The following is a 144179-nucleotide window of genomic DNA, read 5'->3' on the forward strand; positions in this document are numbered from 1 at the left end:
ATTTTGTTGTAAATTTGAAAAGTAATGCGTTACTTTACTTAAAAAAGTAATCTGATTACGTAACTTGCAATGCGTTACCCCCAACACTGGACATAAATATAATAATTCAACTTTATTTGGAGTACTCCTTTATTGCACAATGCGCATTTCTTAATATTATTGTGTTTTAATATCACTATTAGTAGGAATAGTATTATATCTGTATTAAGGATGCAACAATACAGTTAGTCCACGGTTCAATACATACCTCGGTTTTTAACCACGTTTTTTTGGTTTGGAGGTCCTTCCTCAGAGGAATCGACCAGGGAGGGGCTGTCGCAAGGAGTACGAGTTTGGGGAACCAGGTCCGGCCGGGCCAATACGGGGCGACCAAAAGGACCTGCTCCTTGTCCTCCGTGATCTTGCACAGTGTCTGTGCAAAAAGGCTCACTGGGGCAAACGCATACTTGCGGAGGCCCAGTGGCCAGCTGTGCGCCAGTGCATCCGTGCCGAGGGTTCCCTCGTTCAGGGAGTAAAACAGGCGGCAGTGGGAAGAGTCGTGGGAGGCAAACAGATCAACCTGTGCATCGCCGAACTGTTCCCAAATCAGCTGAACCGTCTGGGGATGGAGTCTCCATTCTCAGGAAGTGGCTGAAACCGTGAGAGCTCGTCAGCTGCACGGTTCAGGTCTCCTGGAATGTAAATGGCACAAAGCGACCTGCTTCTGACTCCATTTGAGTAGATGGCGGGCGAGACCAACCTGTCGGTTGATGTACGCTTCTGTGGCCGTATTGTCTGACTGCACTATCATGTGTTGACCCCTGAGCAACACTTGGAAGCGGTGAAGGGCGAACCGTACTGCTCGAGGCAATTGACATGCAGGAGGCAGCATGTCCATTGCACATGGCACCCCAGACTGTGGCAGAGGCATCTGTTGATTCAACAATATGCCTGGAAACTCGTTGTAAGGGAACTCCGGCCCGTAGAAAACTGACGTTCGACCACAGGGTGAAGGTCTGACGGCAGGCCTGAGTCACTGGGACACGGAGCGTGCCTGACTGCCATGCCCATCTCGGGACTCGATCGTGAAGCCAGTGCTGAAGCGGTCTCATATGAAGCAATCCGAGCGGCGTGACCGCGGCTGCAGATGCCATATGCCCAAGGAGCCTCTGAAATAACTTCAGTGGAACCGCACTCTTGCTCTCGATTTGACGGAGGCAAGTCAGCACTGACTGCGCATGCTCGCTCATAAGCTGCGCGTACTTGCCGACCGAGTCGATTTCCATACAGAGAAAAAAGATCCTCTGCACTGGGGAGAGTTTGCTCTTGTCCCAGTTGCCCAAAGGCCTAGACGGGCGAGGTGCTGGAGCACCAGATCTCTGTGTTTGCACACCTGCTCTCGAGAGTGACTCCAGGATTGGCCGTAACCCACCGGTTTTCTTGGGTACAATGAAGTAGGGGCTGTAGAAGTCAGACTTCATTTCGGCTGGAGGGACAGTCTCGATCGCACCCTTCGCCAGTAAGGTAGCAACCTCCGCACACATGACATTGCTGGAGCGTGCCATAACACCAACACCGACTGGAGAGTTGCTCGTCACGAAGAAGCTGACGAACTCAGTATCAGGCTTGAGGTGTTGAAGAGATACTCTTGGCTCCAAAGCAGAAACATAATGCGACATTGCCAGCGTACTTCCTTATATACCCACGAGGTGGGGCGGAGTTACATTATGCAAATTCCGCAGACCAATGGCATTTCATCGCCATTGATCATTTTCTAAAATCTCGAAGATGATAGGCCTCTAAGCGAAACCCCCATTCGTCAGTCACTGACGTAACTCGGAGTGACTGAATGAAAGGGAGCTAAAGTGCATTAAATACAAAATTTGTTGTTCCAATTTAGCAGACTTTAAGGCCCAATCCCAATTCTATTTTATACCCCTTCGCCTTCCCCTTCCCCTACCCGTTCCCCTTGCCCCTTGAAACAGAGTGCCAAGGTGTAGGGGTGAAAATATTCCCCTAAGAAATGGGACACCACTACTATACCATTACACGTCATCACACGTCATCATACCACGTTTCTTTTATTAGTGTCCTGTAACATTTAACCAGTATGAACCACAGTAAAGTGCGTAGGCTATATCTAACAGAAATCAGGCGCAAGCACGTTTAACAAATTACTCAAAGTTTTGCACTGTATTTGGACTTAATAAAACGGCGCTCGTTTTCAGTTCAGAAACGTATGAGCCAGAGTTTCCTAAGATGATACAGAATGATACAGAACATACAAGACTAGTGAAGCCGCTTTTCCATCGGGCCAAACTGTTCTCTTTGTTTATTAACCGTTCCATTCCGTGCTGATCCGAGCCGGCCGGTATGGATATTGTTTCGTTATCTACTGTGGAGCTGCGATAATGTTATACGTCAAGTCAGTCGTCGCCTTGGTAACGCAAGAGTTTACAGATGATATGTGATGTAAATATCGACTACGTTATAAAGGAAGACCAGATATATTTTTTTAACTATTATTAATGTTTTCAAATCACTCAAATTTAGCAAGCGTTTAGCAAGCTACGGAGAAGCTGGCAGCCAGGCGACGCACAAGTGATCGATCCCAAGTGGCAACATACACACATTCTAGCAGCACGGTAGTCGGTGGAGAGAAACTCCTCATACCCCTTCGTTCGAAGTGTGGTCCTGAAAAATCTTAATTTGAAGGGCTATCTGGCCTTTCCCCTTACCCCTACCACTCCAGCCAAAAGAGAATCGAGACACCCCTACCCCTTCATGTGAACGCGCAAAACGAAGGGGTAGGAGAAAGGGAAGGGCTAAGGGGTAGAAATGGGATTGGGCCTAAGTATACCAATTTAGCATACTAAAAGAACAATTTCAGGGTATTTATATTAAGTACATACATATGTAAATGTATTTGTAGCATACTTAGCATAAAACATTTATTTCAAATACATTTTAGTATATTTATTTTTCACCAGGGTATCCTTTAAATTTAAGAAACAATGTGCATTTGTGTGAAGCTAGCAAAATGCTCAATAGAAAATGTTATAATATGAATATACTGAATAATAACCACTGGTAAAATCTTCACAGTGTGAATCCAGTAGGGTGGTACTACTAAAGAAGTAGAGTGCAGCAATGACTGTGGATAAGGTATTCGCAGTGCCTCAGGAGAGTGTTTTGTGTTATTAGAGGAATAGTTCATTCCAAAATGACAATTCTGTCATTTATTCAACCTCATGTTGCTCCAAATCGGTCTTCTCAATTAACTCTCAATAAGAAAGCCGTTCAAAGGTGGAATGTCGTTGCGCCTTGATGCGACAATGGTCGTGCCCAGTTTGGACCTGAGGCCTGTTGCATTAAGCCGGTTTCAGTTGCTACCCAGGCAAATTAAAGATTAGTTAGAGCAAACTGTTTTTTCGGGCTCAAGAAGGTAGATTGTTTTTTTGCATTGTTCATCGCCATGGTAACTTGCCCTAACCTGCTCCAGAGCCTAAACTGGACCAATCAGCCATGAGCAAAGTGACGTGTGTGTGATGCCATAAAGCCACTACCCCTGTATCTCTTGCTCCAAATTAAAGCAGTTCATAGTGAAAGAAATTAGACAAAATTGCTGTTTTTTTGCTGCAAATGTTTTATTATATTTGTATTATATGAATTATAATTATTTATAATTCATATAAGACTCGTATAATTATTTTATGAATTGACGATTAGTATTAAACTCTGCATTTAAATTAATATACAGTAAATACATATAAATAAAAGCTTTAATATAAAGCTTTTAAACTGATTGATTAAGTTTACGTGTTTTCTTTTGAGCTCTTTGTGAACAATTTATTTGATATAGTTAGGTATTTTTTTCAGCTGCCTTCTCAAACTTGCTGCAGCAGTGTTTATTCCTGCCTTGTAAATGCGTTTAAATTCATGATATTTTTCATAACGATCTCTTAATCTTCAGCAGAGAAGTGAATTGTGCTGCACTCTCAATCAAACTGACGCTCCCCATGTTGGCTGTTTGCCGCACATGACACATTTTCAGGTGCGCACGCTAATAATAATAATAAACTCTGGATAAACTCTGGATTAAACTCTGAGTTGACAGAGAACGTTTATATTGAGCGTTGTGAGCCCATGGAACCTGATCTAAACCAGGTTAGTTTGTATGTTTTTGTCAACTCAAAACCTACTCTGAAACTCAAATTTTGTTTAACTAGCTTCCTGCAACAGGCCTATGGTGTGAAAAATTACAGAACTGAAGTTTTTCCAGGATATTAAAAGGAAGATAGTTATACGGATTTGGAATGACTTGAGGGTGAGTAAATGACCATTCTTGGGGTTCTTTATGCTGTGCTACTGGCAGAATATGAGAATTGAGGGAAGTGTGGTCTTCTATCACTGTCAAAGGACTCCATGTTTTCATCTGGGGGAAAAAAGAGAAAATTAAATTAATTCTTCGATTTCTTTTTCTATCCTTATAGGGCAACCTGTAAGTCACCACAAGATGGCGCCTTCGTTATCAACCAAATATCTGTTATTAGAGAGTTTTAGCATGTAGTGTAAGACAGGGTACAGTGTAATGTCACCTTGGCCTGGGGGTGTGATGGTGATGGTCTGCCCTGTAAACTCCACATCAAAATAGCGCGTGTCTGTTTCTGAGGTTACCTGGGGCTTAAAAGGTGGAACAAGCTGTGGAGAAACAGAAAAACTATATATAAAAATATATACATGAGTGACCTCCATTTATGACCTAAGTGTATTTTGTCAATGACTACATGCTATTATTATTGTTCACCTTCTTCCCATAAACATCTTGCCACTCAATGCCTTCAAAGAACTTATGCTGCATGATTTCTTTTGCATCATCTGGACCTCCACCTAACCTGCAGACAAAAAAAACAAGAAAAAAACAAAACAAAAACAGCCAGATTCCCTTGTTACCTTTAAGGCCTCTTCCAAGAACATATTTCACAGAACTATTAACAAAATCACACACTCGTTCACAATTTTTTTATTTTGTCAATATTTTGGTTTGCTAGTCTGAGGGTTTTTGACCCCTCTTTTGCTGGTCAGGCTGGGAGACCATCTGGGCGACAAGCTAAAAGACAACCAGCTTAAACCAGCTACTTACAATTTAAACAGGCTAAGACCAACCAATCAACTTAGGTTTAATTTTAGCTGTTTTATTCAGCAGGGATATATAATAAAAAGTGTAATGGCATGAAAATATTGTCACACATTACTATTTGTATGACTGCTAGCTTGTGATTTATCTAAACTTTAATAACATATGTGAGCCCATCTGCTCTTCTACCAAATAAACCCACTCTGTCTCTGACTAGCAGTTATAAGACTTTATGATATTAGACTTAATGTAGGACAGTAGTCACAGGGAGACAGTGACAAGATCCTGAGGCCCATTGTTGTGCCATTCATTCACGACCATCACTGATCACATGAACTGGCTTTTTTTTATACTGTTGTCTGAGGTCAACTTATGATGTTTGCGTGGTTTTTACATTCAAAAACATCATAATGAATAAGTAATAGGCTATTTTCTGCCTTGGTTTTGAGGCTCTCTGACAAACGGTCGGTTTTGATGGGCGTGCCGCACTGAAGACTTGGAAGTAAACGCCCACGGCTTGGAATGGATACGATTTGCATATTTAATGAGTTTCCGCTCCCCTGTCAGTACACGTGAGGAATTGTTTTTAAAGTGTCTGGGGAAACGCTCACAAGACTCGCAAAATATCTTTATCAAACAAACACAATGATTCATCTCTCATCCACCCGCGATTGATTGGAATGTTATTTCTGTATCATGGCGCCCTTTCATCAGTGTATATAACCATGAACGTACACGTACACGTACACGCACACACACACACACACGCACGCACGCACGCACGCACGCACGCACGCGTTAGGTTTTCATGTTTTATGGGGACTTTCCATAGGCGTAATGGTTTTTATACTGTATAAACCGTATATTCTATCCCCCTACACTGCCCCTGCCCCTAAACCTACCCATCACAGGAGACATTCTGCATTTTTACATCTTCAAAAAACATCACTTAGTCTGATTTATAAGATGTTTTCCTCATGGGGACCTAAAATGTCCCCACAAGGATGAGGATTTTGGATATTGCCATCTTTGTGGGGATATTTTGTCCCCATAACGTAGGGATTACCAGTCCACACACACACACACACACACACACACACAAACAAACACAAACACGTGCGCGCAAGAAAGGAATGTTATTTCAGCCTACCTGAAAAACACAGCCCCGGGACTTTGGGCTTTGCGAGCATTGGCGTTACAAGTCCGAGTCTGATCACGAATGAACCAATAACACCTTCTCCAGCCTGTGACAGTGTGCTAAGGTATGTTATCAATAGATATCAAACGATCTGTAACAATGCAATACTAACACATCACATAAGTGTGTTGCACCGTTCTTGTCGGATCCAATATAGAAGGCACAGTATTGTGTTTTAATCTCAATATGTCTGCAAATCCAGTCTCAGCCGGTTTCTTGTTTACAATCGATTCCGCGGTGAAATGAAGTGAACAAACTCAATGTCTTACGCACGTGAATTGCTCGTTTAGCTCCACGAGTCGGTGGGCGGGTTTGAGGCGGTTCTTCTGCGTCCTATGACGTCAATCGTCGTCGACATATTCTGAGATCTCTCGTTTTCTGGGCCTGGTGTCAATAAAAGCTTTTCTTTGACTAACAAGGACGTTTTCAGCTCTGAAACTTACAGGATATTCTAATATCACAATGAACCTTTATATACCAAAGGCTCAAAGAAAAGTTGATTTCTCAATTCATCTAATGCATGGCCCCATGTTGCAAGGATCTGTACACCTGGAAGCTGAAAATATCCCAGTTCTTGCATGGCCAGAATACTCACCGGACATGTCACCTATTGTGCATGTTTGGGATGCTCTGGATCGGCGTATACGACAGTGTGTTTAAGTTCCTGCCAATATCCAGCAACTTTGCGCAGCCATTGAAGAGGAGTGGACCAACATTCCACAAGCCACAATCAACAACCTGATCAACTCTGTGCGAAGGAGATGTGTTGCTTCTTATTGGCCTTATACCTTATTGGCTTTTTATTGTGGCCAGCCTAAGGCACACCTGTGCAATAATCATGTTGTCTAATCAAACTGGTTTTCGGACCCCCCCAGTGACTGCGACATTCAGAGGTCTCTCACCGCTGTTTTGGATCTTTCTGAAGCAGTCCTGACAGCAATGATTTTGCCTCAGGCCCAAGTGTACGAGGGAAACGGATCTCATCCATGAGGATTAATTCAAAGAGCTTCTCATGATCCTGGTTGTAGAAGGGCAACCGGCCGCACATCATCTCGTACATGACCACACCCAACCCCCACCAGTCCACTGCCCGGCCATAATCATTGTCCTCAAGAACCTGAAAAAAGCAGCAGAGAACCTGAGCCATAAACTTTGAATCTGACTATTTTAAATATGGGGCAAATCGTCAAGATTTTACTGGTTAGCATGGTAGATGCCATAACTACATTATCAGGGCAAAAAAGGGTGTTTCTCCATTGACAACCAATCAATAGCTGTTACTGTGTCATGACATTTATTTTGCATGCATTTATTTAGTTAAATCACATTTTTTTTCATTACAGTATACTGTTTTGACAGTGGTTTTTGGACGGCTCTTAAAGGCACAAAATGGCTATCTGCTGACTTTCACGTCATAGCTTATAGCTTGGCACTGTGCATGTACTCTAGTGGTGCCATCAGCCAATCTGCCTCGTAATGAAATAATGTCCTCACATCTCCAGAGTGATTAATGACATGACAAAACAGATTGTATGTGGAACAGATTAACGCTGGAGGTGCTATATTTTCCCAAACATTTTTCTAAATCATGGAAGTCAATTTCAAGTCATGCCATTTTTTTTTAAGTGCACTTAACAAGTTTGTTTGCCCATATAATTTTAAAATATTAGGTTAAACTTATTTGGCTTGCTGTCCACTGATGAGGGACTCAATGAAGCAGCTTCAACTCGAGCTCTGATATACTCCCACAGTGACTAAATATAGGATATGATTATGTAGGGCAAGGTACCTAAGATAAAGGTGGAGTTTGGGGAGGTGGCGTGATGCTGGAACAGCTGAGACTGAGGAGAGGCAAGCAGCTGCTCATATTGGCTGTTGATTGGAAGATTAGATGGGCTCGCTCCTCCCTAAATTACGTTTAGGAACTTCACATTGTTTCAAAACAGATTTGCAGAAATCCAAGATGTTAATGTTCATAATAACAATTCCTAAGTGTCCACATTTAGTAGTTTAGAGCTGGGTGATAGGATAGTTTACATATAATGATGATATAAACAATCAAGCAGTTAAGATGTGCTATTTAGTATGTATCACTTTATGTGAGTGTACTATGTAAGAGATAATCCACAGCTAGCTGTGCATTAAACAATTTTAACAGAGAACAGACGTCATTTCAAGGGGGAGAAGAAGTTAACATATTAGATAAGATTGAGTGCGCATAAATGTAAAAAAAATTATGTGCAAAGATAAATCATTTAGAATAAACACTGCAACATTCTGTACAAAAAAGGAAAAAGAATTGTCCATTTTTATTTCATGGTGACTTTAAATCAGAAAGAGATAAAGTAGTGCGGTAATATTACATTTATTTGAATTAATTAATGAATTATAGCATTTATTTGAATGAATTATCGAGAAAGAGAGAGGGTGAGAGGTGTGTGTGTGTGTGTGTGTGTGTGTGTGTGTGTGTGTGTGTGTGTGTGTGTGTGTGTGTGTGTGTGTGTGTGTGTGTGTGTGTGTGTGTGTGTGTGTGTGTGTGTGAGAATGACCTGCATCTGTGCTGCATGTTTCTACTAATAGTGAATCTGCGAGATTCAAAACCAGCAATGTTATGTTACTCCCCTGTTGATATAACGTATATAACGTAGTGATTAAGTAAAGAACTATTTTATTAATAAGAGTTGCAGGGTGGTGTTGATAAGTTTCTGTGAGCAGTGCGATCTCCCATCTGTGTGTGTGTGCAGGCTTCAATGAAAGCAGTGCATTAAAGGTCCCATGGCATGGCATTTTTCTATTATTTTATAATGTTTCCTGAGGTGTACTTATACTGTTAGTATGATTTTTACATCATAATGTCATAATGTAGAAATAAAAGGCATTTTTTCTATACTGCTGTTTGCACTGTGGCTGAATGCCCTGTTTCAAGAGGCGTGTCTGCTGTGAGACTTCAGTAAAAACGCCCACTGTTGTGATTGGCTGACATCTTTGCATTTGAAATGAGCGGAGGGGGCGTGGTTTAACGAGGTCTACCAGGCATGAGCAGGCACGAGCTGCTGCCAGAGAGACGGATGGACCTGAATTCACTTCACATCAGTTCTGTCAGTCTCAGTTCAGTGAACTGTTGTAGTTACAGCATATACTTCAGGTTATTAGTCTATTTCTAGTCGGAGGGACTGTCACTCATGTCAGACTTAACTTAGTAACTTAGTAACTAGTAAATTATGGATCAGCGCTGACTGGAGACGCGAACCGTTTAGAACGATTCAGTCCAATTTGGTGAACTGATTCGGTTCACTAAAAAGAACCGGTTCAAAAGAATGATTAGTTCGCGAACCGGACATCACTAATGTACCAGAGACGGAGCGATTGCTAACAAAGTTATTTATAGTAACTACTGAATTATGAGAGCGCTGTCTGTCAGCGCGAGTTTATTTTGTGTGTATCTGAGAGTTCTGAATAAACACGAGTCCCAGTCACGCTGAGCCCGTCTTCATCATTGTTCTACCAACTTTTTAACACATGCAATGTACCATTACAGCTGTCGAGATGAACGAGTTAGTAAGTGTTGATTATAGCATTATTTTTAGATATTTTCCTATCATATGAAAAGTGTCAGTGATTCGCATTGAGTACACAGCGCAAACAAAGACACAACAGCAGTAATCGAATGTAATCCCGTTTATTGTGGGGCTAGGCCCCTTCTGCTTAATCTCGTGCCGCGTTTGGTGCCTCCGCTGTGGGCCAGATGCAGTACTGGGGGTCGGTGATGTTGAAGGCCGACCGGCCAGTGCAGCCCGAGCTTCGGCGTGTGCGTGAAGTTTATCTCTAAAGATGTGACTCTGCCGATATTGAGCAGAAACTCACAACTGTATGCACAGTATGCACATTTTAGAACAGATAGACGCGACGAGGACGTAGAAAAACATGGACTCACAAGATAGAAAACACGAAAACACCGTTTTGTCGGGAGAAAGAGAAGCCGCAGCGTGTGCATGAATAATAAATAATTAGCTACACATCAGAAATCACTGATCACAGATCAGAAGGAACTGAAAAAAGATTTCTGTTTTCATTTGTACATCCAAACACTGAGAAACTGCCAGCATTCACTCGTTCATAAGCCATGATCTCTCGAGGACAAACAAATATGGCGCTCGCATGGGCATGACAGATTCTCTGGGCGGAGGAAAGGGAGGTAACCGTTGCTGTTTTTACGTCATAACAGGAGACTTCAGGATTGGCTAGTCTGGCCTGTCATTTTCTCTTAGGCAGAGAGAGACAGCCACAACTCTGTTTACCCCGATCAAAATTTCTAGCCACTTGGGGACAATATTCAGGCTAGGGGAACTCATATTAATGTTGAAAAACCTAATAAAAAGAAAATTTCATGCCATGGGACCTTTAATATGGAACATTAATATAGTGAATTAATAGAAGTATCCCTTACTTAATGCACTCCTTCTAGCTATCAAGTATTCAGACATACCATGGTACAAAAGTATGTAAATAACACTGTATTTGTATTTGTAGTTGTTGCAAGTTAGAGTTCCCATTCAGTCAGTCACTATAAGTTACGTCAGTGACTGACAATTTGGGGATCGCGCCTGAGAGCCCTATCGCCTTTGAGTGATAACAGAACCATCTAATGGACAGTGGGATTTGAATTGCGAACCACGCCCCATGCTGCAGGTATATAGGATGCGTGCAGAGAGACACTCACTAAGTTTTCACTTCAGAGCCAAACGTTTCTTCTGTGATTCAGCTCTGCTTTAATCTACGAGTGTGGTCTTCAGAACATGGAAGAGTTTCAAAGAGCTCAAAGAGCTGCACAAGCGTAATTCTGACCAAAGCATGATGCAGTAATTGTGCACAGCACTGGACGAAAGTCACTGTGCAGTCCCTTGGTCAAACGATGTCCACCCTAGTGATCCAGGAGCGACATCTATGGCTTAACCTGGCTGAGATGAAGGAAGCCGACAAAGTTCGATTTCTTGACTCCCCCATCTCCCAGTTTGGCTTTTTCAGTGACGCCGTTGAGAACGTTGCCCAGCTATTCTTGGTACAAAAGCAGATGGAGGTGATAGCCCACATCCTGCCCAAACAGGCCGCTGGGTGGCACCCACCAGTGGCAGCCCCTCCGACTGCACGTCTTTGAGGGCCGTCTAAAATTGTCCCTAAAAAGATGGGTGGGTTACAGACAATCTTGGATCTACGTGTTTTGAATCAGACTCTTTACAAGCTGCTTTTCGAATGCGTTCGCTCCCAACTCGCCCCCTTGCAGAGGATCTCTTTTCTCGGTATGGAGTTGGACTCTTAACCCACACTATGGTTGTGCTGATGCTTTTTTTCTTATCAGTGTGAAAGAGACTTAAATAACTCAATTTCTGTCATAAAGATAAGGTGCCAGAGAAAAATTTGTGTAGTAAAAAAGTACACCTTCCGAGAAAAAAAAGAAAAGAAAAAAATTTGCTTCTTTTGTTACTCCCTGGATTTCCTGCTCTATTTGCTGTTTATACAGAAAATATTAGAATACATATACTAACTATTAGTGTAGGGAACTCGTTTCACATCTCTTTCACCAAATGTTTTATTACCTCTGGAGCAAGATACTCTGGTGTACCACAGAATGTCTTCATTGTTGCTCCCTCTGTAATCCCCTCCTTACACAGGCCAAAATCTGTGATCTTTATGTGGCCATCTTTATCCAGCATCAGGTTCTCCAACTACCACAGAATAATGATATTCCTTATAATGAAATGTGATCTGTTTGATAGTGATGCAACAAGTAGCATTACACTAAATATACTTTCTGACAAGTAATTTCACACATTTATGATTCATCTTTTATAGAATTTTTTTTCCTACTATATTTTTCTATGTATCTCACCTTTAGGTCTCTATAAACCACGTTTTTCTCCGAATGAAGGTAATCCAGGGCTGAGACGATCTCTGCCCCATAAAACTTTGCTCTCTCTTCCGAAAAAACACGATCTCGTGATAAATGAAAGAAAAGCTGTGATATAAAAACAAATATCAAGATGCGTTTGAATTTTTAATCTTCTGGGGTGAAATGGATTATAATACACACATTATTTGAGTAAAGTTAACATTTGATTGTGTGCAAATTAAATTAAAATATTTATGTAGTTGCTAAACTTCACCTTTACAAGAGCTCACCTCTCCTCCATTTGCATACTCCATAACAAAACATAATCGGTCATGAGTCTGGAAAGAATACTTCAGACCCTGCAACACAGAGGTAACATTAGGTGCATATAATTGTTTTTTTATACTCTCCAGGCCTTGAAGGAATGTTTAAAGCAATGTTAAAGAATGTTTAATTTTAAGCTCTGGCATAGTAATATTCATTATCAGTAGCTATTTTCCATCCAAAGTTGCGCAAAATTTGAATATCACATAAAATATTTGCGAATAAAGCACAGTTTCCATCCAAAGTGTTAAAGAGAACACAATTGTCACTTAAAGGGAAATTGGAGCAAAATATCAGTAATAAAACTGGAAGTTGCTGCAATTGAGGAAGAAACTATGGCTCTTTTTTTCCTTCTTCATAAATGACTTGCGCCTCAGAGCATGCTGAAGGGTCAAGGGTCAAGCCAAACATCACTTGTCTCTTCATCAGACACATATCCTTCAAGAATGATTTTATGTTCAATATTAAAATAAGAATGAATGATAATCAAGTTATAACAGTGTCCTACATTTGATAAATCAGTTCTCTATATTCAAGGAGTGATTTTGAATATTGTAGTGTTTTAGTTGCTCTGTGCTTTTGAATCCAGCTCTGATGTCTGTGTCAAGATGTGCTGACAGGAAAATGTCCTTGGTGTTTGAAGTGAGAAGAGCTCAGCATGTGTTAACTGTGTCTTCCTAAAGCGACCCCCGGGGTCATCTATGTTACAGCTATGTGACTCTTTTGGGGACTCAAAATGTAACAGAAATGTACCTCTCTGATATACTTTTCTTTCTTTATAGAATAGAATAAAGTCACTTCTGTACTAAATGTAGTATCAGCATGTTTTGCAGATTCAGCTTTGTTGATAGTTAGTTAAGATGTCCCGACCTTGATGGAAACTGTTTTTCTGGGAAACTCTGTGTGTGCGTCTCATGATTCTGTGCAGATCCAGTATTAGAGATGGTCCTTTCTGCAAACGATTCCAGACTTTGAGGCGTCTTTTCTGTGACCTCCGAGGTCATTGAGGATTAATCTGGGCCTGGGCGACACGGAGTCTACGCATTTTTAGTGATATATGCTCCTATCTGTCTACGTGTGGAAAGTTGCTTACATTGCATGTTGTTAGAACCAATCAGAATCAGTCCACATGGCAGTAATGACGTGTCTAGACCTTGAAAACCGTATAACTGTTCAGAAAATTGTATGTACGTTAGACGGAGGCGGGGAGACTGTTAGAGGGAGCGCGGCCTACGAACTCCTCTTGAAGCTGGCTTCTGCTGATGAAACTGCAAACTATTCTTCAGTAAATTTTCTTTAATTAATCTGACTCCTGACTCCTGGTCTTCATTTTTCACTACCGGTCCTGGGTCCTAAGCTGTTACCCCAACAATGCAGACAAAACTCAATAAAAGCTGTCATGTTATCTTGCATTCGGATACTGGTGTTTGGGAAGCAATCGTGTGAGGCGCTTCTGGGAGGGAATTAAACATTCTGATGACATTGGTTCAGGTATTTCTGAATGATCAAACCAACATTTGAGATGCCGTGCAATGAAGTTGCTCCGCTGGTTAGTGCAGTAATCAAATCACATCCTCTGCTGAGGCAAAATCACAGGTTTTTTGTTGTGCATCGAGGGATTTATTCAGTAAATGTGTTTCCATCGTTGTTAGTGTGCATGTCTAACATGCATGTCTTCTTATTAGATAACAAATGTTTCCGCGCATATGTTTTGTATGCACATTTTTAGAATGTATGCACATCTTGCAGTTTCCATCCAGCATTTTTTATGCAATATCCCAAAATGCACATACAAATAGGTGGATAGAAATATAGCTAGTGAAAAACGTTTTTTTTTTCAAGCAAAAGCTGGTGCCAATTGTAAGACATTATAAGATGCAAAAAAGTACATGGAGCCAGGCAGTCTACACAGTTTTTAAAAGTATAGCCAAAAGATCTGAGCATTTTCTGATTTTAAGTGTTTTATTGCAACCACAATTTTTGAAGAGATTATGAAACTATGTTGCCAGAATCCTGGACTTATGTCATGTCAATAGAGCTTAACTTTTATTTAATCTGGAATGTACCGTAAATGACATTTACTAGTGTATAAACCACTAATTCTAAAATGTTTCTATTTTGATAACATCAGCTTACTGTTAAGAAAGGGTGTTTGGAGTTCTGGAGGACCCGGTTTTCAGTAAGTGTGTGTGCTACCTCATCCTACAAATAAATAAGTAAAGAAAATAACTTGTTAGAAGTTCTTATATACAGCAATTACAATTTATGTATAATTAGAACTTGTCAAAAGAAAAAGAAAAAAAACGTTGTACAGGTGAATAAACAATGCAATGTTTAAATTTACTGAAAGAAAAAGTTGAGAAAATCAAAGCGAAGGACCTACTTTTGCTACTATCACATCCTTCTTGAGAATTTTCATGGCGTAGTATTTGCCCGTGGCTTTCTCCTTCACCAGTATGACCTTCCCAAAAGTGCCTTTCCCCAAGAGTTTGAGGTATTCAAAGTCATGCATTGTCTGCGCAACATAAAGAGAAGTCTTTGAGAAATACAGTTTTAAATGAATATCCAATTAATAATTTTTAAAATCAAATATAAGATTAAAAAATAAACATTTATTTCACACAGTTTTTTTTGCAATATTTTATTCCTTTTTCATCATCTTATAGTGTTTATAAGATGTACTTATACATCTCACTGTATTTATAAGATGAAATCTTTTCCTTAAGAAAAGAATAGGAGAAAGTATTTTAACCCCAAAAATACTCACTTCATCTTATCATTTTTATAGAAATAGTTGAGAGATGACCAAAAATTATGGGGGAGATATTCAGGCCCAACACTCTGGCTGTAATCCTACCACTTTGAGTCGAGGTTTGGACAGGTACATCTCCATGTCCATGGGGTCAGGTGAAGAGTCCATTCTCTCTTCCTCCTGCTTCTGTAGACTATCTGCCACTGCCTGGATGGCCTTCGTCCACTCCTCCCTGCAGAAAACAAGAAAATCACACAGTGTAACTATTCTTACAGCTTTTTTTTTTTTGTCCAACAACAGAAAGAAAGTTAAGTTACAGGTTTTCTCAATTGCTAAAACACTAAACCCTATTGTCTGAACCAAATGCTCAGTTGCCTGAACCCACTGATTGAATCAATCACTCTTTTAGCAAAACCATAAGCACTTTTCACCTGCTTAGACACAACTTGCCAACACATTTTCATTGTGATGCACCCATGCTGCATAATGGTGAGCACAGGTGACAAAAGTCAAACACAATTAAAGCACAGATGTCACCACTTGAATAAAACAACTCAAAATTGATCCCACTTGTGGCTAATGATGTGAGGGAACATGTATAGTAAGCCAGTTCAGAGAGCACTGGTTTGTGAGGCCCTACAATGGATAGAAATCTGAGAGGAAGAGTTTGTGTGAGAGGAGGTCAAGGTGGTCGAGGTGGTCAGTGAAGACAAAGAACAGTATCTGATGAAATCAGAGCTACTGTGATTGACCATGTTCTTGTCCATGGTATGAGCATGAGGGAGGCTGGACAAAGGGTACAACCAAACATCAGTAGATTCACTGTGTCCACCATAATCCGAAGATTTAGAGAAGAGAGCAGGTAATTACCTTTTTTTAACATTATAGTACAGTATGTAAATGTTGACAGCAATTACTGTATGACATACTATATACTGTACCATACCATAGTATACTGTAAGTAAAATATATGTTTCAGGACATCACTGTACCAATATACTGTAGTATTGTAATGGAGGGTTGGTCTAACTGTTTGTAGGCCTAGTATTCAATGTATATTTTTGTACTTTATTTTTACATGGGCTTACTGTACACAAGTGGCAAACGCATAAGATTTCTGTTTTGTCTTGTTGTACAAGTTCTAAATGCACAGTTTTTTTTTGTTTTGCAACATGCATTTAGCCTACAGTGAACAATAAACATTTACGTATCCAGCTTCATGTCCTGAGCATTGTGTTTTCAATTTTTCTACGTGGTGTTTAGTGACTGTTCAGTAGTGTTTTTAATTTTGATTGACTCGGGGGACGATTTGACAACACAGTTCAGTTTTGAGCAGAGATTGAACTGTTTTGAGGTGAAAGTTTGGTTCTGAGGTTTTGTGAATGTAGCTTGAAAATTGGGTTATGTGTTCACAGTTTAGAGAAAAGGAGAGCAGCTTTCAAGAAATGTGTCTTAGCAATCGAGAAAAACTGTAATAATAAAGAACTTGCGGAGTGCTATCATGAATTTAAGCAAAACAGTTTATACGGTAAATGAACATACTGTTTGTTCATGAATACGACAAACCAACCTTTCTTCTGGGGTCTCAACATGAAAAGTGCGTTCAATAACAGTAGTCCACTGCAGGCACCGAATAATAAAAGTGTTTGTTTTTGGTCGCTCTGTCTTCATCAGCTGACATTCTGTGAGAGAGAGAGAGAGAGAGAGAGAGAGAGAGAGAGAGAGAGAGAGAGAGAGAGAGAGAGAGAGAGAGAGAGAGAGAGAGAGAGAGAGAGAGAGAGAGAGAGAGAGAGAGAGAGACTTTGAAAGCCACTTTAATTACTAAAAATTAAAAACCACCATTCATGAAATCACATGAGCAGAAATAATAAAAATAAAATTAAACCAAACAAAAAAAAAACTAAATACACAATATACAAACACTTACATACACAATGTATTTTTAAACATGTATCTTTAAAGATCCATCACCTTCAACTTCACAGATGCATTGATTTACTCCCCATATGTTATTAAAAGTTTCTAAATCTTCAACCATATTGTAAAAGGCATATTCTATTTTTAATCTTGAATTTATTAAACCCTTTAAAATTAGCACAGCATCAATTGACCCCACACCACAGAATTTACTTTTTCGTGACAGCCATATTGCCATTTTGGCTTGCCCAAACAAAAAAATTATTAAAACATGATATTGTTTTCTATTCCAACTATATTTAGGTCCATAAATAAAAGACATTTCAGAAAATTCTTCCCCCATAGTCTGACACCATTCCTCCATTTGAACAAATAATAGTTGTAATCTCATACATTGACAGAATAACTGAAAAACTGTTTCACAAAAAAGACACTCATTCCCTACCTGTGGATCAAGGTTTGCTCTGTGTCTGTTTGTAGCTATTATCCCATGCACAATCCTCCACTGAAGATCTCCAGACCTTTTTTCAATGGGAGGTTTGTACAGGGTCCGCCAGCTACCTTTAGGGGATACAAAACTCCCCTAAAACTCCTGCCATTTTGATTCTTTAAGTCCTTCCAAAGAACGAAGATGTGATGCCTTTATGCACGAGACATACAGTGCTTTTTTCCCCGCATTACTAAAAAGTTCAATTTGAGGAGTTTTGAAAGTAAGCAGACACCCTTCTTGTTCCGAAAATTCATCAACAGCAATTTTAAGTTTTAGCTCTGGGAAAGAGGATTCCTCTTCATCATCCATTTTTTCCAAGGCAGATTTATAGTCCATTGGTAAAAAATCCCATAAACTTTTCAATAATCTTTGTGTTAGTCGGATTGACCTTACACCCATCTTAATAGCCAAGCTCTCGGCAGACCTTCTGTTGTAACCAAGTCTCTGATTTTGATAATTCCTGCGTTCCTCAAAGCATTCCTCACATACTGGGACTTCAATATTTCCAAGTCCATTGCAGGATTATACAACAAAGGTTCTTCTTTTCCCCAAAGTCTTTCAGCTCCATCTGGCTTCCTTGAAACACTAAAAACTCTCCATGCTTTCAACATTGCGTAATAAAAAGGTGTCAAACCAGACAAGTCCAAGCTTTGATTGTCCATGAGAAAAAGATGACGGTCTAGCCCCATCTTCTCCACTTTTTTCAAAAGGCCACAGGCCACCTCAGGCCAGCTTATGTTCTCTCCATAAATAAGTATTTTAGCTGTCTGAAGTCTAAAAGCCATTAGCTTACTTGTAATGTCCACCAATCCTTGGCCTCCTTCTTGTCTTGGTAAAAACAAAACTGGAGCTTTAAGCCAATGTTGACCGGACCAGAAAAAATGTATCAGTTCTTTTTGAATAACTTTCACCAATTCTTCAGGAGGTTCTAAAATTGTCATCTTATGCCATAAAGAGGCAGCTACAAGGTTGTTGCAGACAAGTACCCTTCCCCTGTAGGATAACTGGGGTAGCAACCATTTCCAGCGAGACAACCGAGCACACACTTTCTCCGCCAGGCCTTCCCAATTTTGTCTTCTATAATCTTCTCTTCCTAAATACACTCCTAAATATTTTAAACCAGAACTTCTCCATTGCAATCCACCTGGAAGCAAGGGTTTCTTATGATCTTCCCCACACCACAGTGTATCACTCTTTTCCCAGTTTACTTTACCAGATGAAGCTTTGTTATAACACTCTAAAGTTCTTTCCAGTATTAATAACTGTAATATCATCCGCGTACACAGAGACTTTAACATTAACATTTGAGTTTGTATCAATCTGTAAGCCCATTAATTCTCTCCTCAATTTACAAAGAAAGGGCTCAATGGCTAAAACGTAAAGCTGCCCCGAAAGTGGACAGCCTCGTCTTATTCCCTTTTCCACCTTAACAGGGACACTAAGACCACCTGCCATTTTTAAATCAATAACCTTGCGCATCAAATGCAGGTTATCAGTAATGTATCTGTCTTTCATACAGTATGATTGATCCTTGTGTGGCAGGATGAGTCACGTCATCTTATTGGTTGGTTGGAGTGTAGTTGGTGGACCAATTGGGTGATAGTAACTGCACTATTTAGGGACCCTTATTTTGACGGGTATGCGTGTGACGTGGGCTGTGTCCCAATTCGGGGGCTGCATCCTTCAAAGGCCACATTTGAAGGCAGATTGCGTCACCGCAGCGCGACGAAGGCTGTCTCAATTCGAAGGGGCCTTCAAATGCAGCCTGCCGTCCGTGTTGCCAAGTCCGCGTTTTTTCAGCAGAATTAGTCAAGTCAAGTCAAGTCAACTTTATTTATATAGCGCTTTTAACAATGTAGATTGTTTCAAAGCAGCTTTACAGTGTTAAACAGGAAAATAATGCAGCATAATTTTATTCAGCTGTATAGCCATTCTGGAAAAATTTCAAGTATCATACAGTGACAGTGTGGGCTTTAGATCAATAATTTGATCAGTAATTTAGTTTAAATGGTTATTTTAGTTTATTATTTAGATGTATTTCGATGTTTAGTTGAAAAATGTAATGTCCCCAACTGAGCACGCCAAGCCAGAGGCAACAGGCTAATTAGGCTACTTTTAAGTTGTTGCCGCGGGTGAAAATGTATTTCCGCGGGTTTGTTTCTACCCCATAAGTACGATTTCGCCACTCCAACACCCCCAAACGTACAACTCCAGTGGAGAATTCGGCATTGGGAGTTTTGGACTACTTTTGTTGCAGAGACCTGGCAACCCTACCCACGTCCTTCTCCCCGGCCACGAAGGATAGAACCAACCAGAACAAGTGGATCCTTCGCAGTGTATTCCTCTGGCCATCCCGCGGCCGAGGAACACTTATAAATGTAAGTATTATGTTTTTATTCACTCAAATAACCAACGAAACGTTTTAAAAGCTGGTGGTCTTTATTTCTGTGTTACCACTGCATGGCTTTATTCGTTAGGTGATCTGATGTAATATTTCGTTTTGTTTTATGGATGAAGTAGCAGACAGCTTTATTAAAATGAGGGCAGCAAATGAGTATTTATTTAGGTATAGGGGGGCCTTCTCCTATACAAAGCCCACAACAAAAAGAATATAGAATTTGAGTATCTATAAATATGATTTCTGTTTGTTTGTAGGCTACTGATGCATCATATTTTTTTTAATTTTCTTAAGATTGCACCCCTGCCTTGCAGGTAAAAAAATAAACTTATTACAACTTAAAAACAATAAAAAAAGTATGCAAGTTAATAAGACACATCTTTACTGAAATGTAATGTGCTGTTGTGTTTGTTGTTGACCAACACATGACCCTGAAGTGTCTGCAGAGACCGTGATTAGACTCCCCCTGCAACTGCCTCATCGACACGGCATCTCAATAAACCCGTCTCCGGCGTGTTGACTCTGATTGTTCAAATATTACAATTAAAGAATACTTAAATCGATATGTCATCCTCAATAAATCCGTCTCTAGCGTGTTGCCTCCGATCATTCGAATATTGCACTTTAATAATTATTTAATCAACATCATCCTCAATAAACCCGTCTCCAGCATGTTGCCCCCGGTCCCTTGAATATTCCGATCTATTATGACCTCTGAGCTGTAAAGCTGCCATAATAATAATAATAATAATAATAATAATAATAATAATAATAATAACAATAACAATAACAATAATAATAATAATAATAATAATAATAATAATACGCTGTTTGTTAATTGGCCAGAGGAGAACTGGCACCCTGCCTGAGCCTGGTTTCTCCCAAGGTTTATTTTTCTCCATTAGGTCACCTAATGGGGTTTTGGTTTCCTTGCCACTGTTGCCTCTGGCTTGGCGTGCTCAGTTGGGGACACTAAATTTTTCAACTAAACATCTAAATAAATCTAATTAATAAACTAAATTAACCATTTAAACTAAATTACTGATCTAATTATTGAGCCCACACTGTCACTGTATGATAATTGAAATGAACTGATGACATCAGCGTTTTTTCCAGAATGGCTATACAGCTGAATAAAATTATGCTGCATTATTTTCCTGTTTAACACTGTAAAGCTGCTTTGAAACAATCTACATTGTTAAAAGCGCTATATAAATAAAGTTGACTTGACTTGATGTTTCCACTTGCTCCTCTGTTCCCTTTTCCTGCCGTATTACCGTAACTTCCATTGTCTTGTTATTAACGTTAGATCCATTTTGAGGTATATCAGTGGATGATTTTTTTTCTCCATTATTCACATTTTTATGTGGACATGAGAACTGTTTGTGTCCCAAATCGCCACATTCGAAGCACTTTAGGTTTTCTGTGCTTGCGTACACCATATAAGAATTTTCTCCGTGACTGGCACGAAAGAAATCTCTAAAGTGCGCTCAGCTGAAGTCAAAAACATTAACACTTGTCGATGAAACAAAAGTACGTGTTTGAGTGCACAGTTTTTGCATCCAAGCGGAATCATTTTAATTGGACTCGCGACCTTTCCATATCGCATCAATTCTTTTACAATAGCATCGTTTGAGACAAAAGGTGGAATATTGGATATTGTGATTTTTGTTGCCGGTGTAGCTAAAGGGATCACGGGCACAAACGCTTCTCTCACCCACAACCCACTCTCGGTTAATTGATTGATTAACTGCTCCATTTTTAAAAACACAACAATTGCCTTATTCATGCGCAAGGCTGACACCATATTGACACATCCAAGTTGTTCGCCTACTACCGTAAGCACTTCTTCCACGCTTACTCCAGGTTCTGGTACACACCTGCACACATTATCACTGCATGAAAAAAGGTGTATCCGGACCAGGATACTCCTGTATACACTGCTGAAATTCGGAAGAATCCAGGAGTATACTGGCCGGATAGGTCAAATTCCATGGATCCGTATATGTCCGTATTCATCCGAAATGGTACCAAATCGGATGTATGTTGTGGCCGTATACTCCCATGCTACAGCCATTTGTTGCCATGACAAATAATCCCATCAAGTTTTTCCCAGGAGACATTTTCACACCTCTAAACAGCTTTGCCTTCCACCCCCTATTGGTCCTTCATCTCAAACTGGATTGGTTGTTTTTTTTAAAACCACTCCCAAAACCCAGACTGCTATTGGAGGACAGGACGCATTGAAAACCCAGTCAAGTGACTTTATTGGTTACTTCTAAGGCTAAGGGTGGGCTAGGTTTTGTAGCATAGGGACTTGATTGGTTATAGGCCAGCTATGCAGATTTTGCTAATTAATATATAATATATATATATAAAAAATAATCCCCTCTCCCTCCCAAAAGAAAAATACACACAAAACAATTTGAGAAAGTCTGAAATATTTATTAAAAAGGTATATAAAAAAAAAAAAACATTCTTAACAGCATTATAAACGAACATTAAAACAATGGTGAAACAAAAACAAGTGAACTAAATGTATTTAAAAGGGATGAAAATGTAAAGGAACAAATGTAAAAATATAAACAGTCCAAAGAACATAAATATACGTTAAATTGAATTGGTCAAGAAACAAAAAGGGAAAAAAAATTAACAAAATGCATTTAAAAGACAGATGTAAAGGAATAAAATACACAGTGAACATAAAAAGGAAAAGAATAAATATACAAATTAAACAATATAAAATGAGAACAAAAATTTAAGACAAAAAAAAAGTGTATATAAAATACACATAAATATTCCAAGTAAACAATATAACCAAATAAAAAGAACAAAGAGCATTATAAACATACATTCAAATGAATGGGGGAAAAGATAAGTGAACAAAATGTTTCTAAAGGAAGGCGACGTAAGAGGAACAACAATACAAAACGTGGAGATCAAAAGCAACATGGACATCTAAAAAGGAACAAACATACAAAGTATACATTATAAAACGAGACAAAGAAATCTATAAATTAAAAAGTGTATATAAAATATATGTAAATGTTCTATATATGGGAACCAATAAAAGTATAAGTATATAAACATAGGAATAAAGAAAATATAAAATGGAACAATTGAATATTAAAATTGTGACCAACTCTAACACAATGTTGTTTGAGCTAGCCAAACCATCCACACTGGCCTTCCATCAACAACAGCATCATCATCTTCATCAGGTCTATAGTTGCAGTCTTCCACAGGTTCTGTGTTGGTTTGTGCAACCCTGGACCTGGTCTCCAGCAACTGCAAAACATGACAGTAAATTAACCACTAAAACTCAGAGAGGAGTATAGTAACATTCTGGAGGGAAAAAGCTTAACCGGTTTCTTAACTTACCCGTCTCTTTCTCTGACGGTTCTGTGTGATGTTCTTCATAGTGTTTCTTTTCTGGGCCTTTTCAGACTGAGCCAAAGAATACTTCCTCAGCAAAGTCTCACAAAATAAAATACATCTTGCGACCTGCCAAATAATACATTAATAATATATAGTTAATGCCAATAAAAGCAAGTAAAACAATTCAATTAAAATGTATTTGTATAGCGCTTTTCACAATACATATTCAGGGTTTTTCCTGGGTCAAAAATGGTCTTCGGTGGTGGCTGACAGACATGGTCATCCACACACACACACACACACACACACACACACACACACACACACACACACACACACACACACACACACACACACACACACACACACACACACACACACACACACACACACACACACACACACACACACACACACACACACACACACACACACACACACACACACACACACACACACACACACACACACACACACACACACACACACACACACACACACTAAAAAAAAAATACCCTACCCACTTGATCTGCAAGCACAAAACTGACAATAAATTTGAAATAAATTCAAAGAAAGTTTGTAACTTTTGCTTATCTTATTTTGATACCTTGATGTTTGTTTTTTTTCCTAATTTTTACACTATTTACTGATAATTGTTTGTTTTGGTAATCATATCAATATTAAAAAAATGAACAAATAGCCTAATTTTCTGCCATATACAATCAGCTAGCTAACAACAACTTTGTTCTGGGTTCACCTCACTCCAGTCTAAACTAAATGATTTTAGGCGATTTATTTTACTACACATTATGAACATAAATAAGCTGAAAGACTGTTGATAATTAAAACTAATTCTTACTATCCACTCTTGCTAAAGTGGGTAAGCACACTTGTGTTCTCATTTCAGGTGTTGTTCTGAGTAAATTATTAAACTAATTCGTGAGTTCAGTGTTGGACAGATCAGTTGTTCTAACCAGTTGTTAAAATGATTCAGTTCAAAGGAGTCATTAGGTGGCAAATCGGACATTAGCAGACGCGTTGTGTGTGAATCCCGTCTTTAGAACATCGCGAAAGATTTGTCAACACACAGAAAACACTACATAACCGGATAGGATTTGTTTCCTGTTTATTTAAAGTATGCTTTATGCAGCTGGTCAGAGAATCAGTCAATGTTTTTTGAGCGCATTTCACACCCAGCGGTAATTAAAGGAAGACATCTGATAGCGCCACGTGCAACATGGATTCGGTCTTCCGACCTTTTGATTTTGATTAACGTAATATGTGAAACATTAGAAAGCTAAGAATGCTTATTTTGAAGACAGAGAGTGTGCGAGCGGGAGGAGCTCACTGGTCGTTCTCTCTGTCACTCAGTTAACTCAAGCGCAGCAGTCATCTATTCTACATCATTCATAAATCACAATAACTCATCAAATAAGGCTTTGGCGGGACAAAAATTTGCTTTGGCGGCCGGCAAAAAATTTTCAATGTAGGAAAAACCCTGATATTGTTTCAAAGCAACTTCACAGAAAATGCATGCGTCTACATTACAGAAAAAAACAGAGAACATTAAAATAATTTTTAAGATTACCTTTTACACATTCAGGGTCAACATCTGTAAAAGTTCTTCAGGATCATGGATCCAAAACTTCTGGATCATGAGGGGGGAAGAAACATGCACACACACAAATGAATATTAATTTGTTTGATAAAACATTAATATTAATTATCAACTTACGGACAAGGACTTGCAAAACATACTCACCAGGCCCATACAAAAACTTCACAGTAGATCCAAAATCCTGGTTTGCCTATAATTCTTCAGAGTCCAAGTATGGTGGATTCCTGTCCTCTCTGCTGAACAAGTGTACATGACAGTGTTTTCAGATTACTCATTCCAAAACTCTGTTACATTTTATGACAAGCTTGATCTTAAAACTAGCTGACAGTAGGGATGGGCATTATGACCATATAATTATACATACATGAGAAATTTTATTTTACAATAACGATATCACAATATATTTATTTTGATGGATATTTTATTAAAATGCTACAGAATAATACTGCTTTAAAAGTCTTCACTGTATGATATTCAATTAATTAATATCACTTGATTCTTAAAGAAGCAGAAGGTCTTCTCTATTCTTTTGTTTTATTAAAATGATGACAAAGCTGCAGCCCCTTTAAGAATGGATGCACAGAATGACACACATCCGGGTTTCCCCACGTTAACTTGAACTGTTTGACTTTACTTAAGACATAACTGACTGTTTAAATCAAGTGAATACCTCACATGACAGGCTTACTGAGATAACTGTGTGCATTTTACAGAAAGATAATTGATTTCGGGATCGCATGCTGTCTGAGAGAGGCTTATTTAAACACATGCATGTCCCGTTCATTATTCTACAATCTACATTCATGCATGTTTCCTTGTCAAAATGTCAAAAAGTTTTAGTACAGTCAGTGCTGCGTTATATACGCTATATTCCCATTCCGCAATATAAAAAGGTAATGTTAACGTTTACAGCAAAATCGCTAACAATAGTCAGTATCATCAGATCGCCATAACACCCAGCCCTATCTTAACAATATTACAACACAACAAAACACAGAAACAGAATATGTAAGTTAATCACGATTAGCATATGACTTTAATGCACTAACGTTATACCTTGATGAGCAGTAGAAACAATATAAAGGGATTTACGTTACCTTCTGCCGTCTGCTGTCCGCCATTGGAAACTTAGTCTGTTCGTATTCATGTTTTTTCGTTCTCAGTCGACATCCCACCATCAAAATTCGTCCAAAATAAGATTTTAACAGGTTTAAATGGTCCATGCAATGCCATTAATAGACCGACGTGAAGATTAGAAGCCGCGATCGCGTCGCGTCCCCGCGAGCCACGATCAACTCCAACGACAACGGCAACGGGTGTATAATTCAAACTGAAGGCGCGCACTGTCATTGGCCAGATTTCTGGATGACGTTCAGATTGACCAATCACGCTCAAAAGAACACGGAAAGACAGCAAATAGCCTTGCAAATATAGAAAAAACTTGTTTTAAACAACAGTTAGAAAATGTGTATATTTATTTTTATTTGCTGTTATATTTAATTAATTGGTCAAATGGTGTTTTGTGGTGTGGGCAGAAGTTTCAACCTGGAGAGCAGTGCAGATTTGTACTCTTTAAAAACAATTATTTTTTGATATTTAGTTTGCTATATATTTTGTTATATTTGTATCCAGAATTGAATGTAAAAATACACCTTCACTGTAAAACAGAAAATTAAATTAAAATATCTTAATTTAAATAAGGAAAAATCTGTAAACTAATAGTGTTTTCTCTAAAACGTTTAATGTAAATTTCTGTGAAGTTTTTTAACTTTATTTGACTTAAGATATTTGACTTTCATTTTACGTTTTTTGTTTTGCAGCTGTAGCTGCTGTTTTTTTTAGGTTTTTATTTTTACAGTGTAAATATAAAACTAATAAGATTTACTTCAAAATGACAAAGAATAATGTTAAATTGTTAGTATGGACATAAACATAAATCTTTAATATAATGAGCTAAATATTGTATTACAGTTGTTAATTTACAGATATTGTTTGTAATTTTGCATGAATTTGTTATTTATGAAAACAGAAAAATAATACAGTTATGTTCCTGTATAAAAAAATGAGAATTACTGTAGTTTGTCATTAATGATATAATCCTTAAAATAACAGTCAAGTTGTTTATTTAGATATTGTTTGTAATTTTACATCGTTTTAAACATAATTCAAAATTACAAGAAAATACTGTAAATAAACTGAAGTTTTTTTCTGTAAAATTAGGATTATTTTTATTGGTTGCCTTATTTTTATTGGTAACCTTATTGGTTGCACCTACATCTATTGTGAGTGGTGGATTTCAAACCTCAAAACGCCCCTCTTTTGCAGCGTGTTAAAGTTAAGAATCTTGGAGTGACACTTTTTGTGAACAGTTGCAGAGCTGAAAGATCTGCTTGTGTTTCTGTGTTTCTTGAGCAAGTGAATCCCTGCTCTTTTTTATTCCATATTTTTATTTTGAGCATATCAGTTTTTGGTGTTTTTAAAACAAACTTTTTCATTTTCCACATTTCATCTCCTCTTTATTTAATTCTATTATTGCCTACAATTTGTAAAACTTTGCAAAAATTGTTTGGGGATAGTCTAAAATGTTTGGTTAATTATCCTTTGTTAATTCCATTACATTTCTTTGTTTATTTCATTACATATTCAGATTTTTTTGTGAACGTATATGTTCAGACAGGGTTTTTATTTTGTACTGTTTTTATAAAAAATATTTGATTAAGAGACTCTTTTCATGCAGTGGTTTTAAGGCCCTGACACACCATTCTGATGGTTTGACCCAGACCCAGGCAACGTGAACCAACCCCACAGTCGGCTTTAGTCATTGCTAGTTCAGTTTAGTGTTTCAGGGCCTTAAGAATTCTTTTTTCTGTGCAAAAAGCTTGTTTGCTGTAGCCTACAGTAGACCAGAGATAATTCTCAATCCTGAAGTCCTCCCTCTGAGAACAGCCAGCACTAGTGTCAGTCATTAACATATGAAAGGTCTTCTTCACACCTAACAGTCTTCAGTCCTAGCACACCCAGCAGTGTTTCAGCTGTATATGTCCGTGAAATTTCACGGATTCCTGTATACGTCCGCATACGTGAGGTTTCCGGGTTTTTCTGGAAATATACTGTTCCGTGTTAGTCTGATCCGCTTTTTCCCACATACATCCGGTAAACATCAAATTACACAGGAGTATACCATGCCCGGATAGTGCCGGATTTCAGTGTTTTCATGCAGTGTATGCCGTGTCAGGTGTGGTATGCCTTGCCCAGGGCCAGGGGTAAACGCCATTTCGGCTCACACAACAAAACCCGCGCCAAGCGTGGTCAAATTTACACGTCGTCACCGCTCTAGTATGAAACAATATAAACCAAAGAATGGGGAAAAAGAAAAAGAAAAGAATATAAATGAAAAACCAATTTCCAATTTCCGGTAAAAACCCGTTTTTACCGATACGCTCCATTCTCACCCACACACACACTCCCAGCATGCACCTCTCAGAGAGAGAGAGAGAGAGAGAGAGAGAATTTGAATTTGAAAACACCTTTATTACAAGTTATAAAGGTTCCACACAAGTTCCACACAAAAACATTCAAAACAACTATTTAAAAAAGGGAAAAAAGAATATTACATAAATTGAGTAAAATAAAGGTTGTCATCTACAACAGAGCACAATGCTCCTCCATCACACCAAACATCCTCAAACATTGCAACACATGAAGTAGCTTTATTAAAAACTCAAATCAATCAGCAATCTTGATTTGACCATGGCACAGAAAATGGACACAAGATTAAAATTTAAATTTAACATCTTACACACACTCTCTCTCTCTCTCTCTCTCTCTCTCTCTCTCTCTCTCTCTCTCTCTCGTATACTTAACACCACAACTAAAAAAAAACTAAAAAATTCTTCATCAAAAGACTTAAAAAATGTTTGTAAAACCTCAAATAAAGGTTTAAGTCTATTACAATAAAAACATGAAAAACAGTTTCCCTTTGTGAGCAAAAAGGGCATTCTTGACTTACTTTAGGATCCAACACAGATATAAAAGCATTTACAGCAACAATACAATGTAAAATCCTCCACGGCTTGTAAAATGTTCTCCAATTTGGCTTAAAAACTTCATCCAAACCTAAAACATTTCGCCAAGGTGTATCAGTTTTCCCATTTAGTGCTATTTTATTAAAACATTTCACACATGACTTGTACAATTTCTTGCCATTCACTTCTTTAAAGTCCATGTCCATTAATTTTTCTGATTCCAGAAAAATTCCACCAACCTCCTCTAAATTAGGTGAAACCATCAACTTTGGAAAAGGATCTTTATCATTGGGAATCATTTCTCCTTCACAATATTTTCTGAGTAGATCGATCTCTTCGACTGTAAGAAGAGTGTGTAACTTTTGTAATAATTTTTCAACCGTTCGAGTGGATCTTAACCCCAATTGTGTTGACACCGCATCCCCCTCAATAAAATCTGGTCCTGCCAGACTTATTAGATGATGAAGAGTCACCACTTTAGCCTTTATAAAGGCTTCAGTCAATGAAAACGATGCATTAGTTATGTCCAGGCTTGCACCATAAATTAATGGCTCTTCCAGAAGCCAATACAAGGATGTGGAATTAATTGTCCTTTGGAGTTTAAAAAGACTCCAAACTTTGAAAAGATTCAGATTAAAAGGTGGAAAATTCACTACATTTAAAATCTTTGGATCCACTAAAAATAAGGATTTGTCTAGACTTATATCTGCAGCAGTTTTTAAGATAGCACTTGCCACTGGCCTCCAACTTACAGACTCTGGGCCTGTCAGGAACCGTTGTATAAACTTTACTCGAAAGGTTGCTGTCCTGATTTGTAAATGCACAAGTCCTTGTCCACCTTCTTCCTTTGGTAAATACAAGATGTTATGGACCACCCAGCAGTGGCGGCTGGTCAATAGAGGGCGCTGGGGCGCCGCCCCATCAAAATTCCAGAAATATACATGTATACAAAAGTGATATAAAAGTGAAATAAAAATAAAATAGTTTACTCATACGATGTGCCGGCTGTTAGTAAGAGCCTCAGCATTTAATAAAAACTGGCTTTGATGGGGGGATGGGCCTCTCCTTGAACTGTCACCTTATCGTGGTGGAGGGGTTTGAGTACCCGAATGATCCTAAGAGCTATGTTGTCTGCGGCTATATGCCCCTGGTAGGGTCTCCCAAGGCAAACAGGTCCTTGGTGACGGGCCAGACTAAGAACAGTTCACAAACCCCTTATGACTACAATTCTAACAAGGACCGAGACGTCGCCTGGCATGGCTCATCCGGGGCCCCACCCTGGAGCCAGGCCCGGGGTTGGGGCTCGTATGCGAGCGCCTGGTGGCCGGGCCTCCCCCCATGGGGCCCGGCCGGGCTCAGCCCGAAGAAGTGACGTGGAGCCGCCCTCCTGTGGGCTCACCACCTGCAGGAGGGAGCGTAAGGGGCCGGTGCATAGTGGATTGGGCGACAGTCAAAGGCGAGGCCCCCGACGACCCGATGTCTGGACACGGAATCTGGCTTTAGGGACGTGGAATGTCACCTCGTTGGCGGGGAAGGAGCCTGAGCTTGTGCGGGAGGTCGAGAGGTACCGACTAGAGATAGTCAGGCTCACCTCCACACACAGCTTGGGCTCTGGAACCACACTTCTTGAGAGAGGCTGGACTCTCTACCACTCTGGAGTTGCCCATGGTGAGAGGCGGAGAGCTGGAGTGGGTTTACTTATAGCCCCCCAGCTCAGCCGCCTGTTATTGGATTTCTGTGCTAGTCACGGCTTGTCCATAACTGATCACCACCTGGTGGTGTGTTGATTCCGATGGCGGGGGAGGAGGCTGGACAGACTCGGCAGACCCAAACATACTGTGAAGGTCTGTTGGGAACGTTTGGCCGAGCCCCCTGTCAGAGAGATCTTCAACTCCCACCTCCAGCGGAGCTTCGACCGGATCCCGAGGGAGTCTGGAGATATTGAGTCCGAGTGGACCATGTTCTCCACCTCCATTGTCGATGCGGAGCTATGGCCGTAAGGTCTCCGGTGCCTGTCGAGGCGGCAATCCCCGAACCCGGTGGTGGACACCGAGGTAAGGGATGCTGTCAAGCTGAAGAAGGAGTCCTATCAGGCCTGGCTGGCTTGTGGGACTCTGGAGGCAGCTGACAGGTACCGGCAGGCCAAGCGGACTGCAGCCCGGGTAGTCGTGGAGGCAAAAAATCGGGCCTGGGAGAAGTTCGGTGAGGCCATGGAGAAAGACTATTGGTTGGCCTCGAAGAGATTCTGGCAAACCGTTCGACGCCTCAGGAGGGGGAAGCAGTGCCCTACCAACACTGTTTACAGTGGAGATGGGCACCTGTTGACCTCAACTGGGGATATCGTCGGGCGAGCTTGGTTCGCATTGCCGGCAGTAAGTCAGACCTGTTCCCGGTGCATGTTGGACTCCGGCAGGGCTGCCCTTTGTCACCGGTTCGGTTCATAATTTTTATGGACAGAATTTCTAGGCGCAGCCAAGGGCCGGAGAGTGTCCGGTTTGGGGACCATACGATTTCGCCGCTGCTTTTTGCGGATGATGTTGTCGTGTTGGCCTCCTCAGACCAGGACCTTCAGTGTGCACTGGGGCGGTTTGCAGCCGAGTGTGAAGCGCCACCTCCAGCACCTCCAAGTCCGAGGCCATGGTTCTCAGTCGGAAAAGGGTGAATTGCCCACTTGGTGGAGAGTTCCTGCCTCAGGTGGAGGAGTTCAAGTATCTTGGGGTCTTGTTCACGAGTGAGGGAAGGATGGAACGGGAGATTGACAGACGGATCGGTGCAGCTTCTGCAGTAATGCGGTCGCTGTACTGGTCTGTCGTGGTAAAGAAGGAGCTGAGCTGTAAGGAAAAGCTCTCGATCTACTTTCCTACTCTCACCTATGGTCATGAGCTGTGGGTCATGACCGAAAGGACAAGATCCCGGATACAGGCGGCCGAGATGAGCTTTCTCCGTAGGGTGGCTGGGCGCTCCCTTAGAGATAGGGTGAGAAGCTTGGTCACTCGGGAGGAGCTCAGAGTAGAGCCGTTGCTCCTCCACATCGAGAGGAGCCAGCTGAGGTGGCTCGGGCATCTATTTCGGATGCCTCCTGGACGCCTTCCAAGGGAGGTGTTCCAGGCACGTCCCACCGGGAGGAGGCCCCGGGGAAGACCTAGGACACGCTGGAGGGGTTATGTCTCCCAGCTGGCCTGGGAACGCCTCGGGGTTCCCCCGGAAGAGCTGGAGGAAGTGGCTAGAGAGAGGGAAGTCTGGGCATCTCTGCTTAGACTGTTGCCCCCGCGACCCGGCCACCGGATAAGTGGAAGATGATGATGGCTTTGATGGGCTAACTATTTTATATGTTCTTCAATATGTTTCATGTGGTTTCATGGGCAAGGGATGCCAGACAAATGTATACGGGCAGCATGTGACCTGAAGCTGGTCTCTAATTGGTTTCTTAAAGATCCTCCTCCGGACGCAGGTCGCTGCGTCCCTGGTGAATCTGAATTGGATGCGTGTTATTTTATCCAATCTGATTGGTTCTCGTCACCTGTCATTCAATTTTCCGCTCTTGGCCACTAAAGCGAAAGTGCGCGGGAGACATCGTCACTCCAACTCCGCCAAAAGCTTGTTAGGATGATCAGTTTCATAGAGATGGCAGCAGTTAAACCAAATTCTTTCACAAGGCGTTCGTTGGAAGAAGAAAAAGGATCCTGAACCGGACCAACGCGATTTACAAATCCAGCAGCAGGCCAGTGACAGAGGACGCAGCTACACTCGGAGCTTCACACGCTTGTTATGAGAAACGTAGGTGGCTGGCTGGATGTGTTGTTAGCAATGCCCTTTATTGCTTTTCCTGTCTTTTATTTCTAAGTGTCTGTACTGAAGTTTTGTGGACAACAACGGGGGTGAGAGACCTTAAATATCTAACTGAACAATGTAAACGTCATGACACTACTGAGATGACTGAATTTAATCAGAGAGTCATTGAGAAATTTGCTGGCCAGAAAGAAAGGAGAGCAAAATGTATGTTCAAGTAGTCAACATGCTAGTCTGTTGTTGCTGTTTTCTTTTGTTTTTCCTTTCCTCATTAACTTATATGTGGGAAATTAATGTGTAAAAAGATAACAGTGAAGACACTGTTTTCTCTTTAATGCTTGAATTTAGTCAACATGCATCTTGATACCCCCCCAAAAAAAAAACACCCCAACAAAAATAATTATCACCAGCCGCCACTGCCACCCAGAAGAAGTCTATCAACATCGATTGGATCTCAGCAAGAAAGAGTAGTGGCGGGTCAACACAAGTCAGCCGATGCCAAAGAGATGAAGCAACAAGGTTATTGACAATAAGGGCTCGACCCCTATAGGACAATATTTTCTCAATCCACTTCCATTTATCCAAGCGGCCCTTTATTTTCTCAATCATCCCTTCCCAATTCTTAGATAGATTCTTAGATTCTTAGATGTCTCATCTCCCAAATAAACTCCCAAATACTTTAAAGGCGGCATGAAATCAAATTTTACAATTCGTATTTTTATATTAATATTGTAGTGTTTACTATAACTGATTTATCTGTGCACTTCATTATTTTTTTAAAATTCGTTTACCCTTATAATCTTTAATCAAATATGTTTACTTTCCCTCCACCATCGAAACGACCTCTCTTCTCTCCCGGTCATGTGCTATGGCGCGAGGGCGGGGTTATCGCCCCGTCTCGTTTCTGCACCTCCTCTCAGAAACATGTCACTGATCGTGGTTAGGTGCATTTTTCTCGGTATACACAATACCTTCTTCGAGAAGGACTTGATGCAAAAAGAGAGAAATATATGAGAAATAAAAGCTTTTTTTTAATGTAAAAATTACTCAATATAGTCGGACGAACAGCTTATCGTGACGACTCGCACTGAGGAATGCAGCGTGTGAACGCGCTTACGGCGCGCCCCCTTATAAGGGAGAGCTGAGAAAAAAGCTTTACAGAAATAAAGCCATAAAAGGCTTAAAATAAGTAAAATCCGTAGCATAAACCAGCGAAAAGTGAGGAAATATGCTCAGTAACATTATGTAGAAAAGATTTAGAGAGAAAATACATTTATTTAAAAGATAGATAGATTTTTTTCTCCACAACTGAATGCAAACTTCAAATCTGCCTCCATTTTGTTAGCAACGCCCCACTTCCAACGATCCAATCAATTCCCGAAGGACGAAATCAAGCCTCGCCCTACATTTTTTCTAATTTCAGAAGCCGTTTCACTCGGATATACGTCACAATAAGGAGAAAAAGACGATCTCAACTTCCGTTTCATGCCGACTTTAAACCATCTTTTTTCCATAACAGACCATCAGGGACTTTGGGAGTCACTGTTGTCCACTCTCCCATCAAAACAGCTTCACTTTTTAACCAATTCACTTTTGCAGCTGATATCATTTCAAAATCTTCCAAAGTTTCCATTAAAATATTCACATCATTTTGCTCTTTTACAATTACAATAACGTCATCAGCATAAGCTGATAAAACAAAAGTACTTTCACAGTTCATCAATGTGAGGCCTTTTAAGACCCTTCTTAATCTGTGCAAAAGTGGTTCTATTGCCAATGTGTAGAGGATACCTGATAAAGAACAACCTTGCCTTACTCCACGCTGAACTTTAAAAGGAACACACAAACCACCATTAATTTTCAACATACTCTCAATGTCATTATATAATAATTTAATATAGCCTTTAAAAACCAAATTAAAACCAAAGGCATCTAGAGTCTTCCATAAATAATAATGCTCTACGTGGTCAAATGCCTTTTCTTGATCAATGGAAATCAAGCCAAAATTTACACCGCAGATCTTTGAAAAATCCATCAAATCTCTAATTAAAAAAATATTATCAAATATAGATCTTCCAGGCACACAGTAGGATTGGTCAGGACTAATTATCATCTAAAACTTTCCCTAGCCTAATCGCCAATACTTTGGACAGAATTTTATAATCGGAGCACAATAATGACACTGGTCTCCAGTTTTTAATATCACTCAAATCTCCTTTCTTTGGGATGAGAGTAAGAACTGCTCTCCGACTACTCAGTGATAACAAACCACAAACTAAACTATCACTAAGAACTGCAAGCAAGTCTTCACCTATAAAACCCCAGTATGCTTTATAGAATTCAAAAGGAATCCCATCTATACCTGGAACTTTCCCATTTTGCATACTCTGGAGATACAGTTCTATCAAAGTAATAGCTTTACTGAGTTTTTCATTGGCACTTTCAGAGATTTTTGGCAGATCTTCAAAGAAGAAACTATCGACATCTTGATCTGTCCTATGATCAGAGCTATAAAGACTTTAATAAAGATTAAAGTTAATGCTCTTTTTCTCATTTCAACTGGGTCTGATAACAGAACCCCAGCTTCAGAGCATAAATTCTGTATATACCGTCTTTGTCCATTCTTTTTTTCTAATCCAAAAAAAACTTTGATGGAACATTCATCTGCTCCACATTCTGGAAATGTGATCTGACCAATGCCCCTTTTGCCTTTCTTTTATAAAAATCAGACAAAGCTGATTTTTTCATAAAAAGAGAATCTAAATGGTCTTGATTTCCTGTTTCTTGAATTAAAACTTGGATTCCTAAAATTTCATCTTCTAACTTCTTAATAGACTGAGTTAAAATTCTTATGACATTTAGAGTATATTGTTGACATAACTGCCTAATATTTACTTTCCCAATGTCCCACCATTCTTGTAAAGAGGAAAATTTGTCTTTTTGTTCTCTAAAAGACTCCAAATAAAACTTAAAAACATCTTTAAACTGTAAATCTGACAACAATGTCACATTAAAATGACAATAAGGACTATTTAACTTAGTAGAACTGATAATCATTCGACACACAACCAAACTATGGTCAGAGAAACCTACTGGAAGAATTGAGCCATTTATAAAGGAACTAAGATGATGCTTGAAGACATAAAATCTATCTAAACTTGCCATTGACAACAAATTGTCACGAACATGTGTCCATGTGTATTGTTTAACATCATGATTAAAATTTCTCCATACATGACAAAGCGCATTCATTTCTATAATTTGTATCAATTTTCGACGTGAAGCCATATGTGGCTCTACATGATTCCTATCTATGTTTCTTTCAACACAATTAAAATCCCCTCCCAGAACCAAAAACTCATCATCACACTTTTCTATTACTGTATTCAGTTTATCTAAAAACAACATTCTTTCTATCTGTGAGGTTGGTGCATATACACAAATAAAAGCAAAAACATGATCAAATGTAGCTTTGATCTTCATACATCTACCTTTTACAATTACAAATTCTTGTTAAACAAAACTGCAACCCCTCCACTAAGTGAAGTATTTTGGCTCAGAAAAAGAAGACCTCCCCATTCCTTAGCCCATTCAATAGCATTTTTTCCATCACTATGTGTCTCCTGTAAAAACAGGACATCAATTTTATTCTGACTTATTACTTCATAAATCTGTGCTCTCTTTCTGCAGTCATAGCCCCATTCACATTTAGAGATGCAATGCGAATGTCACTCATCATTAAAAATGAAAAAGAAACTACACTACAGAGAGCAATACATGCAATAAGGGCATAAAAACTAAACCATTTCATCATCATTACTCAATTGGATTTGAATTTTTGTGACAATTTTCTTTAAACGATATACTTCTTTATCTGTAAATCTCCCTTCACTCATTGAACACTTAATATTTTCCAGAAGTCTTCTGAGATCTGGAAAATATTCATCAATTTGCACTCCTCTCATATTTTTGGTCACTTTCAAAAACGTTTTAATCTCATCCACTCCATATTCAAGACATGACCAACTGGATTGTGAGCAAACCGAGACATTTGAATCGGAGCAATCACTCTCACTGCTTTCATTATCCACCTTATTCTCTAATTTATTCTTTCTGGCCTGTTTCAAAACCACGCTCTTGTCATTTTTTTCCTCTTCAGAGGTGTTTTAAAAACAACCTGATCCATGTCCATTAACATTATCATTGTGAATTAGACTCTCCACTTCTGATTCAGTATCAGAAAGCTGACTCAAACCCGTTTGCATTTTTCCCAGAGCCTCTCCACAATCATTGTTAATGCAATCAACACTCTCACAGGTTACAATTTCTGATTTTTTGGCGTTTCTTTCATCAATTTCAACACTTTGTCTCGTCAGATCAGATTCAACATTTTCTTCAGCTGAAACAGCTATTTTTGGATCATTAGAATTCGGCGCATTAGAAGTAGGCCTACTGGCGACTTCGTCTTCGTTTTGCGCAATGTTATTTACACTATCATTCTGCTCACTTTTGATGAGTGAAGAGCGATGTGATCAAATGTCCCGACTTTCCACAGCCAAAACACCTCATCGTGTTTGTAGTAACAAAAATTGTGTAATCAAAGTCCTCCACCTTAAATTTAAAATTCAAGTCAAGATCAGTTCTATTTCCGTTCAGTATCATATACGTAAATCGCCTGAACGACACTACATGTTTCACCAACCCCAATTTACTCCCTATAGCGATCTTTTTTTATGGGAGCAATCGGTTTGCCAAAGCGTGACAATTCCTTAGTCAGCATCTCATCCTTAATAAAAGGGGGTGCATAAGAAATGGTGACTTTTTTAGCGGGGGTAGAAAGAGGTAGTATTGGGTCAATAAACCACGCATGTTTATTCCCTTTATAACCACTTCATTCACTTTCTCTACTGTACTTAAAAAGAGCACAATCAAGTTATTCAGTTTCTCTATTAAATTCACAAAAAACTTTAACCAAACAACCAGTGGTGTAAAGTAACGAATTACAAATACTCTCGTTACTGTAATTGAGTAGTTTTTCTCAGGAATTGTACTTTTTTAAGAAGTTTAAAAACAGTGTACTTTTCCTTTTACTTGAGTACATTTTAAAGGGGTGGTAAAACACATTCTTTCGAAGGCTTGACTGTGTTTGCGAGGTGCACTGTAACATGTGTCCATGCTTCGTTTTTAAAAAATTGCATTATTTTTCATATATTTTACCTTTATTCTACACTGCTCTGTCCCTTCTTGTAAAAACGGTCTGATGGTTTCCGGGTTGTATGAAGCCAGTCCCTCAAAAATACGCAATGGGCTCAGATTGGTTAGCTGGCCCAGTGTGTTGTGATTCGCTAACCGCCTAGTGCACGTTTGTCGGAAACGTCACGCCCCTTACCTTTACCGGTAGACTGTGCTTTGGGTAGTATTAGAAACAATGGCGTCAATAAAACCATACCAATTTGAGCCCGAATCAGACCCAGACAATTTTAGTGAAGATGATCGAGCAGAACCTGTTCAGTCCTCAAGAGTAAAGACTTCGGATCTATAGTGATCGCTACTGAATGGCACTGTTACTTTTGTATTTTTAGAACGATTATAGCCAAATAACTGTCGCAAGAACTATTAACCCAAAACGAACACTAAACATTGGCTTTACTATAGTAGCCAAATCAAACACAGAACCATGTTTAGCATGCCTGTAGATAAACAATACATAAAAGCTCTAATCAAAGAATAATTTACACTAATGCCAAGTTCACTGTTGAGATTTAAAAAAAAGTTTGTAACATTAGGTGTTTGTCGGATAACGTTAAGTATGAATGAGCATTTAACAAACTGGTTTCCAAAACAGCGTTGTCATCTGTGTACTTCCTTGCTACAACGTACAATTAACAATACGAACTATTACAGGAAAACACATCGCCGAAAAATAAAATCATACTTACAGGTTGTGGCCCATAAAAAGCTTCTGTTTTTAAATCCATATTTCAGGACAAGCCGTTGTGCGAATCCTTCATTGAACTCGCGAAGATTGTGGAAGCTTTCCTTCGTGAAATGTGTAGCGGGAGCCGCGCGCGCGCCCGTTGTGCATTCAGACACTGGCAGTGTTTGTCTTGCGCAGCTGAACCGCGGCTCGTGTATTGCAAATACAGACGAATATTGTCCATTATGTCCCATTTTCCGGTCTTCTCCTCCGACCCCTGTCTGTCTCGTGCTTTGATTTATGATGGGCAGCATATATCTGCTGCAAATGCGACCGTATTCCCCTCTGTCTCATACACACATGCATATAACATGTTGTATGTTAAACGCACTGCAACGCACTGCAATGCACCCCCGTCCCTAGGAAGGCTGAACAAAGTGGACCTGCAATCCGGATGAAAATAACAGCGTTTCGTCGGCATTGCGGCAACAACACTCCAACGCTTCCCCGCAGCGATACAAAATGGCCTCGCCCCCCCCTTATTTAATATTCTCGGAGGAGGGGTTTATGTAAATATTGGGGCTGGTGATGTCAGCAACCCTGGAGGAATGTCTAGTAGTCCCTACTGGCCGTTTGCTGTAGTCCTTAGAAATTGATTTCTTTAAAAGCAAATATCTCCCTTTGCTTTAAACTTTGAATTTTGTAACTTTGCAGATGTTGTTTATGCTCAAACAGCAACATTACACACTAGCTAATGTTAGAAAAGTGAAATCGTGGTTTACCACCCCTTTAAGTGCTGTATCTGTCCTTTTACTGCGCTATTTTCCCTAAACCTGCAGTCGCTACATTATGTTTATTTTTGTCCTGTCAATGTGATTGGCCAAGGAGAATAATAAGTCCTGTCTCCATGTGTCACACGTGTGACTCCCGTCATATCAACCATAGCGTTAGGGAGTAGCGACCAGCCTAGAGTGAGAGGCACGCGCGCTTTATGAAAGGGGGTTGTTGCTGGTTACTGTATGATGACTTAAATTGTGAAATTGCTCCGTGAGCCAACATACATCCTCATCTCAGTGTAGTTTATCAACTGAGCGAGGAGAGTATGCGTCCAAAGTTAAGTTTCTTAAAGGGGCAGTACAATTCATTACAAATCAAATATAAAACTCCAAAAATATACATACCAGCATAATTAAATCAAAAGACAATCCAATGAAAATCAAAAAATATATTCACAATAAGAGAATCAGAGTTTTTAATAATAAAGAAAAGATTTTGAGTGAAAATTATAATGTTGATTTTACACTCATTACAAGTGCATATTTTAATGTAATGTGTTCTCACATGGCGATTTAAAATTGTAGTCCATGTATATAGCAAATAACTTTCATAAAACATCAGATTTATATTTAAATCATGTTTATGTTGTCAATTACAAGCAAAAATAACCAGTGATGAAAATTGTGAGTTACTCGATTCTGATTTCTGAAGTGTAGCCTATTCTTTTAACAGAGAAAACATCCATTGAAATTAAAGCAGTACAATGAATGCGTCTTGAAAAGAAAGAACTGCTTTTTTTAACGTAAAATTGTTCATGTACAACGCTTTGCAACCTTTTTTAATTAACCGCAAGAAAACCTCTACAGACTGGTTGTCATAAATGTTACCAGATTATTTGTTGCTTTCTCAAATATGACATGGCTGTATTTTTAGTGCTAGCAGTCAAAAATAAAACTTGGAGAAATATTGAAATACTGTTGATCTCATGTTTTTTTGTTCTTACTGAGAATCATCCATAAAAGAGTAAGCTACATTTTTAACTTGCAGGGTATAAGGTGGAATAACATTCATAGCATAATACTCACAACTCACTACTCTTGAGTACTTTTACAAAGGTTACTTTTTACTCCTACTTTGAGTAGTATTTAGGACAGGTACTTTTACTCTCTACTTGCACTACATTTTTTGACAAGTAACAGTACTTTTACTTGAGTTTTTCAGTACTCTTTCCACCACTGAAAAAGAGATAATCTTTTAAAGCCACAGCGGGCACAAAAGACCACGCACTCACCACTCACTCGACTCAACAAACGTCCGCACATGCGCACAGAGAGAGAGAGAGAGAGAGAGAGAGAGAGAGAGAGAGAGAGAGAGAGAGAGAGAGAAAGAGAGAGATTCTTGTTCACCTGTAAATTCTCTCCGGCAAACAGTTTAAACAAAATGGATACCTACGCGCCACTGAGAAGTTATTCAGTGGAGTTTCCAGCTGGTCAATATCTTGCGGTCGCTCTTTGTACCCAATAAATGTTCCGTCACTCTTCAGTAAGAAATATCTTGGTCTCCATGTCTTTATGTATTCTCCTAAAAATAGAGACAGTATATTTAGATCAGTAAAGCATATTCAACAAAAAGCTTCCAAAAGCTTATGCTCAAGAGGGCTGCATTTATTTACAACCCCAAATCAGAAAAAGTTGGGACAGTATAGAAAACGCAAATAAAAAATAAAAAAAGTGATTTCTAAATTTACTTTGACTTGTATTTCATTGCAGACAATATGAACACAAAATAGTCTGGTCAACTTCATGTCATTTGTAAATATGCATCCTTTCCTGTCATTCAGACCTGCAACACATTTCAAAAAAATTTGGGACAGTAAAGCATTTAACATTTTGTAATGTTGCCATTCCTTTTCACAACACTTAAAAGACGTTTAGGGACTGAAGACACCAAGTGATGAAGTGTTTCAGGTGTAATTTTGTCCCATTCTTCCTGCAAACAAGTGTTAAGGTGGGCAACAGTACCGGGTCTTCGTTGTCGCATTTTGCACTTCAAAATGCGTCACACATTCTCTATTGGAGACAGGTCAGGACTGCAGGCAGGCCAGTCAAGTACCCGTACCCTCTTCCTCCGCAGCCAGGACTTTGTAATGTGTGCAGAATGTGGTTTTGCATTGTCTTATTGAAATATGCATGGACGTCCCTGGAAAAGATGTCTTCTTGAAGGCAGCATATTATGCTCCAAAATCTCTATGTACTTTTCAGCATTAATGGTGCCTTCACAGAAGTGCAAGTTAACTTTGCCAAGGGCACTGACACAACCCCATACCATGACAGACCCTGGCTTTTGGACTTGTTGCTGGTAACAGTCTGGATGATCCTTTTCTTCTTTGGTCCGGAGCACACGGCGTCCATTCCTCACAAAAAATACCTGAAATACTGATTCATCTGACCACAGTACACGTTTCCACTGTGTGATGGTCCATCCCAGATGCCTCCGAGCCCAGAGAAGTCGACGGCGCTTCTGGACACTGTTAACATAGGGCTTCCTTTTGGCACAGTACAGTTTTAACTGGCATTTGTGGATGTAACTACGTATTGTGTTACTTGACAAAGGTTTGCCAAAGTAGTCCTGAGCCCATGTGGTGATATCGCTTATAGATGAATGACGATTCTTGATGCAGTGCCGCCTGAGGGATCGGAGATCACAGTTGTTCAGCTTGCGCCCTTGTCCTTTAAGCACTGAAATTCCTCCAGATTCCTTGAATCTTTTAATTATGTTATGCACTGTTGAATGTGAAATATCCAAATCTCTTCCTATCTTTCTTTGAGGAACATTGTTTTTAAACATTTCAATAATTTTCTCACGTATTTGTTGGCAAACTGGCGATCCTCGGCCCATCTTTGCTCCTAAAGGATTAGACCTTTCTTGGATGCTGCTTTTGTACCAAATCATAATTACAATCACCTGTTGACATCACCTGTTTCAAATCACATCATTATCTAACCATTTTACCTCATTACTAGCCCTCAATTGCTCCTGTCCCAACTTTTTTTGAAATGTGTTGCAGGTCTGAATGACAGGAAAGGATGCATATTTACAAATGACATGAAGTTGACTTGTGTTCATATTGTCTGCAAATAAATACAAGTCAAAGTAAATTTTAGAAATCACGTTTTCCATACTGTCCCAACTTTTTCTGATTTGGGGTTGTAATAATAAATGCAGGAAAAATATTAATATTGTGAAATATTATTACAATTTAAAATAACCTTTCTATTTGAATATTTAATGTAATTTATACAAAAAGCTGGATTTTCAGCATCATTACTCCAGTCGTCAGTGTCACATGACCCTCCGGAAATCATTCTAATATGCTAATATGCTGCTCAAGAAACATTTCTTAATATTATTAGTGTTAAAAACAGATTCATATTTTAGTGGGACTGTGATGTATTATTTTCAGGATTGTTTTGATGAATAGAAAGTTCAAAAGAACCCCCTAACCCTCTTTTGTAATATTTTAAATGTCTTTACAGTAATTTAACGCATCCTTGTTGAATAAAAGTAAAAATCGTACTGACCCCAAACTTTCGAATGGCCATGTATATATGATCAATATCTGTGAAGTTTACATGAAATACTTTTAGGAAATTGACGTCCACTGGTGTGATGTTATACTACTATGCTCTATTTTTAACAGCATTCTGTACCTTTCTTATTGATCTATTTAAGTTTTTTGTCCAAATTGCAATAAATATCACAGAAAAAAAAAATATTGCAGGGTCATTTTTTTCCAATATAAAGCCCTAAAATAATTTTAGAAAATATGAAATGAACAGAGATTTTAAGGGTCTAGAATGATAAAATATCCTAAACAGGGATGGCAGTTTGTTTGGATGTTTAGGATGGCACCTGTAACATTTTGTCTGGGCCAATCTCTCTTATTCTGTTACAAATTTTAGAGGGCACTAAAGTTAATACTCACTACTTGTCAGCTTACTAAAAAAAATTGATGATATGATTAGTAAATAATTACTTAATTAAATGTTAATATGTACAGTATTAGAGGTTTGCAATCAGGAAATAAGTAAAGTATTTCTATCCTTATGTAGACACTCAGGCAGCCATTATCTATGACCGACATACAAATTCTTGCAAACTAAATTACAGTACAACTGTCACTGTCTGTTCTCCTTTAAACCACATAGATTGCAAGTCCACACCTACGACTAGTCCATTTCTTCTTGTTGGGGAAGTACCCGGAACTAGTTTCAGGTAAATAGTGAAGGGGCATCCCTGAACTCTTATAAAGAGAAAGATGAGAATTTTCTTTATTTGATTAGCTTATCTAGAGCCATCAAAACAAACAGGAAAATGCTGTTTAGTTCTGAATAACTTACTCAAGATAAGGTTCACACAAAGTCAACAAGAGAAAAAAAAATCTAAGCTCAAATAACAGCAAGACAGTCTCTGTCAAAGGCAAGAGTTCACAAGAGTCTTCCTAGCACTGTTCAGGAAGCAGACACACTCTGTCAGTTTAAATCTAGACTAAAAACACATCTCTTTACTATGGCATAAACATAGAACATTATCAATTTATATTATTCAAATCAGTTAAATTATTGTTTTAGGCTGCATTAATTAGGTCTGCCGGAACCGGGAACACATCCCATTACACCTGATGTACTCGTTACATCATAAAAAGAATGGCATCTACGCTAATAGTAGTTTCTCTGTTTATCCTGAGGTTTACTGTTGTCAGCTGGATCCAGGCCGTATCCAGATCAGATGGTGGACCTGCACCTAGACACGACAAACGCAGCCCTGAAGTGTCAGCAGAGACTGTGTCTGTCAACTAGACTCTCTCCTGTGATGGCCTCATCGACATCAAGCCCGTCTTCTGTACTCTAAAAACTATTACTATGATTTACAACATTTTTTTGGTGAAACATTTTTACACTTAAATCAATTACATACACCGTATGAACTGAGTAAATGCAAGTAAAAAAATTAAGAAAATCTGAGTAACTCCGTTTGGTACATTAACAAATACAATTGAGTAGAAAAAAATTGGGTAAAAAACATTTAAAAAACAATATTTATGAGTAATATGAATTGTTTTTATTTATGATTAATATTAACTTTTATAGTATAACTTTAATTTCCTCAAACCTTTGTAAAATACTACACACAACCACACTTATATATGACATTGGCCTTTATTTTCGATGAATACAGCATATATTACTGTTTTGACATGTATACAATATTTAACAACATATTTACATATTTTAACTCATGTAACAAACATTTTAGAAGTAAAAATTAAACATTTAAAAGTAATTTAAGTGTAATCAACAAGTTTGTTATACCATTTCCACCGTATCAGCGCTGGTTCTCGAGCCTGAGATGGACTCGCGGTCTCCGGGTGGACTTTGAACTTATCATAGCCAAAAAATGCTGCGACATGCCTGACACCATAACCTGTCAATAAACAAACAGTGCACAATTGTGAGAATATTTTATCATCCAAATTAATTATATTCGTTATCTTTAGGAATAAAGTTGTGTGTTTTGAGCAAGGCACCAGGCGTTTCAAAGACAGACGCCACACTCGTTTAGGTGACTCACATTGCGTCTCTGTATGTTGTTTTGCATTGAATAAAATTCTTTTAAGTACAGCAATGATTTTATAGATAAAATAAAACACACAAACCTGAATTTCACAGAGGAAATGCACCAATTCTGTGACGCTGAGAAGAAGGAACTGCTCTGGAGACTGAAAGAGAATTCAAACAGCCCGCGCTCAATCAACCGTTGAGCTGTCTTCACGTCAGTGGGCGGGGTGCATTGTTTTAATCGAGTAAACTTACTCAATTTTTTCAGTGTGTGTTAAATATTAATAATCTTGATTTGAATTAAGTAATATTTGTGGTTTATGAAACAGATCAATTTAATTCTCCCTTCTCAAATATTTTGATAGAAGTTTCACAAATATATTAAGTATATTTTAAATAAATAATTGTTTATTCGAATACTAAATTCTTTTAGTGAAAAGAACTTAAATATAACTACATTTTATACAAAATTAACTGTTGGATTTTTATTCAATTATTTTGGTATGTTCAACTCAAACCATCAAGTAAATGATATTCAAGCCACTGAATTATTTTTTTAGAGTGGTGATGAGTTCGATCGTCAACCAGATAGAACTGGATAACTACTAACTACTCTGAATGTTCCAATCTAATATGACTTCTGATTTGTAATGTTGCCTGAATCATAATCATACACTGTTTCTTCATTTGGCCAGAGGAGAACTGGCACCCCGACTGAACCTGGTTTCTCCCAAGGTTTTTTTCTCCATTATGTCATCTGATGGAGTTTTGGTTCCTTGCCACCGTCGCCCCTGTTGCCTTTGGCTTTTGGCTTGCTCCATTGGGGACACTTTAACTATACTACTTTCTATTAAATTCTGTTGCTTTATTTTCCTGTTACCATTGTGAAGCTGCTTTGAAACAATCTGCATTGTAAAAAGCGCTATATAAATAAAGGTGACTTGACTTGACATTATTAATCAGTCGAGAGTAGTCGTCACCTACACAAACCTGCACTCAAAAAACAAAAACAAGGCAAGGTAACCTTATTTATATAGCTCTTTTTACAATGCAGATTGTTTCAAAGAAGCTTCACAGTGTTAAACAGGAAAATAATACAAAAGAATTTGATTAGGCTGTACAGCCGCTCTGGAGAAAACGTTGATGTCATCTAGCTCATTTCAATTATCATACAGTGACAATGTGGGCAGATCAGTAATTTAGTTGATGTATTTAATTTAGTTTAGTAATTAAATTTATTTGGATATTTAGTTGAAAATTTAGTGTCCCCAAATGAGAAAGCCAAGCCAAAGGCGACAGTGGCAAGGAACCAAAACTCCATCAGGTGGCATAATGGAGAAAAATAAACCTTGGGAGAAACCAGGCTCAGTCAGGGTGCCAGTTCTCCTCTGGCCAATTAACAAACAGCGTATGATTATTATTCTGGCAACTTTACAGGTTAGAGGTCATATTAGATCGAAATATTCAAAAGATCGGAGTCATCACGCCGGAGACGGGTTTATTGAGGATGACATGTCGATTAAACAATTATAAAATAGGAATATTCGAAAGATCGTAGTCATCACACCGGAGAGGGGTTTATTGAGGATGACATGTCGATTAACCAATTATTAAATAGGAATATTCGAAAGAACAACAGTAAGAAGTCATGACTGATGTTGCAGTTTGGGGTTTCATGGTTGTATTTTAATTTCTTTGTCTTTTTTTTTATTTTAATGTCGCCACATTAGTGGTACTTCTGGTAACTAAGAGGCAGATTCTTGAAAACAGGAAACGACACAAAAGATAGCGTGGCCACACAAGCAGTTTAAAATGAGCTACTGCTATTGCTGACTAATTTCTGCACTGATATACACACACAAACACATGCACAGTAAGATAATATCACATGATCGTCCAGGGAGTGTGTTTAACAGAAAATAAACTTTTTATTACGATGAAATACTTGTGCCCATTATTCATTTAGGTGACCAGGTAAGTTATTTTATTGTAAAATCTCTTTTTTTTTCTGAGACACCCTGGGCTTAAAGATTTTCCAAGAATTTTTACTCATAATAACACAATAAATGCTCTGCATGAATATATTGTAAATAATTTTCCAGTATCTATGTTATATTACAGAACTCGAACCTCTTTATATACATTTAACAACATTCACCTCTGAAACAGATATTTGAGATCACTATTGTCTCTGCACTAAACCCATAACAAAAATGCCCTGTAATCACTGGCTGCTCAGTTCTCAGCAACGTTCTCAGTTGCAATGTTGACTGGTTAATAAAAAATAAATAAACAAAACTATAATAGGCTGGAATTTGAGCTATCCAAACATCCAAAGAAACAGGGTGGAATATTTAATACCCTATTTAGCATCAAGCAAAACTGCAATTCAAAATCCAAAATATAAATCCAATATAAAGAAATAAGATGTAATTTATGTGTCAGCAATGCATTCTTTCATCAGGTAAAAGTCAAGAAGTTCCCCTCTGAGAAAGATCAATCTTCACTAGCAACATTTCATCTAAGCAGCTGTCTGTGATGAAAAACAAATAGTCACATCTATGTGTGTATTCATAATCAACAAGTTTTTTGTGAAAATTTTTAGTTCCAGATTAAGCAGTCACAGTTTTGCACTCAATGACTTCCTTCTTTGCTTAAGGACATCAAGTAAGTTGACAGATGAACAGAGGAAGTAAGTTAGTTCGTTAGAAGTTCGTTAGTAAAGGGGATTATAAATAAGTCTTTAGGACGAGCATCTTTGAAAACAATCAAAATCCAATATGTAAAAATAAAGTTTTGAGGGGGAAAAAATCTGTGAAACATCAACAAATTATATTCAACACAATGTCCTTTATGCCCACAGGGCTACACATAGGGGAGAAAATAACTCCCCAAATCCCTTGTGGGCAAAACAAGCCTGCCGCCACACTAAGCAGCATAAATCCAGGCAAAGGCAGTGCTGCTTTTCATCTGGGCCTAGAGTGCCATTACGGGTGGTGTATGTCTGCATAGCTGAACTGGAATGACCTTGCCTACAGAAGCACACAGCCCTACACTGTCCAGCAATCCATGTCTCATGGGCCCTAGCAAACTGAGGCTAGCAAACACTCTGAGTGCCTCAGGGCTTGATATTTAACCCTTTTTCTGTTTTCTGCTTGCCACACCATCAGGCTTTTTGCCCCCTGCACACTGTTACGTCTGCCTCTTTGGCCCAATGACTCTGATGCTCTGGGGTTTGCAAAGACAGACATGCGCTCAAAATTTCCATGCTTTGAAAAGTGCAACACAGTAATATCCTCTCACTCTCACTGAAGAAAATTGATGATGTTGGCTAATGTTGAAAATATTGAATAAATGAGAAAAGTAGGAAAATATAAAAACAGAAGCAGAATGGCAGCTTTTGTAATGACTATATACACTTTACATAAAATTACTTCTACATTATCACTGACAGTGTGTATACACTGTGTTGGACAAAAATGTAATCACAGAAGAAGATTTATGTTTGAGTTCACACAGGAGTCAACACAGGAATCTGTTTCGGCCATGCTGACACCTCTGTAAGCTTAACAAACACAGTGTCTGTTGAAACCCGGGGGGGGGGGGGGGGGGGCAGGACAGTGGATGAAAAACCTAAATTGCGGCAGGACACCTAAATTGAGAACTAGTTGGAGCTAGTCAATTAGTTCTAAGACAGAGGGAGACCATTTGTGTGTTGTGTTTCTTACTTTTACCCTGTGTGGAAAACTACTGGGTCATTGAGGAGTATAAGAGCTTGGGCAATCTTTTGTTTTATCAATTCACACTCGAGACAGGCTTGTATGACTGTGTTGACTGTGGGCTCTTTCTTGCAAGAAAAATAAATCTTTATAAAGACAATTGCATTGAGGTTTGTCTCTTATTAGTGATGTCAATGAATACATTTTTGCCGTAACATACTGACAGTGTTTACGCAGAGAAAAGTGGACGTTTTCAATTCATTCCTATGAAAGTTGAGCTTCATGCTTGCACAGTGAATTGTGGGTCTGACAGTGGACAGGGTTGCCAACTCTCACGCATTTGGCGTGATACTCACGCTTTCAGGCTTAGTCTCACGCTCACGCTGCCCAACTTAATCTCAAACCAAATTGCCAAACCTGCTTTTGATATTAAACAAAGTCTAAGCTTTTACATTTTTTTTAAGTTTTAATGCGAAATTCAAACAATAAATAGCGTTTTGGCGCTAATATGGCATAACAGTTAAAGCCAGAGTGTTGAAAAACGGAGTTGCGACATGCTCTCTCATCTCCCGGCGGCGCGCGTGGTCACATGCTTCACGGAGCTCTCAATACTTCTAGCGCTGTGTCAATACGTTTGAATGGCTTGATACACAACAGCTCCACTTTACAGGTGTTTTCAGCAAGTTTTGGCAAACAGTACAGCATAGTGTGCATTGATTTTTACGTCAAACATACAGGATCGTTTTATAAGAGTGATGGAGATGTTAACAATATTAACATTAATGTTAATGTTTTCTTGTATTTAGCCCTCAGGTACTCCTTACTAATTGGTCACACTCATACTCATTGATGGTCAAATGTGACCATACACCTTAACTATTTTTCAATTGAATAAATGTTCTATATTTTAGTTCAATAATATTTATTGAATATTTTGAGATATTTTGGTACTAAATACTATTTGTGCAATAATTATGGTCCATTAATGACCACTTAAAATATTTTTCTTCTAATATTTGTATTATTTATATTACAATTAGTATAGGTTAAATTAGAGAATTCTTATTCAAAGAGGCAAATTAGAGTCATTTTGTGGCTCGAAAAATAATAATTTCCATTTGTAATGCCATTACCCACTGGTGCCTTTATGGCTCTTTAATCAATATACATGTATCTAATCTAGTTGCTGAAAAAAATATTGCAGTTTTGCATTTTAATAAATATTTAGATATGCTTAAACACTAGATTTCTTTAAATGTGAAATTTTAAAATGTTAATAACGTACATATCCTTATTTCCTTATATGTACAGCAGGCTATGAATTGATACTGAAATCGAAATCGATATACCGTTGTATACCGTCAGCCCCTCAGACCCCCCCCCCCCCAAAAAGAAAAGAAAATCTCACTCCAACCTGATCTTAAAAGTTGGCAACCCTGCGTAGAAAGCGTTGAGAGCACCCAAAAGTTGAGAAGTCCTGTGCAAACAGCTGTAAAATTCAATTAGTGACATCCGTCTTGAGTCGAGTGTTTAAAAATATGCAGACTGTGCAGGAGTTTCTGCTGGATTTAGTGTGTAAATGATTTTGTTTACATACTGAATGATTTGCAGTTGTTACATATATTACATGTATATTAAATATCACAATTTAGCATGCTTTCTGGCAGCCAGGTTTACAAAATGTGACACTATTGTCACTTTGGGCATTCCAAAACAAAGCTTGCATCCTTTCAACTGTAATAGTGTGCATATATGATCATTATATTGGCCATGTGCTGAATAAAACCTCAATTAAATATGCTCACTACAGACACACCAAAGTAGAGCAGTTTTGAGCAGCACTGAAGTGGATTTTTGCAACTTCAGTGTACACACACTGTGAGTGCTAACAGGCAGTGTTGTGCGGTGGACTTCTAAAATGATGAGACAAAGTCCCATCTTTGTCATTTGTAAATTCATGCTTCATTTGATATTTACACAGTTTGAACACCCAAACAATACCATAATATGTTTGCATGTCGTATTAATGTCTGATCAAGTTGCTGCATTTTGAAACCTTTTACATTACCTTAAAGGTGCAGTGTGTATTTTTTATGAGGATCTATATCATAGAAATACAATATAATATTTAACTATGTTTTCAGTGGTGTATAAAAACCTTACATAATGAGCTGTTATGTTTTTATTACCTTAGAATTACCCATTTCTATTTACATACACCACGGGTCCCCTTACAGTGAAGTCACCATGTTTCTACAGTAGCCCTAAACGGACAAACTGCTCTACAGAGCGCAAGCTACTCTCTGCTGATTCAGATGACGACATCTTTGTCCTGTGTCGGCCACCATAGCTTCTCTATGTGCTTCAAAAATGAAGGGGTGAAATTGTTGAAATTTTAATGTAGAAATTCAGACTGTGCAAGTCATAAAAAATGAAGAGTAAAAATACAAACTTGTTTGACAGTTCATAACCACCTAGGGGTGTGTGATTTAACGATTTTTGATCGTGATCTGCTTTTGAAGATATATCGTAGTATCGTGTATCAGTTGCAGTTCTGGCGCCTCCATCTCAACATACTGTACAACGTGACGTACATTCACATCACATGCTCACGCCACCGGAAACTGCAATTGTCACTTTGAACGGCACCTTGAAGTCCAGCAGTGTCACAATGGGAGCCGAAAACAGCACTTCCTTTAAATAGTTAAACGAGTCGTCAAAATCAGTACTCCACACAAAAGGCACATTTTTGCCAACCGGCTGGTTCAGTGGAGCTGCATGTTATGAAAAGTCCTTGACAAAACGTCGATAGTATGAACACAGTCCCACAAGTGCTCTAACCTCAGAGGGAGACTGTGGAACCGGCCAATTTTTAACCTCTGTGTTTCTCGGGTCAGGCTGAAGACCTTTCTCTGAAACGACATGACTCAAGAAAACTACATGATCCCTGGCCAGGTGGCATTTTCTGGGGTTTAATTTCAAACCTGCTGATCGTATTATAGAAAACACCTCTTTCAGATGAGTCAAATGTTCTTCAAATGTTCCACTATAAATCAAAATATCGTCCAGGTACACCATGCAGATATGCCATGGGAGCCCTCTCAGAACTACCTCCATCATCCGCTGGAATGTGGCGGGGGAGTTAGAAAGTCCCATCGGCATGGAGTGCCACTGATATAGACCCTGACCCGTGGTAAAGGCTATCTTTTCTCTGTCTTGCTCGGCCACCTCCACCTGCCAGTAGCCATTAGAAAAATCCAACGTGCGGAACCATCTGGAGCTCGCTAATGCATCCAGTGTGTCATCCACGCGCGGCAAAGGGTGCGAATCCAGAATAGTGACACTGTTCAAACATCTATAGTCCACACAGAAACGGCAGGTGCCACATTTCTTTTTTACAAGCATGACTGGCGACGCCCAGGGGCTACAGCTTTCCTAGATGAGGCCATCAGCTAGCAGGCTTGCCACTTGCCTCTCAATTTCGGCCCGCTTCTCGGGCAATGTATGGTATGCCTGCTGCTTAATAGGGGCCTGTCCTCCTGTTACATTTACATTTACATGTATGCATTTGGCAGACGCTTTTATCCAAAGCGACTTTGTACAGGGACAATCCCCGCTAGGCAAACCAATCTTAACAGGCACAATTGACTCACTTAGGGGTGGAAATGTCATATTTGTGGCTAGAGACACATTGCAGCATGTTGGAACAAAGTCTTTGCTAGCAAGAAGTGGAATGGAAACGTCCCATAACTGCAGCTTAGCATGACTAATGTCCAGCAGGGCATGATTTTTCACTAAAAAGTCCCATCCCAACAATACAGACTGTGTCGCTTCTCTCACCACATGAAAAACGTGTTGCCATGTTTCAGTACCCAACTGTAGTGTCACAGTAAGTGTGCCCAGCGTGTCCAACATCTGCCCGTTTACAGCACGGGCCGCAATAAGTCTTTCTTTAGAGGTCGACTGCGAAGTGCTGGGATTGAAATCCGAAAATCAGCGCTCATTAGTGATACACTAGAACCAGAGTCTATTAAAATGGGAAGTTCAATGTCCTCAATTGTTTCTTTAACATATGATACCAGTGGCCCCTCAGTGTTTGTGTACGCCTCTGCAAACATCAATACAGATGGCCTGTCATCCGGTTCTAGGCCCCTGGGCAGTACAGCTGGTGTTTGGGCCACAACATCAGCTACAGGCTGTTTCTCGGCTCGTAGTTTCTCTCCTTGCCGCTAGGGGTCATGAAGCGTACTCCCTGCTTCTTCGTTTCCTCTTCATAACTGCCTCGTCTCTGCATACTGGGGTTGGGGGAGGGGCTAGCATTGCGTCTCATAGGGCTACGAGTCGAATTTTGTTCCTTACGACCATTAAACTCTATAAATGTTTTTTTGTCAGATGAGCGGCCTCTCTGCGTCTCATATGTCTGCATGCGGCAAGCGCGCCCCTGACAGCAACACTGACCTGACTCACGTGATGGGGAGCGCGCTTTCCACCACTCATCTGTGCCGCCATGGTTCACTCTTTCTTTCAGTTGGTGATTTTCCTCCTCTAAACGGTTGAGCTACTTTCATGCCCTTCAGCTCGTCATTTAATCTATCAATCGCTCTGTATAGTCCACTAATGTCCGACACAGAGTTCACATTACCAACAGCCCCGTCGGCAGTCACATTATGTCTGACATTTGCAGTCACATATCCCATATCCATCGCATTTCTTGCATTCTCGCACCGACCTGCAATTATTACAGCCTCCTCCATGTCCGTCGCTCCCTGCTCATAACATTTTGTCCTCAGCACTGGGTCCAGACCCGCCACGAAACGGCAAAACTTCTCTTCCCTCTGGGCCCTGTTGCCGTATTCGGGGAAAGCCTCATCCACTAGCCTGCTTATTTCTGCTGCATACACTTTTTTGCTTACAAACAATAACAACAACACAGAGACTTTTGAGTATTCTCATATAAGGAGTCTTAAATTAGTTAAAGAGCACCTATCATGGCATTTAAAATGTTCCAAATATTGTTTTAGAAGTCCCCAACAACAGTTTTGCATGCATGCAATGACAAAAAAGACTTTAGTTTTCTTATAATATGCATTTATTTTTACCTGTTTTGACAGCGATTCTCAAATGATTCCTTTAGTGATTCACTTTTCAAAACCCCGCCTTTACGTGAAGCTAATCTGCGGTGATTGGTCCGATGACCCAGTCAGTTGTGATTGGTTTAGTCTGTGCAGATATTTTCGGAAAACGGAACGCCCATCAAAGTCTTATAGTGACAGTAATTTGTTAATATGTGTCAGGAGTTATGAATATGAAAACCGCGTCGGTACTGTTTGATTGTAATATGAGCCTCAGCTGATCTCATTCATAAAAAACTCCTCTATTCTCCTCACGAAGACTCGCGACAAATCAACATCCCTCAGGGCTTTTAGTTCAAAAGTGTGCAGATGAGGAGACATATTGATAGATTCTCATATGTCTGTGTCAAATTTCTAAACAGAGGAGTATTTTTTATTCAATACTTCCTCAAAATGGGCAGTTATAGCCTAATCATGAGCGATTGAGTCTCTTATGTGTTGTTTTAAATTCATACTGGCAGCCGGAGGGCGCTCTGTGCACATGTAGTCCATGTATGGTACAGACAGACGAAGAAGAACCATGTGCCATAATAGAAGTCCATAATAAAAGCTTCCTGAGATCGCGAAACATACATTTGACGACTAATAAACACACAATCGCGACGATGTATGGTTTGTCTTCAAGCCACTTAGTCTTCAAATGCTCATCCTTGGGCAGATGAAAGAAGTTTGCTTTTGAGTGGCACTTCAGAACACAGCGTCTCGTCGCCATGATGTTTTCTAGTTTTCACTGGCGTCTTGGAGCGCAATAAGTGGGCGTATCGTATTCAAATAACTTGACAAGTTGACGTCATCTAGTCAGAGAAAAAGCTTCGGTCTTCTAACGATTCTTACAAATGACTCCGAGTCGACTCTTACTTTTGAAAGAAAATAACTATATATACGGTGCACTGTCATATTTCAAGCTATCACAGGATGTTTTTGTTCACTTAGATCTATGTTACACACTACATGAAAGGTACATTTCAAAATTCCATGATAGGTGCTCTTTAAATAACGTCTTAAATGAACTTAAAGAGTTGTGAGGAAATGACAGCGCGTGAGATCCGCGTCAAGTTCGTCAGCTGCAGTTCTTAAAGTGACAGGAGCACTGATGATGCCTGTCATTAATGTTCATCACAGAACAGCGGGAACAGAGACGAGTATAGCTTTAATGATGATTAATCTATATTTCATTTATTATTTATGCAGTTAAGAAAGATGTTTGATAACTATTACATTTCTGTATTTCATTTTCCATGTCTAAGGCCATGGGTAAATATAATATTTATTATAATGGGTTTATGTAAAGATTGTTTTAAGTTCACTTAAATGAAAAGTTGTTTTTTTTTAAGCATAATAAATGTTGAAATTGGGAGCTTTCAGTTATACTGGAATGTAACGTCATTAATGTTTCATAGAGACATTAGTATCAGTGATACTGGCCTTCATTCATAAAAAGATGCCATTACAACACATATTTAACATATACTGTCTTTAAATTGTTTCTACATTAATTTGGAGAGTAACTGAAGTTATTACAATATCAAAATAATAAAAACTTAAAATATTAAAAACGTGCGATTAATCGTGATTAATTATAGGAAAAAAATTTGATTAATTAGTTGTTGTTTTTTAATCGATTCCCAGCACTGATGAACTTCGCAACATTGACACGGTTACTGAACTGAATTGAAACAACATTGAACAGACTTGTACTGAATAATGACACTATTCCCTTCTGCAGAGCTGCTTATAGCTAAATGGAATTTGTTTCATAATTGAAGAACTTTTAACTGTTTTTGAACTTAACTGAAATCAACACTGACTTAAAGGGGTACTTCAGCGCTGGGAAGATGAATGTGTATTTAAACTGGGTCATTTATGTAGTAGAAATGTGAAATTATTTTTTGAATTTGGTGCCTTCTAGACTGAGAAAAGACAGAAAATGTATTTTTGTCTCATGTGGATGAAAGACAACAACTCTCAGAATGCACTTGCTTCGCTGCCCTACGAGGCCACTCCCTACACCGCCCCCACCGTTGTTTTGATCTTCATAATAATACAAAATAAATTATCTTCATAATAATTTCGTTCAGTTAGAGCAGTGGTTCTCAAATGGGGGTACGCGTACCAGGGGGTACGTGATATTTTTTAAATATAGCCTACATATATTTAAAAAGTAGCATCCATGCAAAAATCCTTTAAAAATAATTATAATAAATATTTCAGGAAAATATAAGTATAAGTTCATAAAATGAATTTTATATTTAGTAGGCTATTCAATTTCATTATCCTAAAAACCCAGAGTCTCCCCCATACCAGGATGGTTTGACCCAACCTGTCATATGGCGCCTGGCATCACCTGTCAATCACTTGGATCAACGATAGGGTGACCAGACGTTTCCCAGGGACAGTCCTAGTTTTTAATGTTCTGTCCCCGACTGGAGTTGTCCCCGGAAATGTCCGCGTTTTACAGCTCGTTCCAAACAACCCGCAGATATATTGGAAAAAAAGCGCCCAACCTACAGCAGCTGCTGGTTATAGGAGCAATCGTGTAGTGATTATTTTCACCAGCAGATGGTGCTGTGAGCTACGCTGACTCTACTTGGTGACGCGCGCTACGCTACTACTTTATGAAGAACGTACCGAATCGACAGCAGAGAGAGCGCCATTATCGTCAAATATCAAAAGAAACCTCGTTATCGCTTTCAAGATAGTAACATACAAACTATTCATTTTTAATTTAAAGTAATATTGTTTGTATGTGCTTTATAACAGAGCCTCAACAAGGTGCGGGAATGTTTTGTCCCCAAAAGTTCCACAGTCACAATGCAGTTACCACACATCTGAACTATAACTTAAATATAAAAACCCTAACCCCAAACAATTAAACTTGCAACCAATACATGTGCAGAATACATATACTTTCTGCTTAAAATAATCCTAAAATGCTAAATAACAAGACCAATTAAGGATAGAAAGAATTATTTTCAAGCATAAACGTAACACAACTGAAGTGAACTTGAAGTAAAAAAAAAAGTAATTTATATAGTAAAAACTTAAATACAATTATAAAATGTTACAATATTTGTTGAATAGTTTTATTTATCATATTTATGTTTTATTTTTGTAATGTGTTTTTGTTAATTCATGTTAATACTGTTTTGAACTGCTTATTTACAATGGTTAGCTTACCATTAACTGTTTTCATTGTTTTTTTTAATTGTATTAAATCCAGACCAAAAATCCTAATAATCAAACTAAATCATAATAATTATTAATGTTAATAATAATATAGGGACTCCACAACAACAACCAAAACATTCAAAAAATGATTGTCCCTGTTTTTTAATTAAAATATAATAACAAATGAGTTCCCTTACGAGAGTACTCTCGTATTGCTAAAACGCTTATGGGGGAATTCCTTTCCTCGAGATATTGAAGCAAATTTTTATCCAAAAATACCTTTTACACGCAGTGCAGCTGCACAACTCTCAGCAGGAAGCAGCTGCGTGCTGATTGGATGTGCCGCTGCAACTGCAGCAACCTATAACGAGACCGTGGGGCGGGACGGACCAATCAGGTCCTTCTAAATTCCTGCCACAAGGGGCAACAGAATTTGCATAGCCAAGGGTATATAAGACCCCGTCTCGCAAGGTTAGACAGATTAATTCTTCTTCAGCGACTGCTATCGCTGAGCTCTGGATCGAAGCCTGCCGTCGACACGCACCCAGCGGAACTCTGCAGCCTGAGGACGTCGGATTCTCTGCCTTCAGCCTGCCTTCCAGCTGCGCCATCCGGCACATATCCTTTTAATACCTTCTGTGTTTTTCACATTCAAAAAGAGCCGAGACGTTGTTCCAAATGTCTCGTTCCTGCGCCTCGTGCAGAGGTTTTATCGCGGACGAGGATCGTCACATCATCTGCGTGTCATGTCTCGGACGAGACCACACGCACTTCACTCAACCAGGGCGGCTGCTCGGAGTGTGACGAACTGACACTGCAGACCCTTCGGGCTCGGCTCGCCAGTTTTGACCCGAATCCCGTCCCTTGCTCTCAGCCTCTCGAGCCACGGAAGAAGAAACGTCGCGACCAGAGGCCCCCGGAGCGCTCTGACGAGCACACGCGTGTCCCAGCGTGCCTCGCCATCGCCCGTATTGTCCGTCGAGGAACAGCACAGCTCCCCTCGCATGGCGGCTGCTGCTGTTTCCTTCAGCGCACCGGAGGAGGAAGAGGATGACAGCCTTTCCCTTGCTGCATCCGAAAGCGGGTGGTCGGAGACTGCCTCAGAGCACGCCACTTCGACGCGGACGGCCAGCGGCGCCATAACCTCAGTCGACGCTGAGCTTATGCGTCTGCTCACGAAGGCCGTGGACGACCTCGGCATTGACTGGTCTCAACCCGAGGAGCCCACGAGAAGCCAACTGGATGAGTGGTTTTTCGAGAACCGCCGTCAACCGACCGCTCAAAGGCCCGCTCCCTTCTTCCCAGAAGTCCACGAGGAACTAACAAAGTCGTGGAAGGCGCCATTTTCTTCTCGCGCCAAATCCTCTTTTTCTCCAGCGCTCTCGGTGGTCGATGGCGCTCAGAAAAAAGGATACCAAGCCCTTCCTCCCCTCGAGGAAGCCGTCGCTGCACACCTTTGCCCGCCCTCCGCCAGAGGATGGCAGTCAAAGGCTGTGCACCCTTCCAAGGCCTGCCGCACTACGTCCAGCCTCGCCGGTCGAGCATTCGCCTCCGCCGGTCAGGCGGCATCAGCGCTACACTCGATGGCGGTGTTTCAGGTCTTCCAGGCCAAACTCCTCTGTTCCCTGGATGAGTCTGTTCCTGACAACGAGGCTCTGAAGGATCTGCGTAGCGCCACTGACTTGGCCCTGCGCGCCACCAAGGCCAACGCTCAGGCGATTGGCAGATGTATGGCCAGCTTGACGGTGTTGGAGTGCCATTTGTGGCTCAACCTGACCGAAATGAAGGACGCGGACAAGACCGCTTTCCTGGACGCGCCCATGTCGCCTTCAGTATTATTTGGTCCCGCCGTGGTTGGGTTCACAGAGCGCTTCACTGAAGCACAGAAGGCTTCGCAGGCAATGCGACATTTCATGCCTAAGCGTTCCAGCTCCTCCGCTAGCCGTCACGCTAAAGCTGGACCAGCCCAGCCCAGCCCAGCCCACCAAGGCGCCGCCATCAGCTCACCAGCCTCGCGCGGCTTCTAAGCCCGGACAGCGTTCCCGCTCTACGAGCCGCAGCAGACCGCCGGAGCGTCGAGATCCCTGACCCAGCAATGTGTCGAAACCTGAGCCTCCGAAGCCGTCCTAGCTAGAGGTATAAAGAGAAGGTGGATAGTGCCCGCTTCGGCCGGTGTACCGCCTCGCTCTCTTCTAAAACGTTCCCCAGCTCCCTTCAAGGTGGCTGGGAACACCACATTTACAGCCAACGAGCCCGCAAGCAAGCGCGCTCGCCTTTGCACAAACGCCGTTTTCACGGCGACCCATATGAGTCACAAAAAGAGCTTTTTCTCTGTAGGCAGTGTGCCAGCATTAAAGCATGTACCCCTACACTCAAGCACTCCCCCATGTTCCCCAGCCCCCTGCACTCAGGTGGCTGGAAACATTATTCTCACAGTCAACGAGCCCGTACTCAAACGCGCTCGCCTGTACACAAGCAGCAATATTCTATGCCCCCCGGCCCCCTGCACTCAGGCGGCGGGAAACATTTCCCTCATAAGCGCCAACTTGGCGCAAAATTATCGGGCCACCGAGTCCCTGTTACTCAACGACTCGCCCCACAGATTAATTCAGCCCCTGGCTTCGAAGGCCGAGGCCATTCCCGGCATTTCGAGATGGGTGTTGAACATAATAGAACAAGGTTACTCGCTACAGTTTGCTCGCAGACCACCGCGCTTTCGCGCCGTGGAAGAGACAACGGTGAGAAGCGACAAAAGTCACGTGCTTCGAACCGAGATATCAAAACTGTTAATAAAGGGAGCGGTGGAAGCCGTACACCCCTCACAGAGCGAGTCAGGCTTTTACAGTCGTTACTTACTTGTACCAAAAAAGGACGGTGGTCTCAGACCCATCCTAGATCTCAGACATCTGAACAAAGCCCTTATGAAGCGCCCGTTCAGAATGTTGAGAACGAAACAAATCCTCGCGCACATTCGCCCGGGAGATTGGTTTTTCACTGTGGATCTAGAGGATGCCTATTTCCACATACAAATAGCCCCTCATCACAGGCCATTCTTGAGATTCACCTTCGAGGGGAAAGTATACCAATACAAGGTGCTACCTTTTGGTCTATCTCTGGCTCCCCGCACGTTTACAAAGCGTATGGAAGCGGTGCTAACCCCGCTGAGGCTTCGGAGAATGAGAATTCTCAATTATCTCGACGACTGGCTCATAATAGCTCAGTCAGAGATACAGTTATTAAACCACAGATCTTGGCTTCTCAACCATTTACAATGCTTGGGACTCAGAATCAACGTGGCAAAGAGTTCATTGTCTCCCACACAGATAGTTTTGTTTCTGGGAACAGTATTGGACTCACTGCAGATGAGCGCGCGACTGACGTCACAGCGCGTGCTCTCTGTTCAGAACCGAGCGGTTTCCCTCAGGTCCGGTGCACGCATTCCTCTCAAACACTTTCAGAGGATGCTGGGTCTCATGGCCTCGGCGGCGCCAGTTCTCAGACTAGGTCTGTTACACATGCAGCACTGGCTGAATGGCCGCGTTCCAGCTCACGCATGGCTCTCAGGCCGAATGCAAATCAAGGTAGACCACAGCTGTGTGTTGGCTCTGGCTCCTTGGAAAAATCCCGTCTGGTACAAGACGGGCGTGAGTTTGGGCACTGTTACGAAGTGGAAAGTTATCTCGACAGATGCATCCAACCTAGGTTGGGGAGCCCTTCACGAGGGCAGGCCAATCTCGGGCCTCTGGTCAGACTCAGAGAAGAGCCTTCACATAAACTGTCTAGAGATGAAAGCGGTCACGCTATCGCTAAGAGCTTTCCTTCCGTACATAAAGCACCACCATGTCCTGGTCCGAACGGACAGCAGGTCGGTGGTAGCCTATATAAATCGCCAAGGCGGTCTGAAATCTATCGATCTTCACTCAATGGCGGAAGAAGTCCTAATATGGGCAGAGCACAATCTGAGCTCGCTGAGAGCGACTCACGTGCCAGGCATTCTGAATTTGGGTCCAGACATGCTGTCCAGGGGCAAAGTGTCCCCTGCAGAGTGGTCTCTTCACCCACATACAATTCAGACAATTTGGGGCAGGTTTGGAGAGGCAAAAGTGGATCTTTTCGCCTCACAAGACAATGCTCAATGCCGAATATATTTCTCCAAGCACAAGGATGCGTTGGCCCACGAATGGCCCAACCTTCCTCTTTATGTTTTTCCCCCAATCTCAATGTTACCTCAGGTCATAGAGAGGATCAGGGAGAGCGAATGCGCTGTGCTTTTAATAGCCCCGTTTTTGGAGAAATCAACCTTGGTTCTCACTACTGAGTCAGATGGCAGATGCAGCTCCGTGGCCGATCCCGCTGAGGAGAGACCTCCTCATGCAGGCGGAATGGCAGATCTGGCATCCCCGTCCCGATCTATGGGCGCTTCATGTCTGGCCCATCAACGGGTACATGAGAACCTCTCTGAAAATGTATTGAATACTATTACTGAAGCTAGAGCCCCCGCGACCAGGCGGCTCTATTCAGGCAAATGGTCAGTCTTTTCGGACTGGTGTAAAGCGCGAAGTCTGACCCCACATGATTGTGAAGTGTCAGAAGTGCTTACATTTTTACAAGAGCTTCTGGACGCGGGTCGTTCCCCCTCCACGCTCAAAGTTTATGTGGCTGCGATAGCAGCATATCCCATTCAAGTGAATGGACTGTCACTGGTAAAGAACGATCTTATTGTTCGCTTCCTTAAAGGGGCTAGAAGCACCCACCTCGCCCCCCTTCAGTCCCTATATGGGACCTGTCCACGGTCCTGGATGCCATGAAGAGCTCTGCATTTGAGCCTTTGCATTCGGTGAGCTTAAAGCTCCTGTCACTAAAGACCGCTTTTCTGCTGGCGATCGCGTCAGTTAATCGAGTGGGTGATCTGCACGCGCTCTCTGTGAGCGCCTCGTGTCTGGAATTTGGGCCAAACGACTCCAAAGTCGTTCTCAAACCAAGACATGGATATGTACCTAAAGTGTTTTCAACTCCGTTCAGAGCACAGGTCATTTCACTCTCAGCACTTTCATCCCCGTTAGATGAAGAAGATGCTAATTTGCTCTGTCCTGTCAGAGCGCTGAGGATATACATAGAGCGTTCCGCTGCTACAGGCAAACTGAACAGCTCTTTGTATGCTTTGGCGGCCGTACCCGAGGGTGCGCGGTTACAAAGCAGACCTGGTCACGTTGGATAGTGGATGCTATCTCACTGGCCTATGAGTCTAAAGATCTCAGCTGCCCCTTAGGCATTAAAGCCCATTCGACTAGAGGCATGGCCTCTTTGTGGGCTTGGTCTACTGGCATTTCTCTGAATGATATCTGTGCGGCGGCAGGCTGGGCCTCCCCGTCCACTTTTATCAGATTCTATAATTTAGATGTTCCGGCTTTACAAGCTGGGCTTCTTGCTGTGTAAACAGATTTAACCCCTTAAGGCTCGAAAAGTCCGGTCTGGGTTAAATATTGTATAAGTCATAAGCACATTCCTTATACGGCTCAAATTATCTGGCTACTCATTATTCCTGGCCCGACTATGTCTGGTCTATACTTTATATTATTGCACGTATATCGCGTTCATTCTCATTAAGGGCCCGACTCAGGTCTGGCTCATTTGGGACTTATTGATATCATATTACGGGCCCACCTAGGTTGCTTCAGTCGATTAACCTGTCTAACCTTGCGAGACGGGGTCTTATATACCCTTGGCTATGCAAATTCTGTTGCCCCTTGTGGCGGGAATTTAGAAGGACCTGATTGGTCCGTCCCGCCCCACGGTCTCGCTATAGGTTGCTGCAGTTGCAGCGGCACAGCCAATCAGCACGCAGCTGCTTCCTGCTGAGAGTTGTGCAGCTGCACTGCGTGTAAAAGGTATTTTTGGATAAAAATTTGCTTCAATATCTCGAGGAAAGGAATTCCCCCATAAGCGTTTTAGCAAAACGCAATACTCGTTCCCTCATCTTAGGGAACCGAGGTTACGTTAGTAACCGAAGCGATTTTAGTGATATTTTGACCACTCAAATAGGAAATAACGCCGGTTTCCATTTCAGAAATATGGTCACTGTTTTCACTACATTAGTTTGAATCACTACATTTTAGTGATGAGAAATATTTATATCATATTATTATCATTTAAAATGTTCTAAATAGTTTCTTTTTTTCAAATGTTTGAATTTTGTATGTGTTTATCTGTTCCAAAGTTTAAAGGTCCCATGGCATGAAAATTTCATTTTATGAGGTTTTTTAACATTAATACGAGTTCCCCTAGCCTGTATATGGTCCCCAAGTGGCTAGAAATTTTGATGGGTGTAAACCGAGTTCTGGCTGTCTTTCTCTGCCTTTGAGAAAATGAGAGTTCAGAGCCGATCTGGAATCTTGCCTGTTATGACGTCATATCAGGAAAGGTTACCATCCCTTCCTCTGTGTGCCCGCCCAGAGCATTCGGAGAAAATGGATTCAGTTTATGTCAGCACATGCTTTACAAACAGACTTTACGATATGGATTCGACAGTACCGCGACAAACAGTCAGTAACAGTGTTCATTAATGCCTGATCTGTGATTTCTGATGTGTAGCTAATCATTCAAGTTCACTCAGACTTTCTTTCTAGATCGTTTAATGATTGCCGTCTTGATGCCCTAAGCGTAATACATCAGTGAATCAAGCCAGTGACTAAAACGATCGTTTCTGTCAGTAGCATGAAACAAATCCGTTATTTAAGTGATTAAACTACAGAGAACGAACAAAGCAGGGCCGTTTGAAGGAATTTGGGGGCCCCAAGCAAAATGGACATGGAGGCCCCCCCAATACCCCCCACCCCTGCATGCAAAGCCTACAGGAATCACAGCATAGCCATACAGTTTAAATTCACCTACACTTTATATAAATAAAAAAGGTTTACAGTGCAAATACTGCTGTTGCATATAATGTGCATAACATTTGAACATTTTTAACAATTGAACATTTGCAAAAACACCACTGTACCATTACATTTTTGTCAACCTTTAAGAAACCATTTTAAAAACATCTATAAACATTACATTAGACGGACCAGATATTCCAAACACTTAGTTAAGGGTTACTAGTTTGTAAACTGTCTATAAACATTATCTGGATGGTTATTATAAAGTTGCAACAGATTACTATAATACCTTGTTAAATAGTTAATAAACAGTACCAGTATGTGGGTTGTCCTGATACTGTACTTCAAAATGTAACAGTGTAAAAATTGCCACACAGAATAAAGTAACTGTTCAAGATCCATTGGTAACTTATAAAAATAATGTCACATTTGCATAAACTGTCACTACCGTATATCCAGACACCAGCACATTAAAATAAGCTCTGAAAAAATCCTGTTCCTCTGCCTCTTTCTGGTTAAATAATGTTTATAATACTAGTTAATATAGAATGCTATATTAACTATTCCAGGTTATTTATGCATAGCATAAATAATAGTTAGTATTGCACGCTATGCCACTTTCATCAAAACCTATTACAAAGCTATAACAATGGCATGTCATTAAATACGATAAACAGTGATTATGGAACAGATCTGCGACTGCGTCTTCCTTATCCCATTAAAAAAACACATTACAGTATGTAACCATATTCCGTCTGTTCGAAAAAATAAAGTTGCACTAACTGTTCGTTACAAGCAGCATTTGCCAGGCAGGTAGATAACATAAACATATTTTTGCTGCTGCAAAATTACACCATTTTTGTACAAGACAAGTAGATCTATTTTATACAGTTTCCAGTTTATTTAGTTTATTCTCACTAAACGTAACTGTGACCATATATTGTTTATACTATTTTTCATATTTTTATTCTTAGAATTTGTATTACTATGTTCTTGTTGTGTTTGTATTGTATATGTGCACTGGAAGCTTCAGCACCAAAAAAAAAATGCCTTGTGTGTGCAAGCACACTTGGCAATAAAGCTCTTTCTGATTCTGATTATCACTTACCACTATCTTGTTTTTTCTTATCCTCCTCTTCCTTTCTCTTTTTTCTTTTCTGGCTTCCTAAAGCATAATTCCGCTTCTGCCGAGGAGGTTTTGTATTTTGCCGGCAGCAGAGATTGCGTGGCTGGCTGGCTGGCTGGCTGCTGTCAGCGACTACTGAGAGGGGCCCCTTAAGGGGGATCCTAATAACAGTGTCATTGCACTTTACTGCATTGACTATCAAAGGGGCGCTCACACAGTTTGTCGTTGCATTTTATTCTTAACCTGTCGTTGTCTTGGGGCCCCAGGCCAGCTCGGGGCCCCAAGCAATTGCTTGGTTTGCCTGCCTTCTCGCGACGGGCCTGGATCAAAGAACACTCTTTATAATGTTCGACTATGTCACATGTCGCGAGTGTATCTGCACACTTGCCCAAACTGCCGTTATAATGAATGACGCTGTTATTACAAAGTTCGTAGAATAAGGTGGAAGAAGACAGAGTCGATGTGACTGTGACTGTTTATTCAGAACTCTCAGATACAAACAAATTAAGCTTGTGCTAACAGCACAGCGCTCTCAACAACTCAGTACAATAAAACGTCCTCCAGATCTCTGTCTCTGGTTCACAAAGTGCTCAGTCAGTCTCTCTCTCTCTCCTGCAGTGCGTGCAGTGCCTCGCTAAACCACGCCCCCTCCGCAACATAATCTAACACTCATTTCAAATGCAAAGATGTCAGCCAATCACAACAGAGGGCGTTTTCACTGAAGTCTCACAGCAGACACGACCCTTGAAACAGGGCATTCAGCCAGAGGGCTAATATCAGTATAGAAAAAATGCCTTTTATTTCTAAATTATGACATTTTTTGATGTAAAAATCATACTAACAATATAAGCACCTCAGGAAACATTATAAAATAATAGACAAATGCCATGCCATGGGACCTTTAATTAATCAGACACTGATGGCACAGTGCTCTGTTTTAAAGGAGCTGTATGTAGGACTGTGGCCAAAACTGGTACTGCAATCACTTTCAAATTACTGTAGACCGGTGTATCCCCTCTCCCCCTCCCCTGACTCGAGGTTGCCAGCTAGGCTGCAGGATCCAGCAGGAACGTAGGCTGCTACAAGAAGCTTTCAATGGCAAGTGACGTGTCGTACACAGTAAGTTTTTTTTCTTTCTGTTAATTATGTTTATGCTTCAAGAGCGATGTTTTGTGAAGTAATTATGAATCGCAAAAATGTACTAATGGCGATTAGCCAAATATAATCGTAAATATGAACGCTCGTATGTGACAGTACATTCCCGCATGAAAAAATACTATAGTAAAATTACAGCAAAGCTAAATAACATTAGCAATGGTCATACAGGTCCACTTGCAGCATGTTTTGTCCACTATATATGCGAAGAACGAATGAGGAATAATTTTTACTGAGGTAACGTTAGGCTACAGTCTCAAATACGTTTTCACATTGCCATATAGGCGTGCTAATGTTGTTTTCCTCAGCGTCCCAGCATAATGACAGAGAAAAGGGCTCTGATAATGCATTACTAATGTTAGCAATGACGACTCGCCGTTTTTATTTACCAAACAATTCCTTAACGTTACCTTTTCAATTCAATGACCCACCTCCTCCATCTGGGCTAACCTAACGTTACTTTGCACAAACATGCATAACTTTGTTCGACTGTCATGAATATTTGAAATGTCCATTTACATTAAGTACAAGTTAGCCAAACATAGATGAACCTTACCTGTCCAGGAGAAAATTAGCAACGTTGGCATCAGTCTTCAAATTATTCTCCGTTTTCAGCCGTCTCCATCTTTCAAAGGCATCTCTTATACAAATCCTTGTTTTATCTCGGACACTGTCACGACGTTTTTCTGATTCATAACGAGGCCGTTTAGGTTTCGTAAAGTTAGACACTGTTTATCCAAAAAGTTTGTAGCTGCAGCTGTGGTAACTAGAGCAGAGCTGGCAACCCGAATGCAGAAACACTACTGACTTCGTGATTGGTAGATAGGTGGAGGGTGGCGCTTCAGGCATGACACAACATGTCAACATCAACATCAGTTGAGGGCTGCAACTTCACTTTTAAAATGACAATATCTTGGCCTGACAACTGTTGTCAGTGATATAAGTATTTGAAATTAACATGATTTCTTAATGTCTAGTGACAAATCAGGGCCATTTTATGATTAATTGAAATACATTTCTTACATACAGTTCCTTTAAGTCTTTTTTCTTTTTTTTTTCAACCAAAAATGCTTTGCGCTGGTTATGGGGTACTTGGCTGAAAAAATATTTCACAGGGGGTACATCACTGAAAAAAGGTTGAGAATAGGGATGCACCGGTTGACCGGCCAAAAATCGGTTTTCTTTGTATTTTTCTGCCGATTTTTCCGGAAATACGCCCGCGTGCACATACTCCTATATTGCAATCATTTGCAAACATGTCACTTGTGTGTTACAAACGGAAACTGGAGAACTGAGGGAAGAGACGAGATACGCTGAAGGGAATGAAGAGCCGCTTTCCTGCGCGAGCTGAAGTTGAGCAAGCTTACCTCTCCGCGCCCTGCAAATGCGTAGATAGTGAGCGTTTGTTCAGCTCAGCTTCTCACGTGTTGGATCGGATGAGAACGAAACAGACTAACTTGTGACAAAGCCGAAATACTTATTTTTTTTTAAAAAGAACATGCATGCACTTTTGAAATGAAACACTATCAGGTCTGTAGGCTGATCATTTTTATTTTACCTTAAAATTACATTGACTTAATTTGATTTAAAAAGCACCTGCTGTTGCAGTTTTTAGTTTTTCGTTGCACTAAACATTATTTGATTTAACATTTTGGAACAATTATATACTTTGGTTTTATTTCATTTCAATGGTAAAGACTTTTTTTCTTTACACTGAATTTAAAAACAAATGCTGATTTAAGTAACATCTTTGTTTGGATTGCAGAATATGCAGTTGTTGCCTTTAATTTCACCTTTCAGCCTTTTAATTTCCAATTCAATTTCCCGTTAATGTCAGATTGTGGACGTGTTTTCATTAGCCAAAAGCCAATTTAGGCTGTTAAATACCAAATAAACATCTTGTTCATGTATACTTTCCTTCTTTTATTGTGATAAAAAAAATAATAATCGGAAATCGGTATCGGAATCGGTCAGTTTTCTTGAAAAAAAATTGGTATCGGAATCGGCCATGTAAAATCATGATCAGTGCATCACTAGTTGAGAACCACTGAGTTAGAGAATAAACAGTACAATTAAAAACTGAACCCATCTTTTCAATAAAGTGTGAGTAAGCCGAACGAAAGTCATGGGACAAACGCAGCAGGAGTCAGATTTAGGGTTGTAACGGTATGAGATTTTCACAGTATGATAATCGTCTCAGAAAATATCACGGTTTTACGGTATACAGTATTAAAAAATCATTTTTATTTTGCTCTGTTTATTATTTTTATAATCATAAGCTACAATGACCCTTCAATAAATGAAAACAAATGAGAACGTTTTTTTGGTTGAACATTGTTACAGACTGTGCAGGCAGGAAGGTGACGACAGGTAAAGGTAGTTCTCAAACGGAGTTTAATATAGTATTCACAAGGAAGTCAGACAGGTAATCGCACAACACACATAACATAACTGAGATCGGACCGAGACTGAAGGAATGGGAGGAACTTATATAGTGAACACCAAGAGGATAATGAGAACACACAGCTGACACAGATTAACTAATAATGATGTAAACCAGGGAGACAGACAAGAGGCGGGAAACTTAACAAAGGAACATGTGATAACAGAAAACCAAAACAAACTGACCATAACTGACATAACGCCCCCCTCGTAGAGACGAGGAGACAAGGAGGATGAGATGATGGCCGAGACAGGCAGAGGGACTCACCACTGAGATTGCTCCTGCCTGATCGATTGCTCCTGTCTGCCTGCTGTGTCTGTTGCTCTGTAGCTCAAGTCTGTAGCTCTGTAGAGCCTTGCTTACGTTTGAATCTTTATTTTGATATTTCCTCTTTCTTCTACTGCTAAATATAACTTACTCATCACCATACATTGTTTAAAAATTGCCTATCACGTTAAATTTGACATCGCTAGCTTTTAATCTAAATCACACGTTAGCATTTCGCTAGCCTGTTAGCTTGTTATCTCTGCACCCGGGTCTCCCTTTTTCTGAGTTCATAACTTGGATTAGTAAATTGTGTCCAGCAAACGATTGTGGTAAGTGGTAAGTTGGATTAATCAACAAACACGGTAAGTCATGTCTTCTCCTGTCATTATCACTTGCACCGCATGTCGCATGTTTAGTGTAGGCTTCTCCGCTGGCGAACAGGGCTTCACATGTGATAAATGTAAGGAGATAGTTAGGCTGACGGAGAAGATTTCAGAATTAGAAACACGCATCCAGATGTAACCCTCTTCGTTAGTGTGCTCCCCCAAATGTCTCTGCGTTGTGTGATGTATGATGTATGATGAAGGAGGAGGACACCAATATCGTTGTCGTCACAGCAGTGAAGCTTTTTTTTATTCTGCTCTGTATCCACATCCACCACTTTTCACAGGGAGAGAGAATTATATACTGTCAATAGCTGTAGCTGCAGCTAATCAAACGTAGTTGCAAACTAAGATAAACTGCAACATGAATAAAGATAGATGTAAAATATAACCAAAATACAAAGAATAAAAGGCCAAAATACACAAATAAACCTTAAAAAGAATATGATTTACAACACAATATAATCCACCGCATGGAATCTACAAGACATGAAATAATATAAAAGAACACAATACCATCGAATGAAAATATATGCACATACACATTTATAAGCACCTTTACAATCAATATATGTCTCCAAATAACACGGATGGACAAAATAATCAAATAAATTTAACGGATGACAGAGAACACTTCCTACCTTTTCACAGGGAGAGAGAATTATGAACTAACAAAAGCTCTTCCCATGTAAAGAGGGGCTCACTCCTATAATGAAACACAGCTCCCCCCAAAGGCAGGGAGAACATATTACATCTTCCCTACACATACTTTATCTGAGAGTATTGAGGATGTAACAGTGTTTTAGACACTGATTTGGATGCGAATAGCTTAGTGAACTCTGTACATTCTTCGGTTCCGGCTGCAGGGCCCTCGCAGCAGGGAAACTGGGTAACAGTGAGGTAGCATAGTCGCAGACCAAAGAACCGCTTTTCCGTTCCGGTTAGAACATCAAACAGGTTCTCCCCTCTCAGTGAAGCACCCACTGAGTATCCTGTTGAAAGTGCCCTAGTCATTGGCGATTCTATTACACGGAACGTGAAGATAGAGACACCAGCCACCATAGTCACTTGTTTACCGGTAGCCAGAGCACCTGACATCAAAGCAAATTTAAAAGTGCTGGCTAAAGCTAATCGTAAATTCTCTAAGATTATTATTCACGTCGGCACTAATGATGTTCGACTTCGCCAGTCGGAGATCTCCAAAATTAACATTAAAGAGGTGTGTGAACTCGCTAGTACGATGTCAGAGGCTGTTTATTGTTCTGGACCGCTCCCTGTTAGGTGGAGTGATGAGATAAATAGCAGACTATCATCACTCAATGGCTGGTTGTCTAAGTGGTGTCTGCAAAATAACATAGGGTTCATAGACAATTGGAAAAGTTTTTGGGGCAGGCCTGACCTGTTGAAGAAGGATGGCATCCATCTCTCTTGGGGTGGTGCCGCTCTTCTCTCTAGTAATTTGGCACATAGTCTTAGAGCTAAACCTTGACTCACTAAGGCCCAGGTCAGGAAGCAGACAGACTGGCTAAACCGACCGTCTGCTAGCTGTCTCACGTTACCGGAGTCAGATAAATCCAAGCACATAGAGACTCTTTCACCTAGATATTATCATATTGAGACTGTGTCTGTTCCCCGAATTAGTAAATACAAAAAACCATCAAAACCATTCAACAGTAAAAATTTAATTGACGTCCAACAAATAAACAAAAGATATAATACAGATGAACAATTGATAAAGCTTGGGTTGCTGAATATTACATCCCTTTCCCCAAAAGCGCTTATTGTTAATGATATTATTACAGATAATAATCTAGATGTGCTGTGTTTGACAGAAACCTGGCTAAAACCTGACGACTACATTACCTTAAATGAGTCCACCCCCCAAGATTATTATTATAAACATGAGCCGCGTCTGAAAGGTAAAGGGGGAGGGGTTGCTGTAATTTATAATAATATCTTCAGTATTACTCAGAAGTCTAGTTTCAAATATAATTCCTTCAAAGTTTTGGTGCTTTATGTAACGCTATGTAGTGTACATGATAAAACCCGTTCAACATTTGTGTTAGCTACTGTATACAGGCCACCAGGGCATAATACAGACTTTATCAAAGAATTTGCAGATTTTCTATCAGAGTTAGTACTGGCCGTAGATAAAGTACTAATTGTTGGTGATTTTAATATCCATGTAGACAACGGAAAAGACGTATTGGAATTAGCGTTTAAAGACACACTAAACTCTATTGGAGTTAGGCAACACGTGTCAGGAGCCACTCATCGCCATAATCATACTTTAGACCTAATATTGTCACATGGAATAAATGTTGATATCGTTGAAATTCTGCAGCAGAGCGATGACATCTCAGATCATTACTTAGTATCATGTATACTTAATTTAGCTAAGGTTGCAAAGCCGCCCCCTCGCTTCAAAAATGGCAGGACAATCACTGCCGCTACTAAAGATTGCTTTTTAAATAATCTCCCTCATCAGTATCATCTGCTCAGCATCCCAGATAGTATAGAAGAACTCGATGTTGCAACAGAAACTATTGACTCTCTCTTTTCCAGTACTTTAGACACAGTTGCTCCTCTGCGCTTAAAGAAGATTAAAGAAAATAGTCCAACGCCGTGGTACAACGAGCACACCTGGGCCCTTAAAACAGCAGCCAGAAAAATGAAGCGCAGCTGGAAGAAAACAAAATTAGAGGTATTTCGTAATTCGTGGAAAGAGCACATGATCACATACAAAAGGCCGTAAAAACAGCTAGATCTGCTTATTTCTCAACTCTCTTGGAAGAAAACAAACACAACCCAACGTATTTATTCGATACAGTGGCTAAATTAACCAAAAATAAAGCTTCAACTTCTGATGATTGTAAACAGCACAGCAGTAATGACTTTATGAACTTCTTCACATGTAAGATTGATAATATTAGGAAAAAAAATTTAACCATGCAGCCGTCTACTACAGCATCACATCAGACAGAGCATTGTAGTGTCACTGAGGAAAAATTACACTCATTCACTGCTATAGGAGAATTGGCTAAACTCGTTAAATCATCAAAATCGACAACATGTATGCTCGACCCTATACCGACTAGGCTATTAAAAGAGATGCTACCAGAGGTCATAGATCCTCTTCTTAATATCATTAATTCATCTTTGTCATTAGGATATGTACCGAAAACTTTTAAGTTGGCTATTATTAAACCACTTATTAAAAAACCGCAACTTGATCCTACAGATTTAGTCAATTATAGACCAATCTCAAATCTACCCTTTCTGTCAAAAATACTTGAAAAGGCAGTGTCTTCACAATTATGTTCCTTTTTAGAAAGAAATGGTATCTGTGAGGATTTCCAGTCAGGATTTAGACCGTATCATAGCACTGAGACTGCTCTCATCAGAGTTACAAATGATTTACTCTTATCATCCGATCGTGGCTGTATCTCTCTATTAGTGTTACTCGATCTTAGCGCTGCATTTGATACTATCAACCACAACATTCTTTTGAATAGACTTGAAAATTATGTAGGTATTAGTGGAATTGCATTATCATGGTTTAAATCATACCTATCTGACCGTTATCAGTTAGTAGCAGTAAATGAAGAGATGTCACACCGATCGCAAGTTCAGTATGGAGTACCGCAAGGCTCAGTGCTAGGACCGCTACTCTTCACCCTGTACATGCTACCACTGGGAGATATCATTAGGAAGCATGCCGTTAGTTTTCATTGTTATGCTGACGATACTCAGCTCTATATTTCTTCACGCCCTGAAGAAACTTACCAATTCACAAGATTAACGGAATGCATAGCTGATATAAAACATTGGATGACCGGTAATTTCCTGCAACTCAATTCAGAAAAAAAAGAATTTTTAATTATTGGACAAAAAAGCTCCACAAGTAGTAACCTAGAATACTGTCTAACACTTGATGGCTGTTCTGTCAAGTCCTCGTCGTCAGTGAGGAACCTGGGTGTGCTCTTTGATACCAATCTTTCGTTTGAAAGCCACATTTCTAGCATCTGTAAAACTGCTTTCTACCATCTTAAAAATATATCTAAATTACGGCACATGCTCTCAATGCAAAATGCTGAACAGTTAGTTCATGCGTTCATGACCTCAAGGTTAGATTATTGTAATTCTCTACTGGGTGGTTGCCCTGCTCACTTAATAAATAAACTCCAGCTTGTCCAAAACGCAGCAGCTCGAGTTCTTACTAGAACCAGGAAGTATGACCATATTAGCCCAGTTCTGTCAACACTGCACTGGCTGCCTATTAAACATTGCATACATTTTAAAATCTTACTTATTACTTACAAAGCACTAAATGGTTTAGCTCCCCAATACTTGAGCAAGCTCTTAACATATTATACTCCATCACGTCTACTGCGGTCTCAAAATTCTGGCCAGTTGATAATACAGAGAATATCCAAATCAACTGCAGGCGGTCGATCCTTTTCCTATTTAGCTCCAAAACTCTGGAACAGTCTTCCTAACATTGTTCGGGAAGCAGACACACTCTGTCAGTTTAAATCTAGACTAAAAACACATCTCTTTACTGTGGCATACACATAAAACACTTTTTCAATGAAATGATTGTTAGGCTGCATTAACTAGGTCAGCCGGAACCGGGAACACTTCCCATAACACCTGATGTACTCGTTACATCATCAGAAGAATGGCATCTACGCTAATGATAGTCTCTCTGTTTTATCCCGAGGTTTACTGCAGTCAGCTGGATCCGAGCCGTATCCAGTTCAGATGGTGGACCTGCGCCCAGAGAAGACCAACACAGGACCCCGAAGTGTCTGCAGAGACCGTGATTAGACTCCCCCTGCAACTGCCTCATCGACACGGCATCTCAATAAACCCGTCTCCAGCGTGTTGCCTCCGATCATTCGAATATTGCACTTTAATAATTATTGAATCAACATCATCCTCAATAAACCCGTCTCCAGGATGTTGCCCCCGGTCCCTCGAATATTCTGATCTATTATGACCTCTGAGCTGTAAAGCTGCCAGAATAATATTAATAATACACTGTTTGTTAATTGGCCAGAGGAGAACTGGCACCCCGACTGAGCCTGGTTTCTCCCAAGGTTTATTTTTCTCCATTAGGTCACCTAATGGGGTTTTGGTTTCCTTGCCACTGTTGCCTCTGGCTTGGCGTGCTCAGTTGGGGACACTAAATTTTTCAACTAAACATCAAAATAAATCTAAATAATAAAGTAAATTAACCATTTAAACTAAATTACTGATCGAATTATTGATCTAAAGCCCACACTGTCACTGTATGATAATTGAAATGAACTGATGACATCAGCGTTTTTTCCAGAATGGCTATACAGCTGAATAACATTATGCTGCATTATTTTCCTGTTTAACACTGTAAAGCTGCTTTGAAACAATCTACATTGTTAAAAGCGCTATATAAATAAAGTTGACTTGACTTGACGTTCTGGAGGTGGACGGACGACCGGGAGGAGGTTAAACAAAAATGTCCAAGGAGGAGAGGAAGGTGGGAGGATCCATGGGATGGCCTTGAACACGGATGTGCGGATGGAGACCCAAGCCAGGGTGACAGGTCGAGGTGGAGCGGAGCACTCAGAGGCTGGAGGCGGAGCCACGGGCTTCAGACATCCAGGTATCGATGACTCCCAGCAGGTCCGAAGAGTAGCCGCGCCACTGAGAGGAGGCTGAGGTGAAGCTGAGGGACTGATGGGAGGTAGCGATGACTGGATTGTAGGAGTGGCTGAGGGCTGAAGAGGAGACTGACGAACACAGAGACTGGTGACAGGAATTTGGTCAATGATGGCAGTTTGGAGAGGTGGTGGGAGAGGGAGGCTGGATGGGGTTAACAAGACTGAAGAAGATTCAGGTTCTGACAAGATGAGGGGGCACAGGAAATTGGTCTCTCCATGCAAACTGTCCAAAATGTCCATAATGCCCAGGCAGTACTCACTCTCAGTGGCGGGAGGGTGGGCGGGGCTTGCTACCATTCCCTTAAACTCCACGAGGACTCCCTCGGCAATAGAAGGGTCAGTCGGCTGGCACACCTGGTCAGACGGGTTCCCCTCAGGCTTGGAGATGTCTGGCTCGATCGCTCCTTCTGGTGCGGGCTCTGACATTGCGGCTGAGGTCTTCTCTCCTTCTGCGGTGGGCACATCCTGCCATTCCTCTTAGAGAGGTGGTACTGGGCTGGGTCCTGGATCGGGAGTGAGGCTGGCGGCATCAACGACGGTGAACGGTGAGTTGCAGGATGCCAGCACCCACTCCACATATGTAGAAAAGCTCCCTCGGACAGCTGTGCACGTGTGGCGGCGTTGAGTCCAACATGCAGGAACGAGCACAGGCAGTAGTCCGGGAAGGTTGTCTGATGGGCGAGATCCAAAAACTCTTCTAAATGTCTCTCGAGGGAGCTTTCTCCCTGCTCAAGGCACATGAGTCTGACTGCTGGAAGGGCCATGGTGCACGCAGGGGAGAAAACGGAAAACAAAACACTGAACACGAAAACAGAAAAGAAACTCCTACAAACACAACACTATACGTTGTTTTCTTCGGTTTTGGGTCCGATCTTCTGTTACAGACTGTGCAGGCAGGAACAGGCAGGAAGGCGACGACAGGTAAAGGTAGTTCTCAAACGGAGTTTAATATAGTATTCACAAGGAAGTCAGACAGGTAATCGCACAACACACATAACATAACTGAGATCGGACCGCGACTGAAGGAAAGGGAGGAACTTATATAGTGAACACCAAGAGGATAATGAGAACACACAGCTGACACAGATTAACTAATAATGATGTAAACCAGGGAGACAGACAAGAGGCGGGAAACTTAACAACGGAACATGTGCCCTTACGAAACAAAAATATATTGCAGTATATTGGAAAATATCATGTAATACATTAGGCGATATATTCCCATATATGGGATTTAATATTTATATTTTCCAATATATTGCAATATATTGAAAGCGGCAATCATTTGTATATTTTGCAATATACTGCAATATATTACATATATTGTATATATGTACCATCAATATATTAACAATATATTATAATATATTTCAAGTAATATATTGGTAAATATATTTTCCTTCCGTAAGGGTGATAACAGAAAACCAAAACAAACAGACCATAACTGTGACAAACATATGGTTTATTATCAAACTTTTTTTATGAAAAAAAAAACTCATGGAAGTATGAGTCTACCTTTTGGAGAAAAAAAAATATAAGAAATTAAAATACTAGGGAAAAATACTATGGAAGTCAATGCGGCTCATCAACTGTTTGGTTACCCATGTTCTTCAAAAAATCTTTTTTTTTAAATAAAGAAATTCATACAGGTTTAAAACGACTTCAGGGTTAGTAAATAAATGACAGCATTTTCCTTTTTGGGTGAACTATCCCTTTAATACTGTTATTTTCCTTGTATTACTGTGAATCTGCTTTGAAATAATCTGTATTGTATTAAGTACTACATAAATAAATGTGACTTGACTTAATGGAAATAATAACCATAATGGATATAATGGGAGCTAAACCATAATGGAAACAATCTTTACCTCGCTTATGTAGCCATCCTTCCTTCACAATGGCAACATCACTCATTGTGTGGCTGAAGAGAAAACCCTATTGTTCCTTTGATTCTGACCAGGAGCAGAAGGTGGGAAGTGGTGGGTGTCTTCAGTCTAGACATTCAGCATGACAGGTGGTCTGTGGGAAACAGAAGGGAAAAAATATATAATTTTTTTTCTCCAAAAGCTATAGGGACATGATAGTTATTTCTGAAATAGTCAACGCCACATAAGCTAATATTGCTGTAGCTTTTATCCCTTGATTTCAGCTCAAAGCGGGAATGCACTTTTCATAAATGTGCCTCTTACTGAATATATTTATATTGTGTTTCTGTTAAAAAAGGAAATAAAACCACACTGCAAAAAAAAAGCTGACAGGAATGAATCTCCACAGTGTTTACACCAGGCCTTTGCCTGCTTTAGAGCTCTGTATACTTTTGGTATTCGCTTATTTACTTATCTGGTAATTATGCAATTATGCATTATAATCATAGGTATGCCAAAGCCTGCAAAAAAAATCCTTTATAAATCCCAGTTAGTGGAAGACTGCACATACATGTACATCCACCTCATTATTAGTCTCCTGTCCCAAAAAACATATTGTATCTGGAACTTACAATGCCTAGATTGACTATGCTTATTGACTATGGAATTATGCATATAAATGATAAGCATACAAGGGTATCAAGTGTGCATAATTTATATTTTTCACTTTGCGCAAAAATACTTAAAAGGGGTGGTAAACCACGATTTCACTTTTCTAACTTTAGCTAGTGTGTAATGTTGCTGTTTGAGCATAAACAACATCTGCAAAGTTACAACGTTCGAAGTTTAAAGCAAAGGGCAGAGGTGGAAAGTAACGAATTACATTTACTCGCGTTACTGTAATTGAGTAGTTTTTCTGCGTACTTCTACTTTTTTAAGTAATTTTAAAAATCTGTAATTTTACTTTTACTTAAGTATGTTTTGTTTGAAGTATTGTACTTCGCTACATTTTAAACCACATCCGTTACTGAGTAAAAATAAATAATACAAAGGGGGGAAAACGCGATCCGGAAACGACTGCATTTAATTGAAGGCGGGAGAACGAATGCAAAAATCACAAAAAGATGGAGATGGACATACGTCAGAGCCAGCTGAAAGCGAAACGCCGTGAACCCCTGGATAGTAGCCTATGGAAATACTTTGGATATAGACTAAATATAGCCGGGTGTTGTCCTGGAGGATATCAAATTAGCAAAAAAATGCAAAGGAGGAAACACATAGAACACATAGAATACTTGTCAAAATAATAATAATAACAACAATAATAATATTACATAATTTAAACATTATTTAAGAATATATTTTTAAATCCATGGTTTAATTTAGTAAAACAGCAGCGCTTTGCCCAAAAAAAATGAAAGGATAAGTATTTGATTACCACCGTTTTGGTAATGTATTTGTATTAAATCATAAAAAGAAACATTTCTTAGGACTCTATTATTCTTAAAGTTGTTAATCTAATTCATAATAATTTATTTAGCTCATAAGTCATGTTTTATTGAAATTTTAATTTAAAAAAATGGTTTCAAGTTTGTTATAATAAAGCATTTGTTCAACCAAAAAAAAACAGTTTTCATTCATTTAATGCCATTTTAACTGGTGATAATAATAACCATAATTTAATAATACAGTTTATTTATTAAATAATTAATACCGTGATGCTGTGAAACTGATGTTTTCATATCGTGAAAATCTCATTCTATTACAACCCTACACGGGAGAGTCCCCCACCCCGCTGTTAAAAAAAGTAACTCAGTAACTTTTACTCTGAGTACATTTTAAATTAACTACTTTTTACTTTTACTTGAGTACATTTTTAGACAAGTACTTTTACTTCTACTTAAGTAAAATTTCATTGAAGTAATAGTACTTTTACTTGAGTAGAATATTTTGTTACTCTTTCCACCTCTGGCAAAGGGAGATATCTGCCTTTAAAGAAATCAATTTCTAATAACTACAGCAAACGGCCAGTAGGGACTACTAGACATTCCTCCAGGGTTGCTGACATCACCAGCCCCAATATTTACATAAACCCCTCCTCAAAGAATATGAAATAGGGGGGGGCGAGGCCATTTTGTATCGCTTCTTCCCCGCAGCTCTGTTGTTTTGGTATAGTTGGTAGGCTGGAGTGTTGTTGCCGCAATGCAGACGAAACGCTGTTATTTTCATCCGGATTGCAGGTCCACTTTGTTCAGTCTTCCTAGGAACGGGGGTGCGTTGCAGTGTGTTTAACATACAACATGTTATATGCATGTGTGTATGAGACAGAGGGGAACAGGTCGCATTTGCAGCAGATATATGCTGCCCATCATAAATCAAAGCACGAGACAGACAGGGGTCAGAGGAGAAGACCGGAAAATGTGACATAATGGACAATATTCGTCTGTATTTGCAATACACGAGCCGCGGTTCAGCTGCGCGAGACAAACACTGCCAGTGTGAAAGCACAACGGGCGCGCGCGGCTCCCGCTGCACATTTCGCGGAGGAAAGCTTCCACAATCTTCGCGAGTTCAATGCAGGATTCGCACAACGGCTTGTCCTGAAAGATGGATTTAAAAACAGAAGCCGTTTACGGGCCACAACCTGTAAGTGTGATTTATTTTTCGTCTATGTGTTTTCCTGTAATAGTTTGTATTGTTAATTGTACGTTGTAGCAAGGAAGTACACAGATGACAATGCTCATTCATACTTAACGTTATCCAACAAACACCTAATGTAGCAAACTTTTTTTTTAAATCTCAACAGCGAACTTGGCATTAGTGTAAATTATTCTTTGATTAGAGCTTTTATGTATTGTTTATCTACGGGCATGCTAAACATGGTTCTGTGTTTGATTTGGCTACTATAGTAAAGCCAATGTTTAGTGTTCGTTTTGGGTTAATAGTTCTTGCAACAGATATTTGGCTATAATCGTTCTAAAAATACAAAAGTATCAGTGCCATTTAGGGGTGTAACGGTACACAAAACTGACGGTTCGGTACATACCTCGGTTTTGAAGTCAAGGTTCGGTACGAGTTCGGTACAGCAGTTTAAAAAAAAAATGTATTTATTTATTTTTTATTAAACAGTGGTTTACTGAAAAAATTGTGTCTGTCCTTAAATTAATTAAATTATAACTAAAAGTTTCTTAAAGATAATCAACACTCAAATAACACATTGTGTGCAAACATGTAAACTTCACATAAGGCAGTTTTTGCATTAACTCCTAAATCTAATTATAAAATTATATTTTTTCTTCAATTCGTTGTTGAAATATAATCTTAGTGACTGTCATTTTCATGACAGATTTATCTAAACATAGCATTAAATAATCAAGACATCACTAACAGTTTAAGTAGAATTAAAGGGTTAGTTCACCCAAAAATGAAAATTCTGTCATTAATTACTCACCCTCATGTCGTTCGACACCCGTAAGACCTCCGTTCATCTTCGGAACACAAATTAAGATATTTTAGTTGAAATCTGATGGCTCTGAAAGGCCTCCATTGGCACAATGCACGGTACACTCTCAAGACCCTTAAAAGGTACTAAAGACGTCGTTACAAAGTCCATCTCACTACAGTGGTTCTACAATAACTTTATGGAGTGACGAGAATAGTTTTTGTGCGCAAAAAAACCCTAAATAACGACTTATTTAGTGATGACGATTTCAAAACACGGCATCATGAAGCTTCGAAGCGTTATGAATCAGTGAGTCGATTCAGCAGTTTGGATCGCCAAATTTCAGCAGTTTGGCGGTTTGACAGCTCGATCCAAATCATGATTCGACTCACTGATTCATAACGCTTCGAAGTTTCATGATGCTGTGTTTTGAAATCGTCATCACTATATAAGTCGTTATTTAGGATTTTTTTGCGCACAAAAACTATTCTCGTCACTCCATAAAGTTATTGTAGAACCACTGTAATGAGATGGACTTTGTAACAACGTCTTTAGTACCTTTTAAGGGTCTTGAGAGTGTACTGTGCATTGTGCCAATGGAGGCCTTTCAGAGCCATCAGATTTCAACTAAAATATCTTCATTTGTGTTCCGAAGATGAACGTAGGTCTTACGGGTGTCGAACGACATGAGGGTAAGTAATTAATGACAGAATTTTCATTTTTGGGTGAACTAACCCTTTAATATATATAGGCTAATATAGTGCATATAGTGAAAGAGTTGATTTCTCCAGTGAATTAACAGCTGTGGACACTGAATGACTTCTGACACTGAGGTAAATGATGCTGCTTGACATTGTTTACAAGCTGTTTGACGTTTTTCTGCGATTGAAACACTGATTGAGCAATTACACGACATATGATACGTTTCAGTAAATGTTATCCTCAACATACCTTAAGATATTAATTCATGTTTATTCTTCTGGAAGAGATGATCGTGTTCACTCGCGCGCCGCGGCCGCTTGAATTGACGCGCCTTCAGTGATCAGTCGTCACATTAAAGAGCGTCAAAACAGCATTTATCGTTTGAATTTCGTGATAAAATGGACTGAATACTTAATATGTTCGAGTGGGAACTAGGATTGAAGTGTGTTCCGCGCTTAAAACAAGCCGACTGTTAACTGTTAAAAATTGCATTCGTAACCGTTCGGTACACACGCGCACCGAACCGAAAGCAATGTACCGAAACGGTTCGGTACGAATACGTGTACCGTTACACCCCTAGTGCCATTCAGTATCGATCACTATAGATCCGAAGTCTTTACTCGAGGACTGAACAGGTTCTGCTCTTCACTAAAATTGTCTGGGTCTGATTCGGGCACAAATTGGTTTGGTTTTATTGACGCCATATTGTTTCTAATACTACCCAAAGCACAGTCTACCAGTAAAAGTAAGGGGCGTGATGTTTCCGACAAACGTGCACTAGGCGGTTAGCGAATCACAACACACTGGGCCAGCTAACCAATCTGCGGCCATTGCGTATTTTTGATGGACCGGCTTCATACAACCCGGAAACCATTAGACCGTTTTTACAAGGAGGGACAGAGCAGTGTATAATAAAGGTAAAATATATGAAAAATAATGAAAAAATGTTTTAAACAAAGCATGAACACGTTACAGTGCACCCCACAAACACAATCAAGCCTTCAAAAGAATGTGTTTTACCACCCCTTTAACACAAAAGATTTCTGTTATATGAATATTTCTGTATTATTTTTGATAATTCAAAGCGTAATTCTTCTGACCCATAGAATCTTTGCCGTTTTAGCAGTGCAACCACTACTAATATTGCTATTTTTAGCCTAAATGCGTAGAAAAATGATTTAATGTAATTTTAGTGTTTTCATATTTAATCAAAATGTGATTAAAACTGTTCTGTTTATGTCATTACTACATTCACAGCAGTAAAAGAGTGTGTAAGCATGGTCCAGAGTCAATCGCATACACAACTCTATGCATAGTTGCATACACAACGTTCATTCATCAGATCATGGGTGCGCAAATTCTGCGACTAAGTTTTGCAAATTAACTCTTTAAAAGCCACAACAGTTAGTTACAGTGTAGTATTATTTAGAACATAGCTTTGACTGTAGTTTCTGAGGTCTGTCTATTAAAACCTGCTGCCCTTGATGCACGCCACATCTATGCAGCCTCCGGCTGCTTGGAATGCAGTGAGAAAGAGCAGCGTTCTCCTGCCTCAGAGCTGTCTGAAACAACAACCCTTACCCTATGTGAACTTCCCCTCCCCCTGCCTCCTGCCTCAGAGATCAGCTACTCTGAGATGCAGGTACTCCTCTGACACAAACCACACGCATGCACAACACATACCATCATTAACCCTGGGATGGCAACATATGTGAGAAACAAAGGCGGCAAGCCAAAAAAAAACGTTAGCTGACATGCAATCACATAATCTATGAGAACACAAGCATACGCTAAAAATACACACTGAAGAACCATTTACTCACAATGATGCCAAGCAAATGCAAAGGTGCACAAAGACCTACAACTCTCAGGCACAACTACCTTCTCTAATGTCTGTCTGTCTCATACAACCCCACACGCACCAGGGAAGTCTCATGTGTGTCTGGTGCTGCCACTGCAGCTCGTCTCTGAGAACGGCCCCTCCCAAAGCCGCCACGATGCGGGAGAAAAAGATAGGGTAAAAAAAAAGTGGGCGGGCGACCAGGCCTGTGCTCAATGCAGCACTCCATATGAACTCAATGGCCTCACAGATGGTCACGTGGCACAAATAAAGCGAAAGAGGCCTCTGAAGAGGCCACCCACTTCATTCAACATTTCTACTCTTACTCATGGCTCATTGAGAGAAAGAAAGGGAGGAAAAGGCATCAGTCGAAAAGGGCCGCTTAATGGCATATTTGGTATACACCTTTGCCTATGTGTGTGTAGAACTTTAACTCATGCCAACTCCTGGTTTGCCTAGTAAGGTTACACACTGAAGAACCATTTTCTCATTTAGCCTACTCAAAAGTTTGGAATCATTAAGATAAGATGTGTTTTGAAACAGTTCGATCAAAAATGCAGTAAAATATTATTAAAATAACTATTCTATTTTATAATATGTCATGGCAAAGCTGGGGCACGTTCAAAGCTCAAACCGGTGCGCAACGTTTTGCTACGGTTTCCGGTTGAACGTCATGTTTCCTGGAAATGGTGTGTAACAGTGTGCAACAGGTTTGAGATGCGTTTTATCTCTTTTGGTGGGTGTGTCAAAAATGTCAGCCCAATCAGCAGCAACATGTAGGCTATATAAACCACGCGGTATTAAAGATACAATGGGTCCAAGTGAAGATGTTTACAAATGGATAAAGATGTTTACAACAGCTCAGTATACGCAACAATTGAAGATATTAGAAGATTGTCGTAAAAAAAAAAAAACAGCATATATATCAACATGATGATGTATTTATTTATATTTTTAGCTTCATTGCAAGGCAAATTTCAAAGTGCTTTACATAAAAATGAGAAAGAAAATACAAGCTATTAAAAAAGTAAGAACTAGAACTAAAATAAAATAAAATTACCAGGAGATTAAAAAAAAAAAAGGTTCATTAAATGGGATTGGGATGGTGTCTTTTATTCTGGACGGTAAGGGCAGTGCCTGCATGTATTTTACACGTATTTATATCGATTTCATCAGGCTTCGAAAATTCCTCGAAAACAACACAAAGAATGGCCTTCTCAGCTGCCTTAGCTGCAACTCTTGCGTCTTCAGAACAGGGTGTTCAACGCAGCACCGTTTCCGTTTAAAAAACGTTTTGCAACGTTTTGTTGGGGCTGAACGCAGCCCTGAATTTCCTCGTCTTCAGTGTCACATGATGCTTCACAAATCGTTCTAATATGCTGATTTGTTGCTCAGTTAATACATGTTAATACATGTTTTTTATTATTATAAATGTTGAAAATAGTTTTTGCTGCTTAATATTTTTGTGGAAACCATGATAGTTTTTCAGGATTCTTTGATGAATAGAACAGCATTTATTTGAAATAGAAATTTTCTGTAACATTATAAATGTTTTTACTGTCACTTTGATCAATTTAATGTTTTTGCTGAACAAAAGTATTAATTAACTTTTTTTAATCTTACACCATCTGTTTCATAGTTTCCACAAAAATATTAATCAGCAAAACTTTTAGCAAGTGTTTCTTGAGCACTAAATCAGAATATTAGAATGATTTTGAAAGATCATGTAACACTGAAGACTGGCGTAATGATGCTGAAAATTTAGCTTTGATCACAGGGATTAATTACAATTTAAAAAAATATTCACATAGAAAACTATTATAAAATAAATTATTGGTGAGCATAAGAGATTTCTTTCAACGATATTTAAAACAAATTAAATTATTCCAAACTTTTAACCAGTAGTGAATGCTAGTAGGTTGAAAATAGATATTTAGTTGCAATAATATATTTACAACAATTCCTTTCTAAATAAATAATTAAGGCAGTATTATTTACAAGACCAAATACATCTCCAGAACTCAACAAGGCCCAAATTACTGCTTTTAGAGCACCGTTTGTTTTTTATGCTCAGTTTCATAGCAACCACTACACCTCTAGTTGAGAATGGACCACCTTGAGAGAAACACCATTCAGCCTGAGGACAAGGTTTTCTTTTAAGAATTTCTTAAAAAGGATTTAGGGCACGATTGCTCTCTCAGCAACTAAACAACTGTTGAGCAGCCAGCTTTCACAACTTAAATTTCAACTAAATATCCAAATAAATTTAATTACTAAACTAAATTAAATACATCAACTAAATTACTGTAACAGATTAAATTCTCAGTCAAAGTTAAGGTTATAGGGATGTTACATTTATGTGTAATACATTCTGTCCTTAGGGACTTGCCGTAGGCAAGAGAGGGATGGGCATGCGAAGGAGGTTACTGTTGGTCCCTGGAGAACATGTGGTGAAGATGTGGGAGAATTAAAAGTGCACTGTTCATGGAAGTTTCAAGTCTCGTTTTCATTTATTTCATCATGTGAAAGTGTTTAGCCGAACCCGATACAAAAGCTCGGTTACATTGATGGCAGCGGTTTTATTTTGGATAAGTTGTTGAACTAGTGTTTAAAGTGTTCCGGCGGGTGTTAAACTAGTTAGCATAGTTTCAAAAGGTTATAGTTAACGTAACACACGCGGTCAACGGATTGTAATTACACTGTAAAAAATGTGGAGTAGGATTTACTTGAAAAAAGCTTGGAAACAATTTTCACTCAGAAAAGGCTAGTAAAATCTATACATAATTATTAATAGCTTTAATTAGAAATGTTTAAGTTTACTTGGGAATTCCCAGTACATTTTAATGACTCTTTGTTTGTAAATGTTACTTAAGTAATGCTTATAAATATAATATGATTTATTGCATGTCTTTTACATAAGAATCCTAGTTATCTTTTTTAGTTATCCTGAGTAACCTTTACTTCAAATATTATTTAAACATTACTTAATATAATTTGTGATATATTACTACTGATGTTTTCAACAACAAAAAAACACACTGACAGATATTTTCCTTGAGTTTTATTTGAAAAACACTCCTGAAAAAAACAACAAAACAAAAAAACCTTTTTAGAACAATCTCACTTGCTGAAAAAAGTTAGCTTAAGTTCAGGGAGTAAATGAAGCCCATGAGCACAAGGCAAGCATTTGTGAGATTCTTACAACAGCACCTCAGTCCCCTCAATGAAGTCAGCTATGTTAGCATTTTCCTCTCCTGCAGTGCTGCCCAGTACCATGATCTTCATCACATGCTTGGTGAAGCTATCTTTAATCATGTCTCTGCTGTCATCCTGTCAAATACACAAATAAGTGCAAAGTGGTTACAATCATGTACAGTAAGTTGTATGTTCTCTTTAATTTTATGTGACAAAAGTCCCACACAGAGATTTGGTCTCACCATCATTAAATCTGTTATTACATGAAGAAAGAGGGAAACAATTAAGACAGACTAAATCAAGAAGAACTGTCTGCAAGACACTTAAATTACTACCTGCAAAGCTACTGTACTGTAAAAAATTTTAGGCACTTGTGTAAAAATTCTGCAAAGTGGGGATGCCTTTAAAATGCTTTCATAATTGATTTTATTTTACCTTCTATGGACTAAATCAATATTTGGTGTGATCACCCTTTGCACTTAAAGCAGTTTTTGGACTGGGTACACTTGATATAGTTCCCATTCAGTCGGTCACGTTCGACGTACGTCGGACGTACCGACGAATTGGGATCACTTCTGGGAGCCCCTATTAGGGTTGGGAATCGTGAGAAATTTTCCGGTTCCGGTTCTGGTTGCGGTTCCGCCTAACGATTCCGGTTCCGATTCCGGTTCCATTAAAATTATTAAACAAATAGTGGTAAAGGAAAAAGGCACAATACGCAACTCAAACAATCCATTTTGTGTTTATTACTTGCTCTAAAATTAATTTACAGGTTGGCAATGTCAAAAAAGTCCTGTACTGTACATATATTACAGTATTAATTAAGCCATTCTTGCAACACATTTTTTTTCAAATGAACACCTCTGAAATTGTCTTATTACATTTTATCTCTCTGTCTCTGAATAAAACCAAGTTATAAATTATATTTATTAGTTATATTTATTAATTAGTTGTATATTAATTTAATAGTAATTCAGTTATTCAGTGAACTTGTAAATAATAAATTGCAATTCAGCATTACAAAGGTAATTGTGCCTAAACGCTTACCTAAACCATGGTGACTCAACGGTTGACAGACATACATACATACATACATATATATATATATATATATACATACATATATATATATATATACATACACACATATATATATATATATATATATACATACACACATATATACATATATATATATATATATATATATATATATATATATATATATATATATATATATATATATATATATATATATATATATATAGGCCTTTCACTATAAATCTGTTATAAGCCCTGTGGCACTCTGTGCTGTAGCAAATGTTTTGTCAAATTGCTAGTGCAGCCTCCTTTGCATGTTATTAACTTTTCACATGTGTTACATTTTGCTTCATTATCATTCATTCTTTGGAAATGAATCCATACTTGTGACTTTCTCTTCGCCATGCTGGTGGTCAACGAGAAAATATCTGACGCAAAACCATAAATGTGTAGCGCGAGGGCTTTCAGGCTGAACTGCGTTGCACTCCTGGAAGCGGCAGGCAACGTAATTAATATTCATGATGCCAGGTTTTCACAACAAAACCCGCACAATTGCACAATCGCTTCAACCCGCGGACATGAAACACAGCCCGTGTCAACAGTGTTTAAGTAGCCCAATTCCGCGGGAAAACCACGGACCTGGCAACACTGGCTGTCACTCGCTTCCAGCGCTTCGCACACACATTGCACCAGAACCGTTTTCGGAACCGAAACTTAGGAATTTCGCACGGTTCTGGTATTTTTAAAAAATCAGTTTCGGTTCTGCATAAGAACCGGTTCTCGGTTCCCAACCCTAGCCCCTATCAGCTTCGAGCTATCTAGAACCGGCCAATGAACAATTGGCGTGCGAGATTTGCATCTCGCGCTCCGCCCCGCGCCGCGGGTATAAACAGGAAGCGAGAGGGAATGCACGCTGTCATTCACTTCGGAGCCACACGGCAGATGAAGACGACTCAAATTGAGTTCGCTGCTATCAGCAAGACATTAAAGAGTTTGAAAGAACCGGAGAAGAGGAGAAACGCGTGTTGGAGAGACGGCACATTCCAGCGGGACCGCGGAAGACTCATCAGCTGTCTCTGCGCTACAGAGAAAACTGCTGTTTTCACAGCAACAAATTTCTGTTGGTCTGGTTTGGGCGTTTTCCTGTATTGAGTACAGGCACGGGCTGCACTATAATCCCGTGCGCTGTCGCGTTTCCCCCTGAGTGCTTCAGCACAGAGCGTTTCCTCACAAAAGAGTACACGGGTGACGCTGCGTCTTTTTCAAGATGGCATTCCACCCGTGCGTTTCTGGATGCGGTTGTTTCCTGTCCTGACGGCCACAATCCCTCTCGCATAAACATGTTGAGACTGTGTCGTGGGTGATCCATGTTCTCCCAGGGGAACGGGATCACGTCGACGCGCTGGTCATCTCACCTTCCGCGTGAGGGTTTGAGTGTTCAGCGCGCCGTGTGCCGTCTGGCTGCCGGGTGACAGCGCGGGTCGCCACGGCAACTCTGCGCGCGTCACTCGGCGCCTTCGATGCGCGGTCGAGACTATGATGCCTCAAACGGGGTTGAGTCCCTTCGCTTATACCCCGATCTAGTCTCTTTTCTGGTGCACCAGGGGGGGGACTATTTTGGCTGATAAGCCTGGGTGGCCTGAGGATTACAGTGAGGTTTCCCCGCCGCGTACATCTCTGTGGGCCCCTCACTCCTCTATCGCATCGCAAGCATGTTGAGACTGTGTTCGTGGGTGGTCTATGCTCTCTCACGAGAGCATGGCCACGTCGGCGCGCTGTTCGTCTTGCCTTTTTCATAAGGGCTTGAGTGATCAGCGCGCCGTGTGCCGTCTCACGGCCATGCCCACTGTCTCACGTGTCTGCTGGTAGCTTACAGATGGGACTGCTGGTCCTTGAAAGGGGACCTAGCATTTCATTTGGGGCTCTAGCAGAGGACAGATGTCAATCGCTGCATCGGAGAGAGGGCTGTTATGTGTTGAAAATGAAGATGATGCTGAGATTCCCACCGTAATAGTGGGCGCTCGTGCTGAATCAGATTCATACTTGACAGCCATGCTTTCCCGGATGGCTGAGGCATAGTGCAACGCGTAAATCGCCTTGCCTGCCCCTTGCCTTTTTTCGGATGTGCATTGGAAGGCTTTGGCATTGTGGAACTATTGGTGCCAAAATATGGAACACCAATAGGGCCATAATCTGTATAAAGTTTTCCTCTCTCTCACTACCCTCATCGGTGGGGTGGCAGTGCCACTGGCAGGCCACCTCCGCCCTGCTTAGTGCACAAGGGTAGTTCTGAGCTGAGGTTGAGCTGCGCACAGCGCTGGCCCTTGGCTAGACGATGTCCACCCTGGTCCAGAAACACAATTGACCCGGATTTGGTCTGGAACTGATCTTCCCCGGAGGAGGGCCGGGTGGAAAACCATTAGTAATTCTGTTCCGCCACTGATGTTAAAAACAGCCAGTGGTACCAAAAAAAAAAAAAAAAAGAGCAGTTCCAATACCTCGGGGTCTCGGGAGTTCAGGAATGGCAGCGTGTGACGCTACAGAGCCTCGCCGCTTTCATTCCCCTCCCCACAAGAGGGCGAGAATGGCAGTGTGTGACGCTACAAAGCCTCGCCACTCTCATTCCCCTCTTCTCAGCGGTGCGTGGACAACAGTGCGCGACGCTATGCCTCGCCACTCTTGTTCCCCGCTGAGGAAGGAGGTGAGGCAGACCGTGCGCAACGCCACAAAGCCTTGCCACGCTCAGCCCCTCCTTCATTTGGGAGCGCGCTTGGCGGTGGTCGACGCTCCCATGCCTCGCCACCCTCAGACGCCTCTCCCTTCGCCAGCAGGGGGCGCCGGCTGTGGGAACGCACTCAAGCGGCCTCCCCACACTCGCACGCCCCCTCCGCGGACGCAGGTAAGTGTTGCACAGCACACTCAGATCTCACTTCGGGCCGCTCCATGCCGTCCGAGTCGGATCCCTGCATTCCGCGTCGCTGCCCCGCTGCGGGTACGTCTGTGGTTAATCCCCTTGCTTGTTGTCTGGAAGCCTGGCTAGAGCTTCCCAGCCCGTCTCGGGGCCGTACCATCAGACTCGGCTATGCGATTCAGTTCGCCAGGCGTCCCCCTAAGTTTGGGGGCGTTCACTTCCCAGTAGCGAAGGAGAGCGCCCCCGTGCTCCGGGCGGAGATCGCAGTCCTACTGGCGAAGGACGCGATGGAGCCGGTCCCTCCAGCCGATATGAGGTCCGGGTTCTACAGCCCGTACTTCATTGTACCCAAGAAAGGCGGCGGGTTATGGCCGGTCTTGGACCTGCGATTCTTGAACCGGTCCCTTCACAGGCTGCCGTTCAGAATGCTAACGCAGTAGCACATCTTCAGGTGCGTCCGTCCCCAAGATTGGTTTGCAGCGATCGACCTGAAGGACGCGTACTTTCATTCTCGTTTCCCCTCGACCGGCCCTTTCTGCGCTTCGTGTTCGAGGGACGGGCATGTCAGTACCGCGTCTTACCCTTCGGCCTGTCCCTCTCGCCCCGCGTCTTTACGAAGGTTGCGGAGGCGGCCATTGCTCCCATGAGAGAGCATGGTGTTCGCATCCTCAACTACCTCGACGACTGGCTGATTCTTGCCCAGTCGCGAGGGCAGTTGTGCGAACACAGGGACAAGGTGCTCAGTCACCTCAGCCAGTTGGGACTTCGGGTCAACTGGGAGAAGAGCAAACTCTGCCCCACGCAGAGGATCTCTTTTCTCGGTATGGAGATAGACTCGGTCGCCATGACTGTGCGCCTCACCGAGGAGCGCGTCCAGTCGGTGTTGAACTGCCTGAATTCGTTCAAAGGCAGGACAGCGGTTCCACTGAAACATTTTCAGAGGCTCCTGGGGCATATGGCATCCGCAGCTGCAGTAACGCCGCTCGGATTGCTTCATATGAGACCGCTTCAACGCTGGCTACACGATCGAGTCCCGAGATGGGCGTGGCACAGCGGTTCCCTCCGCGTCCAAGTGACTCCGAGGTGCCGCCAAACCTTCGGCCCGTGGTCGGACCCTTTGTTTCTCCGGGCGGGAGTCCCCCTAGAACAAGTGTCCAGGCACTCCGTTGTCTCCACGGATGCCTCATCCACGGGTTGGGGTGCCACGTACAACGGGCTTGCAGCTTCGGGCCTGTGGACGGGGCCTCAGCTGCAATGGCATATCAATTGCCTCGAGTTGTTAGCAGTTCGTCTTGCACTCAGCCGCTTCAAAGTGCCGCTCAGAGGCAAGCACGTTCTGGTTCGGACGGACAACACTGCGGCCGTAGCGTACATCAACAAACAGGGTTGTCTACGCTCCCGTCGCATGTCGCAACTCGCCCGCCATCTCCTCTTATGGAGTCAGAAGCATCTGAGGTCGCTTCGTGCTATTCACATTCCGGGCCTGCTCAATCGTGCGGCCGACGAGCTGTCACGTCAGCAGGTACTTCCGGGAGAATGGCGACTCCATCCCCAGGCGGTCCAGCTAATCTGGAGTCGTTTCGGGGCCGCACAGGTAGACCTGTTTGCCTCCCCAGAGACGACCCACTGTCAGTGGTTTTATTCCTTGACCGAGGGGACCCTCGGGTCGGATGCCCTGGCCCACAGCTGGCCCCGGGAAGAACGCAAGTATGCGTTTCCCCCAGTGAGCCTTCTTGCGCAGACACTGTGCAAAGTCAGGGAGGACGAGGAGCAGGTCCTGTTGGTCGCTCGTATTGGCCCAACCGGACTTGGTTCCTGGAACTAGTGCTCCTTGCGACAGCACCTCCCTGGCCCATTCCTCTGAGGCAGGACATCCTGACTCAGAGACGGGGCACCCTATGGCACCCGCGTCCAGACCTCTGGAAACTCCATGTCTGGTCCCTGGACGGGACGCGGAGGTTCTAGGTGACCTACCGCAAGCGGTAGTTGACACCATCACTTCCGCTAGAGCCCCCTCTACGAGGCGCCTCTATGCGTTGAAGTGGAACCTGTTCGTCGATTGGTGCTCTTCTCGCCGAGAAGACCCCCGAAGATGTTCGATCGCATCTGTGCTTACCTTTCTACAGGATGGGTTGGAGCGAAGGCTGTCTCCCTCCACCCTCAAGGTCTATGTCGCCGCTAATCATGAGCTCGTAGATGGGAAATCTCTAGGTAAGCACGATCTGATAGTCAGGTTCCTTAGGGGAGCGAGGAGATTAAATCCGCCTCGTCCTCCCTCTATACCCTCTTGGGACTTAGCTCTGGTGCTTACTGCACTACAGAGAGAACCCTTTGAGCCTCTGCAGTCATCTGAGTTGAAAATCCTGTCGTTAAAGACTATACTCCTGATTGCGTTGGCCTCCATCAAGAGGGTAGGGGACCTGCAGGCATTTTCGGTCGACGAATCGTGCCTGGAATTCGGGCCCGGTAACTCTCATGTGATCATGAGACCCCGGCCTGGATACGTGCCCAAGGTTCCCGCTACTCCCTTCCGGGACCAAGTGGTGAGCCTGCAAGCGCTGCCTTCGGAGGAGGCAGACCCAGCCCTAGCTTTTCTCTGTCCCGTCCGTGCTCTCCGGACTTACGTGGACAGAACGCAAAGCTTCAGGACCTCAGAGCAGCTCTTTGTCTGTTACGGAGGACAGCAGAAGGGAAAGGCTGTCTCCAAGCAGAGGATGGCCCACTGGATAGTGGATGCCATCGTCTTGGCTTATCAGTCCCAAGACGTGCCCTGCCCGCTCGGGTTAAGAGCCACTCCACTAGGGGTGTTGCCTCTTCCTGGGCGCTGGCTCGTGGCGCCTCGCTGACAGATATTTGTAGAGCTGCGGGCTGGGCGACACCTAACACGTTCGCTAGATTCTATAGCCTCCGTGTAGAGCCGGTATCTTCCTGTGTGCTCACTTCCCATAGTCAGTAACACCGAAATGCCTGTTCTAGTGTCGGCTTGCTGCGCCATTCCCTCCCCTATGGTAGACGGATGCGTGCGCTTATTCTGCTCCAGTCGAGTTCCCCGGAACGGCGAACCCTGTTGAGTCCTCCGCAACCCGCGGCAGTCGGACGTGGCGGAGCGTTCGACGCCAGGTCTAACACTCGTATGCATTGGTGGAACTTGTGTTAGGCTGGGTTCCGTATGTAGTGACCCCCACGGCGGTCCCATATGTGTATTCTTCCACGGTACGGCTCCCTACGGCGAGCCCGTGTCTTTCCCTCGGCAGAGTTCCTCTGCCGTCCCAGGTACGTGTTGTCTCCCTCCTAATTGGCCGGGGCCACCCCTGGGACTTCCGTATGTTGTGCTGCCCACGGCCAGCCCATACGTGTATTCTCCACATGTTAACTCCCTCTGGGCATGATGTGGCTTCCGCAGCTGCCCTCACAGGCACGCTTCCCAGCGTTATCCAATACAGTCAGCTGAATGGGTCTTGCGGAACAGCAGCTTGGACTCTCCCTGCGTGAACCTACCCGCCCGCATCAGATCGGGGTCCGTGGGGCTCATCGCTGGGCGCTGGAAGTGGTAGTAACTATGGCGTTTTCCATAGGGGATCCCAATTCGTCGGTACGTCCGACGTACGTTGAACGTGACCGACTGAATGGGAACGTCTCGGTTACGTATGGTAACCCTCGTTCCCTGAAGGAGGGAACGGAGACGTACGTCCCGTCGCCACAGTTGCTGTACCATCACTGCAGGTCGAGCCACTACGTGTGGCTCCTCAGTGAAAAACAGCGTGCATTCGCTCTCGCTTCCTGTTTATACCCGCGGCGCGGGGCGGAGCGCGAGATGCAAATCTCGCACGCCAATTGTTCATTGGCCGGTTCTAGATAGCTCGAAGCTGATAGGGGCTCCCAGAAGTGATCCCAATTCGTCGGTACGTCCGACGTACGTCTCCGTTCCCTCCTTCAGGGAACGAGGGTTACCATACGTAACCGAGACGTTTTTCAGGTAGCTTTGCATGTATTTAGGCTGTCTCAATTGTATCTCTTTCTTCATGTTATAATAGACAGACTAAATGATTGTGAGACCAGACCTTCTGTGGAGCACCAACAGTTGTCAGACTCCCTGTGCATACAAAAATCTCTAGATTATTACAAACAATGGCAAAATTAATGTTTAGGAATTTAAACTGATATTTCATACACTCTAAAAAAAATGGTGCTATAGCACTACAAGTGGTTCTTGGCTTGTAATTATAGGGGAACTACTTTTGGTGCTATATAGCACCATATATTTAAAGGTGCTCTACAGCACCTTTATCAAATCGTACTGTGAAGAACCCATAAGAGGTGTCATATTGCATTTTATTTCTTTGCATTTTATTTTGCTAAACAGCACCAACAATGGTTCTTTGGCTCGTTAAGAATCTTTAAAGGGGCTTAACAGGTTCTTTGTACGGCAGTGGTGCTACATAGCACCTTAACCACCCTGAAGAACCGCTGAAGAACCATACAGGGGCTTAAACAGGTTCTGTATGGCAGCGGTGCTACATCACACATCAGTCATCCCAAAGAACCAGTGAAGAACCGCTGAAGAACCACTGAAGCACCAAGATTTGGTGCTATACAACACTTAAAGTAGTTCCCCTATGATTGAAAAGGCTGCCTGAACCACTGTAGGTGCTGTTTAGCACCATTTTTTAAATAAAATGTGATATATAGCACCTCTTATGGGTTTTACACAGCACCATTTGACAAAAGTGCTGTAGAGCACCTTTAAAGATATGGTGCTATTTAGCACCAAAATGGGTTCCCCTATCAAGCCAAGAACCATTTTTAGTGCCATATAGCACCATTTTTTTAGAACGGTATAGCACTTTTTTTGACAAACTACAGCACAAGGATATAAAAAGTAAAAAACAATTTTGGGGATGAAAATACTGTCACATACCTGTCTTGTCCTGTGCAGCACATGTGGTGGTTTGTTATTTTCCGTCCTAGTCTAGTTCCCACCCTCCTTGTTATCTTGTCATTGGTTTAATTTGCCCCACCTGTGTTCCCTAATCACCTGCCTCATTTGTACCCTTTAAATAGTTCCCTTGTGTTCTCAGTCCTTGTCGGTACGTTGTTCTGTCTACGTCTCCCTTCTCTGTGATCCCTTGGTATGTTCAAGTTATTCAGTTTTCTGTTATGTTATGTTTTTTCCCCCCTCGTGGGTTTTTTGGTTTTGTTTATGTTTATTTTATATTAAAAATCATTCCTTCGCGCACATGAGTCCTCACTTTAGTTTTCTTTAAGTTTCCCTCAGCGTAACGTGACATAACGTACCGACCATGTCAAGGACTCAGCGCAGGAATTCACGTCACCCACCAGCACCCACTGTCTCGTGCCCTCATTATGAGCGCATTTGCCGGTTTCAGTCTCTAGCGTCCCTCCGCCAACAAGGGGCAGATTTGAGGAGCTTCGCAGCCGAATTCCTGAGAGTGGCGGAGGGATTGAGAATGAATGAAGAGTCTCTTAAGGACTTGTTCTTTTACGCTCTCGATAAGCCTATGGACTGGATACTTAGGAGTGCGTATGAGAGGTGTTCATTCGAGACAATGGTGGAGGGGCTCGCTCGTATGCAGGAACGAGAGGCCAGGGAGAGGAGAACCATTCCGGTGGACCCTTTTCCAGTTGACTCGGTTCCGATGGACTCGGTGCCGGCGGACTCGGTGCCGGTGGACTCTGTTCCGGTAGACCCAGTACCAGTGGTCTCTAAGCGGAGAAGGAGAAGGAAGGCTCCTTCCGTGGCGGTCCCAGTGGTCCCTGTTCCGGTGGTCCCTGTGCCGGTGGATCGTGTGCCGGTGGATCGTGTTCCGGTGGTCCCTGTTCCGGTGGATCGTGTGCCGGTGGTCCCTGTGCCGGTGGTCCCTGTGCCGGTGGATCGTGTGCCGGTGGATCGTGTTCCGGTGGTCCCTGTGCCGGTGGATCGTGTGCCGGTGGTCCCTGTGCCGGTGGATCGTGTTCCGGTGGTCCCTGTGCCGGTGGATCGTGTGCCGGTGGATCGTGTTCCGGTGGTCCCTGTTCCGGTGGTCCCTGTGCCGGTGGTCCCTGTGCCGGTGGTCCCTGTGCCGGTGGTCCCTGTGCCGGTAGATCGTGTGCCGGTGGTCCCTGTGCCGGTGGTCCCCGTGCCGGTGGTATCAGGGACGGCGGACACTGCTGTGCCGGAGGTGCCGATCGGGCGCCCCGCACCGCCCCGGCTCCCTGCTCTTCCCGCGCCGCCCCGGCTCCCTGCTCTTCCCGCGCCGCCCCGGCGCCCTGCTCTTCCCGCGCCGCCCCGGCGCCCTGCTCTTCCCGCGCCGCCCCGGCGCCCTGCTCTTCCCGCGCCGCCCCGGCGCCCTGCTCTTCCCGCGCCGCCCCGGCGCCCGGCTCTTCCCGCGCCGCCCCGGCGCCCTGCTCTTCCCGCGCCGCCCCGGCGCCCTGCTCTTCCCGCGCCGCCCCGGCTCCCTGCTCTTCCCGCACCGCCCCGGCGCCCTGCTCTTCCCGCGCCGCCCCGGCGCCCGGCTCTTCCCGCGCCGCCCCGGCGCCCTGCTCTACCCGCGCCGCCCCGGCGCCCTGCTCTACCCGCGCCGCCCCGGCGCCCTGCTCTACCCGCGCCGCCCCGGCGCCCTGCTCTTCCCGCGCCGCCTGAACTCTGCTGGCCACCCTGGCCGTCCCGGCCGCCTGAACTCTGCAGGCCGCCTGAACTCTGCTGGTCACCCTGGCCGTCCCGGCCGCCTGAACTCTGCTGGCCACCCTGGCCGTCCCGGCCGCCTGAACTCTGCAGGCCGCCTGAACTCTGCTGGTCACCCCGGCCCCCCCGGCCGCCTGAACTTTTTGTGATCCTCGTCTCTCCCTTGTTTTCCCCTTCCTTTTCTGTTTCCCCCTTGTCTGTGCTTCCCGTCCCGCCCAGGTCTGTCCTTCCCGTCCCGCCCAGGTCCGTCCCTCCCGCCCCGCCATGGTCCGTCCCTCCCGCCCCGCCCTGGTCCGTCCCCCCCGCCCCGCCCTGGTCCGTCCCCCCCGCCCCGCCCTGGTCCGTCCCCCCCGCCCCGCCCTGGTCCGTCCCCCCCGCCCCGCCCTGGTCCGTCCCCCCCGCCCCGCCCTGGTCCGTCCCCCCCGCCCCGCCATGGTCCGTCCCTCCCGCCCCGCCCTGGTCCGTCCCCCCCGCCCCGCCCTGGTCCGTCCCCCCCGCCCCGCCCTGGTCCGTCCCCCCCGCCCCGCCCTGGTCCGTCCCCCCCGCCCCGGTCCGTCCCCCCCGCCCCGCCCTGGTCCGTCCCCCCCGCCCCGCCCTGGTCCGTCCCCCCCGCCCCGCCCTGGTCCGTCCCCCCCGCCCCGCCCTGGTCCGTCCCCCCCGCCCCGCCCTGGTCCGTCCCCCCCGCCCCGCCCTGGTCCGTCCCCCCCGCCCCGCCCTGGTCCGTCCCCCCCGCCCCGCCCTGGTCCGTCCCTCCCGCCCCGCCATGGTCCGTCCCTCCCGCCCCGCCCTGGTCCGTCCCCCCCGCCCCGGTCCGTCCCCCCCGCCCCGCCCTGGGCGCCCTGGTCCGTCCCCCCCGCCCCGCCCTGGTCCGTCCCTCCCGTCCCGCCCTGGTCCGTCCCGCCCTGGTCCGTCCCTCCCGTCCAGCCCTGGTCCGTCCCTCCCGTCCCGCCCTGGTCCGTCCCGCCCTGGTCCGTCCCTCCCGTCCAGCCCTGGTCCGTCCCTCCCGTCCCGCCCTGGTCTGTCCTCCCGGTCCTGCCCTGTTCTTGTGGAGCGTCTGGTAGCCGCTCCTTAAGGAGGGGGTAATGTCACATACCTGTCTTGTCCTGTGCAGCACATGTGGTGGTTTGTTATTTTCCGTCCTAGTCTAGTTCCCACCCTCCTTGTTATCTTGTCATTGGTTTAATTTGCCCCACCTGTGTTCCCTAATCACCTGCCTCATTTGTACCCTTTAAATAGTTCCCTTGTGTTCTCAGTCCTTGTCGGTACGTTGTTCTGTCTACGTCTCCCTTCTCTGTGATCCCTTGGTATGTTCAAGTTATTCAGTTTTCTGTTATGTTATGTTTTTTCCCCCCTCGTGGGTTTTTTGGTTTTGTTTATGTTTATTTTATATTAAAAATCATTCCTTCGCGCACATGAGTCCTCACTTTAGTTTTCTTTAAGTTTCCCTCAGCGTAACGTGACAAATACTAATGTGCCTTTTGCAGTACTGTACATATCCAAAGTCAAACTAAATTTTAATGTATCTAATATACCTGGAAGACTTCAATGAGCTCCTCCGATGATTAGCAGGCAACGAATAACAGCATCTCGCTTATCTTCAATTTGCTGTTAAAAACAAAAGTAAATTGCAGTGAGCATTAACAGTGTACACTTCCATCTACATACAACTGCATATCTATAAAGTCAGGAAGCAGCAGGATATCAGATGTGTAATATACATTTACCTTGCAGTAAAGTGTGAATCTAGCACACTTCTAATTTTTATGCCTGCACCCTTCATTTTAAACAAATCCAGGAGGTTTGGAGTGTAGAGGTCCAATTTTTGCAGAAAGGTTGGCTCCAGGGGAATTGTGGTTATCCTTCTAAACTCATTCTTGATCTAAGACAAAGAAAATAAAATGTAACACATTTAAGATTTAGTAGTCAAATAAACTTTTTTTTGCCAACAACATATATATATATATATATATATATATGTGTGTGTGTGTCTGTGTGTGTGTGTGGTTGTATATGTATATGTGTATGTATATCTATTGAAATCTGTGTCATACTGGTATATGCTGTAAGAATTATTGCCAATTTACCTGGCATGAGCTTGAATGGTGAGTGCAACCTGTGGGACATATGTTAGAAATGTTAATGTCAGAAATATACTTTTTTATACCAAATTTGAATAAATATACTTATCTTATTGATTTGAAATTTGACCAGTCAACAACTGCATTCAAGTAAATATCAACAATAAATGTACGTTAGCTCATATAAGGCTGCCTGAACACATACCCTACAAAATGTATAACTAGCTATTCAATAGGGATATAATCTCGGTTTAATTTGATTAATATGCATCAACAAAGTAGTGTAGCTTAGTTGATGTAAATTAATGGGGGATTGGCGGTTTTCTCCATCACTTTTAAAGTTAATGGCCTAACGTTAATTTACCCATCTCGGGGCTCTGGTAGTCTATCATCCCGGGTTCGTAAAACTTCCGAGGCTGTACATGTCAATTTTTAAATTAGGAAACTTATGTTTATAATTCGGATAGCACGTGAGGGCACAAATATTTAATCACAAAGATGAATAAACACGACGCTCGCGTCGAGCACACTTCATCTTAAAGTTCACTGTACTAAACTTCTTTGTAGATTACATGTAACACATAGGGCAATTGTTTTCGACACAGATGCTGTTTGCTAATAACGGATGATTCGGTTCTTTAGCAAACTCAACTCGAAGTTATATATAACAGTAACGCGTAAACTCTTTAACCACCATGACTGCAGACAGCCTAATAGCTCAATACTTTTCTGCAAACATAACTAAATTGACCAATAAACAAATATTTCACAACTTACCGTGTATCATCAGACTTCGAGAAAATGTTCCGTTGCTTTCCTCTGCGCGTCATTAGGACCCCAGAAAACATGCGCATAGATTGCCTGGCTTCATGGAGTAAGTTTTACTTGCGTTTGTCATTTTTAATTTTTTTGCATTAGTCCATTAGATGACAAAACACTAAGTAAATATTACTTGGGCAGTTCCATTTGAATTTACTTATGTATTTAAGCACAATAAATTAAAATGAAAACTCAAGTAGTTTATTCAATTAAACATGACATTTTGAAGTAAAAAGACAAAATAGGATTTGTTTGTAAAATATACTTCAATTATGCTGTCTTTATTTACAAGGTCAAAAAATCACTTTTTACATATGTGGTGCAAGGATGAGGATCGATTTAGTGTGTCGCTGGACCGTGACAGAGGCCATAGGAGCGTACAAATTGAATTGCTGCCGCCGTTCTCTGGGGAGGAGAGGCAAAGCTTCGTGTGCTGGGCCAGACAGTTTGAATTATCGGTCAAAGTGCTCACGGAAGGGCAGGGCTCTCAAATCTCACACATTGGGCGTGAGACACACGCATTTCAACTCGCTCACACGCCACACCTTGTATTTCTCACGCAGAGAAATTTCCAGGATAATGCCCACCAACCAAGTTGCGCTGCTATTAGAGGAATCAAGTGAGTTCCACATAGAGTTCAGAAAGCCCTGCCACGCACAAGCCAATCAAATAAAAAATATAGCTACCGAACAGCCAATCAGAAAATAGCATTGCTGTATCTGGGTAAGATTTAGATATTCCCGCGACAACAACGTTTGCATTCTGCCACCTACTGGTGGTTTAGTTTAATGTTTTCTTTCCAACATTTATTATTTGTATTTTCAAAAATATTTAAAACAATCTCATAACATTTTTCTGTGTAAATGCCCATATCATGGCATTTCTGCAGAAATACTTGAAAAGATGAAAGTGTTTTCATCCCTGAAAACAAAATTAATATGTTTTATTAATTAATAATTATTTAATATGAAGACAAATAATATCTTTTGACAAATGCAAAAAAAGCTTTAATGATAAAACGTGAAAGACGTGAAAAGATGAAAGTCTATTCATCCCTGAAAACAAAATGAATATGTTTTATTAATTAATAATTATTTAATATGAAGACAAATAATATCTTTTGACAAATGCAAAAAAAGCTTTAATGATAAAACGTGAAAGACGTGAACAGATTCAATATTCGTTCACCACCACATGTATCATGACAGAAATATCACACACAACTCAACATATTCTCCTTCATGCTTCTGTTCACATCTTACTGGCTTAAATGCAGAGGTGGGCAGTAGCTAAGTACATTTACTTTTACACTTTTTGAGTATCTGTACTTTCCTTGAGTAGTATTTTTTCTGGAAACTTTTACTTTTACTTCACTACATTTGAAAGACAAATATCGTACTTTTTACTCCACTACATTTCTATCAAGGTCCTCGAAGTAGAAAGTCGTAGCCGCTTTGAAAGTCAGTGGATGATTTGTTTTCTTCTTTAAAACGTGATTCGATTTTTTGCAGACAGCCTATCAGTAATCACTCTTGTAGGATCACATGAAGTTCAATGATTTCCAAGTATTTTTTGAATACTATCAATTGATGGCAAAATAGAAGACGGCAGTGCCAGATGCGCAACCATAGTCATACTGAAAAGTTAAAATTCAGAAGAGCAGACGTGGATAAGTCTGAAAAAGTGCGACGACACGAAAGTGCACACAGAAAGCTGCCTCTCAGACGCCAGACCACAAGTACTGAAGTTTTGTCTATTGAATCTACTAAAATTGTATTATAGTTAATTAAAACTAGACTAAAACTAAAACAATTCAGATGCCTAAAATGTTATAGTCAAAAGACTATGACTAAAACTAAATCACAATTTGCTGTCAAAATTAACACTGGTATTAAGTATGGTCGGTCAAATGATTTTTATATATTTACCCGCCAAGTTGCCATAGCCTTGTGGATACAGCGCTAACACATAGGTAACGTTCAACAATGATGTTAGTTGCAAACATAGTTGGGATAATAATGTTAACTAAAGTCCTTTCAGAAATGTGTTTTACATAATCCTGTCAAATAAACACAATGTAGAAACCTCTCTTTTCTAGTATGATTTTGACTTTGATAAGAGTTTTGTAACTTTTAAACAAGTATTTTAATGAGTTCAAGGTATGCTAGCATGTCGGATGGAGCATGACTGGCTTAAACCACCATGATGGAACAGCGCTCATTCATACAACAATGCAAAAATAATAAAATAACGCTTTTACTTTTACTTTTGATACTTAAGTACTTTTAAAAGCAAGTACTTCTGTACTTTTACTTAAGTAAAAATCTATCTTTACAACTTTCACTTGTAATGGAGTAATATTTGACCAGTAGTACTTTTACTTTTACTCAAGTAATGGAGTTGTGTACTTTGTCCACCTCTGCTTAAATGCATGTTTCTCTTGCATGAAAAGTAACTTTAAAATCCATATGAAAACAACATGTATGGGTAGCGCCGCACACTTCTGGTTCTGTGGATGGTGTTCTGAAACTGGTGTTCTGAAACTGGTGTAATGCACCATAGATATCTACAATAAAGGCTAGATGTCTCGTGCGCGCTGCTGGCCAATGGAGGTCGACGTCCGCACCTGGCGGCCATCTTGTCACAGGCAGCTCGCTCACTCGTAACATTGTTTTCATGGGTGCTTGCACTTTTTAAATAACAATAACTTGCTCAGTTTTCTACCGATTTTCAAACTGTTTGGTTTGTTATAAACGTATATATATAAATACTTGTAACATTCAAACAGGTGACAATGATTCTTCATAAATCTCTAAGTCTGACCTGAGATTGATGAAAAATGCCCTTGTCTTCAGAGCGTACTGTACTGTAGTGTGGTGTGCTTTTAATGTTTACCCAACAGATATGGCAAAAATATGATGATACAGAGATTTTAAAGGACAGAATTTTCAAAATTGATTTTAATTTATGAGATTGAGTTCCGAGGTGTCTGAAACCAGAATACAAATAACACTACAAAACATTTTTGTAATTGTGTACATTTTTGTAATTGTGTGACATTCAAAATCTTATATGATTCTGTAAGAACATCCCCATGTAACTCCCTATGATAAATCAATGAAGAAATACAATTATAGGTCTATTAGGTTTTCGTAATATACATGATTTTCTTTCGTATATAATTTAAAAAGAAACCAAGTCATAAAAAATTATTCTTATTTTCATTATGCTAATAATAAAAACTATATTATTTATTATTATTATTATTATAAGTAGTTTTTTTGCTTATTCACAATGCACAGAACCTCCCATACTAGGCTGAGATTAGATACATTTAAATTTTCAAAATGAGAATTTTACTGTAAATGTGTTGTATGTCTGATCTTGATTCATGCTGAATTCTAACGTATTGCCAGACTTCTTGTTCCTTTAAGTTTTTGAGGTGCTTTACTGCCATTAACAGGTAAGGAGTGAGGATCAAATAATATTTTAGTATTAAGTGTCACTTCCAAATATTTAAATAAAATTTTTAAAAGTAATTTTTTAAATATTTGTTAACTAAATTGCAGTTTGCACGAATCAATTCCTTCCTGTCATTTTAATATTTCGAACAGATCATCATCACGTTCTATTGTCTCTTTCTCCTTGCAAAATTCACAATTCCCTGAGTCATGTTTGAACTTACATTTTGAAACTTGTTTTAATTTCATAAAACCATACCTGATACCATACTCTGATATAACATTTCCTTTTATTCCCACATGAGCTGCACCCATAAAATGTAACATTTAATCCCATTATCTGAATCCCATCATCATCATCCTATCAATATTGCAATCAAGATGTCTTTCATTATGTTCCTTATGTTGGACATACATTGTCATGAGTTCATTATTTGTCAAATAATTCTGGGGAGCATATATGACCTCTGAATGAAACATCTCATGACTTAAATGAAACAACAACACTTTACTGCAATTTAACATTTATATTAGGCTATACTATTTAATGTCAGTTAAGCTAGTCATTAATAGGACAATAGTGGTGTTTTATTGAGGAATGAATGTGGCTGCGTCCGAAATCGCATACTATGTGAGTAGGTACTACATTTGAATTTGAACGAACTTTGCGACCGTTAAAAAAGTATGTTCTATATAGTATGAATGAATGTAGTATGAATGTAATCCGGACGTATTACAACCGCCATGTTGTCATGATCATGTGACCTACCAGTGTCAGTTGCGTCCAGAGGTGTCAAAAGTATTCGCATTCATTACTGAGGTAGAAGTATAGATACTGGGGTTTAAAAAGACTTCTGTAGAAGTTGAAGTATCAACTCAAGGTTTTTACTCAAGTAAAAGTGTAAAAGTACTGGTTTTTCAAAACCACTTAAAGTATAAAAGTAAAAGATTGAAGAATGTTTGTAACCAAGCAGATTATATGCAACCATTGACTGCCATAGTATTTTCCCCCTACTATGGCAGTCAATGGTTGCTCTATCTGCTTGGTTACAAACATTCTTCAAAATATCTTCAGAACAAAGAAACTCATACAGGTTTGGAACAACTTGAGGGTGAGTAAATGACAGAATTTTCATTTTTGGGTGAAGTATCCCTTTAAGGACAAAAGATTAGGCCGCGCCACAGTGCATACCCCACCTCCTCAAAAAAACATTTTTCTAAAGGCGATAATGACTATAATGTTATATTAAAAAGTTAATGTTGAACATTTTTAGTTGCACTTGGCTATGCGTTTCAGCCGCATATATTCCCATTGAAAATGAACGCATTTTAGGACAATGCAAATACATTAAAGAACCATATGTGTACTACTGAGCATTAACGTGTTTCATGGAGCAGAAGATTTGATGACTAGTTGCCTATAAATATTGTAAAGGTGCAAAAAGTCAAAATTCAGAGGCATGTTATCAACAACCATTTTTTGAACGTGTGATCAGTGTGGCCAGATTGGGTAGACGATTTCCAGCCCAAAAACCTCACCAAATGTACATTTATATAAAAAAAAAATGCTTATTGATAACATGCCTGGTTATTGATAACAATTTTGCACCTCTTACAATACTTATAGGCAACTAGTCACTCCAAGAAAAATAAAAAAACCTTTAACTTAGGGATGCACCGATATGAACATTTTGGCCGATACCGATAACCGATAATTCTTAATATTTGAAAGCCGATAACCGATATATTGGCCGATAAATCTAAATACAAATTTTAATAAACTCTGAGAGCCTGATTACAAAAACAAAAGGCTCACCATTAAAAGCCATGTCCCAAACACTTCAACATAAATCAAACCTATACACTACAGTAGCCTATTTGAACCAGTGTGAGATTCCTTACCTTTTCAAATTAATTTTACACTCCTATGGCCAAAATATATTTTTTAACACTTTACAATAAGGTTTAATTTTTGTTAGTATTAGTTAACCAACAATGAATGAACAATACTTCAACAGGATTTATTAATTTTAGTTCATGTTAATCTCAACATATTCAGACCCAAAGTCGTGTCTTTTAACATTAGGTATGAACTGTGAATGGACTGTTACTGTGACGAGGCGGGAGACTCAGTGGGATCCATCAGCAGCTTTATTAAGAAGTAGCCGTAATAATACAGGCAAGGGTCAAACACCAACAACGACAGTATCAAGGGCAAGGCAGATCGTGAACAGGAACAGGCAATGGGTCAGGACAGGCAGCAGACAAGGCAGAGTAATCCAAGAAACAGGCAAGAGTTCAGGGCAGGCAGAAAACACTCACAATAGTCGAAAACAGTCCAAGGTCCAGAACACGATAGTAACAATAAACAGGGAGAATGCTCAGAGATGTCAGCCGTGGCAAAACAAGACTTCGCGATGAGCGTTTGTGAGCACTGGCCTAAATAGTCCGGGTAATGGGAAACAGGTGTGTGTGTGTGTGTGTGTGATGAGCTCGAGTGAAGGCTGATGGGAAGTGTAGTCAAGCAAGATCAGTATTCAGGTGAGGGAGCCCTCTGGTGGCGATCGGAGGGAGCCACAGGGGCCGAGTTTGTGACAGTTACAAAACACAAACATTTTATTACTAAAAGAAACAAAGGTTATTGCTCTCTGTTTGTTCATGATAGTTAATGCATTAATAAAATGAGACCTTATTTGTAAAATGTTACCAAAAATTATATTGTCTAAAAAATAAAAATAATATACCTAAATAATGCAAACAAGTAATTGAACAGCATTACTTAGGCTGCATAATAAAGAATCAGAATGCAAGTGCATGAAATAACCTCCGCACAGACGATAAAGAAATGGTTTTAATCAAACCATATTGTTGATGGAAATGATATGAGAACAATAAAAGTGCTGATTATAAAAAATAATGCTTCTGTGTTTTTGAAAAAAAATATATGTTTAATATTACAGTAATAGTAAACATCTGTAATATTAGTCTAGTCTATTAGGAATAATGTTGCTGTTTGAGAGCGCGCTGAAGCTGGAGAGAATGAACGAACAACCATAAACTGAAGCGCTTAGAAGTTTAATTAACAACTAAACGCATCATATATGAGAACAATCAGATATTTATACAAAATAAATATAATATTACAACTTATATTAGCACAAAATCACGCATAGGTGAAGGGTTATAACTCCTGTGGATGCTCTTCCCCTGTTTGAGAGCGTGCTGAAACTTAAGATGATCACCGGTACAGTGAAGCACTGCGGGTTATTGACTTAACGAAACACATCCTATATGACTTTAATCAGATGTTTATACTACAAAAACGTAATATTACGACTTACATATGCTTAAAATGACGCGAATGCACAAGCGAACTTGACTGTGCTGGTCAGAATGCGTTGTTGACGCTTCCCACAACAGCGCGCAGAAAAACAACTAAACCCAGAGAATTCACTACGTTTTATAACAGAAATATTCTCATTGCAGTGTTATGTATAGGACAGTCCCAGTAGTTATTAATGCTGTGCATTTCTGTTTGAAATGCGCGCGCCGGTACAATGAAGTGCTTTACTGCATCGTTAATTAACTCAACCAAAAGCATCCTATATGGGATTATATACACAAAATAATAAATATAATTTTACAACTTACAATGGCACAAAAGGCTGTGAATGCACAAGCAAACTTGACTGTGCTCGTCATGAAGGTGTAACTCCGTGGGCGCGCGCTGAAGCTAAAGACCGGTACAATGAAGTGCTTTACTGCATCGTTTATTAACTCAACCAAACGCATCCTATATGATATTACATACACAGAATAATAATAAATATAATATTACAACTTACAATGGCACAAAAGGCTGTGAATGCACAAGCGAACTTGACTGTGCTCGTCATGAAGGTGTAACTCCGTGGGCGCGCTCTTCCCTCAACAAACGCGCTGAAACACAACGCTCTTTTACAGCCTATTCTATTCTCATTCTCATTTTATGTAGATTATAGAAGACTTGCGCTGCACATGTTGCACATAACTGTATTTTCCTTTTCGAAGTGATTCCAAACATATTTAGAGCAATTCAAACCCATCATGGTGGACAGCGCGTCCGTCTCAGCTGAAGGAAATAATACATTATCTATCGGCTTGACTATATCGGTCAAATTTTCTTATTGGACCGATAACGATGTAACAGTAATGATTCAATCAGTCATGTGGCAGGATAGACCAAAGTCTGAACACCTCACAGCCCTCGTGACTTGTCTAATCAAATCATACTTAAACAAAGGGCCTGTGTGTTACGCTGATTAGATCCGAACCACATCATGTGGCCACAAGAGATTGGAGTGTTGAACTCTTTGGGCGTCAGCCTTCCCCTCTATAAAAACTAGAACAGACCATCAGCTCTTTGCATTCTCGCCACCACAAGGAACGGACCTCTTGGCATTTCGCCATGGAGGGGAAGACCAACCCTGGTCTTCCCAACCCTGAGAGAAGGCCTTCCCGCACGGAGAGAGAAACCGGCAGACTTCTGGACTTTCCTAAACTTCAAAGAAGTTCACCTGGGACTCGCAAATCCTTAGCGAACTTCCCCGACGATTCGAACTCAGACACTTACACGAGAAGCCGTAGTAATGCAAGTATTCTATTTCACAATCAAACTGCTTGGAAAAGGTTGTCTGAATTATGAATTTATATGAATTTCTTGTGGGCTCTTGCGAAAAGACTGTGAAGCTGTCTCTCTCTCTCTGTCTCTCTCTGTCTCTCTCTGTCTCTCTCTCTCTCTCTCTCTCTCTCGTTAATTCTTCTTCCTTTTTTATTATTCGTTAAGTTTCATGTTTCCTTGTTTGTACCATATTGTTTGTTTTCTCCTACATATATATGCATATTTCCCCCGTATGAATCGTAGCTTTGTAAACTGTAGTTGTTTTATTAAAACCCAATGATTGCATTAAATTGAAACCGTATTGTTTTGCTCACAGATATCAAAGTCAATGAGACGTAAGATTTTAGCTACCCATTTAAGCTTGATTTTCTTGTATTACTCCTTCAGTGATACAAATGGTTCAAACATAAGAGATATTATTTGTCCTGATCAAACAGATCAATGTTTCTTAAGGTTTGTAAGATTGATAATTGATGAAGAAATCAATTTGGATAAAGGTTACTTTTAAATGATTAAAGGTTCCGTTATACGTAAATTTTGTCTGTACAACAAGCAAATAATATTCATAGACTCATGAATATTCATACCATTTGAATTAATTATTTCCCGAAACTCATTGTTGCTACAGTGGTGGAGAATGCGGGCAGTCTCAAACTTTGTTTTTGTGAGCAATATTAATATTCATATTCATGTGTATTTTTGGGTATTAACCCTTTAAGACCTAAGGGTATTTTTACAATTAATTTTCCGCCTGGTGTTATTTACTAAAAAAGCTTGTAAAACATCAACCCTGTTGTGCACAGACAATTGACACACATCTTTTTTTTCAAGACAAGTTGCTCTGTCAGTATATTTGTGTTGCATTGATGTCACCTGAATGTAAAATAAGTTATGGGACCATAAAGACAAATGAAAACATAAAACGGAAATTGAATCACTCAAATATTTATTGAAAACACACACAAATAAATAAAAGCTAAGCATATTTCCTCTGGAAAACAGTTTGTTCAAGTCTTTGGAGTCCTGGAACTCAGGAATAAACATGATAACTTATACAGAACCAAAACTATTTACATTTTTCCAAAAAAAGTCCAGGCGCTTTTGGTCTCTTTGGATTTTGGATATTTACTGGTGCCAAGCCTCAAAACACTTCCTATCAGGAACTTCTCCTCAAACTTTCTCCTCAAACTTTTTCCTCAAACGTTCTCCACAAAACTACTAAAAACTGCAGCGCGTCTCTCTCTCTCTCTCCTCAACACTAGCCGTGCGTCTCTCTCTCTTCACAATAAAAGAGCTGTGGTTCATGCGTAATGACGCACACCAACGTGGATGACGGATCAGCCTGTCATTGGTCAAACCCTCATCCAAAATGGCAGCTAGCATCGCGCTAGCGGCAAAAATGACGGAAAATTTATAAATTATGGACATCAAGTGGATATATCTTGGATGTAAGCGTTTTGATTTATTGCTGAACAACTCCAAAAAGATGCACATGTTCCAGGCTGGATAGAAAACCTTCTGTAAAGGCTACAAAGACACCAAAGACACCCCTGTGATGGCTAGCTCGTTAGCTTTCTGCTGGAAAAAACGGTAAGAAAATCGATAAAAGTTTCATGAAATAATATAGATATTTATCGGAGGTGCCGTGTGACGTCGTGGGCGATGCCGTCGGGCTCTGAGGGTAATATTATGCACGCGCGTTTTCGTTCGTTTGTTTGAACTGTGAGACAAATCGCGCAAAGCGAACTCACTTACTGACTTGGCACAATGCCGAGCTCAGCTTAAGCATATTAACAGATGCTAATTTAGCAATATTAGATGTCCTGCAGAGATAAAGAAATCTCTGTACAGTCCGTACATGCGTAATATTGTTTTATCCCGCTTGACTTGAACAAAGAAATCTTCTTTCAAGCGGAAGATTGAAATAGAGCGAGTTTCCTCTTTTCAATAATAGGCCTAATATAATATTAAATCGTTAAGATAAACGATAACTCCTGGTTTAACATTGGATTAGCTACCCAAATCAGAGACCTAAAACATTTGACTCATAAATGCTGACTGACCGTCAGCCAGTTTGATAAATGTCTATTGGAGTTCTTTTAAATGTGACGTAAGCAGATGTTTATTCCTGTATCCACATTTTCTTGTGCAGCGAATGAATCCTGCCAATTTGTTTGTGCCAATATAGCACGAAAAGATCCGACGTGGTCTAAAAAAGTAATTGTGATTTGTGTTAATCCTGTGTGCGGCCATCATTTGATTTTTGGTCTTCAGTCACACGAGCAGGTGCAACTCTGCGTGCTAGACACCAGAGGGCGCGACCTAACAGCTCTCGAATTACACTTCACCAAAACTTTATCCCGAGCGGGCGCAACAGCGCCATCTGGTGAGCGTTCCTCCTAACTAACTCTAGTCTGGGTGGACTCGACTGCGCCATCTCGTGGGCATTTTCGGATAGTTCTACTCTCCGCTATAAATTTTGTTTTAACAAACTTAATTTCCTTCCTAAGAAGAGCATGTGAATTGTTTATTGATTACTTATAGAAAGGTTTGCATTTATGCAATTTTACTAGCATTAGGCAGCAACCAGGTCTCCGTTCTCGCTGATTAAACACACTTATTTGAATTTGAGTTTAAAAGGAAAAATGAATTTCCTCTAGCTTAAATTGAAATTAGGTTCTTAAAGTTACTGACAGTCCACTTGGAAGGAAGGACGCCACCGTGTGGCCATACCCTGCTAAGTCAGCTTACAGCTCTCTCTCTCTCTTTTCCCACTTCCTTTTCACCTGCAACCATAAATCACTTGATCCGGTAAACAAGCGAGTCTTAATTCATTTTTGATTTCACCTGTTTACCCTCTTTGTGTATTTATTGTAGGGCTCACAAGCATCGGTGGTGAATTGAGAATCGTCTCAACGTGGTCTCCACGAGCAAGGTTGTCCAACCGACGTGACCGGCATCGGCTGTGTGTGAATCTCGGTTTCTTTTACCTCTGTCCACCGTTGCGGCCCGCAGTGGCGACATCAGCAATTCAACCAGTCAACCAGTTCAGCTGACACACACACGGCAATGTCTGGCACCTGTATCTAAACCATGGCTTAATAGGGAGCCACTCTTGAAAAAGAGGGTTCTAGGGAACGTGCCAACTTTGCTGTGCTGGCTGGCGGTTGACGGGTGGGTGCTGTCAGGTTGTGTTTAAAGTCTAAACTGTTTGAGTGGGCGTAACGCGATACAGAGTAACGAAGGACCGAGGACACGGCAGTTGGGTGTTTGGGAACGCCCGGAAGGCCGACTGCGCCGCTGGTTTTCCACCTGAGTGACCTCAATTCGCCCCGGATAAACTAAATGTGATAAAACCCACATTATAAGCCGAATATTAGATACTCCCCCGAGTATAGCCTAAACGTTTGGCCCACCTTTCCTCTCTAAGCCGCACCCTCTTCCTAGGTTTCCTAACCCAATAGCCACACATGCTATAGGCCCCAGAAACTCTCACGAAAGGTAGCAGGCTTAGCCTCTTTAGTGTTTCTCTAACACTCCCAGCGTTCGCGCTTATTTTCCTTTTTATTGCAGACCAATTAATTTTTGTGTTTGTTTCTTTCCTACCTTCACTTTCCGGACTGTTGTAATCTTGTTTCTCTCAGTTCACCAAGAGACCCCAAGGAAAGCTAAGTAATAGAGTGACAACCAAGCAGCCGGCGTCACCAGGTGACCCACAGGGCTACCGCCTGTCAAAGTCTCTATTTCAGGCCGACCCAAAAATTGGCCCGCCTAATTGCCTAACTGTCTAACTGTTTACATCAGTTAGCCAAAATTCTTGTCGACGGCATGGTCCGTACAAGAGCTCGTTAACCTTAGAAAAAAACTTGCATTGGCCTCTTTGTGTGTGTGTGCTGTGTTTCTCTCGCCCACAGTGAACCAGTATGCCCCGTTCACCCAGTCCCACTGTCCCTTGGGATCGCCTAGCGGTATGGCTGGAAGCGATGACGAGCACTGTTCCGTCGGAGGACACCAGTGATCTGCAACAGCTGAGCCAGGAGGAACTGGACACAGAGCTAGACAAGCTGACGGCACACGACCCGACGCAGAGTTACTCTCACAAAGAACTGGCCAAGATCCTCGGGAGCCTCGCCCACAACCTTGTCGCCCAGGCACGGCTAAGAGAAAAGAGCCACACCGACCTGGAACAGGAAGCGGCAACATTAAAGCTCCAAGCCGAGGAGGCCCGGAGAAACCAGGCCCTCACCCAGCGTCATCTAGACCAGCTACTTCTAGAGACCGAGAAAAAGGGTGAAACGGACACAGAACGAGAGAAAGAAGTAAAAAGACTTCCAAAGGTCCTGAAAGATCTGCGTCTGGACACAGACCGCAGAGAGCAGTCAGAGAAAGACACCAGGGAAGAACTCAACGAACAGCTCCGGCGAGGCGAAGCTCTCCTAGAGAGAGCCAACACTGCACTCAAAGACAGAGATGCTAAAGCCAAAGCCTCCGAAAACCACTTGCAGGCTGCCCGAGCCGAGATCAATGAGCTGGTCCAGCAAAGACATGAGCTCAAAGATGAACTTGACCTTGTTCACAGAGAACTGAAACATTCATATAAACTGCAAAGTGACCGGGAAGGGGGAACGCACCACACAAAGTTTCCCCCGACCAGCTGGTCCGCACCTTTTAGCCAAGAACCAAGAGCTAGAAAGGGGGGTGACAACCCACTGCTAAGACTGTCACCCGCTAGCCTCCACGAACCCCCGCCAGCAGCGGAGGAAGGGAAGCACTTCCAGGAAGTCAGGGCCAGCAGCCACGTAGCTCATAAAGACCTTGACAAGCTGGCCAGAAATATCCCTACGTTCAGCCCAGACCCTGCAGGAGGAGACGACGTTGACGCCTACTTGCAAGACATAGACTTTCACCTGCAGACTGTCGCTAACGCGAACACTTGGGACAGATTGTTCCTACTCAGAATCACGTCTAACCGGGACGTACACAGCTTTCTAGACCGTCAACCAGAGACTGTCAAAGCAGACTACTGGCAGCTACGACGAGCTTTAATTCATGAACACTCTGATCCAGAATCAGACCAGGGACTAATCGCTGCTGTGGACCTCAGGCAAGGTCGACTTGAAACCCCATTGACTTTACAGCCATCCGTTTCCATCAGTCATGACAACCTCATGTCAGGACAGACCATCCCGGAGGTCTGCACCCTAGTCAACGAACAGGGAACGGTGATACCAGCATACACCAAAAGGGTCACTGTTCGGCTCAACATGCGATGTGGCCAAACCTTAAACCACACGCTGGGTTTCTTCAAACCCTCACCTGAATGTGTGGAACTCGGACTCACACTTGAAGCCACACCCCTCACTGAAATGTCATCTGTTGTAGTCTACATCCTCTTCAACAACTGCACAGCAACTGACATCAACATTCTCAAGGCCTACCGGCTGGGATGGCTAGGAAGCCATGACTTTCATGACTTTGAACTTGAACTACCCATCATTGGGCCCATTCCACCTGCACTGATACCCGAAGGGAGTACAGATAACACGCTGTTCACTGCACCCTTCAAATTCATTGCCATCACGTCTGTCATGCCGATGACCAAAGACCAGGTGTGCCGAACGGAGCAGACTGAGGACAGTCACCTCGCAGTATACACAGTCTCCCACCAGCCTGTCGGTGAGACTGATGAACCTGCTACACCTCTCAAGACCAACCTGATCTATGTAGACGACGTTCTCATGAAGAGCACAATGGTGGCCGACCACCTGAAAGAAAGAGACTATGTTTTGAACCAACTATCCGCAGCCGGTGCCAAGATCGCCCTCCACAAAGGACAGTGGTGCCGGGCCAAGGTCAACTACGTGGGCCTGCTAATCGGATCCCAAGGCATTGAACCTCAGTCAAACTGTATTCATGCCATTCAAAACATCAAGCCTCCTACTAACACCTCTGAGCTGCGCAGTTTTCTAGGGGTATGCAATTACTCCCGACAGTTCATTGAAAACTACTCAGACATGGCCAGACCTCTAACAGCCCTCACTGCATGAAAACACTGAAATCCGGCACTATCCGGGCATGGTATACTCCTGTGTAATTTGATGTTTACCGGATGTATGTGGGAAAAAGCGGATCAGAGTAACACGGAACAGTATATTTCCAGAAAAACCCGGAAACCTCACGTATGCGGACGTATACAGGAATCCGTGAAATTTCACGGACATATACAGCTGAAACACTGCTGGGTGTGCTAGGACTGAAGACTGTTAGGTGTGAAGAAGACCTTTCATATGTTAATGACTGACACTAGTGCTGGCTGTTCTCAGAGGGAGGGGGGCAGGGGAGGACTTGAGGATTGAGAATTATCTCTGGTCTACTGTAGGCTACAGCAAACAAGCTTTTTACACAGAAAAAAAGAATTCTTAAGGCCCTGAAACACTAAACTGAACTAGCAATGACTAAAGCCGACTGTGGGGTTGGTTCACGTTGCCTGGGTCTGAGCCAAACCATCAGAATGGTGTGTCTGGGCCTTAAAACCCCTGCATGAAAAGAGTCTCTTAATCAAATATTTTTTATAAAAACAGTACAAAATAAAAACCCTGTCTGAACATATACGTTCACAAAAAAATCTGAATATGTAATGAAATAAACAAATAAATGTAATGGAATTAACAAAGGATAATTAACCAAACATTTTAGACTATCCCCAAACAATCTTTGCAAAGTTTTACAAATTGTAGGCAATAATAGAATTAAATAAAAAGGAGATGAAATGTGGAAAATGAAAAAGTTTGTTTTAAAAACACCAAAAACTGATATGCTCAAAATAAAAATATGGAATAAAAAAAGAGCAGGGATTCACTTGCTCAAGAAACACAGAAACACAAGCAGATCTTTCAGCTCTGCAACTGTTAACAAAAAGTGTCACTCCAAGATTCTTAACTTTAACACGCTGCAAAAGAGGGGCGTTTTGAGGTTTGAAATCCACCACTCACAATAGATGTAGGTGCAACCAATAAGGTTACCAATAAAAATAAGGCAACCAATAAAAATAATCCTAATTTTACAGAAAAAAACTTCAGTTTTTTACAGTATTTTCTTGTAATTTTGAATTATGTTTAAAACGATGTAAAATTACAAACAATATCTAAGTAAACAACTTGACTGTTATTTTAAGGATTATATCATTAATGACAAATTACAGTAATTCTCATTTTTTTATACAGGAACATCACTGTATTATTTTTCTGTTTTCATAAATAACAAATTCATGCAAAATTACAAACAATATCTGTAAATTAACAACTGTAATACAATATTTCGCTCATTATATTAAAGGTTTATGTTTATGTCCATACTAACAATTTAACATTATTCTTTGTCATTTTAAAGTAAATCTTATTAGTTTTATATTTACACTGTAAAACTAAAAACCTAAAAAAAACAGCAGCTACAGCTGCAAAACAAAAACCGTAAAATAAGTCAAATATCTTAAGTCAAATAAAGTTAAAAAACTTCACAGAAATTTACATTAAACGTTTTAGAGAAAACAGATTTTACAGATTTTTCCTTATTTAAATTAAGATATTTACTTTAATTTTCTGTTTTACAGTGAAGGTGTATTTTTACATTCAAACTGGTTTTACATTCAATTCTGGATACAAATATAACAAAATATATAGCAAACTAAATATCAAACAATAATTGTTTTTAAAGAGTACAAATCTGCACTGCTCTCCAGGTTGAAACTTCCAGGCCTCTGCCCACACCACAAAACACCATTTGACCAATTAATTAAATATAACAGCAAATAAAAATAAATATACACATTTTCTAACTGTTGTTTAAAACAAGTTTTTTTCTATATTTGCAAGGCTATTTGCTGTCTTTCCGTGTTCTTTTGAGCGTGATTGGTCAATCTGAACGTCATCCAGAAATCTGGCCAATGACAGTGCTCGTCTTCAGTTTGAATTATACACCCTTTGTCGTTGGAGTTGCTCGTGGCTCGCGGGGACGCGACGCGATCGCGGCTTCACGGACCCTTCTTCTGTCCATTAATGGCATTGCATGGATCGTTTTAAACCTGTTAAAATCTTATTTTGGACGAATTTTGATTGTGGGATGTCGACTGAGAACGAAAAAACATGAATACGAACAGACTAAGTTTCCAATGGCGGACAGCAGACGGCAGAAGGTAACGTAAATCCCTTTATATTTTTTCTACTGCTTATCAAGATATAACGTTAGTGCATTAAAGTCATATGCTAATCGTGATTAACTTACATATTCTGTTTCTGTGTTTTGTTGTAATATTGTTAAGATAGGGCTGGGTGTTATGGCGATCTGATGATACTGACTATTGTTAGTGATTTTGCTGTAAACGTTGACATTACCTTTTTATATTGCGGAATGGGAATATAGCGTATATAACGCAGCACTGACTGTACTAAAAGTTTTTGACATTTTGACAAGGAAACATGCATGAATGTAGAATAATGAACGGGACATGCATGTGTTAAAATAAGCCTCTCTCAGACAGCAGGCGATCCCGAAATCAATTATCTTTCTGTAAAATGCACACAATTATCTCAGAAACCTTGTCATGTGAGGTATTCACTTGATTTAAACAGTCAGTTATGTCTTAAGTAAGTTAAACAGTTCAAGTTAACGTGGGGAAACCCGGATGCGTGTCATTCTGTGCATCCGTTCTTAAAGGGGCTGCAGCTTTGTCATAATTTTAATAAAACAAAAGAATAGAGAAGACCTTCTGCTTCTTTAAGAATCAAGTGATATTAATTAATTGAATATCATACAGTGAAGACTTTTAAAGCAGTATTATTCTGTAGCATTTTAATAAAATGTCCATCAAAATAAATATATTGTGATATCGTTATTGTAAAATAAAATTTCTCATGTATGTATAATTATATGGTCATAATGCCCACCCCTACTATCAGCTAGTTTTAAGATCAAGCTTGTCATAAAATGTAACAGAGTTTTGGAATGAATAATCTGAGAACACTGTCATGTACACTTGTTCTGCAGAGAGGACAGGAAAACACCATACTTGGACTCTGAAGAATTATAGGCAAACCAGGATTTTGGATCTACTGTAAAGTTTTTGTATGGGCCTGGTGAGTATGTTTTGCAAGTCCATGTCCGTAAGTAGTTGATTAATATTAATGTTTTATCAAACAAATTAATATTTATTTGTGTGTGTGCATGTTTCTTCCCCCCTCATGATCCAGAAGTTTTGGATCCATGATCCTGAAGAACTTTTACAGATGTTGACCCTGAATGTGTAAAAGGTAATCTTTAAAATAATGACAACATTTTTATATTCTGTTTTTTTTCTGTAATGTAGACGCTTGCATTTTCTGTGAAGTTGCTTTGAAACAATATCAGGGTTTTTCCTACATTTAAATTTTTTTGCCGGCCGCCAAAACCTTTTTTGTTGAGTTATTGTGATTTATGATTGATGTAGTAGATGCGTGCTGCGCTTGAGTTAACTGAGTGACAGAGAGAACGACCAGTGAGCTCATCCCTCGCTCGCACTCTCTCTGTCTTCAAAATAAGCATTCTTAGCTTTCTAATGTTTCACATTTTACGTTAATCAAAATCAAAAGGTCGGAAGACCGAATCCATGTTGCACGTGGCGCTATCAGACGTTGTCTTCCTTTAATTACCGCTGGGTGTGAAATGCGCTCAAAAAACATTGACTGATTCTCTGACCAGCTGACATAAAGCATACTTTAAATAAACAGGAAACAAATCCTATCCGGTTATGAAGTGTTTTCTGTGTGTTGACAAATCTTTCGCGATTTTCTAAAGACGGGATTCACACACAACGCGTCTGCTAATGTCCGATTCGCCACCTAATGACTCCTTTGAACCGAATCATTTTAACGACTGGTTAGAACTGATCTGTCCAACACTGAACTCACGAATCAGTTTAATAATTTACTCAGAACAACACCTGAAATGAGAACACAAGTGTGCTTACCCAATTTAGCAAGAGTGGATAGTAAGAATTATTTTTAATTATCAACAGTCTTTCAGCTTATTTATGTGGACAATGTGTAGTAAAATAAATAGCCTAAAATCATTTAGTTTAGACTGGACTGAGGTGAACCCAGAACAAATTTGTTGTTAGCTAGCTGATTGTATATGGCAGAAAATTGTATATGGCTGAAAATTAGGCTATTTGTTCATTTTTTTAATACTATTTTTTTAATATTTATATGATTACCAAAACAATTATCAGTAAATAGTGTAAAAATGAGGAACAAAAACAAACATCAAGGTATCAAAATAAGATAAGCAAAAGTTACAAACTTTCTTTGAATTTATTTCAAATTTATTGTCAGTATTGCGCTTGCAGATCAAGTGGGTAGGGTATTTTTTTTTTACCGTGCGTATGTGTGTGTATGGATGACCATGTCTGTCAGCCACCACCGAAGACCATTTTTGACCCAGGAAAAACCCTGAATATGTATTGTGAAAAGCGCTATACAAATACATTTTAATTGAATTGTTTTACTTACTTTTATTGGCATTAACTATATATTATTAATGTATTATTTGGCAGGTCGCAAGATGTATTTTATTTTGTGAGACTTTGCTGAGGAAGTATTCTTTGGCTCAGTCTGAAAAGGCCCAGAAAAGAAACACTATGAAGAACATCACACAGAACCGTCAGAGAAAGAGACGGGTAAGTTAAGAAACCGGTTAAGCTTTTTCCCTCCAGAATGTTACTATACTCCTCTCTGAGTTTTAGTGGTTAATTTACTGTCATGTTTTGCAGTTGCTGGAGACCAGGTCCAGGGTTGCACAAACCAACACAGAACCTGTGGCAGACCGCAACTATAGACCTGATGAAGATGATGCTGTTGTTGATGGAAGGCCAGTGTGGATGGTTTGGCTAGCTACTACAAACCAGACTAGGCTGACCCACGCTACGCATCACATCACCAGCCCATTATGCCAGTTTGAAAAAATGTTCAAAACTCAAACAACATTGTGTTAGAGTTGGTCACAATTATTTTATAATTATAATTTTAATATTCAATTGTTCCATTTTATATTTTCTTTATTCCTATGTCCATATACTTATACTTTTATTGGTTCCCATATATAGAACATTTACATATATTTCATATACACTTTTTAATTTATAGATTTCTTTGTCTCGTTTTATATTGTATACTTTGTATGTTTGTTCCTTTTTAGATGTCCATGTTGCTTTTGATCTCCACGTTTTGTATTGTTGTTCCTCTTACGTCGCCTTCCTTTAGAAACATTTTGTTCACTTATCTTTTCCCCCATTCATTTTAATGTATGTTTATAATGCTCTTTGTTCTTTTTATTTGGTTATATTGTTTACTTGGAATATTTATATGTATTTTAATATATTTTATATACACTTTTTTTTGTCTTATAAATTTATTGTTCTCATTTTATATTGTTTAATTTGTATATTTATTCTTTTCCTTTTTATGTTCACTGTGTATTTTATTCCTTTACATCTGTCTTTTAAATGCATTTTGTTCATTGTTTTTTCCCCTTTTTGTTTCTTTACCAATTCATTTTAACGTATATTTATGTTCTTTGGACTGGTTATATTTTTACATTTGTTCCTTAACATTTTCATCCCTTTTAAATACATTTAGTTCACTTGTTTTTGTTTTACCGTTGTTTTAATGTTCGTTTATAATGCTGTTAAGAATGTTTTTTTTTTTTTATATACCTTTTTAATAAATATTTCAGACTTTCTCAAATTGTTTTGTGTGTATTTTTATTTTGGGAGGGAGAGGGGATTATTTTTTATATATATATATTATATATTAATGAGCAAAATCTGCATAGCTGGCCTATAACCAATCAAGTCCCTATGCTACAAAACCTAGCCCACCCTTAGCCTTAGAAGTAACCAATAAAGTTACTTGACTGGGTTTTCAATGCGCCCTGTCCTCCAATAGCAGTCTGGGTTTTGGGAGTGGTTTTAAAAAAAACAACCAATCCAGTTTGAGATGAAGGACCAATAGGGGATGGAAGGCAAAGCTGTTTAGAGGTGTGAAAATGTCTCCTGGGAAAAACTTGATGGGATTATTTGCCATGGCAACAAATGGCTGTAGCATGGGAGTATACGGCCACAACATACATCCGATTTGGTACCAATTCGGATGAATACGGACATATACGGATCCATGGAATTTGACCAATCCGGCCAGTATACTCCTGGATTCTTCCGAATTTCAGCAGTGTATACAGGAGTATCCTGGTCCGGATACACCTTTTTTCATGCAGTGCCTGCTGAAGAAAGACTGCCCTTTTGTCTGGTCGGATGCACAAGAACCCCAACAACAACTGACCTGTCAAAGACACTTTGAACCGAATGCGTGCCAGGGCATGCCCATGGCCTACGTCGATGGGTGCTCCTACAACCACGACGGCATCCTCAAGGCAGATGCAGGAGTGCTGTGGGTGAACGATCAGCCGTGCCCACCACAACACTTCAAGTTGGGTCCTCAGTCATCGCAATATGCAGAGATAGCAGCTATTCTCATAGCCCTACAGATTGCATCAGCACACGACATCAGAGAACTGCTCATCTGCTCAGACTCTAACTATGCCAGACTCAGTTTCGTGTGCCACCTTCCAAGCTGGAAACAGAATGGTTTCAAGACCACTAACAACAAGCCAGTCAAACACCAACACCTGTTCCAGGAATGTGACAACATCACAAGAACACATGACCTGACAGTGTACTGGAAGAAGGTAAAAGCACATTCGAAGCTACCAGGTCTCGACAAAGACTTAAATGACCAATCCGACGCCCTCGCCAAGTCGGGCGCACTACACGGCGACATGTGGGTACCCCCAAACCCCACATCCAGCCCCAAAGTTGCAGTGCTAACCCGCAGCAAGCGACCGGCACCGGCTACAATGCCCTAGCGCTATCGCTAACTCCGCAGATGTCCAACAACGACATTGCAGATATGCAAGCCTCTGACACTGCAATAAAGACAATTCTTGACCACCTCTCTGACCCCTCCAGCCACCCTATCACTGACTCTGAGCTCACTGATGACTCAGGCCTCAAACACCTACATAACTCCAGACACATGTTGCGTATACAGGACAACATTCTGTGGTTTGCGCCCGATGACAGCACAGCGCCAAGGCTTGTGGTGCCACGGTCGCAAAAGGGGGTGATGCTAATGTACGCCCACGACACACCATGTGCTGGACACCACGGCACCAGAGCCACATATGACACACTTAAACAGGTGGCATATTGGCCCGGGATGCAACAAGATGTGGCAGAGTATGTCAGAGAGTGCCTGGTTTGCTGCCAGTTCCAACCAGCAAACCCGAACCACAGAGCCCCACTGCAACGCAGAGGGATCACGTACCCGTGGTCAGACCTACAAATCGACTGGGTGGGACCCCTGCCCAGGTCCGCAAGAGGCAACAAGTACTTCCTCACGGTGGTGTGCCAGTTTACCAAATGGGTCGAGTGCCTGCCAGCACCCAACGACACCGCCACCCTATCAACTTGCTTGACCAGAGCATGTGGATCCAAGTACCGCGAGGGGCCATCCTCCACCTGGACGATTTGGCTTTGTACCATCTTCCGAGTGAAGAGTATCAGTCAGAGCTAGAAATCCCAGCCTTTTTCAAAGACAACAACTTCACCCTAGATCCAGAACTAGAACGGTTGATTGAAAAAGGGGGGCCTCAGCTCATTGACATTGCTCCCCTCGACACAGCCCTCCAAGCATTGTCCCGATTGCCTATCCTGAATACCTCGCCTGTTGTCCAAACCTGGACCGCAGCTGACACTGCGCTATGTATCTCCATGATCATCAGCAATACCCTAACCCTAGGCATAGCCTTTCTCCTGTACAGGAAGTTCAACGAGATGAGAACCTCTACAGCCAAACTCACGACAGCTGTGTCTGGAGGTCTCCGATGGAAACCCTGGAGGGAGGGTACCACGCCAGAAGCAGATGCGAACCTCATCGAGCTGGCTCCTCAGCCACAACAAACACCTGCTATTCAACCGTCCCGATTCACCTGCCATCCGACCATTGTGATGGGGGTTGTCCGATAATGACCATAGGACATCATCTGACAAAAAGGGGGACTGTAACAGTAATGATTCAATCAGTCATGTGGCAGGATAGACCAAAGTCTGAACACCTCACAGCCCTCGTGACTTGTCTAATCAAATCATACTTAAACAAAGGGCCTGTGTGTTACGCTGATTAGATCCGAACCACATCATGTGGCCACAAGAGATTGGAGCGTTGAACTCTTTGGGCGTCAGCCTTCCCCTCTATAAAAACTAGAACAGACCATCAGCTCTTTGCATTCTCGCCACCACAAGGAACGGACCTCTTGGCATTTCGCCATGGAGGGGAAGACCAACCCTGGTCTTCCCAACCCTGAGAGAAGGCCTTCCCGCACGGAGAGAGAAACCGGCAGACTTCTGGACTTTCCTAAACTTCAAAGAAGTTCACCTGGGACTCGCAAATCCTTAGCGAACTTCCCCGACGATTCGAACTCAGACACTTACACGAGAAGCCGTAGTAATGCAAGTATTCTATTTCACAATCAAACTGCTTGGAAAAGGTTGTCTGAATTATGAATTTATATGAATTTCTTGTGGGCTCTTGCGAAAAGACTGTGAAGCTGTCTCTCTCTCTCTGTCTCTCTCTGTCTCTCTCTGTCTCTCTCTCTCTCTCTCTCTCTCTCTCTCTCTTGTTAATTCTTCTTCCCTTTTTATTATTCGTTAAGTTTCATGTTTCCTTGTTTGTACCATATTGTTTGTTTTTTCCTACATATATATGCATATTTCCCCCGTATGAATCGTAGCTTTGTAAACTGTAGTTGTTTTATTAACCCTTAATCGCCCCTCAAGTCGGGTTTATGTTTGAGTCCCTTGGGGTCAGATAGACCCCAAACTTTTACAGAGCGATTGCATAAGGAAATATAATTTTTTTACATGGAAAACTATATATCATTTTTTTTATTTACTTCTCAACTATACATTTATGCTGTGTTTTTGTGGGTATTTGGTAGTTTTTTACCTATTTACTGCACAAATACTTAACTATGTCATAAATTGGCTCATTAAAAATAATTTTTTTATGAAAAAATCACTTGAATGATGATCTTAAATAAATATAAATAGTTTTGGGACATTGCTCTATGTGTTAGGGATAGAATACCGCCATCTGTAGGTTTGTGGAAAAACTTTAGGAATTATAGTTAAAGAGAAAGAGAGAGAGAGAGAGAGAGAGAGAGAGAGAGCAATGACCACATTATCCACTAGAGGTCCAGAGGGAAGTTATGCAGAAGTTAAGCTGCCTTTCATCTTTCTTTTATTTGCCCTTTTCCCTCTCTTTCTCATGACTGTTCCATGTTGCATTTGTGCTCTAGTATTTGTCCTTCATTTATGTATGGAATTTTTTCAGATTTATGCCAGTTTTGTCTATTTTATTTGCCAGTTTCTATAAAAATGCTCTCTGTTGCAGTCCCACACACATGTGTGTGTTTGTGTGTGTGTGTGTGCGTGTGTGTATGAGACAGAAAGTTCGTTCCACTTTGTGTTTATGCTCTAGGACCAGATCTTGATATAAATGTAGACATTTTCAGATTTATACTGGATTTAGTTGATTTTTTTTTACAAACAAAGTGAAAAAAAAGCATTTTTTACATTTTCCCATTCATTGCCAAAATCCAAAAAAATGCTCCAGACACCTGTGTTTGTGTTTGTGTGTGTGTGCGTGTGAGTGAACATGCTTGTTCCATATTGCATTTGTGCTCTAGTATTAGTACTTCATTTATGTATGAAAATCTTTCAGATTTATGCCAGTTTTGTTGATTTTATTTGCCAGTTTCTATAAAAATGCTTTCTGTTGCAGTCACACACATGTGTGTGTTTGTGTGTGTGTGTGTGTGTGCGTGTGTGTATGAGACAGAAAGTTCGTTCTACTTTGTGTTTATGCTCTAGGACCAGACCTTGATATAAATGTGGAAATTTTCAGATTTATACTGGATTTAGTAAAAAATATTTGACAAAAAAAGTGAAAAAAAATGTATTTTTTACACTTTCCCATTCATTTTCAATGTGGGGTCAATCTGACCCCGAGGGACTTAAACGGTAAAAAAAATTTTACACACCTTTAGAACAACCAAATCAAGCCCAGATTTTTTGTGCATGTTTAGATAGATTATTTAGGAAAAGTCACCGAGTCTCATGGCCCTGAGATGAAGGGAACACTTTTAAAAAATGGAGGAAAAGTCCAGTGGGGTCAGCTGGACCCCAAGGGACGATTAAGGGTTAAAACCCAATGATTGCATTAAATTGAATCCGTATTGTTTTGCTCACAGATATCAAAGTCAATGAGACGTAAGATTTTAGCTACCCATTTAAGCTTGATTTTCTTGTATTACTCCTTCAGTGATACAAATGGTTCAAACATAAGAGATATTATTTGTCCTGATCAAACAGATCAATGTTTCTTAAGGTTTGTAAGATTGATAATTGATGAAGAAATCAATTTGGATAAAGGTTACTTTTAATTGATTAAAGGTTCCGTTATACGTACATTTTGTCTGTACAACAAGCAAATAATATTCATAGACTCATGAATATTCATACCATTTGAATTAATTATTCCCCGAAACTCATTGTTGCTACAACGATAACATCAAAAATAATCATTTATCGGCCGATAACGATATGTTGCAAAATATATCGTGCATCCCTACTTTAACTGCCAAAATAATGTGATATTATTTTATTGCCATACCAATCAATGTTGATAAGTAAGTTACCATTTTATCTCCTTAAAACATAACATTGATGATTAAAAAAAAAAAAAAAAACCCCAGTAAAACTATGACTATATGTCCAGGTAGAAACTGTCAAAACGGCTATCCCTCAGAAAAACACATACATAATTTTCAATGTCAACAGTAAGAAGCCAATTTACATGCAAAAAGTGCCCAATATAGAGATTGGAAAAAGCAATGTAATAAACAGGCATTTCACATGTTAAATCACACACCACTGCCAAAAGGCATAATTCATTGATACTGTACAATAATCCGCCAACAAAAAATAACAACAATGCGCTTACCTTTGTGTTGCACTTTGCTTTGACAAAACTACAGTATGTCTTTCGTGAAGTACATGGCACATGCACTTAGCACAGTCAAAGTAGATTAATCGTTGATTTAAAGCTCTTTCAGCAGCTGTCGGGGTTTCTAGTTGCAGATGTCCTAAGTGTGTATATGACGATGGACAGGAGTCACGGTTATATTTATAAAGAGTCTTCGAGTCACAGGTGTTTGAGAGTTGAGTCACTCTCCCACTCTTTACTGTAGACACAACTTACTGTATATTTATGCCACTGGCATAGCGATCACAGTAATATACAGCTACGAGTTATCGCGCTAAAAACCCGGCTAAAGTCATGAATGAGTACGTCTGCCTGCTGATCGCTGATTGGCTGAAAGTGCGTGCTCGTCGGTGAGAACCCGCCCTATCTGGCAACATGGTCTGTGATTTGTGCAGGTGCAGGCGTGATTGATCGCATACAACCCATTAGGGTGTCTGAATGGTTTGTGTTCCCTTTCGTTCAGTCACTACGACGTACATTAGTGACTAACGAATGGGGGTTTCACTTAGAAGCCAATCATCTTCGAGAATTTGCCTCCGGGTGTGTCAGCGCTGCCTGATCCGACCTAAAGTTGACAGCCATGTTATCTCGGGCAGCCGCGAGTCTCGCGCTGGTGTGGAACTCCGCCCAGTCGCAAGTGCTCGTGGTTGCGCGATTGGTTTTTGAGGGCGGCACCCGACAGCTGTTGGGCCCCGGCCCCAATGCCTTTCGATCCCGAGGTGCATGAGGAGATCATGCGGTCCCGGAAGTCCCCGTGCTTCCCGCGATCGTTTGGTGGCCTCCTCCGCCTTCTCTGCCCTTGATGGAGCCGCGGCCTAAGGGTACACTGGGGCCCCCTCCCCCCCACTGTTGAACTCTCTGTTGCGCACTACGGTGTCCACAGAGGGCTTTGACGTGGCGTGGCGTGGTGTGGCTGTCCTAAGCACCCTCCCAAAGCCTGTGGGCTTGTCTACTTCGGTGGCGTGGTCCTGCAGAGCGATGGGCAGGCCGCCGCCCCTTTGCACATGCACAAGGGTGGAGCCGACCCAGGGCTCTTCTTTGGACGAGCTGCGTGCCGCAACTGATCCAGCCCCCCGGGCGGTGAAGGTGGCCACACGCTCCCTGGGTCGGGCGATGTCCACAGCTGTGGTCTGGGAGAACACCTGGCCTTACCTGGTGATGTGGAGAACGTTGAGCGGGCCCGCCTCCTCAACTCGCCCACATCCCAGGCGTGCCTCTTCAGCGGTGCGGCTGGGAACCACGCCCAATGGTTCTCGGCTGCCCGAAAGCAGACTGAGGCTGTAACACATACTGCCCCGGCGGCCAGCTGCTGCACCAGCCGCCGGCTCAGTCGCCTCAGCCCGCTTACTGCCGAGGGCGCCCTCCCCCCTCCCGCCCGGCCCAGCAGCAGCCTTCACCTGGGCCGCGCCGTGGAGGTGGTTGCAGGATGACGCCCAGTCCGCTCTACAACCTGGTTAAACGCCAGGCTGGAGGTGGACAACTCAGAGATGGGTTCCAGTTCTTCCCAGGGGATGGTAGCAGGGCCTCTCCTCCCCCGGTGAAGGGCCGGGGGGAAAATCCTTCCACTGCTGGCCCCCGGGCTAGCAGCGCTTGGGAAGAACTCATGTCCCTTTCTCTGAGGACCCACAGACCGGTGATGAAAGTGCGCGCCACCCACGGGTCCCGCCCCTCGCATCCCTCTCTGTCGCCAGCCTCCTGGCAGAGCAGACCCCAGTGGAATGCGCGTCCTTGCCTGGTCTCCTCTGTCAGGACGCAGCCGTTAACTGCACCCCCACACCGGGACGCCCAACAGCCTCCCTTGTCTGGGTCGGTAACGCTGCATCGCTGCCCCACACCGGGTACGTCTGTAGTCCTAATGACCCCGCTGGTGCAGTTCCTGGGAGCCTGGCTTCAGATTCCAGGGCTGTCCCGCTGGGTCGCGAAGACAATCAGGCGCCGATTCAGTTTGCGCAGGCTCCTCCCTGCTTCCGGGGAGTCCGCTTTACTATGGTCGGGGCCAATGCCCCTGTCATGCAAGCGGAGGTTGCCACCCTACTGGCGAAGGGTGCAATCGAGCCTGTCCCTCCAGCCGAGATGAAGTCCGGGTTCTACAGCCCCTACTTCATTGTACCCAAAAAGACAGGTGGGTTAAGACCAATCCTGGACCTGCGCATCTTGAACCGTTACCTACACAGGCTTCCGTTCAAGATGTTGACAGCGAAACGCCTTTTCGAATGCGTTCGTCCTGGCGATTTGGTTTGCAGCGATCGACCTGAAGGACGCCTACTTTCATGTCTCCATCCTACCTCGACAGAGACTGTTCCTACGGTTTGCTTTCGAGGGGCGGGCATACCAGTACGCGGTCCTCCCATTCGGGCTATCTCTGTCCCCTCGCGTCTTTACGAAGATTGCCGAGGCAGCCCTTGCGCCCCTCCGGCAGCACGGAGTTCGCATCCTGAACTATCTCGACGACTGGCTCATAATGAGTCACTCTCGAGAGCAGGTTTGCGAACACAGAGATCTGGTTCTCCACCACTTAGCTTGGCTGGGCCTTCGGGTCAACTGGGAAAAGAGCAAACCTTGCCCCGCGCAGAGGATCTCTTTTCTCGGTATGGAGATAGACTCGGTCGCCATGTGCGCGCAGCTTACGAGCGAGCGCGCGCAGTCTCTGCTGACTTGCCTCCGTCAAATTGAGAGCAAGAGTGCGGTTCCACTGAAACACTTTCAGAGGCTCCTGGGGCATATGGCAACTCGCCCGCCATCTCGTTTTATGGAGTCAGAAGCACCTGAGGTCCCTTCGTGCTGTCCACATCCCGAGAGAACTGAACCATGCAGCCGACGAGCTCTCAGGGATTCAGCCACTTCCTGGAGAATGGAGACTCCATCCCCAGACGGTCCAGCTGATTTGGGAACAGTTCGGCGACGCACAGGTAGATCTGTTTAACTCCCACGACTCTACCCACTGCAGCCTGTACTATTCCCTGACCGTGGGCACGCTCGGCACGGATGCACTGGCGCACAGCTGGCCGCAGGGCCTGCGCTTATATGCGTTTCCCCCAGTGAGCCTTCTCGCTCGAGTACTGTGCAAGATCAGGGAGGACAAGGAGCAGGTCATTTTGGTCGCCCCGTATTGGCACGGCCAGACCTGGTTCTCAGAACTGCTACTCCTTGCTCCAGCCCCTCCCTGGCCGATCCTTCTGAGACCGGACCTCCTCTCTCAGAGACGGGGCACTCTATGGCACCCGCGTCCAGCGCTCTGGAAGCTCCACGTGTGGCTTCTGGACGGGACGCGGCAGGTTTGAGTGGTCTGCCACCTACGGTGGTCGCCACCATCACTTCCGCTAGGGCAGAGTCTACACGACACCTCTATGCGTTGAAGTGGAACCTCTTCGTCACCTGGTGCTCTTCCCGCCAAGAAGACCCCTGGAAATGCCCGATCGGGTCCGTGCTTTCGTTTCTCCATGAGGGGCTGGAGCAAAGGCTGTCTCCCTCCACCCTGAAAGTGTATGTCGCTGCAATATCTGCCCATCACGACCTCTTGGGGGACAAGAAGGTAAGTCAGCACGACCTGATCATCAGGTCCCTGAGGGGGGTGAGGAGACTGAATCCTCCTTGCTCTCCTCTCGTACCCTCTTGGGACCTCTCAGTAGTCTTAAGTGCTCTGCAGAGGCCTCCCTTTGAGCGTTTGCGTTCGGATCTATTTTAAGTTCCTGTTGATGAAGACGGCTCTGCTGACCGCATTGGCCTCCCTTAAGACGGTCGGGTACCTGCAGGCTTTTTCGGTTGACGAAGCGTGCCTAGAATTCGGGCCGGCTAACTCTCACGTGATCCTGAGACCCCGGCCTGGATATGTGCCCAAGGTTCCTACCACTCCCTTCAGAGATCAGGTAGTGAACCTGCAAGTGCTGCCTTTGGAGGAGGCAGACCCAGCCTTGGCATTGCTCTGTCCAGTACGCGCTCTCCGCGCTTACGTAGACATGACGCAGTGTTTCAGGACCTCAGACCAGCTCTTTGTCTGTTATGGTGGAGAGCGGAAGGGAAGAGCTCTCTCAAAGCAGAGGTTGTCTCACTGGATAGTGGACACCATTGTTTTGGCTTACCAGCAGCAAGGTCGACCATGTCCCCTTGGTGTGAGGGCACACTCCACTCGGAGTGTGGCCTCCTCTTGGGCTTTAGTGCATGGCGCCTCGCTAACAGACATCTGCAGAGCTGCAGGCTGGGCTACACCTAACACATTTGCCAGATTCTACAATCTCCGAGTGGAGCCAGTGTCCGGCTATGTACTCGCCTCTACTAGTGGCCGGTAATGGACCAGGCTCTGGTGTCTTCGCTTGCTTGCCACTCCACTCCACGGACTGGATACGTGCGATATTCTCCTCAGATGAGCTCCCCGAGAGCCCTGAGCTCCTCCAGCACTGTCGACGCCGACATCAGTTCAGTCTGCCCTTTCGAGCCCAGACCCTCATGTCCGGCCAGGTGCCCCGTGTGCATGGTTCCCCTCCGGCGACCCCCACACGAGTATTTCCACCGTAAGCCTCCTCAGTGAGCAGGTGTCTTTCCCTTGGCAAGCCCCTGCCACCCCTAGGGTTAAAAATCCACCTTCGGCTGGTACCCTAGAGTTTCCCATATGCAGCCCGCAGCGGGTCATATGTGTACTCTCCAAGTCCTCCCCACGGGTAGGCATTGTTGGCATTCCCTCACTGGGATATGCTTCCCAGTGTACCTTGGTATTCCTGTGTTAAGTGGGAGTCCTACGGCCTTAAGTGGTGGGATCTCACACTTACGCAGGGCACTGGATGACAGCTGAGTGGCGCTGTTATATTGGAACCCCCATTCGTTAGTCACTAACGTACTTCGTAGTGACTAAACGAAAGGGAACGTCTCGGTTACGTATGTAACCCTCGTTCCCTGAGGAGGGAACGGAGACGTACGTTCCTCTGCCACGTCAGCTGTGCTGCTGGAACGCGGAGTTCAGGTCTTGGCTCCGCAAGCAGATACATAATGCGATGTTGCCAGCGTACTTCCTTATATACCCACACGGTGGGGCAGAGTTACGCATGCAAATTCCGCATGCCCATGGCATTGGCACTGCCATTGGGCGTTGTTAAATTCTCGACGATGATTGGCTTCTAAGCAAAACCCCCATTCGTTAGTCACTAACATACGTCTCCGTTCCCTCCTCAGGGAACGAGGGTTACATACGTAACCGAGAAGTTTATCTTTCTCATCCGATCACAATCAAATTCACTCTGTCCGGATGGCGCGATTTATCTGGATAGTTGTTGTTGTTTTTTATGACAAGCCGGAATGAAAACATGCCGAAATGGAATAGGAGTAACGAGGCTATTTTTAAAATGTAAGGAGTAGAAAGTACAGATAATTGTTTGAAAATGTAAGGAGTAGAAGTAAAAAGTAGGCTGAAAAATAATTACTCCAGTAAAGTATAGATACTCAAAATTTCTACTTAAGTAAGGTAACGAAGTATTTGTACTTCGTTACTTGACATCTCTGCGTTCAGAGTTTTAGTCCAGCGAGACGACTACAGCACGTCCCGAGTCTCCATGCCATAGAGACCAAAGCGGATTGACCAAGTCCTGAGTGTCTGACCCACAGAGTCAGAAGACACACAGAGACATTTGCAACAAGGTTAAGCTCAGGAGAGCAAACCTTCACTTCGAGGTTCCTTCGTCTGCGTGTTCCAGATTAAGGACCTTCTGCACCTACTTCAGGGCCTCATCTGCGTATTCCAGATTTTAGGACCCTTTGGTGCTCCAGGAGATCAGCATCCCACAGATCTTCGTGTTCAAGACTGTTGAAACGGATTCCAGCTCCTTTCCCACTGCATTGTCACCCAGCACAACCAGTGGAAGAAGTCACCTCCATCAGACTGCTTACTCAACCACGTGGAACGTAAATATCACTTAACCAAACCTCTTCCCAGAAACCTTGGCATTGTTGTATATTATCAGTGTATGATTTTCTAATTTACATTAGAGGTAATTTAACTGATGCTAGTTAATAACAAATAATCTTTTGTTATTTGTTTGATGCATAATAAGGTTCTTCACCTTAGTTTCAGAGAAACAACAGTTTATCTTTCCATAAGATAATGCAACTTCCATAGCCACACGCAACTTAATCACATGTATTTTATGTATCTTATGCACTTTATTCCTTTATCATTCATTGTATTCATTTAGTAGTTGTGTTAGTTATTCTTCTTTATCTTTTGTTAATAAAATCTATTTTATTACAATTGTGTCTTACTTGTGCTGATAATACAGAAAAGGCTCTACAAGTTAGAAATCTCACCAATCTTTCAGATAAATCAGCTGACCAACTCTCCCCATTTTACATTCAATCTAAAATGATTGAACAGCCTCCTGTTTGGAGTGTTCTCATAGAGCCAAGGTAAAAGACCTTGACTAGTGTCCCAAACTAAGAGAGGGGGAAGGTGGTCATCTGATGTACTCATAACCACACCTTAAAGGGGTGGTAAACCACGATTTCACTATTCTAACTTTAGCTAACGTGTAATGTTGCTGCTTGAGCATAAACAACATCTGCAAAGTTACAACGTTCAAAGTTTAAAGCAAAGGGAGATATTTGCTTTTAAAGAAATCAGTTTCTAAGAACTACAGCAAACGGCCAGTAGACGACTACACACATTCCTCCAGGGTTGGTGACATCAACAGGCTCAATATTTACATAAACCCCTCCTCCGAGAATATTAAATAAGGGGGGGTGAGGCCATTTTGTATCGCGGCGCTGTTGTGGTATAGTAGGCTGGAGTGTTGTTGCCGCGATGCCAAGGAAACGCTGTTATATTCATCCGGATTGCAGGTCTGGGGTACTTGCTCTGTTCAGCCTTCATAGGGACGGGGGTGCGTTGCAGAGCGTTTAACATACAGCATGTTATATGCACGTGTGTTTGAGTCAGCGGGGAATCAGGCGCGCGCAGGGCTCCCTGCAGAGGAGATCTAACATCTAAGCACATCTAACAGAGGAAAACATCCACCGTCTTCGCGATTTCAATGCCAGATTTGCACAACATCAGCTGCGTGAAAAAAACACTGCCGGTGCGTGGATGCATGACGCGCGCGCTGCACATTTCACGGAGGACAACACAAACTTCCACAAACTTCGCGAGTTCAATACAGGATATGCACGGCTTGTCCTGAAAGCTGGATTTACAAACAGAAGCTGTTCACGGGCCACAACCTGTAAGTCTGATTTATTTTTCATCGATGTGTTTTCCTGTAATAGGTTGTAGCAAGGAAGTAAACAGATGACAACGCTGTTCTGCAAACCAGTCTGTTAAATGCTCATTCATACTTAACGTTATCCGACGAACACCTAACGTTACAAACACTAACGTTAAAATCGCAACAGCGAACCTGGCATTAGTGTAAATGATTCTTTGATTAGAGCTTTTATGTATTGTTTATCTACAGGCATGCTAAACATGGTTCTGTGTGTGATTTGGCTAACTTACTAGTTAAAGCCAGTGCTTAGTGTTTGTTTTGGGTTAGTTCTTGTGACAGATATTTGGCTATAATCGTTCTAAAAATACAAAAGTTAAAGTGCCATTCAGTAGCGATCACTATAGATCTGCAGTGTTTACTCTTGAGGACTGAACAGGTTCTGCTCGATCATCTTCACTCAAATGTTCTGGGTCTGATTCGGGCTCAGATTGGTATGGTTTTATTGACGCCGTTGTTTCTAACACTGACCAAAGCACAGCCTCCGATAAAGGTAAGGGGCGTGACGTTTCCGACATACGTGCACTAGGTGTTTAGCGAATCACAACACACTGGGCCAGCTAACCAATCTGAGCCCATCGCGTATTTTTGAGGGACTGGCTTCATACAACCCGGAAAGCATCAGACCGTTTTACAAGGAGGGACAGAGCAGTGTAGAATAAAGGTCAAATATATGAAAAATAAGGCAATTTTTTTTAAAACGAAGCATGAACACATGTTACAGTGCACCCCACAAACACAGTCAAGCCTTCAAAAGAATGTGTTTTACCACCCCTTTAAGTGACGTGTGGTCCAAAAATCACAACGTCAGTGGTGACGTGAGTACCAATCATTACCTTACTTAACGTCCTTGGATGGACGAAGGTAAAATCACTACATAATTGGCGTCCCTTGTTTGGGCCCAAAAGTGAAATTATTACAGGCTCCTTCAAGTCATTGTGCCGATGATGCAAACTGTGTTTTTTGAGATACACAAATGTTCTCATTGACTATCATGGCACCCTGGACAAAGACATTGCATGCCACTTATTATCAGATTAATGGTTGGGTGTGGTTATAGCCATTTTCATGAATTTTTTTCCGCTTACAGCGCCAACAAGTGGCCAATCATTGCAATTTTTGTCATGTGACTGATGTTTCAGCTCATAGACATGTGACCTGAGTTTAGCGAAAATATCTCGTTCCGTTCACAAGTTATAGTCATTTTAGTAAAAGTGGCCCCCGACACGTTGAACATTTTGGTTCCCCTTAGCAACCATGAATTGAAAAATCTATTTTTTTTTCATGATTATTAATAGTCTCTCCCCAAAGAACATTTCTCCAGTGGTTTGGTTCCGATTAGGGAAAAAACGTGGGAGTAGTTTGCAAAAGTAGGTTTTTGGAAAAAGCCAAAATACCCAACATTTTGCATGGGTGACGAGCCAATACAAGGCATGTGTTTTGTCCGTCCTGAGCCAAGGATTCCAAGGATATAAAACACTTGAGCCCATGCCTAACGGTTTAGGAGTTATGAGCCATTTTGTACTTTTGCTCGCTGTAGCGCCCCCGTCAGGCCGGTCGGGGCATGCCTCAGTGACGCTGGTAGTCGGTGTGAGTACTACCAGCCCTGAAAGTTTCAAGTCTCTACGGCTTACGGTCTGGTCTGCCCGATCAGTTTTAGATGGAGAATGATGCATCATGGGAAATTTAACAGAGACAATAGGGTTTCAGTAACCTGGTCTTACCAGACTCTCATACATTTCATTTGTACATAGAGTTTGGCCACTCTCCATTGACAAGCGTTAACTTCCTTGAAGGCGGGAACTCTGTTGAAGTTTAAAACTATTGGATCTGCCAAGAGTCACTCTGGATCTGCCTAACCAATCGCTAACGTTTGGTCGTGACCAGGGCCTGAAATTAACTTTTTTGACCACCTGCCACAGTGACTTTTTACCAGCCACTTTTTTTCTCCTCGACATTAAGCCTGTTCACGCGCTTGTCTGAATTTTTTTGTGTGTTGTAAATATAATTTATTCTGAAGAAATATTCTCAACAGTGTTCAATCAGCTTTGACATATTTAAATCTGCATATCTTTGATATTTTTACCATTTATAAAGTGCATTTTTCCCCATAACCTTATTAAATATAGGCTATGCTTCAGCTTTCAGTTTATATTCTTAAATTTTATCTATAAATTAAATTAGAATAATAAGACACTGTAGGGCTGTCATACTGACTGCTGCTAATCTGAGTTCAGATATAGACCTACCACAGCTCGTATGTGAACACATCACACACGGCTGTGTTGATGGATGATTTAGTCACGTTCAGGAACGTGATATTATTATTACCAATCTTAATTGTTACTGGTAAAGTAACCGCGTACTGGACATTTTCTCACCGCTTCCCAACTCCCAACATGCACACGCACACGACGCACACACATCTGTGCAACTGTGTGTACTGTAGCCTACGTCAGCGTTGCATTATCTCGTCCCATCTCACCAACAGTTTAATACTAGTATATCCAAACGTAGTCAGAGAAGAGCCTCATCTTCTTTCCGATCACATGAACGTAGTCGCATCCTCTCAAACTGCCCAATGAATCACTCAATTCTCATTGGCTACCAATGTTGCAGGTAGATTGACTTACCCGCCAATTGCAAAATTCACCCGCATTTGGCGTGTGGTCGGGTGTTAATTTCAGGCCCTGGTCGTGACGTATGTCATGCGCCGTTCACCTTTGATTCTCACATTAACTGTGCACATCACCTCAGTGTCAGTGATAAAACCTTGTGCATTCGGATTGTGACTTATTCACGGTGGAGAGGAGAGTTTTGTGATATGAACGCGCTGCTCTCATGGTGCATATCTCGTGCAATCATAACATGATTGTATATGCTGTAAATTAAATGTCATATGCTTGGTATGATAAGAATAAATGCTGCTGTAAATAACAGCCCAATTCAAATGTTTATGTGCTTTTCTTCTTTTATTTTTTGAGTGGTGAAGAAAATATTTTGCTCTTGTAAACACTTGCCAGCATTTAAAGAAATACAAGTCTAGAAATGCATCCAAATTACAGCGCACGCAACCGCACGGTGCTCTGCAGGGGTCTAAAAAGGATATAAACGTACTCGGTTACTCACGTAACCTCGGTTCCCTGAGAGAGGGAATGAGTATTGTTCCTTTTCTCGAGAATATGAAGCAAAACTTTATTCTATAAAGTGTCTATGTCCATTAGGTCACCTAATGGGGTTTTGGTTTCCTTGCCACTGTTGCCTCTGGCTTGGCGTGCTCAGTTGGGGACACAAAATTTTTCAACTAAACATCGAAATAAATCTAATTAATAAACTAAATTAACCATTTAAACTAAATTACTGATCTAATTATTGATCTAAAGCCCACACTGTCACTGTAAGATAATTGAAATTAACTGATGACATCAGCGTTTTTTCCAGAATGGCTATACAGCTGAATAAAATTATGCTGCATTATTTTCCTGTTTAACAATGTAAGGCTGCTTTGAAACAATCTACATTGTTAAAAGTGCTATATAAATATATAAACAGCTGCGCGCTGTTTGGCTGTGCTGCGGCAACTGCAGGAACCTATGGCGAGGCGGCTGAGAGAGCAAACCAAAAGGGGTCGCTAGAAAATCCCGCCGAACAAGGTCACTAGAATTAGCATATTGAGGCTATAAGAGACCATGTTCTGCCATAGGAATTCAGGTTTAAAATCGACCGAAGCGATACCCTAATAAGCACAAGCAAGGCGCGTTACGCAATACTCGTTCCCTCTCTAAGGGAACCGAGGTTACGCGAGTAACCGAGTACGTTCCCTTTCGAGAGGTCTCTCGTATTGCGTATGGGAACCCAATTTAAAACGCTGTGCGTGCTTAACCGACCCAAACTGTGGCCTGAGGAGAACCCGAGGCACATAAGATTGGTAACAGTGAGTCCCAGGGAGGCCAACAAAGTGGGCCTCCTATAAGGGCATAATGAATATATAGGCCGGATAGAATCGGGCCATGAGATTATAGAAACTATGACCGGACATAGTCGGGTCTTATAGTTATGTAGTATAACACATGCTTGTGAACACAGTTTATATGTGTATAACAGGAAGACCGGAAGAAATCGGGTCTTAGTTAATAATAGCAGGCAATACCTATTAAATGGAGAGAATCCCAGCTTGTAGAGCGGGGACTTCCAGTTCATAAAATCTGATAAAAGTGGACGAAGAGGCCCAACCTGCGGTCTCACAGATATCTTCCAGCGGTATGCCACTTGATCGTGCCCACGACGAGGCCATGCCTCTGGTAGAATGGGCTTTAATGCCTATAGGGCAAACAAGGCCTTAGACTTATAAGCCAGTGAAATAGCGTCTACTATCCAATGTGACAGTCTCTGCTTCATGACAGCATAACCTTTGGTGCGGCCACTGAGGCACACAAAGAGCTTATCCGACTGCCTGAAAGGGGCGGAACGCTCTAGATACAGTCTCAGCGCTCTAACTGGGCAGAGCAGATTCGCGTCCTTTTCGTCTTGTGACGCGGGCAGGGCCAATAGAGAAATGACCTGTGCCCTAAAGGGAGTGGAAAGCACTTTAGGAACATAACCATGTTTTGGCTTGAGGACGACCCTGGAGTCGGTAGGCCCAAACTCAAGACAGGAAGCACTCACAGAGAGTGCGTGTAAATCACCCACTCCCTTGACTGAGGCCAGTGCCAGCAGAAAGGCGGTTTTGAGTGAGAGGTGCTTTATGCTTACAGACTGAAGCGGTTCAAAGGGGGAGCCCTTCATAGCTTCTGACACTGTGGCAAGGTCCCATATACGGACTGGGATGAGGCGGGTTCAGCCTCCTGGCCCCTTTAAGAAAGCGTCCAATAAGCTCGCTTTTCCCCAGTGATTGTCCCGCGACCCGAGCATGATAAGCTGCTATGGCTGCAACGTATACTTTGAGCGTGGAGGGGGAACGACCCGCGTCCATTAGCTCTTGAAGGAAGGCGAGCACTTCTGCCACCTCGCACAAGTGTGCATCGAGGTTTCGTGCTGTACACCAGTTAGAGAATACGGACCATTTCAATGCATAGAGCCGCCTGGTTGCGGGGGCTCTAGCTTCAGAAATAGTATTCAGGACTCTTTCAGAGAGGTTCCCGGGTATCCGTTGATGGGCCATACGTGGAGGGCCCACAGTTCGGGACAAGGATGCCAGATTTTCCCTCTAGCCTGCGTGAGGAGGTCTTTCCTCAGCAGAATCGGCCATGGGGCTGTGTCTGACATGTGAGTCAGTTCGGAGACCCATATTTGGTTTTTCCACAACGGGGCTATTAATAGCACTGTGGATTCGGTTTCCCTGATCTCATAGATGGCCTGTGGCAACATCGCGATCGGAGGAAAAGCATGCAGAGGGTGTCAGGGCCAGACATGGGCCAGCCCATCCCTGTGTTAGGAGAAAATATCAGGCAGTGAGCATTGTCTTCTGAGGCGAAAAGATCCATTTTCGCTTGCCGAAGGTGCTCCAAATCAACTGAATTGTCTGCGGGTGAAGGGACCATTCCCCCGGGGGAATGCTGCTTCTGGATAACATATCCAGACCCTGATTCAGGATACCTGGCACGTGAGCCGCTCTCAGGGAACTCAGGTAGTGCTCTGCCCATAAAAGGAGGTGTTTCGCCATGGAATGTAGAGAGCCTGATTTCAGACTGTCCTGGCGATTTATATAGGATACCACTGACATGTTGTCCGTTCGGACTAGGACGTGGTGACCCTTTATGTACGGAAGGAAAGCTCTCAGCGATAGGGTGACCGCTATCATCTCTACACAGTTTATGTGCAGCCTTTTCTCTGAATTTGCCCATTGGCCAGAGACTGGCTTGCCCTCATGCAGGGCGCCCCAACCTAGGTTGGATGCATCTGTCGAGACCACTTTCCGTTTCGTAACTGTACCCATAATCACACCTGTCTGATACCATGTGGTCGCCTTCCAAGGAGCCAGAGCTTGACACAGCTGTGGTTCACTTTGATGCGAAACTGGCCTGATTGCCATGTGCGAGCCGGAACGCAGGAATTCAACCAGCGTTAAAGAGTACTGCCGAGGCCATAAGACCTAGCATCCTCTTAAAAAACGTTTGAGAGGAACGTACGCGCCAGCTTTGAATGACGCCGCCGTGTTCTGAATAGAGAGGGCGCACTGTGACGTAAGCCGCGCCCTCATCTGTATTGAGTCTATGGCCATACCCAGAAAATATATATTCCGGGTGGGAGACATTGAACTCTTGGCGATATTGATCCTGAGACCCAAACATTCTAGATGGTTGAGGAACCAGGACTTGTGTATCGTCAACTGTGCCTCTGATTGGGCTATGACAAGCCAATCATCGAGGTAGTTGAGTATCCGCATGCCTTTCAGCCTCAGTGGGGCTAAGGCTGCATCCATGCACTTCGTAAAAGTGCGAGGCACCAGGGATAACCCGAATGGCAGGACTGTATTGGTAAGCCTGACCCTCGAAAGCGAATCTCAAGAATGGCCTGTGACGGGGTGCTATCTGAATGTGAAAGTAGGCATCTTTCAGGTCGACTGTGAAAAACCAATCCCCCGGGCGAATGTGCGTGAGGATTTGTTTCACTGTCAGCATCTTGAACGAGCGCGTCATAAGCGTTTTGTTCAGATGTCTGATATCTAGGATGGGCCTGAGGTCACCATCCAATTTTTCGGGACAAGGAGGTAGCGACTGTAAAAGCCTGACTCACTTTGTGTCGGGTGCACGGTTTCCACCGCTCCCTTTCCCAAAAGTTTCGACACCTCGGCGCGGAGCACGTGACTCATGCTGCTTTTCACTGAGGTTTGGACCACTGCGCGAAATCGCGGGGGTCTGCGAGCAAACTGTAGTGAGTAATCTCGTTTTATTATCTTCAACACCCAATTTGATATACCAGGAATAGCCTGCCAGGCCTGGGCTCGTGAAGCCAAGGGTTGAATTAGATTCGGGGGCGGGCCGCTAGTAATAGGGACTCGGTAACCCGGTTGCTTTGTGCTGTAACACTGAGTTTGTAACATAGTGGAGATATGATAAACACAAACTTTATTGTCATTACACAAGTACAAGTACAAGGCAACGAAATGCAGTTTAGGTCTAACCAGAAGTGCAATAGCAGCAAGTGCAGGATATACAACGTTTGCATAAGTGCAGGACATGGATATGTACTGAGTATATATAAATATATCTATAAATAGAGAGATGGTTATTACTATAAACAGAATTTACAGGTGAATAATATACAGATGGTTAATACTATAAACAGAATTTACAGGTGGATATGTACTATGAATATAATATAATATACATTTTACAGATAGAGGTATACAATGATATGTTAGGCTAAAATGAGGAATATGGCAGTGGATTAAGGTAGTGCAATAAATTATGGACAGAAGCAATCCGAAAAAAGTGTAAAAGTGCAGTGGAAAGTGGTTGCATATTACAGTTAGAAGTACAGTGCAAAATACAAATGTAAACAGTAGGTACTGTAAACAGTCGGCAGTGCAAATGAGCATAATCCAGTTACGGTGTGGTAGTGCAAAATGAATAAGTAAACAGTTGTTACTGTGATAAACAGTCGGTAGTGCAAATAACAAAGTGAAGGTGGATGTGAGGTAGGAGAGTTATCAGTATAAGAGGGGAGTGGATCAACGGGGGTTAGAGTTCAGTAAGGAGACAGCTCTGGGGAAAAAACTGTTCTTTAGTCTGCTGGTCCTGGTCCGGTGGATCCTGAAACGCCTGCCGGAGGGCAGGAGAGAAAACAGTCTGTGGGCTGGGTGAGAGGAGTCCTTGAGGATGCTGCGAGCTCGATGCAGGCAGCGTTTCCTCTGGATGTGCTCGATGGCAGGTAGTGGAGTCCCTGTGATGCGCTGGGCAGTTTTCACCACCCGCTGCAGTGCCTTGCGCTCCGCAACAGAGCAGCTCCCATACCACACTGCCACACAGTTGGTCAGGATGCTTTCTATTGCGCAGCGATAGAAGTTCACCAGGATAGCCGAGGAGAGCTCATTCTTCCTCAGTGTCCTCAGGAAGAAGAGGCGCTGGTGAGCCTTCTTGACCAGGCTGGAGGTGTTGGTCGTCCACGACATGTCCGCCGAGATGTGGATCCCCAGGAACTTGAAACTGGAGACACGTTCAACAGCCATTCCATTGATGTGGATGGTGTCGTGTGTGCCTCTTGACTCCTTCCTGAAGTCCACGATGAGCTCCTTCGTTTTGGTGGTGTTGAGGAGCAGGTTATTATCAGCGCACCATGTGGCCAGGTGCTGGATCTCCTCCCTGTAGGCGGTCTCATCGTTGTTGCTGATGAGACCAATCACCGTAGTGTCGTCCGCAAACTTGACGATAGAATTAGATCCATACACAGGCTTGCAGTCGGCGGTGAAGAGGGAGTAGAGAAACGGGCTTAGCACACAGCCCTGTGGTACACCAGTGTTGAGTGTGATGGATGTGGAGCAGGTGAATCCTGAATGAACATTCTGGGGTCTGTCAGTTAGGAAGTCCAAAATCCAGTTGCACATTGAGGTATTGATGCCCAGGTCTCCAAGTTTGGCTATTAACTTGGTTGGGATGACAGTGTTGAATGCTGAGCTGAAGTCAACAAACAGCATGCGTGCATAAGTGTTCTTATGGTCCAAATGGGTGAGCACAGAGTGCAGTGCCATGGAAACGACATCCTCTGTGCTCCTATTGCTGCGATAGGCAAACTGGTGTGAGTCCAATGTGGATGGTAGAGAGTCTTTTAGGTGTTCCAGGACCAGCCGCTCAAAGCACTTCATGACGATGGGTGTGAGTGCTACAGGGCGGTAGTCATTAGGGCACCTCGGGTTAGAGTGTTTCGGCACTGGCACAATGGACGTGCGTTTAAAGCATGAAGGTACAGCTGCTTGGGCAAGAGACAGGTTGAAAATGTCTGTAAAAACCCCAGCGAGCTGCTCCGCACATCCCCTGAGAACACGACCAGGGATGTTGTCTGGTCCAGCAGCCTTGTGTGCGCTGATCCGGCTCAGTGACTTGCAGACATCTGTGGTGGAGAGTGTGATTGGTGGGTCAGCTGAGGGTTTGAGCTTGGTGGCAGTTTCTCTGTTGTCTCTTTCAAAGCGAGCATAAAAGTGATTTAGCTCGTTCAGGAAGTTGACATCAGTGGCTGCGGGGGTGGAGTGGGGGGGTTTGTAGTTACTGATGGCCTGGATGCCCTGCCACATGCGTCGAGGGTCAGAGTTGGAAAAGTGACCCTCTATCTTCAGCTTGTAGCAGTGCTTGGCCTTTTTTATGCAGGGGTGCATACTGTATAGTGGACACATTGCCTACAGTGTTGAACCTCTCCAGCCGCCTGAATAGAGGGGACTGGGAGAAGTGATAGAGTGAAAAAGGCGCAGGGCTTGGCAGCCATTACGACGCCGTTATGCTCTAGACAGTGAGCACGTGCTATGACTTAAGTCGCGCTCTAGTCAGGGAACGCGCGCTGTGGAGAGGGCAGGGCTTGGCAGCCATTACGACGCCGTTATGCTCTAGACAGTGAGAACGGCTGTGACGTAAGCCGCGTTCTCGACATATCCAGCAGCTTGAGTTCGCTCGTCTAACTTACTCTAGCATTCTCTGTCCGCTGCGCTTCTTCCGCGCGGCGGAACGAAAGAAGAGGAAGCGTGAGGAGAGCTCCATCTGCCCGCGGCGCTTCTCAGCGCGGTGGGAGACAGTTAGAAGAGGAGAGCTTCAGCTCAAGTTCGCTCGTATACTCTAGCATTATCTGCCCGCGGCGCTTCTTCCGCACGGCGGAACGAGAGAAGAGGAAGAGTGAAGCTGGTCCTGAAAACTGGTAAGCCGAGTCCTCGGGGTTGAGAGGAATGAGTAAAGCCTCGTATGCTCTAATGAAGAGGCGTTGCAGCGGCAACACACACACACATAGATAGACAACAGAATAAAGGATATTTTAACGCCGGATGGCGCAGCTGGAACAGCAGGCGGCTGAAGGCGGAGACCAGGCGGGAATCCTCCATCCTCAGGGCTGCAGAGAAGTTCCGCTGAGTGCTTTTCGACGACGGGGCTTCAATTCCGAAGGTCAACGAAGGTATCGCTGACGGAGATTAAATCTGAATTCCTATGGCAGAACATGGACTTTTATAGCCTCAATATGCTAATTATAGCGACCTTGTTCGGCGGGATTTTCTAGCGACCCCTATTGGTTCGCTCTCTCAGCTGCCTCGCCATAGGTTCCTGCAGTTGCCACAGCACAGCCAATCAGCGCGCAGTTCGCGCTGTTCTATCTGCTGTGCAGCCGCACTGCGTTTTACATAGACACTTTATGGAATAAAGTTTTGCTTCATATTCTCGAGAAAAGGAGTTTTCCCATACGCAATACGAGAGACCTCTCGAAAGGGAACAGTGAATTTTGAAGTGATATATTCTTGAAAACTGGATTCGGAGAGCAATTACATTACCACACGACCTTGGTGTTTATCAAAAGTAGTCGGTAATTCAGCCTGGGTTTTTTCCGCGGGTGGTGGGAGATGGACGGCTTCAACTCCTTCACCACTAACGGAGCGAGCTGAAAAAGACTTTTCCCGGACCACAACATCATGGCCACCAACAAAACTCAGCAGTGATTGTTCTTGCTCCGTGTAACGGAGTTCGTTTGTTCAGGGAAGAAGGAGGCGGGAACCGGCGAACGTTTAACAACTTTTAATCAAATAATAAACACAAAATGAAAGTAAAAGCGGCAGCCCCTCACGAAAGACTGCCGCGCACATACATAACAAAACGTTAACAAAACACAACTTAAAATCCAGTCTAGTCTTACAAGTTAGACATAAAAAATTTTCTTTAATACTGTTCATAATTTTTTTTAATCAGTTACATAAAAACAGACTGGCCTAATTTGATACGGAAAGTAAGAACTGCTAGTGGCTCATACTAGATCTTAAGACAAATGTAACCAGGTGATGGTTAAGGGGAGTTTAAGTACTTTCAATGTTAGTGAAAAGTATATCTGCAGAGAAAGTGACGAGGCTCCTTTAAGAAATGTCAGGTGACGTCATCGCACGTCTGTACAAACGCAGGCGCGCACTCGCGATGAGGAAGTCACAGAGTTATGCTGTATGTGTGTGCGATTGCGGTTCGAGTGTAATTTGATATCATCCAGGTACAGATCTATGCATAATGCTTTTATGAAAGTGTATATTTGCTGTTTATTGGAAGATTGCCTTGAATGTCAATTTATGTCCATAGGGAGTTGGTTGTTCACGCAGGATTGCGTGGATGTGTGAGTGTGGCTGAGCTAACGTACCGCATGTACAGAGGAGGCCTGTTCACGTGAAAGAAGTGATATATTAGTGTGTAACATAAGAAACACAGGAAAAAGTGAGTAATGTCCACACTATATTATTTTAAGTGTATTTTGTTAGTGTTATTGCAGTCTAACTGTTTGTGCAGTTCTAAGATGTTGTGTTTACTTTTCTTGTTAGAGTGCCACTACCGTATTATTATTACTGGTGTTCTATTACTATTTGCATTGTTCCTTTATCATTGCACACAAGAAGAGACGACAAATTGTATTTCATATTCTCTTTATTTTTGGGGTGAACCATTGTGTAATCTGAAGATATTCTGATATTGCCTTTTGGTTTCTTTCTGGCTTTTTGCCCCAAGTACTATAAATAAAAGAAATAGAATCCCCAACTCAATTATAAGGAATAAAATACGAATCCCACCTATATTTGTTGGTCCTGAGTGTCATTTCCGCCGGCCACATTTTGGTACCAGGAGTGGGGTATTCCAAGAGAGTTAGTTTTTTTCCATTGGTGTGTGCAATATAAAGGAAATGTAGTGTGATAATGCGGTAGTGGTGAA

General features: G+C 42.0%; 1 protein-coding gene and 1 long non-coding RNA gene across 2 annotated transcripts; both read right to left on the reverse strand.

Annotated features, from left to right (window-relative positions):
- Window positions 1–3810: 3810 nt before the first annotated feature.
- Window positions 3811–83158, reverse strand: LOC307135238 (RAC-alpha serine/threonine-protein kinase). The gene is made up of 14 exons (XM_079831505.1): window positions 83071–83158; window positions 77049–77199; window positions 41039–41167; window positions 16848–16959; window positions 15383–15509; window positions 14909–15040; window positions 14662–14727; window positions 12492–12560; window positions 12202–12327; window positions 11909–12037; window positions 7217–7431; window positions 4787–4874; window positions 4578–4680; window positions 3811–4414 (listed from the first exon to the last, which is right to left on the reverse strand). The coding sequence occupies exons 2-14, from the start codon at window positions 77092–77094 to the stop codon at window positions 4335–4337; spliced, it is 1422 nt and encodes a 473-aa protein (XP_079687631.1). The 5' UTR covers window positions 77095–77199; window positions 83071–83158; the 3' UTR covers window positions 3811–4334.
- A 3088-nt stretch (window positions 83159–86246) lies between these two features.
- Window positions 86247–98703, reverse strand: LOC307135247. The gene is made up of 3 exons (XR_013817649.1): window positions 98583–98703; window positions 98391–98463; window positions 86247–86359 (listed from the first exon to the last, which is right to left on the reverse strand). It is a non-coding gene; the product is annotated as an uncharacterized lncRNA (long non-coding RNA).
- Window positions 98704–144179: the final 45476 nt, after the last annotated feature.

This window comes from Gobio gobio (genome assembly GCF_949357685.1).
Source record: "Gobio gobio genome assembly, chromosome: 12".
Classification (NCBI taxonomy): domain Eukaryota; kingdom Metazoa; phylum Chordata; class Actinopteri; order Cypriniformes; family Gobionidae; genus Gobio; species Gobio gobio.

Coding starts and splice junctions, on each gene's coding strand:
- LOC307135238 (XM_079831505.1), bottom strand. CDS start 77,094: ATGAGTGATGTTGCCATTGTGAAGGAAGGATGGCTACATAAGCGAG. Junction 12,038..12,201: donor TGGTTTATAGAGACCTAAAG/GTGAGATACATA, acceptor ATTCTGTGGTAG/TTGGAGAACCTGATGCTGGA. Junction 4,875..7,216: donor CAGAAAGATCCAAAACAGCG/GTGAGAGACCTC, acceptor TTTTGTCTGCAG/GTTAGGTGGAGGTCCAGATG.